The sequence below is a fragment of the Semicossyphus pulcher genome, unplaced genomic scaffold (genome assembly GCF_022749685.1).
Source record: "Semicossyphus pulcher isolate SPU_LCO1_2020_fin unplaced genomic scaffold, fSemPul1.0.p SCAF_3, whole genome shotgun sequence".
NCBI classification, from domain to species: Eukaryota; Metazoa; Chordata; class Actinopteri; order Labriformes; family Labridae; genus Semicossyphus; species Semicossyphus pulcher.
This window is the reverse complement of record NW_027211704.1, coordinates 1,151,182-1,292,883: the sequence shown is the minus strand read 5'-3', so window position 1 is coordinate 1,292,883 and position 141,702 is coordinate 1,151,182. Positions and strand designations below refer to the sequence as shown.

General features: G+C 41.6%; 10 protein-coding genes across 12 annotated transcripts; 3 read left to right on the top strand and 7 right to left on the bottom strand.

The window, feature by feature from the left end:
• Positions 1-3,831: 3,831 nt before the first annotated feature.
• On the bottom strand, positions 3,832-25,699 carry LOC138605369 (ras-related protein Rap-1A). Of its 2 annotated transcripts, none has more exons than XM_069677570.1 (8): positions 25,646-25,699; positions 17,987-18,075; positions 17,145-17,213; positions 16,807-16,863; positions 15,554-15,694; positions 11,153-11,296; positions 10,689-10,816; positions 3,832-4,873 (listed from the first exon to the last, which is right to left on the bottom strand). In XM_069677570.1, exons 2-7 carry the CDS (start codon positions 18,041-18,043, stop codon positions 10,727-10,729), a joined length of 558 nt encoding a protein of 185 aa, XP_069533671.1. In that variant the 5' UTR covers positions 18,044-18,075; positions 25,646-25,699; the 3' UTR covers positions 3,832-4,873; positions 10,689-10,726. The 2 variants fall into 2 exon arrangements, with proteins under 2 accessions (XP_069533671.1, XP_069533672.1); XM_069677571.1 differs by having other exon boundaries at positions 17,987-18,080; positions 25,646-25,692.
• Positions 25,700-27,403: 1,704 nt separating this feature from the next.
• timm17a (translocase of inner mitochondrial membrane 17 homolog A (yeast)) lies at positions 27,404-32,692 on the bottom strand. Its single transcript, XM_069677939.1, has 6 exons — positions 32,617-32,692; positions 31,404-31,503; positions 30,446-30,509; positions 30,077-30,205; positions 29,340-29,450; positions 27,404-28,310 (listed from the first exon to the last, which is right to left on the bottom strand). The coding sequence occupies exons 1-6, from the start codon at positions 32,640-32,642 to the stop codon at positions 28,234-28,236; spliced, it is 507 nt and encodes a 168-aa protein (XP_069534040.1). The 5' UTR covers positions 32,643-32,692; the 3' UTR covers positions 27,404-28,233.
• A 1,801-nt stretch (positions 32,693-34,493) lies between these two features.
• On the bottom strand, positions 34,494-39,102 carry lmod1b (leiomodin 1b (smooth muscle)). The gene is made up of 3 exons (XM_069677938.1): positions 38,578-39,102; positions 35,794-37,539; positions 34,494-35,716 (listed from the first exon to the last, which is right to left on the bottom strand). Exons 1-3 carry the CDS (start codon positions 38,977-38,979, stop codon positions 35,690-35,692), a joined length of 2,175 nt encoding a protein of 724 aa, XP_069534039.1. The 5' UTR covers positions 38,980-39,102; the 3' UTR covers positions 34,494-35,689.
• Positions 39,103-40,264: 1,162 nt separating this feature from the next.
• shisa4 (shisa family member 4) lies at positions 40,265-48,876 on the bottom strand. Its single transcript, XM_069678190.1, has 5 exons — positions 48,642-48,876; positions 46,042-46,219; positions 44,558-44,694; positions 44,275-44,466; positions 40,265-42,895 (listed from the first exon to the last, which is right to left on the bottom strand). The coding sequence occupies exons 1-5, from the start codon at positions 48,724-48,726 to the stop codon at positions 42,855-42,857; spliced, it is 633 nt and encodes a 210-aa protein (XP_069534291.1). The 5' UTR covers positions 48,727-48,876; the 3' UTR covers positions 40,265-42,854.
• A 1,295-nt stretch (positions 48,877-50,171) lies between these two features.
• ipo9 (importin 9) lies at positions 50,172-64,814 on the bottom strand. The gene is made up of 24 exons (XM_069678103.1): positions 64,601-64,814; positions 62,254-62,315; positions 62,068-62,154; positions 61,757-61,958; positions 61,324-61,412; positions 61,062-61,148; positions 60,814-60,933; positions 60,506-60,606; positions 59,917-59,975; positions 59,665-59,816; positions 59,488-59,586; positions 58,101-58,207; positions 57,763-57,902; positions 57,393-57,555; positions 56,978-57,204; positions 56,562-56,710; positions 55,846-55,974; positions 55,341-55,616; positions 55,090-55,256; positions 54,315-54,448; positions 54,116-54,235; positions 53,837-53,950; positions 53,651-53,727; positions 50,172-50,999 (listed from the first exon to the last, which is right to left on the bottom strand). Exons 1-24 carry the CDS (start codon positions 64,758-64,760, stop codon positions 50,889-50,891), a joined length of 3,132 nt encoding a protein of 1,043 aa, XP_069534204.1. The 5' UTR covers positions 64,761-64,814; the 3' UTR covers positions 50,172-50,888.
• A 3,605-nt stretch (positions 64,815-68,419) lies between these two features.
• LOC138605514 (guanine nucleotide-binding protein G(s) subunit alpha-like) lies at positions 68,420-98,419 on the bottom strand. 2 transcript variants are annotated; one of them, XM_069677825.1, is made up of 12 exons: positions 96,824-98,419; positions 94,789-94,861; positions 91,366-91,420; positions 90,904-91,023; positions 84,038-84,135; positions 73,690-73,744; positions 73,434-73,507; positions 73,121-73,179; positions 72,872-72,992; positions 71,896-72,026; positions 71,622-71,704; positions 68,420-70,147 (listed from the first exon to the last, which is right to left on the bottom strand). In XM_069677825.1, the coding sequence occupies exons 1-12, from the start codon at positions 96,960-96,962 to the stop codon at positions 70,001-70,003; spliced, it is 1,155 nt and encodes a 384-aa protein (XP_069533926.1). In that variant the 5' UTR covers positions 96,963-98,419; the 3' UTR covers positions 68,420-70,000. The 2 variants fall into 2 exon arrangements, with proteins under 2 accessions (XP_069533926.1, XP_069533927.1); XM_069677826.1 differs by having other exon boundaries at positions 71,637-71,704.
• Positions 98,420-103,866: 5,447 nt separating this feature from the next.
• Positions 103,867-107,349, top strand: tubb1 (tubulin, beta 1 class VI). Its single transcript, XM_069677669.1, has 4 exons — positions 103,867-103,943; positions 104,687-104,795; positions 104,972-105,082; positions 105,873-107,349. The coding sequence occupies exons 1-4, from the start codon at positions 103,887-103,889 to the stop codon at positions 107,012-107,014; spliced, it is 1,419 nt and encodes a 472-aa protein (XP_069533770.1). The 5' UTR covers positions 103,867-103,886; the 3' UTR covers positions 107,015-107,349.
• Positions 107,350-108,723: 1,374 nt separating this feature from the next.
• On the top strand, positions 108,724-114,686 carry prelid3b (PRELI domain containing 3). The gene is made up of 6 exons (XM_069678067.1): positions 108,724-108,843; positions 109,863-110,031; positions 111,628-111,717; positions 112,125-112,195; positions 112,288-112,390; positions 113,159-114,686. The coding sequence occupies exons 1-6, from the start codon at positions 108,812-108,814 to the stop codon at positions 113,273-113,275; spliced, it is 582 nt and encodes a 193-aa protein (XP_069534168.1). The 5' UTR covers positions 108,724-108,811; the 3' UTR covers positions 113,276-114,686.
• Positions 114,687-116,596: 1,910 nt separating this feature from the next.
• On the top strand, positions 116,597-121,066 carry aurka (aurora kinase A). Its single transcript, XM_069678439.1, has 9 exons — positions 116,597-116,664; positions 117,107-117,172; positions 117,486-117,831; positions 117,927-117,957; positions 118,050-118,241; positions 119,180-119,318; positions 119,550-119,698; positions 119,935-120,109; positions 120,328-121,066. Exons 2-9 carry the CDS (start codon positions 117,110-117,112, stop codon positions 120,511-120,513), a joined length of 1,281 nt encoding a protein of 426 aa, XP_069534540.1. The 5' UTR covers positions 116,597-116,664; positions 117,107-117,109; the 3' UTR covers positions 120,514-121,066.
• A 2,087-nt stretch (positions 121,067-123,153) lies between these two features.
• slc32a1 (solute carrier family 32 member 1) lies at positions 123,154-127,829 on the bottom strand. Its single transcript, XM_069679102.1, has 2 exons — positions 126,894-127,829; positions 123,154-125,698 (listed from the first exon to the last, which is right to left on the bottom strand). Exons 1-2 carry the CDS (start codon positions 127,284-127,286, stop codon positions 124,511-124,513), a joined length of 1,581 nt encoding a protein of 526 aa, XP_069535203.1. The 5' UTR covers positions 127,287-127,829; the 3' UTR covers positions 123,154-124,510.
• Positions 127,830-141,702: the final 13,873 nt, after the last annotated feature.

Genomic DNA, 141,702 nt, shown 5'->3' with positions numbered 1-141,702 from the left:
ATGAGAGTGACGTTGAAGAGGACATATTTTAGCTCTACAATCAGTTCTCTGTTATTCTAACATGTTTGAATCACGTTGGTAAAGTTTTTTTCATTTTAAAACTTGTACACATATTTTAATTTCATTATTTTTCCTCCTGAAACCAACAAGCCATTTTACCACTCAAAGGTCAGACCTTAGCCACGATTGGCTGACAGGGGAGTGACCGCGTAGCCCCTCCCAAAGTTGTAGAAAACATGGCTGCTCTAGAATTGGTTATTCGGCCTTATATGTACGAGCCAGAATCACCAGGCGGTATCAGAATGGTACGTTGAAATCGTGCGAGAAGGCAGCCTGAGGTGAACGACGGTGAATGACGATTGGTCGATTTCAGCCAAAGGTTCTACGTAGAAACGGCCCGTTTCAGAGGCGACCTTTTTAAACATGTCGTTCTGGTAAAACAGAGAATTATGCAGTTTTCACTTTTTCACTGTGAACAATAAACACCCAAACATGTGAGAGACATGAAGAAGATGAGATATCCACTTAAAGGAGATGGCCCCTTTAATGAAAGTACTGGACAGGTTCAGGTTTGACCAGGTGATGGCACCACATGATAAAGAGTCAGAATCACCAAAGTTTGTCACCCTTAAACGTTTCACTGCAACACTTGAGACATTTCATGGAAGATGTTGAGACGTTTCTCTCGATAACCGACTTTGTCCTGCTGACACTGCAAAAGAAAAATGAACTGATCTCATCAGACTTCAGTTTCATCCTCTGGGGAGCATGAATGTCTTGGCACTGATGTTGGGTAATAAAAGGTCCGGCAGGCAGTTGTTCCAGTTCTTCCCAAAGGTGTTTGATGAGGTCGAGGTCGGCGCTCTGTCGGGATCTGCTGTTTATTGAACCTGCTGTATAAAAGTTACAGGAGAAAAAGAGGCGTTGCTGCAGTTTCAAGCTTTTCTTCTTGAATCCCATCGTCATGAGCAGACACACACCACGTGTTTGTCCTGTAGAGCCTGTCCTAATCATGAACAACAGGCTGTCCACTCACCTTCTGGCCTTATGTTGTAGGTTGCTGTTTAAAAGGGTTCATACTAAGCTTGTTGTACCATGTTTATGCTGGTGTGAATCATATTTTATAAGACCCAGAAAGAGAGCGCTTTGATGTGACTCAAGCCCACCTGGTACCAAACAGTCCTCCCACTCTCTCTGCGGGGACGGGGAGAAGCTGCAGAAACCTCAGACCGGGGGAGTCTGCAGGGCGGCAGCAGGCATTATTTCACAGAGAGGATCATAAATGCAAAAGTGTTTTGGTATTACTCCGCTTCTCAGCCGCTAAAGGGATTAAGGGCCCGATCAAGGCTGCAGTGTAGGTGATAAGAGTCAAAAACAAGAAGGAGAAGTGAGTCACACACTTTAATCCGCTCTCCAGCGCTCTCAGCTGCAGACATTTAGCATCCTCCTCGTCCGCCTGACACGTCCGCCTCGGAGACATAAGGAGCTTAGATGATGCAGCATATTCTCTGTTTCATGTTTAAGGAAACTTGAAGAAGAGCTTGCAGTCATGGCCTTCTGAGGATGAGACGTGCAGAAGGATGGATGGTACAATGAGAACAAGAGATGATTTAAATGATAAAACTGAGGTCGATGTGCCTTTAATGTCTCAGAATGATGTCATGTGAATAAGTGACAACGGTTCAGGGCGAGAATGATTTTTAACCGACTGAAAACAGAATTTTGCATCAGTAATAAAAAGGGCCATTAGCATCATACGATATCACAATATATCATGATGCTGCTGCATGTGCTCCCTGCCCTGTTCCCATCTGTCTTCCCATTGGCCGGTTTCACAGAGATGTTTTAGGTCTGTCGTGTTAGGCCAGTCTTAATATTGCTCTTAGATTAGTCTAATGCTAAAGTTAGTCTTTTTCACAAAAGTAAAGACTGACTCATTTTAAGCCAAAAAAATTAGACACCATGTTACCATGGTAACAATCAGTGACTCCTCTCCTGCTGACCAGTAGCACCAAATCTTGAACTTCCCTGATGGTCCCTTCAACGGTCGGATTAACACTGTTTACTGTTGCTGCAATTCTTTTCCATATCAGCTTTTTGTTGTTGTTGTTGTTGTTGTTGTTGTTGTTGTTTTTACACTCTTTGCTGAATTTTCCAAGTAAAATGGACTCATAACCTCCAACAGACAAACATTTTCTGCTGGGGTAAGTGAGTTGAGCGGTTAGATGTGATTACTCGGTCGGCCATTTTTTTTGTTTTGAAAAAAGTCTTGATTTACCCAGAATTCAATGCATCATAGTCACGCTTAAGATCAGTCAAGAACTAAACTGCTTTGTGAAACAGATCTATCTGAAGTCTGACCTTCTGTTATATCTAAGCCACAGTCAAAGTCTACCTGTGTGACAGCGGCCCAGGTGATTGCTGAACGAGGTTCACCTGGTCGTAGATGCTTCAGAGCCTCAGACATGACATCTGAAGACCGAGGCTTCTGGAGTGCGGACCGCTGCGGCTCTGCCTCTCAGCAGATGTTTTGTGTTCTGGCTGATTTTTTTAACCTTCACTAAATTATTTGGTTGTTTGATTCAGCTTTAATAAATCACAGGTATTTGAGTGTTTTAAGGTGTTTCATGTGATTTTGTTGGGTCAGTTGTGGACAGTTGTTAGCCCCAATAAGTTGATTATTCACCTATTCTGATTATTGATCGCTGAAGCCATTTTTTCCAGTTGTGCAGATTGTGCTGCTTTTTAATATCTTGTTTTTGTATTTGATAAAGATCGATTTAGGAATTTTATTCAAACAAAAGGTTATCTTAAGTTATTACACAGCTGTGTTAAATACTTATTTCTGATTGGCTAATTACGGCATTCCGAGGTCTGCTATTTCTCGATAACAGACCGTTGTCATGAAGAACAGACCGTTGCTAGGGATGCAGCTCTCATCACACAATCCGGAGGTCTAACTGTAATCATATCAATCCACTGAAAGAAGTCCAGTAAATCGGATATTTATTGCAGAGGAAACGATTATTCCAGGAAATATTTGGCAGATTTAATGACAGATACTTCATAAACAATAAATGTTTGCTAACATCAGCTAATTTCAGTCACCAAAGCTACTGTTCATACCCGACCACGTAAGGCTGTAGCAAAGGTTCAAAAGTTAGACTTTAAGTCACTGTTACCACCTGTGCATCTCCTCCTATGAAACAAGGTAAATAATTATGAAATACATTATCAAGGATGTATTTTTAACACCATGAAACTATTTGGCTGGTTCACTACAAAAATCCGTATTCAGTGTATTTTTCAAACACTGATCTGATATTTTACTTCCACCCTTCTCTTGAAGATTACAGAAAATCCCGTCTTTCAGGTGAGGAGACGTTAATCCAGGCTGAAGGGGCTCAGAGACCCCGTGCACGATCCTCCCGTCTTATAAAACCCACAGGAAGAATCATGACAAAGACCATATTATATTATATAATGTGCTGCTGGCGCTTTGATCTGTTCTGCCCACTGAATGTTTGAACAACACTGACACCTAGTGGTCATCTAAGGAAAGGCAATATATGTGTAACAGGGAGCATCATGAATCTAAATAGACTACATGTACAATACTGTCCTCTCTATGCCGCGTATTGATTAATGCACAGGCTGGTTTCACTGTATAGAATCAATACTTCATTAACTCCAGCTGACAAATGTTCCGATGTTTTGTTCCATTCAAAGTTTCCGACGCTTTAAAAACACCTTTGGATTTCACTTTTCTCAAATAAGTCAAATGAGCTTTGGATAAAAGTTTAATTCACAAAAATACATTGACCAATATAATGAAAATGTACTAAAATGTACTTTAATAATCCATAAAAGCTGGAACATCATTGACAGAAAAACACAAGAAGCATTATTAGAGTTGGTTTAGTATAATATATTTCAGCTTCAAGAGACATAGAAATCAATCCTTATTTTTCCCCATATTTCTTCTATAAAAGACCCATTTTTTTTCTGAAGCATTATTATGCAAAAAATGGCATTAGAATATATTATGGGAGCTATGAAATCCCAGTGACTGAGTATAAAATTAAGTCACATCAGAGAGAGATATTCGCAGAAGAGAAGTCCATGAACAACAGGGCGAACAAAGAAAAAAATATATATAATAAAAATAATAATACATATTATAGACCTTGATCTATCATCACTGACATGACAGGCATGGAGAATAGGTGTATGGCTATAAAAAATTTCTCACTTTTCCACTTGATTTCACTTGAAAACATCTACACTTAATAACTGATGCATTTTTTTCATGCTCGTTTTTGAAGAATATTTATAATCATACAACTAAAGAGGTCAACTTCCATGTCTTTCAAATACGATATTGAAAAAAGATGAAAAATACTGAAGTTACTTTGTTTTTCCTTCTTTAAAACGCTGCTAGTTTTCTTTTTAACGGTCAAAAAATGAAAATACGAGGGGGCTGCTCTCTGGCCGTGTAGGCGGCTCATGGACACGTTTTTTTTTTTACTTTTATCATCGTCATCTTAAGTTTGTGGTTTTTGTTGGTGCAGAAATGGAGGCTGTCCATTCAGGGTTCACACTCAGACTGAGACACAGAGGAAGGTCCTCGGAGGCGAGAGTCTTCTCTCTCGCTTACTGTCTTTCTCTCTTTACTCTCTCCATCTCTCTCTCTCTCTCTCGCTCTCTCTCTCTCTCTCTCTCTCTTTCGTGTAGGTCGTCCTCGTCTTGGATAGGAGCAGTTCAGTCAGCTGATTCACCGTTTATGGCTGATGGAGGTTGAGGGTGGGGGGTGGGGGGCTGTTGGAATGCTGGCACGTTCCAATCAGGGCAACAGTTCTTCATTACAGCATTTCTGCAAGACAACAAAGAGGTTATGAGTCCTCGTTTCATGTTCTCACCAGGAACACTTTCTAGTATTTAGCGCTCTCTAGTGGCAGGTCGATGGCATGACGTGTGTAGGAGGAAAGCGTAGGAGGAGGAGAACACAAGAATTTGGGTCAGTACTGGAAATAAAAACACACTTTGGGTCCAAACTGCAGCATTGCTCTAGAAATTCAGCCGTTCTGCTTTTATTGTAAATGATGCCTGTCGGGTCTCCTGAGTCAGTGCCGAGCAGCAGCAACATCATTGGGTCTGTACATTTGAACTCTTACTGTAGATGAGCTGGATAATTCTAAATATTGTGTATAATTGTGATGTTTCAAGCAAAAGTAACTTCAAGGGAGCTCAAGAGTCCAGTTCAGATCAATGACTCGCTCAGAGACGGGATGTAACTGCCAAACGAATCTCTCGCATGTGATCGTTAACGTTCAGAAACTGGGCCGTTCACATCAAAGCAACGCACACAGACACAGCTGACCGTCTCCATAGCAACGATTCACTGACATACCACGCTACTTCTGCGTTAATACTGTAACGTTAGTATTAGGCCGAGGTTACATGAATGATCGGATTTCTGTTATCGTTATATAAAGAAGTGGATGACAGTGACGTGCTCACAATGTTCGCTGTAACAGAGTTAGCAAAGAGAGGATCTGGAGCCGTCTTTGGCTGCTGCAGCGCCAGAGACAGGGTGCCTACGCTAACGTATGCTGTTCCCTGATTGGCTGAAGTGAAACAGCTACATCATTCAGTTCTAAAACTGCATTTGGAGATTTGACAAGTCAAATATTCTGCAACTCCACGCAGCGGCTTCAGACGCTCTGCAGCTAACCAGCTCACACCGCTGCAACTTTCTCAAACTGTTGAGTTGCGTTGCATCATTGATCTGAACCGGGCTTAAGTGATATCTATCCCACTATGGTGCCTCTGACCAGCTGCTGTGGTTCACACAGCCCATTGATCCCTCCCTCTGAGCTATATGAGGCGGTCTGTTGAACTCCTCTGGGGATTCTCAAACAGTGCACAGGTGTAAAGGTGGGAGGTATCCGCCTGGCTCTTTAGTGGACCTCAGCTTCACAGCTTAATCTCCCTTCTCTGGTTTATTCTGTGCTTACATGGCAATCACAGCATGGATGGGCTGTACAGATGAGACAGATTCCCATGGCAACAACTCGCATGAACTTAAGATTATCAAGATGATTGTATGAGTACAGAGTTCAGCATGTGTTAACAATAGAACACCATATGCATTCACTTCTGTGTCTGATGAGAGGCGTACATGTGTTTGTCAGGTGCAAAGTCAGACAGCGTGTAGAACGATGCGACTCTCAGTCTTTACTAAGAACAGAAAGTTGACATGAATGCTTCTTACAAGTCGGAAACGTGTAATGTTGAAAAAAGGTAAAGAGATAACTTTGATTGACAGCCCTGTACATTTAAGTGCAAGGTCCTACACTGTGGTGATTAAACAACATGTGGGCACAGCTGATCATGCAGAGGTAAATATGGAGGTAGAAACAGGCCACCTGTTGCAGCCTCAAATAATCCTTCATGTCTTTTAAAAGGGACCATGAGTCAGAAAACACTGGTACTGTCGCAGTCTGCACCTTAAGAACTGATATCATATCAGGTATCAGCTCCCTGCCACGACCTGACCCTGTAAGCACAACGACAGCTTAAACTGCAGAGCGATGGCTCAGGAGGTCAGGACGCTGGAGAACAGCCATGTTGTGTAAAGTGAAATGTCCCATTAAGTCCGTCTCTGTGCTGTCCGAGGCTGGCACCGTAACCCCTCTCTCTCTCTGCAGTGTATGAGCCGGTGTGCTGGGAGCAGTGGAACAGTGGGGCTGTAATCCCCTTAGTGTTGGTTCATTGGTCTGGCCAGCGTGTGAAAGGGGGGGGGGGGGGGGGGTAGACACCGCCCCGGGGCCTGCTGACAGAGGCCCCACTCTCACACACACTGGACCTGTAACTGACCAACACAGATGGATTCAGACGAGGAACGCAGTGGGTGGTGCAGCGACCCCGGTGTCTGGGCCGGGCACAATGGTTCTGTCTGTTCCACTAATCCGCCGTTATCGGTAATATCACAGTTTTATTTCCCCCCACAATGCAAGACAAAAGTGAGTGAAGGAGGCAGAAATCAGATCTCTGCTGGTCGCTGAGCTTCACAGGTTTAACAACACTCAAGTTTAGTTCAGACCAAAGTGTTCAGAGTGTGTTCGCCGTCATAGTGAGGCTTTAAGAGGGGCTGCGCTCCGACCAACACTCCTGTAAACTGCGGCTGGTTCAGTCACACCCTTTTTAACTTCTGAACAACAAAGACGCTTATACTGTCACTGCATCGGCACGTTGTATACAGACGGCTGTAAACCTTTAATGGGAACAGTTACATTACATAATATGCTGTAATTAGTCCTTCCACAGCTCGTCTCCCATGCTGTTCTTTAATGCTCATAGATTGCACTCAGATCACACGGTCCTGTCATCTCTTTATTATAACTACGCTGTATGCTGCATCGATGCTGACACCAACTGAGCCATAGTTCCTGCTGCATGCTCACATAGAGAATAAAATACAGGAGCTTCAGCAGAAGAAGAAAATGTTATATAATGATTATGTGACAATGTGATAAACTGGTACAGAGAAGTGAATCTATGGCTGCTTGGAAAGAAACGATTTTAAAAAAGGGTCAACTGCAGGACAGCACCCTGAAAACATGGTGAAGAGTTAGCGTGTCGCTAAAGGACACATCAGCATGGTGGACACCTTCAGAAGTGACAGCTTGAACAAAAGTCGTCCAGTTTAAGGTCCGAGTGTCCCTGCTCATTCAGCCTCCCTGCTGCTCGGGAGTCTCACTGAGGCCGGGCTTCAAGCTCTCTGTCAAGCTCGGATTGTAGTTCTTCAAAAACAACGACTCCCCTGACTTTTAGCACGAGTGCAACAACATGGACGCCTCTGAGGAGAAACTGACTGTGGTCATGGGGAACAGCTGACATACACGCTTGCCATTAGACGAGTAAAGACACCACTTTGTGCAACCCAGCCGAGAGATGTACTTGGAAAAAGCTTTAATGTTAGGAAACACTGAGGCCTGACTCTGTGATCTCCATGTGAGGCTGGTTCACATCGAGAGATCTCACAAGGTTCAACTGACTGAACCTGAACTCATCTTTCAAAGGAAACAGCAGGCTGGAAACATTCTGACTTTCTAAACTGGTGATGGACGGGATAACTCGGGTTAAATCTCAGGAGCTCATTTTGACCTTTGACCTATGGTGGGTTTAAGGTCAATGTCATGAATGGCTAAAATAAGAAGTGGGCGATATAAAGATCTTTACTGCCAGATGAAAGAGGTTTTGCTGTTCCTCTACAGAAGGAGCTGAACTTCACTTCTTCTTGTTAAAAGGACATTAAAACAGGGACGATGCCAATAACAGGGGACGTATTATATTTATACAACACATAATCACATGTGCAACACTTCTGCTTATTTATTAGGACATGTGTAAAATTACTTTTAGGATCAAGATCAATATAACCTCTTCTTAATGTACAATTACATTCTGTATCATGTGCTATTTTTTTCATTCATTATCTTGTGCTATAAAAGTTTTTACTGCTTTATATTTTACTGTCAATAACACACTAACACACTAACACATTACTTCTGGATTACTTATTGTAATATTTTTGCATTAAGCCGTACACTTTATATTTTCACTTATATCCGAGTTGTTTTTTATATTTCTATAATTTATTTTTGGAGCAATCGGGCTCCATAATTTCCTTCGGTATTAATAAAGTCCTCACCTTATCTTATTATCGGCATCGTTTTTAATTATAAAGCATGACGTGATGATGTGTAGTTATTTTGGCATCATAGTGACCATGTACCAATGTACCAATTAAGCCGCTTTCCCACTGCTCAAAAAACCCACTGACACCCGGCTTTTTTTGCTTAGTGGGAAAGGTGACGATCGGCATTCAGACTCGGGTCTCCGTCCGAGCAGCGCTCGAGTTTGATGAACAGACTGAATGAGTAATAGATCCAATAAAGACCTAACCACCGTAACATCTTCACTCTTCACTAACCCCGTCTCCGGCGCGTTTGTGTGTCAGACGGTGACGCAGCAGAAAAGAGAACGACAGGAGGATACTTCACTGGCAATGGGAAAAAAGACAATCAGCATTTATAAGCAGGTCTTCCCGGGTCTGAAAAACCTGCGTCAACGCGCTAAGTTTAGGTGGGAAAGGGGGATTATTTAAGTTACTATCCCAACACAGAAATACAAAATCCATCTGGTTATATATTTGTTTAAGTATATTTGACGGGTTTGCGGCTTATTTTTTTTGCAGTAAGTTCACTATTTTAATAAGAAAAGAAGTCAATATAAAGTAGATAAATCAGGACATTGTGTTTAAATGAAAAATGTCTAACGTATAATTATATAAAAAAGGAAAACAAATGACACTACCAATATTTATTGTTCCATGTTGAAAGGACAGTTACCACTGCAGCTCCTGTCCACTGTCAATCTGACACCTCGTATAAGTGATGATTAGATATCTCATCTCAGGCAGCAAATATCAGAAAATCTAAAATTAAAGGCGTTTCTTCCCGATATAGACGGATTGACAGGAATTAGCAGTTTGCTTTGCGTGCCTGTTTTCAGGCTTCCTCATTCTTCATTGTAAAACTGTAAAAGTTCCTGTGAAAGACAAATGAAAAAAGTGAAGCGATTCTGATCTTCCTGGGAAACAACCCGATGACAGACCAGGATTTCCTCAGACACAACCAGCTGCTTCAGTCTGCTGATGTCCGTATCTAAATGCAGCCGTCGTACAATGACTCATTCATTCAATAAGCAGCCCTGAAGATTAAAAAAGAAAAGGCTAATGAAAGCTCTTCACACTTCTGAAGGCTGACTCAGGCGATGTTCAGAAACATCCACTCGTCTGAAACTAAACAAGCATCAAGGAAACGTTATTCAGGACGAACACTGCAGTTATTTAAAGAAAGTGAGAAGACGTGCGACGACGTGCGACGTACGAAAAAAGATGTTGACTGACTGGTTGTCACACGGCGTTCTTCCTCATCGGAAAATGAGTACATTTTTAACCCAAGATACAGAAGCGCTGTGTCGGCAGGAACACCAACAAGTTCTACAAGCTGCAAAAACACTTCATATATTCTGGGTGCAGTTCGAAGAATCAGGTCAGGTCAGAAGTGATTATGACGTCAGTGCACTCTGAATACAAAAGATCGCATTAAACAGAAAATGTGTTTTATAATTTTTAGGAACTTTGTCTTCTTATAGTATCTGTTACATCCCCATCAGCCTGGAGGGGGGGCTCTCTGTCTCTGGATTACACCTTCCAGGGTGTCTCTACTTTTCTTCAGGTGCTCAGGTTCAGCAGAGCTGTTGCTGTATTCAGCTCTGCAGATAAATCGGTCCTGACTTTGCTGCAGGCAAACAAACTCGTCCCAAACTACAACTGACGAGAGCGGCTTCATTAAGATGACATGAAAAGCTATTACGCAACACTAATCAACCTCACAACGCGTCTATGCATAGTGACGAGGGAAATATGTCAGCCACCGGCTCTCTGTGACTAACACTGCATGTTAGGAATTGTAGCGCACACACACACACACACACACACACACACACACACACACACACACACACACACACACACACACACACACACACACACACACACACACACACACACACACACACACACACACACACACACACACACACACACACACACACACCTGGCTCAGAGCTGCTGCAGGGGCTGGAGGGGGGGTCTTTAAAGCAGGACACAGTTGGATTTCTTTTTCGCCTTCTTCTTTTCCACTGGCGTTTTCCTATTTATCTGTCTGACCAGGTCATAGAAGATCTGAGGGAGACACAACACAGAGAGAAAAGGTGTTTAACGGTGTCAGTGGTTAAAGCATCTCTTCTCTGTCAGACAGGTCCTTACAGTTTAAATCACTTGAAGCTGCGTCACTGAATGGATTGATGCCATAGTAGGTTTAACAATAGTGAAGCTCTGAGTTTTAATCCAGCTGAGCTCATTACTTCTTAGATAAAACCCCTCTGGTCTTTTTGTTTACCCAAAACAAACCTCCGATGAGGTCACGGGGTCGGCATACAAATGTAATCCTGTAGATGGTCTTTTTGGACTATTTGTTCATAACATGAGCAGGTGTCATCGGTGTTTGAGCGCACTCACATCGAGGACGTTGATCTTTGACTTAGCAGAGGACTCTAAAAAGGCACAGTGGTTCCACTGTCTGGCCAGGTTCTGGCCCTGCTCCTTCCCCACCACACGCTCATCCTCCAAGTCGCACTTGTTCCCCACCAGGATCATCGGCACCTGAGGACAAGAGACAGGAAGTAGGTACAAGGTGAGATTACATTTCAATAACATAGGGGGCGAATTAATATTTTAATAAATACAAAAAAAAAAGTCAGCACCTGAAGGAAAAAGGCAACATAATCGAAGCAACAGAAAACACTGATCAAACACAGATGTGTGAGTCAGTACTCAGTCCATGGGCTCATAAAGAAGCCCGTCAAAAAAAGGGAGGGAAGAGTGAGTACAAGGTATATTTGGTAAAAAGGAGAAAGTGAAGAGTGAGTTGATAGAAAGGAGGAAAAGTCGGGATTAGAGCCGAGCATGAAAGTGAAATAAGCGATGGAATATAAAGACTGAAGGAGGATCAGCGTGAATTACAGGTTCACGAGCGCAAACAGGACGCACAAGTTCCTGTGAAATCCCCAAATCATGCTTTAGATATATTTAGATTTACATTTTACATTTTAACACGAGAAACAAGAATGAAACAAGTATTTCCACAAAATGATCAAAATCGAAACTATTTAACAGAATGATCAAAGTTAGCTCGTGCGTGTTTGCATTCAGCTGCATTTCTAGGTTTTGCATAAAAAACGGTGCGAGTGTTGATGCCAGGAAGTCGACACTAAGTTTGGATGTAGAACAGAAAGTTGTAATGCCGGGCTGGAAGAGAAGATGTGTGACAAACTGATGGAAAGTCAGAAATCTGTGTGATAAATTCCTTCCTTCATACGTGTCTCCGCCCGCCACTTTAAAACGTACAACAACAAATCAAACCCTGCAGGCTGAGCTCGTCTCTGCACACGGTTCAGACAAAGTCTACAAGCTACCAGCATCAAATAGTTGGCATTGGGACTCTCACTTCCTCCTACAAATGCGTACCTAATTTGCATCTTCAAAGTATATAAGTGGACATACAATGAACAGCAAAATAGTCTATTAGTTGTAATTTGAAGGCTTGATTAGATGTTCCCAAAGACAATCAATAAAATCCATCCATCCCTGTGGGAAAGACGGACAGTCATTTAGGTTACAAAACAGGGACAAGAGAGATTAAAGAATCAATGTGAACTCGCAAGGAAGGCAGTGTTTGGTTTCATTTCTTCCAAAACCAGGCAGAGGACAACCACTGACAAGAAGCGCAGATGGTTTTAGAATCTCCCACATGTACAACACTTCTGCTTTCGTGCCCTCAGTCAGATGTTTCAGCAGCCAAGGTCAAAAAAACAAAAACTCTCTGAGGAAGAAGAAACTTCAGCTCTAACTGTCACAGTGGGCAAAGACGGGGCAGTCGGGGTGTCGGGATGCGTCTCATCCTGCCTGCTGTTTCCTGACCGGCTATCTAGGGAGCACGCTGGCCCGGAGGAAGTCATGGCAGCCCCGCCCAGCCGGGATAACATCGCTTTCCTTCCTGAATGTTTTCAACATTTCAGCTGGATTCCATGCTCCGGCTGCTCTCTGGAATTACATGATAGTGTGAGACTGTTTGTTTGTGTGTGTGTGTGTGTGTGTGCGCGCGTGCGTGCGTGCGTGCGTGCGTGTGTGTGTTCACTCTGCATGCAGTGTGCTTTCACATTTAAGTTTGGCTTCGCTATACCACCCACTGTAAAACTGCATGACAACAGAGAAAGGCTTAAGTTTGAGAAAGAGTTCAGTGTTTGTCTAACAGGATATTTGTGTTTGTGGTGCAGCTTAGCACGAAACAGACATCATCAACTAGTGGAAAGTTCTGCATGCAGCCCAACAGGCTCTAATAATATATCAGAGAGGAGAAATCTATTTGTGCTGGGCCTGCAACTAAGAGGTCTGCGCTCGGGAAGTCCTGCCGTCGCCGCCTTCTTCTTGTCAAACAGCCCCCCAGACGTGTCTCTTGTGAATCTGGCAAAACTGGATATTTGTAAGCAACATGGTAAAACCCTGACAGGCACAAACTTGCTCAAACTTCCTTATCCCACCCACAAGTCTCCTCATTTTTTGACAGCAGTGTGGCCCTTTTCCTGCAGAAAATGTAACACTTTTGAAAGCATGAGTGAGGGTCCTATTTTCTTTCCCCTCTCTCTCTGGGCTGAGGGGCAGACGACAGGAAGCCGCGATGTTTAGATTAACCCCATGGAGGTTGCTGCTTGATGTTTGATATCCAAACAAGCCCTCACCCTCGACTGCTGAACGACATTTCTCCCAAGGGGTCCTGGGAGAACCAGTGGTATGCCCTCCTAACACAAACTCTGAGCCAAGCTGGGATGAAAAGGATGGAGAGAGCGAGAGAGCGAGAGAGAGAGAGGCATGGTAGGATGGGAGGTATGCAAGGGAAAGAAAAATGTTCAGTGTCAGCAGCACACAAGGCAGCATTAGCCTACTTGAAGAATCCACGCAGCCCACAGAGAATCTGTTCAGAGGCCGTTAACATGCTACAGACAGGTCCTGTCCCGCCCACTCTGGCATGCTACACACTGGATTGTTGGGAGCACAGAACAGGGGAGAAGTGAATAAATGAATGGAGCAAGTCGTTGCAAATGGAGCAGTGAGTCACAAACATGGAGTCAGGCATTAGTAGCGTCCAAGTCACACAAGCAGAGACATAGATGGCCCGGAAAAGTCATAAGACCTCTGTTACATAAGAAATGTGGAAGGAAGTACGGGAAGTGAGCTTTTAATACGCCGCTGACTGCTCGCTTACTTTATTCTTCAATCATAACGACTCTTTTAAAGACGATGGAATTCGTCCCTACTGTGCTAAAAGTACAGTCATTAAAAAGGCTCTTTAATTGAGCTTGGCAATAGTAAGTAGGTCTGTACATTTTGCCAGCTTTGCAGCAAATGGTGCGTGGAGGAGCTGAGAATGAGAACAGCTGTAGCTGCAACTACAGTGTCTGCTTTCGCTCTGCAATCGCCGAATAAGAAATAAGTCCTCATGCATGGAAACAGGGAAACATTTTAAGCATTTCCTTTGGTGGTGAATTCCTGCATGGGGATAAGAAAGATAAACAGATGTCACAGCCTTCGTAGGTAAAGGCTCGAATCACCAGAGGACTGATAGCTGACGGAGCAGAGGTAAAAGCCGGATAAGCTCAAACGTTCAGAGGAATCGCAGTTTGAGAAGAAAAGGGCAATAACTGTTTTCTTGCACGTTAAAGGAGTCACTGATCCTGCGATCCATCTGTTAGCCTGAGGCCAACCTCAGTTCCATAACCGCTGTGGCTCTAATGAAGTACCACAGCCTCGCAATCCTGTGTGTTTCTGATGGGCTGAGGCTTTCCTTGCACATCATCCCTGACAGTCCAATCACCCACACAGAGTGCCAGACCACAGTAAGACCACAAAGCAGGACATTAAGGAGAGGAGAGAGCAACAGGCGCTGAAAAGGCCAGTCAAAACAAAAAGCACAGGAGAATACTGGCACAGATAGAGAGCGCAGGGGGGCAAGAGTCTGACCAGAAGAAAGATAGAGAGAAATACTTCTACGCCAGGCTGCAGAGGGGCTATTTAGATGGTTGACAGGGAACCGAAAGAGAGAGAGAAGGAGAAGGAAAGAGTGAGAGAGAGGGTTATAGTAACATTCACTCCCTCCAGAGATCACCAAAAAAGGGCATCTTAGATTCTGCTGACGCACTATCTGCCCCGACCAGAGAGGGGATGGCGGGCCTACTCACTCAGCAGCCTCATAATTTGACCAGAGATACAGAAATATGGAAATGTGCTTCTGACAAACAGCAAACTAATGAGGTGACACATCCTCTTTTTATTTGCACTGTTAGCTGAGGGGCTGACCGCGACAGGAAAACCACACTGTATCATCGAAAAGCCAAAATCAGGGCTGTGAATTAAACTAGCCAGATGAAGACGTTCGTCTTACTGTTACTGGCATCAGCTGAGCGGGGACCGTAGCTCTGTGTGCGTGATAAACACTGATGAAGTAATCGAACCACAGGGACCTGTGTGATGCTAGTAACGGCTAATGCTAGGCTACGTAGAGTAAACACGTCCCAGTAAGTGCCCTCTCATTGTTTTTACTCTACGGACAACACAGGAATAACAGCGTGACACCACCTGCATTATGTTAAGATAACACAAATTTGTGGTGTAAGATGCAGTGATTACAGTGTTGAATGGTATCCATAGCAACAGTGCAATCTGGTTCAGAACAATGTGGGCGGCGGTGAACACGAGGAGCTCATAACCTATCTGTACTACTTTACTCTGTCTCTACAACCCATTCAACCAGGACACAGAATCACATGCATGCATTAACCTTAAGTGTGCACGCTGTGTACTTACATCCTCTGTGTCCTTTACTCGTAGAATCTGTTCTCTCAGGTCCTGCAGGTCGTTGAAGGTGGACTGTGCTGTGATGGAGTATACCAGGGCGAAGCCTTGGCCGTTCTTCATGTACAGGTCCCTCATTGCTGTGAACTGCTCCTACACAGCGGGAAGGATAAAGAAAAGGCTGTGTCATACTGCTTCACATCTATTGTTACAATGCCTGTAAGGTAACAGGAAGGCACGTGTGATCTCTTTGAATATTTACTATACACCGTGGACACAGTGCAGTGGAACTGCAGCATCTCTGTCAGGTTTTTCCACAGCACTAACACCATTGTTGAGTGTGGGCTGACTGTCAGCACCCTTTGATTTTTCCACTAGAAACAAGCATCAACAACAACGTGTGTTGCTCGTGCAAACATCAACATACAATCACCTCACACACACTCTTCTAGCATGCTTGTTCCAGACACAAGAGAGTTTTTCCTATGTGATCAAGTCTGCAGCCAGCTGTGCTTTGAGACTGCACTGAGTTAGCATGTTTACCATCCAAGACTAGCATGCTAACATTCACCAATGACCACATAACACACAATAAAGCTGAGGCTAATATGGATGTCAATCAAAAGTTTTAATCAACTGAACCCTTGTTCTCGAGGCTTGAGCACCAACATGACACTTTCTTTAACAAATAACTTAATCTAATAATATTTAACATAAGTTTACATTATTAACCATTAGTGCAGACTGTCTGCTGAGCTTTGATGCTTGGTTAAATATGGCAGCATTGTATGTAAACTATGGAGTACGAGCACACATAAACTATACGATGACACCATGTTGATGATGTTTTCTGCATTAGATCTTAAAAAACGTTAACAAATCAGCAGCTATCAGAAACACATGCTGATACCAACACGTCTGCAAAGGCCTGTATCTGCCAAATTATATCGGCCAACTGATTCTCGAGTCTGGCTCAAGTGTTACAGATCAGTTAAATTGTTAACCGATCCCTCAGCAGGAGCAGAAGAATCTGCACCACACATCATGGCGAGCAATCTGATAATTGTCTAGACCTTTCATTTAACGGCACAAATGTCAACCTCACGGGGGCAATACCTGTTCAGACTTTTTAGTCTGGACTTAAATGGGAAACCGGACCGCCTGACCAAGCACCAGTACAATCCAAATGTCAGCATTCAATACAGCGACTCAGGGGTTCTTATAAACAGCAATACAGAGATTTCAGAGGGATGAAGTTCACTTACTGTGCCTGCTGTGTCGAGAATTTCAAGCATACATTGCTGCCCATCTACCTCAACTTGCTGTAAGAGAAAGAAAGAATGTAAAGCTTAGTTTCAGGTCAGCGGGCACATTATAGTTAAAATCCTGCAGACAATAAAAACCAACAGACGACTAACACAAAGGGAGGGGTGAGATAATAATACAGTAAAGAGAGAAAAGGGGAGAGAGAGAACGAAAGAAGAGAGAGACATGAGGAAAAAAAGGAGCACAATATCATGACGTGAACCTGCAGAGCAGCTGCTAACAATCAGCTCATTCCTCCTCTCCAGCACTCTGCTCTCCCCCCTCCAGGGACACTCACCTTTCTGTACGAGTCTTCTATTGTAGGGTCATATTTTTCCACAAAGATTCCCTGTACGAACTGAACTGTCTGTAAGAGAAGACACAGAGCAAGCGCACGTCAGCTCAGTGTGACCTCCTCGCCACAAGAACAAACACATCCTGAGTGGCAAACATGGCCGAGGTGCCGTGTGTCCTTCATGTTTTACTACAAACACACGGTGGGATGTCGTCAGTCACAAGACAGAAAAAGGGCTCCGATTAATTTCTACACACATGTATATGTGCATAAATAGTCTAAGTTAGGAGTGTGCTATTTTAAGCACCACGCGTAATGGTAGGTTTACATTAGGGGTTGACGAGTTCAACTGATTATATCTCTAAGGTGTAAACATGTCAGTCTGCCAGTCTGAGGGATTAACCCAACTCAGACACCTGGTAGAAGTTAACTTAGCAGGCATGAAACATCACACAGACACCCACGAAAATCCTTGAGAACATTGTAAGAACACCAGAATACATTCAAAGTGTCTGTTCTTCTTCAAAACAAAGAAAAAATGGGTTTTAAGTGCTTAACTGTTTACTGTAAACCGGTGATTTCCACACTTAGGAGTGAACAGATGGGAACTAAAGACGAACACATCTCTCAAACTATCCTGTTAAAAAAAAGCTGAAAACTGTCTAGAAGAGTTGAAAACAGTCAAAGCTAAACAAAGTAAAAAGAACTGTTTAATCTTTGTCCAACTTGACTTTTTTTAATCCAAATACTTTAACAGTCCAACAAAGTCTCGAGGAAACACACGGCAGAGGTGTTAAGAGTGAGGGGGTGGGGGGGCAGGAAGGAGTTCAGGAGGGAATACTCACCAGAGCGGATTTGCCCACACCTCCAGAGCCTAACACCACTAGCTTGTATTCACGCATGGCGGGTTTGCTTCACCGGACAGCCCAACAATCTGCTCTGGACAAATGGGGGGCAGAAGCAAAATGGTAGAGACAAAATGAGAAAGGTGCAAAAATGGTGGGAAAGTTTCTTTTTGAGCGAAACAAAAGGTATTTTCCCAGTCTGGTCTCTGAGATTTTCCACTCCAGAAAGGAAGGATTCTAGTCATTCCTGGAGGTTATGGACAAGAAGAAGCACAACAATGGAGGGAACACCCATAAGTGGAGCTGCTTCAGGGTGGAGGAGGTGAAGAGTATGTGACCCCTCTCTAACACAAACCAGCTGTGCTGTGTGAATGAGTGTAGGGGGAACTGAAGGGGAGAGGATACGTGGAGCTGGCAGATATTCCTCCTAATGACACAATCATCTGGCCTCCACACACCAAAACACACCCTGCTGTCAGATGTTTTAGTCACTCACTCATTACTGGTGTTGTAAAACATTTTTTTTCGACTAATAACAGAAAACAGCTGAGGGAAGTGGAGACTGAGGCGGGGAGGATATTGTGAAATCAGTGGAATATCCCTTTAAGGGACGGGGAGGCTTCGAATCACTGGCACACACTGTGGCGTAAAGTCGGTTGGGTTAGCCAACTGGGTCACTACAAGTTGTGCTACAGAGAAGATGAGACTGCTACACTGAGGTTTAACTGTTGCTGGGTGAAGTGGGGGATTGGTTTGCCGTCTACTCTCAGGCTTCGCAGCAAACTAAACAACGGTCAGCCTTCTTGTGAAAACATTAATCTCCTTACTTAGGTGAGAGAGTAACTCAGTACAGTGCATTTAAAAAAAGGTTTTCCAATGATTTATATAGTTTAAGAAACGACGTTCCTTCTGAACCCAGAAAATCCTTCAGTTTCAATCTGCAAAGATTGGTCAATTTATATATTATTTAACTGGAATAAAATTTACGCACAAAAATGTTAGTCCTTAGTCTTCTATCTATGATTGTGAACCTGTCATCTTTGCCCCCATTTTATACGACTGCTCCTGCACTCACAATAAAGATTAGTTGATCAACTAACGACAATGTAGACTGAGGGAGGGAGACGCCACCTGTTCTGGGAGCTACAGCATATGGTAATTAGGGGTGGGAATCGCAGGGTACCTCGCGATACGATACGCGGCCTACGATAACAATAATATCACGATACAGCGATAATTGATATATTGCAAGACTCATAATGACATGTCACGATATCTGATTAACTTCTTCAGCCGGTTTCCGTTCATGATGCCCTCGTTCATGTCATAAGTGCCACCGGGAGGAGTCATGAAGTAGTTTGACGCGGTCAGTCAAAAATTGCAGGTAAATTAAAATATGGATACTTGGCCCCCGCCTAGCGACAAGTCAGGACGACGATACATTGCCGTATCGATAATAATCAATGATAATCCCCATCCTGCCAAACTGTAACACATAAATCCAATTTCTCATGAAGACTGAAACACAGACAGCAAACATCTGCCTTCTTTAACTGTCACCCTAAAGCCATGGAACTTTAGTCCTGGGTTGAAAAGTGCACCATGGCATCAAGGCTGAGAGAGAAAGTGGCTCATGTGTAAATCACATCCCCGGGAAGACGGTATGGGCTCGCTTGTTAATCAATCCTTTAAGCAAACCATCAAACACTAATTGGCAGCCATTCAGGGAGCCAAATGCTCCCCTCCTACACTGTTCATGTTACAGCACACGCCATCCAAATACTCAGGGGGGGGGCAGACTGGACTAAGGAGCTCCAACTTCAATCGCAAGCAGTGACCATGTGGGATACGAAGCCTGGGGTGTGAATAATTCATACTCCCTAATCCTCTACACACAGAAAGAGAAGTTCTCCTTGCACGATCAGGGAGGAGGCCGTTGGGAGGTAAAATAAAAGAACAGAGTGCACGAGGGTTTGCAAACAGCCTCTGCTGCTGCTCTCGAGTAAACATCGAAGAACTGAGTAAAGTGCACGCACAGCGTCACATATAGGATGTCGCACAGACAATGTCACACTTAGATTTAGGCTAGGCTTCACCTGTCAGCTATGCACACGTCATGGTTCTTATGTACACTGTGGACCGTGCTAACACAGAAGACTGTTTATTATTATGGGGCAGTTTCAGGGGTCGTCATGGAGGACAGACAGTGTACATTTAAATGCTGTCTGCTTCCTCCTTTAACATCCTCAAAGCATCAGTACAACTAAGGTAAATCAGACCTGAGTAATAGAAGCTTGGTTTCCAAACTGTGTGTGAGGCCTCATAGCAAGTGTATGAAGTATTGTTCTCATTTTTTATTATTACGTTTAAATGGATTTGTCTGTTTCACATGAAATAAGTGAATCTATTTGTTTTGATGTTAAAGCTTTCATATATATAACAAAGAAAATCCTGTTTTCCACGTATCAATAGGTGTTTGTTTCCTGCAACCAAAATGATGTTTGCCTAAAGTGTAAAAACAATAACTCACATAATGTATGCCTTTAGCAAAAAAACAGAGAAAGAGAGTAAAATTCTCTAAATCTGATACGATTTACAGCATCTGCAGCGCAACCACACACAGTTTGTACGCATCTTCGTCTTTTCACCAGTTGTTACAGTTTACAAGCTATTTTTAAGACATAAAGCCGACCGAGTATCCGACACATTCATGACAGAGCTGATGGCCCTTCTGTTACAGATCTTCACTAAGACCAGGGAAAAACCCATTTGGCAAATTAACGTTTACACAAAGTACAAATATGAGTTTATCAAAAAACTCTGCAGTGATGATTCAGTTCAAAGTTAGGGGGCGACATAGTTGTGTAAAAATTGACAGGAAATCAACTGTCATAAATCTGCATGAAGATTGGCAGGTAATGTGCTCGTAGGATGGGGATAAAACTCTGGCAATAAGACACATATCATGTTAGACGGGTTTAAATTCAATACATGGAGAAACATTGCAGATTTAGTGAGGAGGGTGATGTATTGGGCTCTTTATGACGGTTTCATGTGTTCTCTGTGTTAACGTCTTCCTGTCTCAGTTTACGTTGTTACACTGAGAAGTCAAATAGCTGCAGATTGATTAAGACTCTGCTGTCTATCGAATAAACAACACAAAATTGATCCAGTGCCACAAACCTTTGTATATAAAACTATACATTTGTGTTTTTGGGAATCAACACACTATAGCAAAACATCATATTTCGACACTATGATAATTCATGTTCTTGAGAGGTGGTGGTTGTGCCTGATGTCTGCCAAGACACAAATACCTCCGTCCCAAACTCAAGTGATCTCACTGATGAAGGCTCAAAGTAATCCTGCTAAATACGCAATCAGAGAACAACACCTGTCCCCTTTGACCCCTGTTCTTTTTGAGCTCCAACTCATGAGTGCAACCTTTTCCACAGAATTAATGACACGACTGAAAAGGATTCTCTTGTTTTGACAAATTATCTACAAAACTTTTACTGCAGGAAAACTAAACACTGCACTCTCTCTACCACTGCAACGTCGCACACAAACACACACACGCAAGGCCATTTAAGGACATCTCCCTTTAAAAACCAAACGTCTCTCCGTTTCCATTTGCCCCCACAACACACTGTCATTCCCAACAAAACAAACACACCGCTGCCGTTACTCTGCTCTCGTAGTAACCCCAGCAAATAAGGAGCGAGGGAAAGCCACATGCCACAGAAAACACGCTCCACCATGACATCACCGCATCAATCACCCTCTACAGCTGAAGGTATGTATCCATCTAGGGCTGGAAGTTGGACGAGGTGGTGCTGCAGGCAGGAAAATGCAGCGGACGTGTCTGGATAAACTACGCCTCACACACTGAAATTAGAGAGCCGCTAAACTACAACAAGCCGGATCCAATATTTCCTGGTCTAGTGAGGTTAATCTGACAGCAGTGGAGCTGTCACAACGCCTGACTCAGCAGGGAGGTTTGACTGACAGCTGCCCTCTGTATCTTCCACCCAGTGCGGATGTTGAAGAATGCACACATCCGCTGGTTAAGCTGGTAGCACATTACACACTTTAGTGCCATCTTCTTCTTTTTTTTGTATGTGTTCGCTTGTTGACCTACATGACAAATACAGGAGCTGCACTGATGAGAAAAAGCATCGCTTTGAGGTTCAGTAGAAGAACAACAGGGTGAGAGAAGAGTTGTTCTGGTGAAGTGTTTTAATCTTGATAGGCTCAGTACTCATAACCTCCTCCACCAAAACCACAACTCATCTAACTTCTTCACACCGAGCTTGGTACAGAAAACCACGAAGTTTCGGGGAATAACCCAGAAACTACTGACAGCAGGAAACCTGTCAGGGAAATTGTATAGTACAGAGGACAAGAAGAGTATGAACATTTTATTTCACAGAAACTTATTTCCCTTTAATGTTTTGAAAATTCTCAGAAAATAATGTAATTTGGTGCTGCTCATACTGGGAAAAGATATGAGACAGTATAGTCACTTCAGTTAGTCTGGTTTTGTTAAGTTTAAAACAGCTGTGGATTACTCCTCATTTTTAAGCCCAAGTTTGAATGTCTCTAGAGCTCCTTATATGTAACTAATTGTACAATGTATGTATGTATGTACTCTGCCAATGAGGTTGTGCTTCCAGGGCTGTTTGTTTGTTTGACAGCATTAACACAGAAAAAATACTTATATTCATGATGTTTGGTTGTAAGATGAAGCATGGGCCAAGGAAGAACCCGTTACATATTGGACTCGTTCCGACACACCAACAAGCAATAATATTTATGAACTGTTAAAAACACTATCTAAATAAAAGCACATATGGCTGCTCAAGGCTTTTTCTGGCATTCACAAATAGCAGTGGAAAAAAATGTCGATACAGCAGTGCATCTTCGTCCTGCAATAAAATTAGTCTTTGGCTGGCAACAAAGACATTTGGACTCACCACGTCACTACTTCATGACTCCTCACAGTGGTCACGACATGAATGAGGGTAATGCGAACGGAAGTTAATTGGCCAAAGAAGATTATCAGATATCGCGATGTATCATTATATGATTGTCTTGCTGCATGTTATTGTTATCATGGGCCATGAATCACGTATCATATCGTATCGTGAGTAAGCCTGCGATTCCCACCCCTATTCACAAATGTATGGTAAGTGTGTGAAATATTTCTGGTTCAGAAGAACAACAGTTGCAAAGCTGAGATGATGACACTTCAACTACTCTTTGTATACATTTTCAAAACCAAAAGAAATATACGCTAGTTGCTGCAAATTTGCATATCATACGAGACTGGATCACAGGGCTTTTAGAGCCAAACTCCCATCCTAGTTTTACTCTTCATGTTAAAGTGCTTGACTGCCCAAACTCATATTGTACATTTTCTCATGATCAAAGGACAAAATGTGCCGGACCCACAGACTAGCTAGCAGTAGAGTTCATTTAACAAATTAGTTGGAAGTATACCAATTAAACCCTGTCTCTTCATCAACCTATAATTAGTGCCAAATTACAAAGTTCTTTATAGGGAAACTTCTAAAGGAAATCAGGTATTTACAAGCCTGTAAAATAAACTGTTAACCACCAGCGCTTTTCACAGTGGCAACTACTCTTACGTTGTCTTATTAAGAGCTGATCCCTACACGATAGATAACACTGCATTTGGTTCATTAATCAGCTCAAGACTTTGACTGATGACTATGTTTCTGATTTCTACTTTTCAGGGGAAAGACACCGAGAAGTATAGAGACGTCTTTTCCACTCTTTAACAACGTGACACCTAAGGGGGCAGAAATGACTCAAAACAACCGTGTTATCTTGTTGCATATCTCCCCATCTCTTTACTACAACCCTGAATGCCCCCGTGAGTCAGAACAAAACTGCAGCCCGGCGCACTTAACTTTGTCAGTTACAGATCTTTTTCATAATCAAGTCACTGCAAACACCATCAGCCCAATGCATCTGTGCTGCTGGGGCCTTGACCTGCTGTAACCACATCCTCTTTCCAAAGCACAAGAAGGCTTCATGCTGATAGGATGGAAAAGGAGTAGCTACAAACTAAAATAGTCTCTTCCAGTCTCTGTTCCTGTTCAAGACTCCAGACTGCAGGCTGGCTTAAAGAGGGTGAGGGGGGGAGGAGATGGTTTTATAGCCTGTTAATAACCATCAAATCCGGGTACGGGGAGATTCAAAGCACAGGATGAGGCAGATGTGTCAGAAATATCTACCTCGCGTAGTGCTGGGCAATATGACAATATATATCGTCAAATGATATGAAAATGTCTCTCTTATGTATTTTTCTATATCATCTCTATCGTGATGTCACAAAACCAACGGCCGAACTGCTTTACGGCAATATTTGCAGCAGTTTCACACCACTTTCTGTTCTAATCCTTGCACGTGGGAGTGAACCTGGAGCGAAACGCTGTTTCTTAACAAACACATGAATGTGCAGAAAATGGCTCAGGCCAAGCGAAAACAGAAACTCAGTACTTACCATTTGTCAAGTATTTAATTCGCACAAGACTATCCAAAAACAGACTTTACCATGTGGTTATTTCATATGCACTAATTATTTATTACATTACCACAAAGCATGTTATATTGTGATATACATCATTATCGAGATATGAAAAATCCTATATCGTGATTTAGGATTTTGGCCATATCGCACAGCCCTAACCAAACGTGGAAACTGAGATGATCTATAATTAATAAAGTCGACTTGATGAGTGTTTATAGTTTGAGGATGGAGCACACACCTTTCCTGTTTCACAACACTCTCCCCTGCAGCAGGAATAACTTTACAACCAGCTTGCACAATGGCTTGGACCCAGGCGAGAGAAAGTCCTTACAGCCCCTGGGTTATCTCACTGTGGATCTACCTAATTTGCTTACGGCGGTAGCAGCATATGCTTATCACTCCAGGTCATGCTAAGTCCCTGCAATCTGTGGAGAGCTGCAACTAACGTCCGTCCATGTATGATTAGTGAAACGTTAGCTCCCATAACATAATCAAATTCTGTTCAAATCATAAACCCGCTTACAGATAAATCCCTTAAAACACCATAATCTTTAATCCAGCCAACTGAGACCCGCGTCTGCCCGTAAACAATCTACATTCACACGAGCAGCACCGCTAAGTCCCGTTATCGAGCCTGTTAGCAGAACGCCGCTAACTAGCTAGCTTTAACGTCGAAACCGTTAGCTGCGGCTCGTTAGCATGCCAGCTAGCTAGCCGACACATTCCTTTCTTCGGCGTGCAATCAAATCACACCTATGTTGTCTGAAACGCAATGCAATCAAGCGCATTACATGGCTCAAACGTCAACAAGACCAGGCAGGCTTTAAATCAAAACGCATTTACGGTGAATTAGCTCGGGGGAAATGTAACGGACTGCTAACGTTACCTGCCCTTCCGCCTGGCCTTGACTAAAATGGGAGTGCTCACACTCCGTTTTGTACTTGCGGATAATTCTTCACATTTCTCTGACAAATACAACAAACGCCATGCACTCTACTGTGTCTGCTTATTATCCCGCATATGTGGACGCGAAAAGGTCCAAAGTAAATTAGATATTTGACCGCGTTTAGGATGTAGTAAAGTTTGGCATTTCCACTCACCGTTTCTCGCTCGCTGTCTGTCGCCGCTCCGCAAGTGTCAGTTCGCCTCCGGCCTGTGCGCGCAGCTGACGTCACTCAGACTGTTCCTCATCTGTCTTAAAAGGGCATGACACAGCGGCCACTCGGCCCACATTATTTACATGATAACGGGCTGGACAGTAATGATGAGTGTCCGGAGGAATACACAATGTTACACGCCCTGTTTTTACTCATTGTTAGTCTCCATGGACTTATATTTAGCATTATACATTCTTAGAGGATGAGTTACTTTCTGGTTGTGAAATTTGCCAGGGAGGTTCTACAGGGGAAAATGAGTGGAAAGAGTATATTTATATGTCAAGTGATATTACTAATCATGATGTCACTCCTCTAAAACTGCTTCAAATTCATTCAAGTTCAAATGAAGTCTCAAAGTCTTTTCAGAGCAGGTCTCAAGTTTCATGAAGCTTAAAAAACTTTCTTGCCAGTATAAAGTTTCAATCAAACACCATTTGAACATCTTTCTCTGTTGATTTTAGAGTTAAATTAGAGTGTATGGTCAATTCTATGCTTATGTATGTGTTATAGCACATCATTATCATCATCATGTTATAGTACATAATGTCCCATAATGAAATGAAATTATAATTATGTGCAATGTCTTGGCTATAGCACATGAATTTACCTTAAAGGTTACCTGTACTCCTATTTGACATTACACATAGCTACTGGCATATGTCACTTAACATTTCATTAATGTTAAGACTCTAAAACTGGACTTTTATATTGTCCGTACACATTTGAAACTGTAAGATTTTTGCACTCACCAATATCCTGCACATCTGTACACTTTCTTTAATTACACCTGTTGTGCATATTTTGTATTATACGTATTGTTTTTTTTATATTTTGTCATTATTGCCTATTTTTTATCTTATCTATCTATCTATCTATTTGAGTATTTTACTTTACATCAAGTCAAATTCCTCGTACGTGTAAACCTACTTGGTAATAAACCCTGATTCTGATGACATATTTAGGCAGTGCTTTTTGTCCATTCATTTAATAAACTGGTTTTTATTATCCATCTTTATATTTACACTCTTGCACTCCCACAGTTCATATATGTCAGACTTGGTTCTGGGAAATTACATGTAAAATAGTCTTGGGTCAGCAAAAGTCCATGAAGGGAAGTCCTAGAAGGGAAGGCCTAGACCTAAAAATCAAATATGTAAGTTATAAAGTGCACGTTCTTTTGACAGTCTGAGTTTATTATTTAACATGAGACCTGAATGACTTTGCTCTACAGTCTTTAGAAGTGAAGCCTCTTGTCGTAATATGTTTTTTATTTTTATGACTCGTGCCATCTCTGAAATGAACAATCCCTGACCAAACATGTTAAACTGGTGATGTTGGAAGTTGCATCAAGGTCTCCTCGCATCACTATATTAATGCAGCGTCCTTCACCTGTATCTACACACAGCAGGCTTCCAACAGGTAACAGGTGTGTGACACAAACGAACAAGAATGTGAGAGGAAAGTGCTCCCGTATGTGGCTTCTGTAAACACATCCTAACAGACAGTTTGACAATTTTGGCCGAGGATAAAGGAGCATTAGCCGTCCAGTTTATGTTGGCGAGGACTACCCTCTAGTGGGCAATATGCAATCCTGCCCAGGCAGCAAGGATTATGGGTAATGAAAGAAAACTACAATACACCTGATATGATTGATAAAGTCATCATAATCTACATGTATTTATAAGACTTCAGACACACTTTACAACTTATTTCTTTATTGTATCGTAGTACAATCCATCAAACAGATTTAATACATTATGCATCAATCCCTTGCTTTAGTTTCTCCATTTATTTGTACTACCTATGCCATTCTTTGTCATTAGCACTCTTTTCCACACCTTTGTGTTGAATGTACAAGTACTGTCACATAAAATAGAACACTCTTTACAACCTCAAATAAATAAATCACTTTAAAACAGACTAATATCCTAGGAATAGCATTGTTTCTGATGGTGTTTGCCGTCATAACGCTGAATTAAATCACTAAAAGAAACAGGCAAGCCAACTGTCAACAGCCAGCCCAAGCTGGTGACTTATTCAAGGCAAATAAAGACTAAGTGAATACAAGCAGAATGTCTTTACTGTATGTACACATATGTTATACCCATATATAATTCATGATGTTCCATGTGTGACATGCTTAATTCAACACTATCCAGACAGTTTCAGTCTTAAGCTCCCTCTTGTTTGGGCTACATGTAGTACATCCTGTATGTAAGAAAATATATATAAACACAGCTCGTCCCCACAAACATCAAACAACAAATCTCCACATGTCTGTATTTAACCGGTGGTGGGTGGAACAGATGCACATGACAAGGCTGAGAATGGCACAAAGGCAGATCTGTACATGGCTCTTGAAAGAAGGAAAATGAAGATGAGATTTGTCCTTCACTTGTCTGACTCGGTCCATGAACTATGGTGCAGTTGCTATCGTTTGACGTGTGGTGTTTTGCATCTCCATTTCCTCTTTGTAACTTCAGCAAGGAATTTAAAAAAGGCCTAGTGACTGAGGAGTGGACGGTCCTCTCTCACTGATATTGTCTGTAGTCTCCAAACGAAGGGGAGGGCATAGAAGCAGGGGCAGGTTCCTCTGCATACTGGGGCCCTGGAGGAGAGAAAAGAAGGTCAAATCAGAGCGAGGTAACAGCTGCTGGTAGAAAGGAATCAGGTTCATAACGTACAAAACAAACTCTGTCAGCACAATATCCTTTGTCTCAAACATTTATTCATTCATTCAACAGTAACTGTATTTATAAAGCAACTTTAATCAGCATATACATTAAAAACTGAAAAAGAAAGCAGGGATACACAGTGCATTTATACAGTATATCAAGTTTAGTAAGGGCTAGGGATGGGTACCGAAACCCGGTATTAAACGGGCCCCGTGCCGAATGATGAAATACCAGAGTATTGATAAGCTCCTGAAGTTTTCGATGCCGCTTTCGGTACCAGAAAAATTAAGGAAATAAATGTCCCGTTTATTGTTGCACGCACGCACGCCAGTGTCGATGCTGACAATGCTTCCTGCCACAAGTGCAACAATCGTTTTGCTTGTAAGGGAGGAAACACAAGCAAACTGTCCAAACATGCGTCTGAAGTGCTTCATATACAGGCAAAGAAATGCACCGTTTGACTCCTGAGCTCGTATTTCTCGTTGGTCAGGTATGTACGTTAGCAGTCTACCTGCATGCCCCACCAGTGTTGCTCTATACCACTGTATTTTCTTTAGCAGGAAATAATTGTTTATTTAATTTGTTTTAAATTTCCATCATCACAAAATTGGAATCTATAATAGTGATTCGTTCTTAACATTTCTGTTTCTTTAGCTGTGAGTAATTATTTTATATTTTAGTAAATAAAGCAATCTTAATTCTGTTCTTAATCTTTTTTCTCTTAAAAAAACACAAAAAGAACCGATAAGAATACCGTTAAAGTATCGGATCGTTAAGCAGTATCGATAAGAGTAGTAATACCGTTAAAATCTTAACGATACCCATCCCTACTAAGGGCAGAAATAACACAAAATAATTGAAGCTTTTATAGAATTAAAGATTTTCAGACAAGTTTTAAAAGGAGGACACTGAAGTTGCGCATAAACAAATACGAACTTCCAATATAAAGACACATCACTCACCAGTTGGGAACTGTGAAGAGGCGAACCGAGTGAGCAAAATACCAGCGCCCTCTATCAAGGCCAGCAGGATACCTCCCATGGCTGCAGAGCCCACCATGGCTACTGGTCCGTCTGCAGAGGAACAGGGTATGTTAATATAATAATATTAATTTGTGCAGAGGGATTTATTATGTTTAACAGTAAAAAGGTTGAGTGGCCGTTTTTTAATGGAAGGGGGTAAATTTTCCTTTGTAAAAATGATCCATACATGTGTAAGACAACAACGTGAAGTCTGTTTTTATTTACCTACACAGCCCTGAGAGGAGGTTTAATCAGAACATGTTAAAACATCTGTGTGAATTAACAACAGGAGTGGAGTCTAATTATAACTGAGTTCATGTAAATAAATGTGGACCGCACAGCCACGATACTTTGCATCTTCACTTCCTCTAATTCAATTCCTGTAAACCGCTTATTTTCAGCATAAATACTTCAAACTGTTTTAATCATTCTTTAGTCAGTGCTGCCGATCAAGAACACGTTCAGCCATGACACCTTTACTGAAGTTTCAATCAGCTGTAGCCACATATCGAATACTTCTGCTGATAGCTTCTAGCTCAATCTGTACTTTAGTTAATGCTGTCAAACTAAGCCCTGTGCTCAGTGAACAACAGAAGCATAACTGTTTTCCTTTTGTATGCGGCAAGTCTGTGCCATCTGTTGACGGTTTACTGCCAGCTTCTTCTTAGCGTACTCACTTCTTGCAGCGAGGATAGCTCCCGTCATGGCCCCGCTAGTGATCGAGTTCCAGGGATCCTCCTTTCCTCGTACTTTTACTAAACTGCAGTCAATCATGGAGAAGAGGCCTCCCCATACTGCAAAGCTTCCTGCAACCCAAAAAAAAAAGATCCAAATAAGTTCAACAAGAAACAAAGATGATATGCAATGCAGACTATTTTCCCTCCACTGTAAGTTATACTCGACTCAAAGTGTATTTCTTTAGTTTAAATATTCAAATGCAACAACAGGCGTGAACAGTGGATCAGCTTTACATTTACCTATCCAGCTGACAGAGTACTTCATACTTGCTTTTGAGTATCACTTTATAGAAGATATTATATTCTTACCTCCAAGCTGAGGGGCTCTGGTCTTGATGGCTGTCAGGCTACCTCTCATTCTGTGGCTCATCCCCTACAAGACAGAGCAACAGCAAACCCAACTCAGTGAATGTTCCTTATCATGTCAGCGCATCTACCTTATTGATCAAGTCAAAATGACAGATGATGAATGTAAGACATGGACAAAACTGATTCCTTTGTAGTGTCACTGAAGATATCGCAATACCAGAACGTGATTTACAGGAAAAAAGGACATTAATATATATATACAGTTAAAAATAGTTCTGTTGAAGAGAAACACTGACTGCAGTAACATAATATTATTTAGCTGTGCAGCATACATCCAACTGAGAGACTATAACCTTTACAGCAAGCATGAAAAGTATTGGAATCACTGGTAGAAGTTATTTTTGTTAAGCATGGTGTATTTATATTACTCCATGTTGTGCTTTTATCACCTCCTTACAAACATCGTACATATACTCTAGGTCCTCGTCCTGCATCAACATGTTACTGATTTCGAAAATAGACAACCAGGTTTTACTCCAATATGAAGGCAATAATAAAGTTTTATTTTATCACTCATCTGAGTTTTTATTGTTTAACATTAACCTCTCAGTGTTTCTTTTATTTGGAACTTTTAAGTCATTACTTGATTTTTTCAATGAACCAATATTTCAAGTTTTACTATATTTCCAAGTGGAGGGTTGAAGACCAGAGACAACAGAGTTCATAAATGGTTATTGATTATTATGTGCACTGTTAAAAATCCTGTATCTGTACCACACTATAAATCTGCTGAGGATGCAAACAGTGACAGTTTACAAAGCTGTTAATCATCAGACAAAACCATAGCACAGTGCATGCTCTAAGCAGGTGTCTAATGCAGTATGGTTTGTGTAAAGGTGTTGTATTTGATTGAAGCTATACAGCAAGAAATAATGCCTAACTACACGACCGAACTTACTGAGGGTGCGTTTCTGAAGCCTTTTACTGCTTGGAATATTCCACCTCCAATTGCCCCCATGGTGAAGGCTCCCCCACAGTCGTCCACGATCCTCCATGGGCTATACGCATAAAAAAAAAAACAGCATACAATTAGCAAAGGTCATTATGACATATTTCAATGTGTGAATGCGATCATGTGCCATTATATTATATCATGCCCTCTGAAGTATCTGGTTGGAGACAAAGTCTTGATACAGCCCATCAGTATGGATTGGAAGCAAAATCTTGGAAGCTAATCTTAAAAGGGAAAATCATATGCACGATTAATACCGAAATATATGACCTTGCTGTTTAAGCAGAAGTTGAGAATGTAATTATGATCATAATGACATTACTCTGTGACCTTAAATGCGTTGTCTTAAGTCACTAGCACACAGAAAACTCGTACTAAACAAGTAAAACACAAAGTACATTTTGAATGTTTTATTTTTCCCATCGAGTTCAAATGCTAATTATTACAGCAAAATTGAAGAAATTAGTTTGAAGATATTATTGCCTGGTTAGTACACTATGTATAACCTGGTCAGTTGATAGCTAAACCAGATCTAGGACCACCTGACTGCATGGTATAGACGGTGTGAACCAAACGCTACACATTTCTCCCAAAATCCACATCGACAATGTTAAGTTCAGTATCTATAATTTCTGATACTTGACTAGTCTTGAGGAACCAGTCTTCAATTATTGAGCAATCCTCAAGCTGCCCCCTAACAGATAACGTTAGCACACAGGTGGCGAACTTAGCTAGCTTAAAAACATGCTAAAGCAGTCATCCTTTGCTAGATTAACTTCGTTTTAATATCTTTAAATGTTAAAGTTGCGCTTGACTTTCACTGACGATCGTCTATTTCCACGTATAGACTTGGTGACTGGGGATGAGTTTACCAACTGTAATGACATGTGGGAGAGTAAACCGACAAGGTCACTAGCAACGTGATTTAGCATAGACGGTCTAATGCTAGCACAAACTGCCAATACAGTTCAATGTAACGTTAGCTTTCATGCTAACACCAGGTAACTAGCCGGGTTTGAGCAATTTCAGGTGATGCCACATGTTGTAACCTAAAATAAAGTATACACACATGCCGTGGTGGTAACGTAAAAATGGAGCACCGATAGGCCTAAGCTTAACAAGGGGATTAAAATATATTTTATGCGGTTATAAGACTTACCATGGTTCCCTGGCATATTCCTCCATTTTGTTCTTTCGCTGTTCCTTCTGACGTCACGCTTATCGACGACCTGACGACACAACGTGACATCTTACATGCGCAGTTCACATGTTTATACGGAAAGAAAAAAAGGTCAACTCGAGGGATCAACGCTCATGTACTGAATGAGGTGTTATTATAAACGTTTTATTAAGGTTAACGGAAAAATCTAAGCTTTGTTCAGACTTATGACATGTTCTTTTGCTGTCCTGTGAGTCAACGTGCGGATGAAACATTTTTGGGACTTTAGGGACACCGTACTCACCAGCAGTAGTTTATTTACCAACGTGAAGGTTTTTCTCTTGACAGTTGACCATGAGGGCAAATGAATTTGCTCAGTTGAAGGAGGTGTACCAGTGTATTAAATAAGGCACAGTTAAACAACTGATAGTAAAGTTTATCATGCTTATTAACCAAAAAGCACATTCTAAAGCAGCATTTAAAAAAAGTAGACCACTTTACAGGAGGAGAAAGGAGAAATGGAAGACACAGCTTTACTTAAAACACAGCATTTAAAGTTGTAAAAACCAAGAACAACACAAGCTTCTGTGGTGCTTTTTAAATGGACGTAGAGCTTTCCCTTATGCAAAAAATGCATATTTGTACTGTATATTTCCTACTAACCCTAACCCCTCACGTATGTACATACTCTTTTATGCTTTTTGCACATATAGTTACTTAACTGCATCTGCTGTCCGAGTGCAACCTCGTGCAATGACAGTGAAGTTAAATCTAATCTAATCTTATCTAATTGAATGTAATTAAATTGTTCCTATTTGGGCATCAGCAGGACACAGCTTCACAGTCCGGGAGAAGTGACCACATCACAGAGCTCTAGCAATAATGATAGCAAAAGCAAGAAACAGAAGAATGTTTTCCTTTGTGTGTGAAAGGTCGATGGCACATTGAGGTATCTAGAAAGCTATATAGAAGAGGACTGATTCAACATTTGCTCTCCTACAGTCCAAAGAAGGATAGGCTCCAGCCCCCCGTGACCCTGAACTGGATAAGGGGTTTAGATAATGGATGGATGCACTTTGAAGCATCTAATAAGAAGCCTTAAGCTTTGTTTGTAAGTGATGTAAACATGGGAACATAAACTGGAAAGCACAGAGGCCTCTGGTGACCACAGAGTTACTTTCTCCATATAAATGGTTACCAAGCTCTCCTTCGATTCTTCATGTTGGCGCTGAACAACCTGTAATCTCAACATTTTCATTCCTTTCCCCTCTTTTTCCTCCATCTGAGATCAGTACTTCTGGTCAGGGCAGCCGCTTCACTCGAGAGACAGACCGCTGGCCTGCAGCCCATTATTAGGAACGAGAAAGGAATGAATTGCAGAGCAAGCTTTCATTGAGAAATGCCCAAATATAGGCATTTGGTGGATGCAGAGGCTGAGGCAGGGAGATGGAGACATAAACTAGTGCTGCTGCTAATGGAGCTGTGTTCTTCTTTTCTCCTCTGAAGACAGGAGGACGGTGGGTAGACAGTGGATGGCTACCCCTGTTTCCCTGCAGCTTTACACACGGGATGTAAAGAGCAACTTAAATCTAAATGTTCTTGATATCTGGACATTAACTTAATTAAGTTACTCAGTTACACGGGTGCTTTAAATCTAGATAGAGACATCATTTATGATGCAGGACTGTAGTTGGCTAAGAATACATATCTATATATGGCTCTGTAGATGATGTACATGTCTTCCCTGCCACAGCTCAATCTAAAGTTGGATGTACGCAGTGGAAATATTTGAGTATTAACAGTGTATGTATTTATATAGACCGTACGCTGACTTAAAGGAACAACAGTGCAACAGATACACCCTTTCCTTGATTTATCATCAGTTAAACTACTGCAACATACTTAACATATACCACACATATTGTTCTTAACGGTATGAGCAAGTCATAACGTTACACGTGTGACGTGTCATTGCAAACATACCAGAATCTTTTATTGAAGACATACAGGCTCTGTAAGAAAGGCATGTGTAATCAGACATGACAGAGAATCCTTCATCACACAGTCCACATGTGAGTGCCACTCTTGATCTTTTGTTTTAATCACATTAGACTTCTTAAGAAATGACATTCACTGTAAAGTATTTCACAAAATAACAGGAGGGTTGATATAAGCCAGTAATGGTTTTTCAAATCCCCTTAAGGTTAAGACACGTGGATGTGTTACATTACAAGTTATGTAAGGTACTCGAACACCCAGGCTAGAATGATTCTGTACAAATTAAACTTCAGATTGAAGGGCAGCCGTTTGCACTTCCTGGTTTAAAAATACATTACGTAATAATTTCCATGCTAAAGCTCTGTCGTCATGCTCCAGGATTCCACTGGGCTTCTGTCCAATCCTTTAAACCCTGCCTGAGATGTTTTGAGATTTGGCAATAAGACACACAATCAAAGACCACCTTGACCTTTTTTTTTTTCGTACCCAGATTTTCTTAAGTCAGGCCGCCATGTTTGTTAATTCCCTGATACTTCCGCCATTTCAGAATTCCCAGTTTGAACAGTTGTACAAGAATAAGGTGGATTCCTTCTCCACAAATAAATACATGGTCAATTTAACGTCCACTATATTACTGATAAACTTTTGTATATTAGAATTTTATAGTTATTTGAACCTATTATTAAGCTCATCGCACACTCCCACCACGCTCACATTCAGATGCATACACGAGCCAACATGTTATATGATGGGCTTCATATTATCTAGTGCAAATAACCAGCAAAGCGTCGATATGATCTTAAGACAAACAACCACTGCAGACGGCTAATAGAGAGAGCCCTGCGTCACTCCTTCTCCACAGAGTCCTTTTGGTCCAGTGATTGAGGGAGAACTCATCGTGAGGGCTAGTCATCCACCCAACAAAGAATCTCGTGTTTCACCTCCTCCATCCGTCCCACAGCTCAGTTCTTCGGCTGCATCGGGGGGAATGTCGAGTTTATGTCCTTGAAAACCTTTGGTGAGATGTCTGTTCTCCCTCTCTTTTCTTGTTCACGTTACATTCCAACAGAAAATATTACTGCAGCCACTTTGGCACCGGCACCTGCAGGAAAAAATGAACAGGAAGTAAGTGAAAGCTAACGAACAAGCTAACTGTAAGAGTAAACTCATGTTACGCACCTTCTTGAGTTGTTTATGATCACTTCCTCTGATCGAGGCGAGCAGTTGGTCCCTTGAGTTCTTACTACCACCCGGGCTTTTTCCGTCCAGCTTCCTCTGCGACACTGGAGTCAGAGAGTTCCTCAGGGAGTCTACATCCAGCATAGGAGGCGGTGGAGGTGGCGGTCCAAGCCCAGGAGGAGGTGGCGGCGGTGGTGGAGTTGGACCTCCAGCTCCTCGTTTAGGCGTCAGCTTTGGCGACGGCATGGGTGAAGGCATGGGAGACGGTTTGGGTGAAGCTTTGGGCGAGTTTCTTAGAGAGCCTCCACCGCCGACCTTGGGTACGTCTAATGCCCCCTTCTTCTCCCCGTTGGCCTGGGCCTGCTTCTGCTCCTGCAGGCGCTTCTGCCTCTGTCGGTCCATGTTTCGACTCAGGATATTCGTCGCGGTCATCCTGGGTCCCGCTAACTCAAAGTGGTAGCCCAGTTTGAGCAGGGTGGTGTTCTCTTTCAGGATCTTGGTCATCTCCATCTCGGTCTTCCCTCCACAGATGTGACGCTGGTTTTGAAAGCGAAGCTCAGTCAGGGTGGAGTTGTGTTGCAGCGCCTGGATGAGGGCCAGGATGCCCTTGCCTGTGAGGTGGTTGGAGTCCACATTGATGCTGGTGATGGTTTTGTTGCCGCGCAGTGTGCCAGCGATGGCGTACGCCACATGGTCGTCTGCACGGCAGTTAGCCAAAGCGAACTTCTTGATGTGCGTGTTCTTGTGCAAAGCCTCCGCAAACTCAATAAGCGTCTTCGTCTTGATGACCTCCGAGTTGTTGACAACGAGCTCAGTGAGGGCGGGGTCGTTGCTGCGAACCTGCTCCATCAGCTCATCAAACATGCTGGAGTCTTCATCCTCCTCTTCTTCCTCTTTCGCCTTGCTGTTCGGGCTGTTTTTGGCCACACAGTTGCCAAGTTTCTCCGTTTTGTCGACTTTTTTAGCCTTTCCTTTGCTATCTTCCTTGTTCTCCTCTACTTTCTTCTCTTTCTCTTTGACGTGGTCGCTGTGGTTCACCAGCTCTTCTCGATCTGTCCTTTTCTCTGCCTTGTCGTTCTTCACCTGCACGTCACCTCTTTCCGATGGTTGTCTCTCGAGTTTGACATCAGGCTTGTTTTTATCTTCAGCTTTCTTCTCATCTGCTTTCAGCTTCTTCTCTTCTGGTCTACTCTCTGGAGCCGGGGTTTCTTGCGTCTTGCTCTGCTTCTCTACCATCTTAGAAACAAGCCCTTGTGTCCTCACAGTCTCTGACTTTCTCTCCTTTTCCTTGCCCAAGTCCTTTCCTTGTTTTTCTCGGAGCTTTGAAATAATGTCTTTGGTTTTGCTGTCATCTTTTCTCCTGCAGTCTTCCCTCCTCTCCTTGTCTTTGCTGTCCTCCTTTTTGTCCTGTAACTTAGAGATCATATCCTTTGTTTTGCTGCTTGCACTCTCTCTGTTTTCTCTTCTGTCTCTTACCTTATTGTCCTCTTGTTTCTCTTTCTCTTTGGTCTCCTCTTTCACGTCGCTCTCCTTGCTGTCCTGCTTCCTGTATCTTCCCGAAATTCGACTTCGCTCCTCTTTCCAACTTTCTGGACCTTTGCTGTTTCTGTCTTCCACCTTTGTATCTCTTTCACTTGAGACGCTAGCTTGTCTTGGTAACCCTACTTTCGTGTCATCGTTCCCCTCCTGGCTCAGGCCCATCTTCCTCAGATATTCCTGCTTCCGGCTCTCTTTCTTTGGCTCGCCCTGCAGGAGGAAGAATATGAGGAAGTATGATGTGGAAAATTATATTAGAGCTTACATGTTTGCCAATTCAATTAACAAATAGTTTAAAAATCCTTGTGTAGAAATGTCATTCTGCAGAAAGTCTTTACAGTCTCTTAAATAATGAATGGCGTTATAGTACAGTAGTTGTTCTTGCAGACACACAGTATGTAATGCTTAACATGTACGGTATGATGTAACAGCTAACTATCCAAACACTGAAGCAAATACTGCCTTCGTTTACTGTCTAACAGCTTCTCGTCCATCTGCTCTCTGTAAACACACACACCCTCCCTGACTCTGTACGGCATGTGTGTGTTTACACTCAGCAAAAGCACAAAGAACCTTTTTTTATAGCGCTGGGATACATTTGCACCGAGTAGCTTTGCAAAGTGTTTGATTTGTGAGTCTCGGTCTGTTTTGTTGAGCGAGGCCGCAGCCCAGGCAAATGTATCCTTAAAAGGCAGTGAGCGTAGGAGCAATCAACCAAGGAATTCCATCAGGCCGGGATTAAGAAGCTCCGCAGGGCCGCCGCCGCTCCATCGACTGAAGTGCCTCTCCTCTAAACACACAGGCTGTGAGAAATCTGGCTGACCTGACACTCAACAGCCAGTCTGTTATAGCATGACAAAGGAATAAAAGAGGTTCTGATCTTTGCTAGTGACAAGATGATGTTAGCAGGGCTCAGGGCTCTGGCCGACTCTAAACTTTTATGAGCTGATGGACCCAGGGGGCAAGAGGTCCAGTTTGTGGTTCGCTTCCAGCTTAATGAAAAGTTATAATTAGAATGACTCTGGGACAGTGTATGTTACATAATCCTGTGTAGCAGTGAGGTGTATACTGTGCATAATCTTTTATTTTTTGTTAATAAAATCCCCCATCTGCAGGACATTTTAATTAAAAACTCCTCAAATACACACTTGTTAAGAGAGTAACACTTTAACCCTCATGGGTGTGTCCTTAAAGTCAAATCCAGAGCAGCTATATGAGATAAGGAGTTAAGTTATAGCATTCACAAACCTCAAATGACTGTTCCCTCTGACTGAGCCTCGCTTTCGGATCACGCTCCCCTCTGCCGTCCAGTTTAGCGTCCCGGACATTGTTGCTCACAGGTGGCTGCCCTTGTTGGTTCTCCCCTTGGACGATGATCTTCCCATCCTCTGGGTTGATGTCTGGCACTTTCATCATGTCCTTCTCCAGCTCCTCCACCTCTTCAGGGGAGAGGGTGGACAGCAGGTTGTCCAGGTCTGGGTCCTCGCTGACCTGACGGCCCGTTCGGGTCAGGCCTCTCACCTTTCTCCTGGACATGGTGGGCAGAAAACGCGTTTCTTTGGAGGTGCTGGTGGTGTTAGAAGAATAAATCCCTTTTTTTTTTTTTATTTCCTCTCCTGTGTTGAGATGTTCAGTATTCCCATCAGCCATAGGTGGAGTCCTGCTGTCCCGTCGAGTCCCGCTCACCAAAAAGCCACCAGAGGCATCAATCCTAGTGCAAAGAGGCTGGACTCGCAGTCGTGCAGAGGGGGTACCAGTGATGGACTGCGAGAGCCTCGCATCATCAAAGTGGACTGTGAGGCTGGGACATTCTTGGAAATCCTCTGAAAGTGCATGTCCATATTTAGTCCAGGGTACACACTCCTTTAAAGGTAATGGGAAGGGCTGAAGTTTACAGAGATGCCAGAGCAGAGTTACAGACTTCCTATTACACAATGCGTGTTTGTATTGTGACCAGCTTGTGATTTTTATGTTCAGTAATGGCTCGAATTTTAACACCACCCTATTTATTTGAGTAACGTGACTGATTGACTAGTTTGTTAAATTGAGACGTATCAAACATTTTGGGAAAAACTGTGCAAACTAAAAATACAGTTTTGTTTTTACTGGAGCTCATTAAAACACCAGCACGTACAGCATGTGTTATGTGTCAGACGATCAGTAAATTATCAGTAAATATGTAAAGTGAAACGCAGAACAAGTCAATAATACTCTTGAGACAGTGTCAAAATACAGGTAGAAAAAAAAAAATGCTGCTGCTTATTACACCAATGGCATTAAAATAAGTGACATGTAGCTTGTATAAAGTTCAAATGAATGTGACAGTATTCAAAAGTTCAAAAGAGAAATAAATATTAGATTTGAGAAGAAATTTCTGTTCAGAGGAATATATTAATTGAAGTGTCTTGGTGACAAACTGAAAATGTGAATTCAAAATCAAAATTGAAATGTTTTTTGAAAATTGAAATTTAGCATTTTTTTCTCCTGTTCTGTTTTATTTGGAGTTACTAGAAAAATCAGAGATTAAAAAAAACATAAATATATTGTGTATATTTTAAAAAGCTTAATCTATAGTGACCTGGTGTCTAGGCGGGCCATGTAATTTGTTAGTGTACAAAAATTTTAAATGTACTCATTTCATCTTCAGACATCAAATTTTACAATCAAATCCTACACTTGAGTGCAAATAAACAACATGACATATAATAACTGCTTAATACCAGATTATGTTTTTAGGGGCATATATGCTTAGTTTGGATTATATGTTGTTTCTGATGTCATTAAAGTGAGCCAATTCTGCCAAACACCTTTAACATTGTTTTGAGGTTAATATGGACATCTAGTGGTCAAAATGATGTAACACGTACTGATTCCCCTTTTAAATGGATCATCATTTGATTCCTTGGAAACAAAAAGACACAGCAGACGGTTGTGTGTTTTACATTCCAAAGTTAAATTTTATGTCAATAGAAATAAAAACTTTTCACCCACTTTATATTACAATGTCATACCATCCATATGACAACAGATAACACAGCCATATCTAGACAAGTTATTTTGCCAACTGAAGTCGGTTTCATTAAACACACTCATGGAGTTGGTTTAGAAGCACAAATAAACAGAAACATCATTGAACAAATGTTAAACTACATATGAAAGCATCTTACAAAGAAAATTCCAGTGTTTTCTTTGTGCTTTACAAAGGCTCAAAAAATCTGTACACATGGACATCGCCATCAGAGGAAACAATTTATGCTGCTAACTGGCTTTAAAAGATCTTATCCGATTCATTGCAAGGATGAGAAGTGAGACAAAGTACAGCAGTGTGTCTCATAGAAAGATTTGCTGCAGGTTTCTCTGATCAGCCTAATATGCTTTCTTATATGGTATAATTTGACTTGAAATTTTAGATTAATTGCACCTGAATGAAAATAATCCAGGTATCACCTATTAGTCGTCAAACAGACAGCTAACTGTAAGACACATGCTTAAGCTACTTGTTTTATAGTGCATGCATTTTACAAGGGACACAATACAGATTATTTTACAGGTTAGGCTCTGACCTCACTTGAGCCCAAATCTGTAATTGTTTAGAGGACATTTTAAAAGAAGAGTTCAACATTTTGGGAAATAACAGCTAGGTCTATCTGCTTTGATGTTGCGTTAAGATAGCTAGTTGAGAAGATTGGTGTCACTTCTGGTAAACGTAGCTAGCTAACTGGTCCAGCCGCAGCCAATTAGCTTAGTTTAGCATAAAAACTGAAACAGAGGGAAACAACTAGCCTGGCTCTTTCAAACACTAACATTAACCACAAAACACACCCCGATATTATAAATATGAATGTACACGGATGTAAAAACGACACTTAGCCATTTTCGAGGATTACTTGCCGGACTATCCCTGGAGCCTCCACTGGTTGCCTAGCAACCGTTCGCGGCAGACAGGTTGACGTCAGTTAACCGACAATTAAAAAAGGCCATTTGTCGTTTTATTCACGTAGGTTTCATAAACTGGTGAAACAATTACGATATAACGATAAAGAGCGAGCTTTTTGCTCCCTTATATCAGAGCCAGGCGAGCAGTTCCACTGTCAGTGTATTCCTTGGTTGATATAGCCAAGCTAAGCTAAACTAACCAGCTGCTTGAGCTAATGGCTAGCTTAGCTACATTTTTACCATACAGACATAAGATGGGTATTGATCTTCTCACCAGTTGTGATTTTTGGCTTCATAGCTTGTCCAGAAGGATGAAAACCCATTCACAGTAAAAGGTAACCTTAATAATATCAATTAATACCCAATGGAAAGACGCCAAAAATGCTTAAACATCATATCTTATGTTACAATAAGAATACGTTTAAAATAACTTGTTACAATATCATAAAATATTCAGCCGAAAAACAGATTTACAAAATATGTATTTAAATAGTTAATCTCTTTTCACCTCAGGGTTAATTATTGTAAGGCGGGACATTTTGTATTATTCAAGCAGCTTGACCTGCATCTCCCCTGAACTGATATGTTACAAGAAATAGACACTTAACATGAGTTTCACTGTAGAACATCCTACCTGGCATTATGGATTCATATAAAGACGTGTTTCTAATTTATTTAAAACTAGAAAAGAAGCATGAGAGGACAGATAACTTTGACTGGGGGTAGCATGCTGACGTCGAGATGTTACATCACAATGGTGCAGCTAATATACTACCATGAAGTAAAGTAGCCGAGTCAGATACAGAAAAAGAAGGGACAAAAGTTGAAACTAACATGTGACTAAAGGCTTCTTACACAGAATAAGGAGTACCATGAAATACAATAGGCCATCTGAGAAAATTTAAGACAGTATATTACTGCCTTTGAACCATACTTGTCACCTTTTTAATCGATCATGCAATTTGTTTTTCATTTAAGCCTCTATCACAAAATAACACTAAATACAGAGATAAAGACATCATGTAATTAAATCTGGAGAATGTGGTGATATCTGGAATGTAGCCTGGGTCATTTTATTCAAAGTTTATTAAAAATGGATTAAGTATGCGTTTTCCCTTCAATACATAAAGAGATTGCATTATCATTTGTGTAAATCCCTTCTGACCCCTCCTCTGTAAGATAACACCTGTCTTTAGGTGATATCCTGTCAGTGAGGTGAGTGTGTCAGAGCAGCACAGAGTCGAAACGCCAGCCGGATATCTCCTCACTTTGGGGAACGTGTGACGCTGTCGCTGAGACTTGCCAGGAGCAATCAGGCGTCAGGTTGCAGAACAGAATTTCACGTAATTACTCCAGAAAAGTAGGACAACGTTGTAAATAAACAAAAAACAAACCAAGTAAACCTTTAAAGTGCCTCCTGTTCTCTGTCACAGGTAAACCGCTGCTCGTCAAGCTGTAATGTTTATTCAAATGTGTGAGTGTGTCTGCTTGAGTGTGTGAGAGAGTGTTGCTGCCTTCTTCTTTTCAAACAGTCATTTCACTCAGCTGATGTTGTTTCCCACTTCGGTTAGTTTGTGTAGACGAGCCCATCAATGACCAGGATACTGAGGTGGAGAGTAAGGTGGAGGGGCTGAAAAAGAAGGCCATAGAAACATAAAGTCATGTCAGATCTTCATATTGTACTACGATGGTGTTAAAGGTCCAGTGTCTGAGATCAGAAGATCTATTGTCAGAAATGAAATGGGATATTGACAGGTATATCTTCATGATTGTATAACCACCTGTTGAAATAAGAATAGCTGAGTTTACAATGATCCTTTTATAACGATAGAGGAAAACAGGTCGTGTCCAAGGAGTCTGCATCAGCACGTTTCTACAGAAGCCCAGAACAGACGAACCGAACACTCGCTCGAGGTGGAGCCTTTCAACCTCAGGTCTAGATTAGGGATGCACGATACTGGATTTTTTTGCCGATATATTAGGCACATGTTTTTTCCATCTAATTGCAGAGAACATCAAGTCTCCCCTGAAGTTGAATTGATATCATGCCTGCCCTTATTGTCGTGGCCCGCTGGCAGATGCAGAAATAACACAAAGCAGTGCTTTTTAAAATGTGCACATTCACTGGGCTTTGTAAGAAAAGTATTTAAACTTAGGCAGAATTAAAGGGTTGTTTTATCCGTGGAAATTATCGGCAGAAAAATCACATACCTTCCGATGCCGATCATTTTCAAGCCATAATCTGCCAATACTGGTAACGTGCCAATAATATCGTGCATCCCTAGTCTAGATCCCACTAAATCTTAGACACTGCTCCTATAGTCAGAGTATCACCTTAATCAGTAGATTAAATCCTCTTAATGTATAATTGTTGAGATGCAGACAAAAAACATGGGCTGATCGACGAACACGTCCTGACCTAAAAGACAATATAAACGTGATATTTGTCTAAAAGATGAAGCTTGCTGAGAGAATGGAGTCCGGAAATTAAAAGGGTGTAAACCAGATTTCACGGCCATCTGCTCTTATAATCAAGATATCGACTGTCAGAGTTGACCTTTTCACCTGATGAGGTGAAAGAGAGCAATGTGCAAAACAGAAAGCATTCAGAGCATGAATGTAACCAGAATATTTTATGGCAAACTGCCCATCAGGTTAACAGATTTTTTGCCTGATGTTGGTGTAACACAAAAAATAATCGTATGAAGCAAACACCTGGGGAACCAGGAATAACTTCATTAGGTTTTATAGCAATCTATCCAGTGGTTGTTAAAACACCTCGATGAAAGGAACATAACACAACATCACCATCCTTATTGTCTGCTGTTTGCAGGGAAATAAATAAGAGAAGCAGCCTGTTATACTCACTGGGTAATATTACATGAACAGAGCCGCTTCATTTTACAAAAGTAGGTCACACAACTTTTATTTATGCAGTATTTTGTACTCGTTGTTTTTGTCCTAGCAGAGGGACGTTTTATATTGTAGATGAACAAAACGCAATCCTACCCTGGCTGTATGCAGGATCCATCAGGTGTGGTGGATAAGGTCCAGGCTGCATCATCGGGTACTGTGGGGGCATACCAGGGTACTGAGGCGCCATTGGGTAACCTGGATGTGCATACTCAGAGGGTCCCAGTGGTTTTCCATAAGCGTCGTACATGGGCTCCACTGGGTAGCTGGCCATGGGGATATGCTGGGCTGTGGGTCAAAGAGTGCATACAGACTGCTGTTAAGGAAACCTATAACCTTAGTGATCTGAATACAGGGACATAAGAGCCGAGGATCTCACCGTCATAAGGTGTCCGGCCCCGCTGCTGCCTTCTCTGGTAGAGGTAACAGCAGGAGCACATGAAGCAGCACACCATGGTGGCAATGATGGCCACAAAAAGAAGGATGGAGGAAGCGATGCCGGCTAAAGTGGTGGGGCTGAGAGGAGAGAAAGAAGGGGACTTCAGCTACAAGGTATTTCCTTTGTGTATTTTGAACCTCAGTGTAGAGAGAATAACAGCAGAGAAGACTGTGATGTGAAGCGTTTGATTCAGACAAACTGTTTACAACAGACTGACCCTGAAATCACATCTGAGTCAACCACGTACCGCCCTGCATCTCTCTGTTTCTCGACCAGATTCCATCACCTATGAGTCTCAACAAAGCCCTCCATTTCAGCTCAGCCCCCGCCACCCACTGATCTGATCTCCCATCGGGCTTAATAAGCTGCAGGCTGTCTGCTCGCTGCTGGATAGTGATGGATGCTTTCCAGGAAAAATGCCATGTTGCAGTCTCTTCGGTACAAGCTTGCTTAGTCGTGCACTATCTCATCCCTCACAGGGGGCTGTGGCATTAAACACAAGTGAGAGCACAGATAGCTGATGTAATAGAACGACTAATGAGAACATATTACACTGTAGGGACCAAAGGAGGGTCATTAAGTCAAAGGCAGGCACATCGGGAATGAAAATAGAACAAGAGATGTAGATTCAGACTTTGTTGACAGCAGGATGCAAGCTAACGGTATGTTTGAACAATGCACAGCATTTTTACTTCCAACCTTAATCGTTCAGTACAAATCACAATATTGTCCCATAATCCAAATATAGGGAAATTAACAGTTTAGTGTAAACATAAACAATATTACTGCTGCTAATGCTGCACAAAGAAGGCACATGTCATTACTCCAAGTGTATTTTCTGTATCTAATAATTTATTAACAGTCAAAAACAATAGAAACTAATATAGTTAATATTTGAATCGTTCTTTAAGTTCTAGTAAAATGTCAGACAGAGGTCTCCTGTACAAGGATGGGCATTCATATACTTCATATTACAAAGATATATTTTAATGCCTCATTTATAAAATTACTGCTGGTTACCTAATTTGATCGTTTTAATGATAACAGACTGCATAACATCTGTAACACGTACCGCAGGTTCACATAGAAATGTATGTTTCCAGAGAGCCCGCCAAGGATGGAGAGAAGGCGGGAGAGCGAGTTCAACCCTGCCGCTTGTTCATTCAAATGTGACGGTTACCTTAACATAGCAACATTATAGTACCTCTTTGATTTGCAGTATAATGTGTGCTTGTTTAGATATTAGAGGATGCATCTCAAGGAGAAGGGATTTATGTGTAACAAGTGTCCTCCATCAGGTTAAGTGTCTGTCATTGAAGGATATGTGATCCTGCTGCGATAGCCTTGAATTGTGAACAAAAACACTCTGTGGCGAGTAGATGAATTAATAAGAAATGAAATTAAAATCCTGCTGCTGCCCGTACCTGAACTGGAAGAGCATGCAGCGTTTCTGCTCCCGCTCTGTGATCATCTTGAAGGCGTCCAGGCAGCAGTAGCGCCGGTGGCAGTTTCCACAGCAGAACGTGATGAGAGGGCAGTCGAAGCCGTTGTGCCAGGTGCCATTTTTATCCACATACCACAGACAGTCCTCGTTCCCGCTGACTGCAAAACAAATGCATTATAAAGTGTTAGGCTGGATGACACTATGAGGAAGATGATGAAAAAGGGCAAAGAAGAAGAGGAAGACAAAAACACGGGGAAGAAGCAGGTCAGGCTTCAGTTTGTCGTCTGAATATTAACGTTCCTCCTGAGGATATTTTTACAGACACGCTGTTGTTTCTGTTTCATCACACGTTTTCAAACTGAGAAAATTCTCAACTCTTGTCGTACAGACGCCGCATTGTTTTGCCCTCTGGAGAAAAACAATATTTATTTTGAACATGCACATGCTCTTCTTTCTTTATTATTTCTTATTCCAGACCAAACACAGTCAGAATGCATTATTCAATAGTTCCCTGTGGAAGAGGGTAAAAACTGATAAGGGCTCAAGCAAGGTACAAAAGAGATTTAAAGGACTTGTGTGTCTGAAATAAAAAGGATTCCAATTAATTAATAAATAAAAATATTAATTCATTCTAGGACTGTAACTAAATATTCATTTCCATTATCTAGTTATTCCTACTGAATTAATTATCTCGTCTATGAAGCGACACAAACAGTAAAACACTTTTGTTAAAAAAATAAGAGGCCTTTTTGTCCAAACAACCAAAATAATAAATGTACTATTATATAAGCAGCTAAATGCTTACATTTTACACATGTACAGATCGATGTGTTTCTGGTTAAAAAAAAAGATAAGTTGCAGATTAACTTGGATAGAGCAACGACAATGAACTTCAGGCATGCTACAGCCACATGGATGCTACACAATAAACATGACATTTTTAAGTCTTTGAGAACTCTGACACATATAGTTTCTTTGACAATACAATCTGACTAAACACTGTATGTAAATTACACAACACACTTATCCTCAGGGATCTACTTCGCCTTGCTGAACAAAGGAGTTTAAAGTAAATTTAACTAATGGAAACTCTATTAGGAGTACAGCCTGCAGCCAAGATCTATATAGACTTGGCTCCTAAAAACAGCTTAGACTAATTTAGATGATGACCTTTGACTGCTGGCATGGAGAACACTCGGCCTTCCAACTGATAAAAGCCTTGATATTAAAAAAAGGTTAGCTGTGTAGCATTAGTATTGTCCTGTTGTGTATACCACTGTGTGCACGCTGTTTGAAACAACTTATTGAAACATGGACGTCTCATTCAAGAATCTAAACATAGATTGGCAGGTAATTAGGTGCCTTATTGATCCTAAGGGGAATTAAGGCATCCATTTCTGCCGATATTTTCCGCCGATAAAACAGCGCTTTAATTCTGCCTAAATGCTCGATGATTCCCGAAAAAAAGAAAAGCAAATGTTACATACAAATAAATACGGCGTTTTGTACATAACCTATGTTTAAGTACTTTCTTATATTGCCCAGTGAATGTGTCGTTTTAAAAAGCTCTGTATTATGCTATCTCTGCATCTGCCAGCGGGCCACTACAATAAGAGTAGACATGATATCAATTCCACTTCAGGGGAGACTTGATGTTCTCTGCAATGAGGTGAAACATGCACTTAAAATATATCGGTATCCCTAAATATACATTTGAAAACACAGCAGTGAGAGTCCTGCCAACACAACTACTGCAGAGAGCTGTCACTATGATAGAGTATGTTTATGGAGGTAGAGTAAATCAAAAAGTAGAAACTGCATAAAAATAATTATAGTTTGTCAAGTAAAAAAAAAAAATTAAATTACAAAAAATTATATTTATTCTTCTGATAATATTCTTATATTGTGTTGTTAATGTTGCCTTGTTATTTAGATTTTTTTTTATTGCAGACTAAAATATTAACCAAAGCAGTTCTCTCATATTAGTCAGCATCTGGTTACAGTTTTTATACCGTTACTTTGGTAATATCAACTCGTCAGACACGTAAATCACTAATAATCTATATGAAATTACTAAGTAATAGGCAACGCACACAGTTTGAAATACTGATATATATCGTGAACATAAACTAGCAGAGCTGTTCAGGCAAACTAACTACTGTTAGAAAATACATATATTTTGTAACGGTATTTTCTTGAAAACCTGTCAGAAATAAGACGTTAAATCGGAAACTAACGGTAAATAGGTACTTCTGAAAGGAATATAAGCTTGTTAACGTTAACTTTAAAAATATAGAAGTTAAACAAAAACATGAGAACCAGTGAGACTAGTTTAGAGGCGACTGAACAAATGAATGCTAAACGGTGAACGGTTTACTGACGGTTATCCGGGCCTAAAATAAACATTCAGGTTACGGGCTCAGCCAGAAAGCATGAGATCATGTCGACTGCCAGGCTGTGAGGTTGCGGGGCGATGTGGGTACTGGTTGTTGGCTGGTCAAATGAATACGGCCATGCAAGCAGAAAGACGTTAACCGTTAGCTAACGGCGCGCGGCCTGGATGGAGAGCTGTAATCTTACCCTGAGAAGTGCAGAGGACGATGGTGAGCAGCGCCAAAGTCAGCGCGAGGAGGGACATGTTGCCCGCTGGATAAATCATCCCCATCCCCGTTTCAAACCAAGCGAGGCTGTTTCAAAGAGAAGGTGTTTTCATCGGTGTAAATAAGCACGAAAGACCGGGCTAACGGTCGCTATCAGCCATTACCCAGTCTCGGGAACAGCACAGGAGACGGGACGGCTTTGACGCTCGGTAAATTATCCGTTGAAATGACACATCCCGGCTGTGACGCCGCTGAACCGGGCGACGAAGCGGTGTTGCCTTCACGTACTGCCTGAAAATTCGGGAAAATGTTCATCAATATCATAAAACTATGAGGGCGTTATTATAGTAACCCTGGCACTCAATGACCGTTAGTAAGTCCCATTATATTTACTCATTAACTGTACTTAATTACAATTCTGAGGTAGTTTCAATGAACATATTTTCCCCCATGTTTAGCTCCATCAAAGCCTACATCAACACAACACTTCAAAGATAATTGTTGTAATTTTTTCTCCTCAAACCAAGTCATTTTAATCAAATGTTTGTTTTAATATACAGGCGAAAGAGTTGAAGTAGGAATATTTAAACCTTTATTTTTATTGAAAAATAACCAGTATTTTACTCTGTACACACGTTCACAGTGGAATATTTAGACTGCACTCCAAAATGTGTTCTACAATTGGCTGTTAATACTTAATATTGGACTTTTATTTGTACCAACGTGTTTTAGTGTTACCCTTTGGTAAATGATCTGCATTCTCCTTTCACCACTGAACTTTGGTACCAATGCACAAATGAGACAACATACAACCATCCATACGGGACATAAAACAACTACAATTAATACAATAATGTGTGTCGTTGAATTTGTTAAGACTATTATTAAAAATTGTGGTGTCTAGGTCACCCCCTTGCTCAATGTCTACATATCTCATGTTTACGAGCAACCCTGAACGCAACTTGAGAGGTCAGAGCGCCACCCCTTCCTCCCCGCCCTGCTGGAGCGAGGATGATTTCTCAGTGTGGATCTTACCATGATGCACCTGATTGAGAAAACAGCTCCTCGTGATGTCGAGGCATTTCCTGGGGTGCGGGTAAATCAAACATTGCGAATAAAAATCAGTAATTTGTTGAAGGTAAAAATGAACACTGTATGAGGCTAAATTGGACAGGTGCTACGGAAAAAAGAAGCTAGCTGCTAAAATCTTCCTTTCGTGGCCCATCCCAGCCAACACACAAACATACAAAAGTACAAACTGAAAAGACCACAACCTGTTTGTATTCCACATGGAATATAGAAAATTAAAATGTAGTTAAATAGGTTTGGAGCCCAGAAATATGCCTGTCTGAGGCATTATTAAGCGTGACTGTCACCCCTGAGTGATAATAATAAACATGTTCTAGTTTTATCCTTCAGATTTCATTAATAATGGGATTGTTTGTGTGTGTGTGTGTGTGTGTGTTATTCCAAGGTCAGGCAGGAGAAGAATCTGGAAATCAATCTGGAAATGTCCTTTCAGGACTTTTTATTTAGAAATTTCAATCCCAAATGTATCAGGTACAAGGAAATGAGAAGGCTGTGAATCATCATGCGACAGAGTGAATTCCCAAATACCCACCGTACCCAAAGACATGATGGTCAGAGAGTTTTTCACTTCCTGTCAGAAACAGTCGACGTTTTCTGGAATATAAGGCCGCCAAATATTTCCCTCCGGGTTCAGCGATCAGGACTTTTTTTCTTGACCTTCCTTCAATGAATGTAAAGTCTCTTGGAAGTGTTTTCCATTTTGCATTTTCTGTGTTTATACAGAAAGACAAAAATAACGGGCTAAGTTACAAATAGGACATGGCAAAATAGTCCGTTCATATTTCATGGTTCACCTGTCCTGCTGTGAAGCTGCAGCCTTTTTAAACGACCCTCTTGTCCGATCTAAAACGGCGAGTCCTCTGACCTTCTTCAGTCTCTCACCTCTTTGTCATCACTTCAACATCTGCAAAGTCCTTCATCCCATCATAAGTACGTAGAAACAGGTTATGGTTAAGTGCATGTCCATCTCTTTCAACCCTGTTCCTTTTATTCTTCTGCCATCAATATTATCACAAGTTTTCTCCTTTTTCTTCACTATGTTGTAAATTCACCATGAGAGCACAAGTGACGCGGCAATAGAAGACAGTTTTGGGCGTAGTAGATGGAGGAAGAGCTGTTGGAGCAGCAGGAGGCGGGGCTAGAGGCCTACAGACTGCAGCGTTTGTCTCTCTGCGGTGTTGAGGTGGCCTGAGAACATGCTGTAACAGGGCTGCTGGGCGAACTGTGTCAGGAAGTCTGTCAGGTACGCCTGGGGAAACAGACACAGAACAGGTCACATATAATGATGCTACGTTAAGTAGCAATAACAATACAAATCACGTGTATCGATGACAGCACGAGGAGATCGGTGGAACAACTAGGATGGAGATTTTTCTGTTATTATACTTTGTAAAATGTGTACATCATTTAAATCTTGTAACAAATACACATCGATGTAGTTTTAGTCCAGTTTGTTTTCTTAAAGCGTCACGACATCTGCAGAAGTTTACAGGACATGGCCCCTGAGGTCTCATTTCCAGGGGGCTAGCTGGCTCCGGCTAACACGTAGACACGTCTGACACGACTAGACTGAGAAATGGATTCTGTACACTGATCCCACATCTTGGTCGTGATAGTTAATGATCCATATATATTTCTAACAATAATGACCAGCGTACAGATCGTACTGTGTTCGTTCCGTCTACACCAGCCGGGTAGCTAAGGCTAGCTAGAAGCTGTCTGCTGATTTCAGCCTGAGAACAAACAGCAGAACTGGACTTGGACTTCTGCGCTACCTGCTGAAAGTGATGATATTGGACTCTGTCCAGGCTCGTCTTGGTTGCAGCGTCTGCAGGTCCATACTAAGACAGTAAGAGTTCTGTTTTGAATGTGCATGCAGCAGATTCAGCAGGACTTTAAACACTTTTGGTCCATTTGCAATTGAAGTCCTAAAATTACGATGTTATGTTGTAGTTGTGTTGCATTTGAAATTCTTATAATAAATACTTATTTGGGTGTTCTTTTATTTTCTTAATTTTTAACCCTTTATTACATTTTTAATTTAATGTATATTTATATATTTTTGTAAGTCAGATAGCAGTCGTGGTTATGCACTGTTCAAGAGTATCTATCCATGTGTATATACTGTATGTTTTCATTACAGTGTTGATTGTGAAGTGACGAGCGAGCTGGATGAGGCAGTTTAAATAAAAAGGTCAAAGTTTGTAACTTCTAGTATTTATGTTTTAATAATAAAGCCACAGTAACGATGTTTTCTTCACTTGTGTACTTTAAGTAAGAAGTCTGTCTGGGTTTTTCTGCTCGTCAATTCCCTCTCTTTCAGATTACTTCATTTTGTTTCGGCTCATCAGCATCTTAAGCTACTGAACACAGTTTGGACGTGGTTTAATCCTTCTAGAAAATAACGCTGCATCATCAAGTACTAGTTAATCATCTGTAGTAGTAAGTGAAAAATCGCGTGCGTGCTTCTTCCTTAAAGACTAATCCAACATGCCTGGCACCATTTCACCCTAAAGCCTCGTGATAATTGGAGCATCTTCTGATCTGATTTGACACTCTGGGACAGAAAACCGCTCTCACACTGGTGACGAGGGCTGCAGCCTTTCAGGAGCATATGGCTGCTATCTGAAAGTATTTAGAGCGATTTTCAAAAGACCTTAAATGTTCAACAGTAACAGACATCAGGCATGCCTTTTTGTGAACTCTAGCACATTCTCCTTTATGCATCACCTACCATTCTAATATGTCTGCAAACAAATTCATTTTTAGGCACATGACAGCTGAAGGGTTTTACTTTCTTTGGCCAGCACATTTGGGCATGTGATGCATTCACTGACCACAGCCCGTGCTTGTAAATGCACGTTGTTCTAAGGTCGTTTAAAGAGGTAATCTCGAAGATCTCAGTTTTGTTCTCTTTGGCGGCCCCTGTGGTGATAAACGGTAACTGCAAGAGCACACTTCCCAGATATCCAGACAGTGCTGCATGTGTGACGTCCACGGTTGGCTCCGGTTGTAACTCTTGATTTTCCTGGCTGACGGTCGCTTTCCTTTTCAGACTGTTTGCTTCATCTGAGCGTCGAGTTTGTTTCTTCTTCTTTGGATTTTCACTTCTTGTTGAAGTTGTATCTGTAGTCATCCATCTTTTCTTTGTTTGTTCAGCCATAGTAGATTACTGTTTACTCGCAACACTTGCAGAGAGCGGAAAAGCAGCCGCTTAGCTCCGCCTACCCTCTCTGGCAGACCAACCACTGCTGGCTGATGGAAAACGCGTCACTAACTGGGCGCCGCCACAGACACCCAGCCCATAATAATACTATATACTGCAGATGCAAAGGCTTCCATCAGTGGGCCACAGGCTCAGTCACCATTGTGTTACCTCATTTGGCGATAGACGACTTAACAGACATTTATTTCACTGAAAATCTTCGAGATGGTCACTTTAAAACTTTGCACAGATCCCTGCACATGTGGTGAAGCGATATAATATAAATACCTTCATAGACTTCATAGATATCTTTTTTATATCTGGATGTATTCGGCCAGTGGGGGCAATCCCTCATGAATCCTCAGCAGTGCAAATTTATAGTCATACTGTTTTTTTTGCTTTGCTGTGATAGAGTGGCTCTATGTTGTCAGGTATTTAGCCAAAAACAAACCTTCACTGACGTTACTATGAGCATTAAAAGCTTCTAAATTGATTGTCTTGATTACATCTCACACTATATTTAAATGTGACAAATTTTTTTATAAATCAGGACTTATAATTGTTGCCATAACATATAATATCACTCGCCCAAATCTCCAGTAATTCTGTGCAGGTGCTTAAGCTGAGTGTTTCCAGCTGATGAGACAAACCGGAAGATTTGAAGTGACACATGTCAGAGTTTACGGTCGGCGTACCTGCAGATCAATCTGATAAATGGGGTCTTTCAAGGCATCAGGATCATCCTCCTCATCGTCTTCGTAATAATCATCATCTGTAACAGGAACACACCGTGACATGCAAACTTCTCCTGCAGTAACAGTACAGTAAAGTACAGGAAAGAAGTTGCAGTAATAGCTGGTACTCTGGGGAGATACTCGTACCGTATTTGTTGGAGGCGATGAGCTCAGAAAGCAGCTGCCCTGGGAGGCCTTCATCCTCCTCCTCTTCATCCTCCCCCTCGTCCTCTGCATTGTCCTCCCACATACCACTCGAATCTGAGACAAACAACAGCTGGTCACTGAAATGTCTGCTGTCACAGCTTTTACAACCAAGAGTCGAACTATTTTTGCAAACAGTGTTCGTGTCCCGAGTGAAACAGTTTGAACCCTGAAGTCGAAATCAAAGAGCCAACCAACAGAATTCATATTACTTGAACTCACCTTGGCTCCAGTCTGCTGCGTTCGCTCTGCTGGCGTTGGCCTCCATTACAGTCGACAGCTCGTTGATGATCAATTTAAAAATCTTTACTAGTAAAGGAATGTTGGTCCACCGCTCCGGGTCTGTGGAGAAACACACAAAGACTCAGCACATGACACCCCGTGCTTCATCTCCTAACATCTCCATTTCTGGTCGTCTTACTCTTTGCTGATTTGGAGCGTGTGCGGATGCCGTCCTCAGGGCTGTAGATCTCCTCGCCCTTCACCACAATGTCCTGGAGACGTTTGTCGTCAGTGTTGAGGCCGTGCTGCAGCAGCTTACAGAGAGCCACCGTGCTGCAGGGCCAAGAACAGGAGACAGAAGATTGAGATGCGCAGCGAGGGACGAAAAGTGTTTTAGGAGCCTTTCATGACGTGTCCCAAACAGCTACTTCAGTGCCTGACGAAAGCAGACGTCTGTTTGAGTGCTGTATTGGAAACACAAACAGCCCACATCATCCCATACAAGGCCAAAGGAGCACTTGTTTCACTCCAAGGGCTGAGATCAATCAGTTCAGACGATGAATTGTCTAAAACTGAAAGAGGGCAGAAGTTGTTCTAAATGTCTGCACGAACAGATAAACAGTCAGTTCTGTTTCCAGACGGCGTCTCCTGAAACATTTTCATAGTGCTTCACTGCTCTGAACACAGCAAGAGAGTTCGCTGTGTAAAGAGAGCCGACCTTCTGAATACAGCTCACTCCTTCCATTATGAGCTTCTCATGAGGCGTTCTGGTTCCTTCAGGCAGAAACCAGCAGCACAGAGTTATTAGGATGTCGCCATCTACAGGCAGCCGTCATTTAGAGCCTTAAATAGCAACACTGAACACGGACCTAAACTACTAATGCTGCTGCTTTTTCCTCCTGTTGGTGGTGCAGGTTAGCATCTGTGGATGGCTACAGCAGATAAATCAAATGTAGAAAAGTTGCCTGACTTACCTGACTTTCCCCTCGTACTGTCCGTAGAAGAGGTGCTGCCTGCTCATCCACTCCGTCATGACGAACTCCAGGGCAGGCTTCCCCGTCGGGCCGGGCAGGCTGCACAAGAACTCCAATAGAGGGTCCAGCTGGGAGTGAACCAGGTGGGCGAACACCATGATCAGAGACTAGGCAAAGGGAGGAGAAATAACGAGGTCATGAAAGGAGTTAACACCTGGTTAAATGGTTCAGCCACACATCGACTCTTTTACCTGCATGACACTCAGAGTCTCCGCTTGCTGCATCTTGCTCAGAATCGCTCGGAGGATCTGGTCCAGCTGTTCCCCGAGCTGGGTTCCTGCCCGAGAGATCAGAGTGGACACCAACCTGCCCACGAAGGCGGCCGTGAACTCGGAGGTCCGTGGGTCCAGGAGCTGGTTGACCACCTGCATGACGTACCAGAGGCCGCTGTTGCCCTGCTCGTCCCTCCACTGAGCGATCTGCTCGAGGGCGACAGACACGTACGCCCGCAGACACTCGCCGCCGTTCTGGAGGGGAGTGGAGAAGAATAAGAGAGGGGTGTTCGAGGACACGCTGGTGTTTAAATCATCACTGATGCAATATTGATTCTTGATATTTTCTACCCAAAAAGACTCTTTAATGAGAAAACATTAAGAGCCTGAGTCTAAAGTTTTGGGTGTTTTTACTGAGAAGCAGCTTGTGTCATTTGCTTAACAACTGGATCCTTCTAGTGTTGTAGTCCTTGTGCTCATGTACCTGCATGATGGTGTTGTCGTCGGTGCGTAAGGTGCACTGTGCCACCACAGGGAACGCCTGGCACACCAGCATCTCTGACAGAGGGGGCTTGGTGTTTCGGACGACCGTCGTCAGGATGTCGATGGACGTCTGTGGGGTGGGGGGGGAGAAAGAATATTTAGACAAGCTGAAGTTTCAGATGAACGAGTCAGCCGACTCATTAATTTTAAAACACTAGCAGAAAACACTTCCTGTTTCTGTTGGAATTATGTAACAGGATTAATTGTACTAAGAGAACATACATCGCCCCCTCAGGGATCAATAAAGTATTTCTGATTCTGATACAACATGAGTTTAACAGTTTGTTTGTGGATAAATATTACTGCCCAATTTGTGTTATTTAGTCACATCTAAAATCTACAATATAATAACTTTTTATTCATCATTCATTGTCTAATAACAAGACACACGTTTGTTTAAAAACTTTGTCATGTACCAAAGTGTTCGGGGTTTTGGCTGAGTCGGGCAGGTGGGTCAAGAGTCCATCAGCCCAATGAGGATAAGCAACACACAGGTGCAAAGTATGCAACATAATATTGTGACATCATCCTGGGAAGTAGAAGGTCTGATAAGAGGCATAAAACAGGAGGTGCCTCTTTTGGCCATTATTATGCCCCCTGCTTCTACTGAAAGAGTTCTTATTCACATCTGTGTCACTTGAGCAACCGTGTACTTACAGCACAGAGTCCAGTGGGAATCTTGTCGGGGGGAGCCTGCATGATGCTGACCAGCGTGGGGATGAGACGCATCTGCATGGGGACCTGGCAGCCTTCGATCTGAGCCAGTTCCTTAAAGATGTCCTGAGCCAGCGAGGCCACCACGGGGTCTGAGGAGCAGAGAGGAGACGGATCAGATCTGTGTGCGTCTTAACCTCGTCTGAGTCACATCTTTGACTTTTCTGCTCCTGCTCGTCTCACTGACTCCATCTTATCCATTTCACAACGCTGGCAAATAAAAGTCTCACATCTCGACATCGTGTCCTCTTTTTAGACAAACAATGAAGAGGAAAAACAGAAAAGGATCATTTGTAGAGCAGAGGTGTGACTGTACTGTAACTGTTTGACAGGTGGTGAGAGAGGAGCTGTATCAGTACCATTGTTATATTTCAGGAAGATGGCGATGGTGAGGGGGCAGATCTTGTTCTCTGCGCTGGTGGTGAAGGCCGGGTCCACGGTGCAGACGATGCACAGGGTCTCCATGACGAGGGTGAGCACCTCTGAGCTGAACTGGGCGGCCAGTTGGACCAGTCCCTCCAGGATGCTGGGGAGGAACGGCTGAAGGACGTGGGTGCTGTCTGACAGCTTCAGCTGGTCACAGTACCTGAGAATGACATGGACAGTAAGCGTCAATATGGAGAGAGTATTCATGCAACTCCAATCCAGGTCAGTTGATGCCATCATGGACTAAAACCCGTTTATACATTTGTTCATGCTCGCTGTTCTCAGACAGAAAAACACCCAAGAACTCTGCAGCTGTTTGGCAGCAATGTAGAAAAAGCTCTCTCTCACCCCCAGATGGCCCTGACTGCGGAGATGCGGACGGAGGGCGGCTGGCTGTCATGCAGGCCGCTGACGGTGGCCTGGAGGAACTGCTGGATGAGCTCAGGAGACATGGCTGCCGTGAAGCGACTGGCCGCCCACAGAGCTCGGCCGAGCAGGAACGGAGACGCCGCTGGTCAACAAACAAAAACAAAAGAGAGACAGAGTGAAAAACAGGAGAAGACAAGAGGAGAGGGAAACGACAGGGAGGCACGGGACGCGTGGGGTCATTTTAATCTGATCATTTCAGTGTTTTACAGATATCTGTAGCATTTGACAGTTTTTTCTGGGATCGATCGTGTGATTTCTATAAAGCTCCAAGGATCAGTTTATGACTCACCTGCCAGGTTGAGATCAGCGAGAATCACACTGGCCAGGAAACCGTGCATGTCAAACTGTATCCGACCGTTCTTCACGTTCTCAGTGATGATGGTTTTGACGGAGCCGAGGGCCAACATGCAGGCTTCATGGATCTTCCACCTAGTCAAACAGAAGGATTCGTTTTCTGACTGGAAAGCTGCTGCACATATAAAACTTCATGTTGCTTCGTCATGCAGGAATTAAGAAGTTCTTTGTCTTCAGTTGAAGCAGGAATGTCGCTCAGATTGGATAAAGTGTTCAGAGCGGACACAACGATGCAGTCAGACAGACACAAAGAGTTTGTCAGTCTCTGCTCACCAGTGCTCGTTGCCGCTGTTCTTGGCCTGCTCTGCCTCCTGGAGGTGTCTGGTCGCTGCTGCTGCCAGAGCTGCTGCGCTCTCATTCTGAAACTCTGCAGCTACAGCCTGCAAGCAGAGGTCAAAGGTCACCATTGTTACACACACTATTAGAGCGGACCAGAGGCTGCAAAATGAGCTGATGATGAGCTGATGAGCTGCAGTGAAACCACTGCGACTCCTAAATACTGGACATGACTGAGCCCATGTTGTAACTGCACGCTCAGCAAGTCTGGGACTCCGCACCGCTCAGACGCTCATCAACATCAAACAAACATTTTGAGGCCTTTTTCATGACTTATGCGTGATACACCGCACGAGATAATAAAGACGACTTTGGGCCAATTTATTTAATTTATAAAAAATAAATTTAACCTTTATTTAAGCAGGAAAGGCAGGAAAGAACAAATTCTTATTTACAATGGCGGCCGGGCAAAAGTGTTAAACAAGTTAAACAGATGCCTTTAGTTTGTGTCGGCTGCATGTGTAGAAGAAGACAGAGTAGTGCAGGAACAGTCGCCCAGCACACATCAGAGTTGTCATAAACCCAACAGACACAGCAGAGCAAAAGATAACTGACTGTATTTATACCCGATCCTAAATGTGGCACTGTGTGCGGGTCTGCTGACAAAACACAAACTCAAACTTTGGGGGGATTAAGTGTTTTCACACCCGTCCAGCAGTTCAGGAAGTCATGCTCGACGAATATATATATTTATATTGTTGCATTTCAGTTATGATTTCATCTGCATTAACTTGCTGTTGGCTACTTTGTCAGAAAATATGTTTATGGCCTTATTATTCGATAAGACAGGTAAGAGTGACAGGAAATATCAGGAAGAGAGAGAGGTGCATCAAAGAGCTGCGAGTCGGAGCGTCGACAAACTCGCCCATCTCTTACATGAGTACTAATGTCAGTGTGATCGTGAGGGCACAGCTGGTCTGCTTCTGATGATTGAACAGATTCAGTGTGGACATCACATCTGATATGTACAATGCAGCGCGACAGTCAGACAAAGTGAACAATATAATTAAGTATTATAAAAGACTGGATTTTGTTTATAATAAATGGTCACTAACAGACGACCCTGACATGACAGCAACGTGACTTTCTGTGGTTCATCTTGTTTCCCTCACTTTTTCTTTTCTGCTTTAACTCCTTCATTTCTGATTCTTCAGGAACAAAAACAGACGTATCGCCTTGGTTTCAATGCCAACATGATTATTTTGCATTAATACAGGCTGTAAATGTTGTCAGAGTTTGATTGCACCGCAGCGACCAGGTTAAGTGTAAACAGCAACCTCTTTTAAAAGATGATTACACGGAGAGTTGTGTGTGTCTCACTCACCAGCAGCAGGTCCTGAGCAGAGATCCTGACTGAGTAGGAGAAGGTGTCATCGTCCTCATCCTCTACGAACTGCTGAGGGTTCGCCGTCCACACTTTGATCTGAAGCAACACGAGGCCAAACGGTTAGGCCTGTCAATCAATTTAAATGAACAGTATGTAAATCAGCAGTGTCCTCACCTGGTCCTCGGTGATCTGCATGTACAGGATGATGTAGTAGATGAGCTCGGGCAGAGCTTTCTTCACCGTGCTCTTGAACTTGTTGTTCTCCAGCAGCGTGTGGACGAACTCAAAGATGCTGAACACCAGATTCTCGAAGCCCAAAACCTCACCTGGAAAACGAGCAAACACCAGAAGATTCACATAAAAACTTTAAAATTACAGGTAGATACGAAAGCAGGTGGTCGTCAGGGTGATGTGAACTCGGCTCACCGTCTGAGTCGACGGGGTCGTCCACTTCCTCGGTGTAGTTGACTTCTGTTCGCACATAAGTGAACAGATAGTTAAGGAACATTTGGCTTTCACTTCTTATTACTCATCACTAGAGCTTCTCTATTCTGTCATATCAGAGGTATAATGAGGAACATCTGGCTTAACGTTTGGTTCTTATTGTTTACTAAATTAATTTGCCACTATAATTAACCATTTCTGTCAGGAACTACACTTCATCAGTCTTTTGCTCAACATCAAAGCGTTGCATCTTGTTACATCTTGCTGGGTCAGCAGAAGCCTACCATGTACCAGCATGAGCTGCTGAAGTGAGGCGGAGAGGCGGCTGAGAGGAGACGTCCTCAAAGCAAAAGACCAGAGACTTTTGACCAAATTAAGTTAAACCTCTACTTCCAGTTTTTCACCCCAAACGTGGAGGGCGTTTTTCCTCACAGGAGCAAAACAGGCTTTCTATGAAGGTTATGTCTATAATGCATCATAAGTACACCTAATGACATTATAATACATTTATAAGGCTTTAAAAACACAAAACAAATGTTCATAATCATGCATGACAACTTCAAAAGGATATAAAGCTGCACTTTCAGTTAGTGTATTCCATACTATGGGTAAAATCTGCTGCATGGAGGACACCATGGGTTTGGGAAAGTTCTTCACCAGCGCTGTTACTGCCTGAGAGGGCGAGAAAACAAAGAGATTAAAAGACGGCACTGGAGATACCGTACGTAAAATAATGACATGTCCCATCTCTTGATTTGTTTCTTGACTGAAGAAAAAACAGACAAATACAATCACTGGCTGTGCCCAGGTTTGCAACTGAATTTGACATTTGAGGGTCATTCGAAGCAGCTAGTCTTTGGTCCATAGAGTCTCTCTCACCTTGAGGACCTCCATCTTGAGCCCGCTGTCAGACGAGGGTCCATCAGGCATCTGCAGGGCCTGCACAAACGCTTCTGTGAACTGCTGCACCACGGGGAAGATCAACGCTTTGGCTGCACCCTGCACAAACACACGTGTAGAATTACACTATTTAATCAATATGTTCCATAATATAACCAATCTATTATAAAATTCTTCTAATAATAAATGAAAAAAACTCTTTTTACATCTTGTTGTGACTGTCTCACCTTTTCAAGCTCTTCAATAGCACAGATGAGGTTGGCACAGGTGGTGAAAATCTCCACTGCTCTGGATCGGGTACGAATACTGTACACCTGCACAGAGGAACATTAGAGGAAGCCCAAAACTTTATATTACACAGACACCAGAAATATATTCATCTTTAGGTACTGAATGTCCAGTTTTAAGGTCTATTTCTGTCTGTGAAGGAAGTTTACTTTCAGACGTAGCAGTGTGTGGTAGAGACAGATATGTAAGCTGCAGCACTACCTCTGCCATGGTGAAGATTTTGTACATTTCAGGTAGGATGACAGGAGCCACCAGCGGCATCTGAGTATCTGTCACCTCCCGGGTAAACTCTGAAAACAACGACACAAAGACACTTAAAATATGCAGAAGATTTTTCTTAGGGGGTGACTTTTAACTCCCATTGAAGGGTGACAGGAGACATGCAGCAGGTTTGAATGACAGTTTCTTATCTACAGTAACACCCAGGAGACACATGTGTTCAACTGAATGTTCTTATTTACTTATTAGAATATATGACAGGTTACTGTAATGAGATCTAAATCACCAACATTAATAGATTTACAAAACAAAATCAATTGTTAAAACAGATCCAGCCCATCAGAGCAGTGTTTCACCAACGACTTCAGGACAGAGTAGTAGAAAAGGACTCTGATTCAGTGTGTTTCTTTCACACCTGTGAGGACCCTCATGGCACCGTGCACAGCATTAACGTCTCCGCTGACCAGCATCTCCATCAGCAGCGTGAAGAGCTGCGGCCAGGCCTCAGGCCAGTCCCAGTGGGCGATGGCCGACACGGCGTACGCAACGCTGGAGCGGACTTTGCTGATCGCCTCACGAAGACCGTTCGGCAGCAGCTCCCTGATGGCGGCTTTGGCCTGGAGGGAGGCAACAGGAGTTTGGGAACATAATGCAAACTAACAATAGTCTGAAAGGATACTTTTAACTAGCAGATAAAACGTGTGTTTAAGATAAAGACTGGTTTACCTGATCTGTGGTTTCAGGAGGCCTGAATTTCTCCGACTGGGAACACCAGTGAGTCTCCACATACTGCTTCAGGATGACTGATGCTAACTGTGAACACAACAAGACAGCCGCAAATAGTCACACTCAGGAAATGACCTCATTCGCCATGAAATATGTGCACTTTACTTTGTTTTTCTTAATGCTCACCTGACGGATTGCAAGCGCTCCCTGAGGGTCAACGGTGAGTTCTGCCAGGTGGACACCAAACTCTACAACATGAGCAACAAGCACATCACAATCAGAGCTCAGAGCAGACAGGTAAGAGCAGCATCAGTGATCCACAGCCAGGATTCGTATCATGTAACAGGTTGAGGGTAGAAAAATACTGTTAACAAGACGATGTGATGCCAATAATAGTTTAATAACAAAGAAAGTTTTTATATCTCTCATCAGAACAAGCGTTACAAAGTGCTGCACAACAAAATATAAAACCCAACAACAAAATAAACACCAACGTATGAAAATAATGTGTTTCTGTTTCAGTGAAGAACATTAAAAACCAACAACTGACATAATTTGGTTCCAGGGCTACAAACATGGCAGTAACCCAGGAGCCATGAAGCTAACAGAGGACAGTAGTGTGAACCTGGCCAGATAGGCATGCAGAGATTAACACACAGTTCAGGATCAGCATCAACCTCAGCTCTGAACCCGCTCTCTCTCACTGGGTTTTACTAAGAGTGACATCAGGCGCCAGAAGACAATGTTAGTGCTGACAATCCTACAAAGTGGCTGCCTGAGAGGGGGGCCAGCGGAAAGGGCCAGCCTTGCTGCGATGCTGCGGCACAGTCGAATGCCGGCCTGCACAAATAGCTTTCACATGGGGCGCGATGAGTGCATGGCAGACAATGGAAAGACTGATGGGTGGTCAGCTAATCCACTGGAAATGTATCCATCTTTCCCATTTGTGATTTTTAATAAAATCAATATCACAGAAGAGGAAGTGCTGCTGAACCGAATAATATCCCGGCTGTGATTCGTTTAGGCACGAAGTTACAGGATGAGTGCCGAAGATAATCACAGCCATGCTGATATTCTGTACAACAGCACAACCTCGAGAGAGATACAGCTTTTATAAAACTGTTCAACAAGCTGAATAAAGTATAAAAAGTAATAAGCAACAACAGATTACCACTCTTTGTTAGATTAATCAGTCGCCTGGCGCCACAAACACAGCTAGTCCTACAATCTGAATGGAAGTGGAGCGTTCCAAAGCTGCGTCAAACTATGTCCTTCACTCGTGCAACTTTGTTTTTGTTTACATGTTAAGCTTCATGGTGTAACTACAACGTTACCTGGGGAACGCTTTCTAAAATCTAGATGGCTGTTTGCTGTAACGTTAATAATGTGATGTTTATGAACAGTATTCAGAACAACTGAGGCAGAGTGATATGGTTACATACGTCCTGTTATACTCTATGAGCGCTCATGAATGCCTGTTGTCCAATAAAACTGGTTGTTTGAAAGTAATTGCAGACATCTTCATAACACTTCCACTCTATTTAAGGGTCATTAAACTGATTACCTTTTACAGTTGAGTCTTGAGCAAGAAAGATTTTGATCGATCTGATGTCTCAGAATATTTGGCTACTCCCTCTAAAGCACTAAAGAAACTTTGACTGTCCTCCATCTCTTAGATGTGCCCTCCTCATGGAGCTGCTGTTGCTGATGATGCACGAAGCTGGCAGCCTGTAAGGCGGGACCCTCGGGAGAAGAAACCCCTAGGAGACAACTTCGCGGGAAAATCTGTCAACGGGCATTCGGGGGCCACGGAATAACTTGGTATCACTCGGTTTGGGAGAAACGTTTCTTTCTGGAAGCCTTGTGGAACTCGCAAATTGACTACACGACTTTTGAGTATGTAAATGGTTAACCATCAGTTGGTTAAGGTGGCTAACGGCTGCGGTGGTTTTGTTGCTGTCATAGTTACCAAGTGACGTAATTTGACTCGAATGCGCTCGAGACAGAAACGTTGTGTTAGTAGCTTTAGCTTCAGAATTGACATATGTTAGCCTGCTTCAAGCACAATACAGACAAGAAACATCCAACTAAACGCTAACTAAATGTTTTTATCTATGGCAGAGCGATAAACCAGTGTACACCCTGTTGCTGTCCACACCGTCTCCATGTGCTTAATATAACTTACTTACAAGCTAACGTTGATGTTTACACTTGAGACACAGTTTGCTGTGACGAGGAGAGATCATCCTATACACCGCAGGTAAGTGGAACACGTTTTCATGAGCGTTCAAGCTAACTTAGTCATCAGTAACTTCTGAAAAGATGGCCTAACATTAGCTGCTGGGAGCCAAGACAGTTCCCAAGCTAACATTTTAACAGTTAGCTACTACAGCCAAAGTTAGCACTGGTAAAAGCAGCAGACAGCATGGAGCTCGTCCCCGCAGAGGCCCGCGCCGTTAATGAGTGAGAACACCGGCTAGCTAGCCACCGTGAACTCCCTCAAACTAGCGTCTAGAAACTAGCAACCACTCACCCTCTGTCACTTCCAGCACTTTGATCTGCTCCTCCGCGGCGGTGCGCACTTCTTGAACTGGGGACAGGATGGCTGTCAGCGTCTCGATCAGAGCCTCTTTAAGTCCCTGCTGGACCGGGCCGGCTGCCGGACCGGACCGAGCACTACCCGCCGCACTCATGCCTGCTATGTTTGCACCCGCAGCCCGCTACAGAGTCAGTCCACCACCACCACCACCAACCGGGGAGGAGCAGGGAGCCACAGCGAGCACAGAGGCGAAGCGCGCCAATGCATGGAAACGTGGAGGCGGGGTTTTTCGGGAGGAAGCACATTTTGTCGTCCGGTTCGGCCCACGTGTTTTTTTCTTCTGTTTAACCGTCTTTGTGTTTAACCTCTAGTTCCCTCTTGCGGAGCGGGGGAAACCTAGGCCCTAAACTGCTGTCTGAAATAATACCGGGTCACTAAAGCCACGTTTCCACCGAAAATACTGGGAACCTTTAGTCGCAGGTGCTTCTTTTTGAGGGACTAAAAAGTTCCTCCAGCCTTTTGTAATCTGTTTCCACCAAGATCGTCAGGCCTGTAACGATTAGGCAAATTTATCTGCTGACATATAAAACAGTCACACCTGTTTTAAACAGGTCTAGAGGTTGCATTTATGCTATTATCTAAATAAATGACCACACGTCTGTGATCCTCTATTTTAACTTATTGACAGCTAACCTGCAGTTCAACATTAAGACCATTTCTTATTTTATTCCATGCAGTCTCCCCTGTTTTAAGCACCAAACGTACTTGTGTATAAGGGTGAAATTGTCATCCAGTAGTTCCTGAAAGTGTTCATAAGTGTAGATGTTAAAGCATAGTATGGAAACACATCCAGCTCGTCAAACCACTTGCCTCTCTGTCGTTCTTCTAAGTTCTATTACTTCTTGTCCAATCAGAAAGGTTCAGCACTGCAGGGCTAACACCCAAAGTCCCAGTACTTTCTGAGAGTAGGCCTACTACCCCCAGAGCGTGATCAAATAAGTACCTCAAAGAGTCTGTGGTCCCTGGAAAAGTTCCTGCTGTAGGAATGTGGCTTATGCTACACACAGATTAAAGATTTAAATATCTATGGCCATTCTGATCAAAGCTTATTTTTGTCATTTTACTGTAAAAACTTTGATTATAAAGATTCAGTGGCAATATTTTTACAAAAAACGTTCTAATTAACGTGTAGATCCAAATCAAAGTTTAAAATCGGCAGGTGCACCACTCCATGGATCAAAACGTGTGGGCAGGGTGCAGTTGAGGACACACTGAAACAACGGTAATGTGAAACACCTGCTTTGACATCACTTACATTAGAGCCATAAGTGCAATGCAAACTATAGAGCCAAAGGTATGCTCATGTCCTACTTCTCACACTCCATTATCTTTTACAGAATTGTGCAAATGCATCAAAGGAATAGTGGCTCTAAATCTGAAGCAATCTGTAGACCTCCAGACTACACCTGTTGACAGGTGTAGTCTCACCTGAGCTTTAACATGGGCTTAGCTTAAATCCTTCTCACTTCTCCATTCTTTACAGGACATGAGCAACACTGATCCACTGTGAGGTGAAACAATAGTGCCATTATTTGTGAGGCAACCAGTCTGCCCACACTGTACCAGAGGAATAACCAGCTTCACCTCATGATCCTGTCACTCCAACTAGGAACGAGATGAAGTCCCAGCATGCAACATTCTGCGTCGTCTCCTCTTGAACTCCACGATTCAGATTTCTCTGGATGCACATTTGTCTTCACTCAGGAGCAGCCAGCCGATCGTAAGAAGTCCATGGAATAGTTTGGATTAGTTTTTAAAACATATTTCATTATGTTCCTCCTCCTGCAATACACTGTGAGCCGTATGCAACAAATAGCGCATGTACAGGCCTGGCTGCAATGACACTTTGGTTTTTCCTTGTTTCAAATGTACCTAAAATGTATGCTATGCATCTATGAGCCGGTGTGTCACTCAGGGTTGTCTTTACTCCGTGCGACATGATAATTGATGCTGATGCTAAATAGAAAGAATGAATAAAGGGGGTTTCTACTTTCTGAGAAAGAATGAAATTCACTTATTGCTGTAGCTTGTGTCGGATAATTCAGGTAACAAGGTGTTGTTAATGTAATCCGGTCTCTCACGTTATCACTGCTGTGGATCTTTAGGATTAAGCAAAGAAGTAAAACGTGGGACTCAAATCATTCTGACACTTATACATACCTCTATATTAAAATGATACAGTGTTCCAGACAGCCGGGAGTGTACTGTGTGTAACAGCTGGTCCACAACCTCATGTGTTCTTGGTCGGTGTGTTTTGTGTGTCAACACCTACAACAGCCAGTTTTTTGTGCCAAACTGTTGGAAATGAGTATAATCCAAAACACTGTAAATCTGCGTGACTTGAGAAACAGAGCTCTGGTGACATCTGTATAGCGAGACCACGGCGGAGCACATAACTGTCTCTTTGGCAAAACAATCCTCTTCAAAGTGGTCACGTTTGATTGAAGTAGAATCGGCAAAATTCAGAAGAAATGGTGCAAATGTTTTTGTACGCTCCAGGAAAGTCAAACCCAGGTGCTGTTAAAGGTGAGTTGTGGATGTTGTGGATGTGAAACATGATATCAAGACTGGAGACTGGTGATTGTCAGAAACACACATTAGTTTACACTCAGTCGGAAGTTTATAGGTACACCTAGCAAAAAACTAAATGCAGTCTAGCAACAGGACGCCATTAAAATGATACTTTCATGAGGGTTATATTAGGTTTTTATTTTAAATGTTAAAGTCTGATTCAAGCTTTTCGTTGTGGAGGCTGCAGTTTCTAAAGGCTTTATTGTTTTATTTTATTTCATGCACATGTGCATTTATCTGTGTAAGTTTGTTGGTGTAATGTTTCCATGTATGTGTTTATCTAAATGTCATGTTACCGTGTTCTATGTGACTTTGTAAGCACATTTTCTCTTTATTACCACGTAAAGCACATTGTTATTTTTTTGCATTATTAATTGTAGTGTGATTAGATGAGAGGTGAAACTAATGTTTTTTGCACTCACTTTAAGAAAGGATGTGGGTAAGTCAAAGAACATTATAACCTCCATGAAGCACGGGTTTGCTGTTGTATTAGACTGCACTTGTTGTGTCAGGTGTACCAAATAAACTGAGCGCATGTGATGTAGACCTGAAGTGAGAGGAGCCTCAGAATGAACCAAACACTAATACAAATGTTTCTTCTTCTTTAAGCAAAAAGAATTTGGTTTATGTAGAAACAAGCAATGTTTTGCAACTGGATATTTCCCTCTCCTTCAAAAGAGTTAAAGCTAAAATAAAAATAAAGAAATGTATACCCATCCCGTCGCTCCCAGACTCGCCACCTTTCTGAGATGTATGCAGATGTTACTGACAGAAAGCGAAGGAATCCTGGGGGACAGCTCACATAGGGACATAGATATAAGTGTACAGTACATATATATAAAATATAAAATCTGAAATATATTTTATATATATTAAATCGTGTTAGGGTTCAGTATCTTTCACTACACAGCATTAAGGTGGTGTGTCTGATTATCTTTTTTTTCTTCTTCATTTTTTTCAAATCCTATTATATAAACCAGAGGAGAGTCAAAGCAAAACAAAGAAATCAACGAACAAACAAATGTGGGGGAAAAGGAAAACTAAGCAACAGACGAAAGGCCTCCGCTCCGATCCGAGGCCCCTCCCCCCAGCCTGCAGCGGAGGGGCGAGCTAGCACGGACGAGGTGGGACAGACCCGTCCAGCTGTACAGCGCAGTGAAACATAACTTACATATTAGCTCATTTTTACACGTACAGTCGTGATCAAGGCACAGGGATCTTCTACAAGTTATTTTTTTTCTTCAATAAAGTTGTACAAAATAATACATTTTACAGTCTGTACAAGAATAATAGTCCAGCAGTAAAATAAAGACAGACGTACTCAAAGCCGGGAGGAGGGGAGGAACGAGGGGCTGGGAGAGGTGAGAGAGTAAGACGAAAGATATGGATGGGAAGGACGCAGGGGACTGATGAGCGTGAGCGTGTGTGTGTGTGTGTGTGTGTGTGTGTGTGTGAGCGTGAGCGTGTGTGTGAGCGTGAGCGTGTGTGTGTGTGTGTGTGTGTGTGTGTGTGTGTTCCCAGGTAAAAATGTTGTCTCAATAAGTCATTTCTTTCTTTTCATGCTTTCCTTTAGAGTTGTTTTTTTTCCTCATCAAATAAAGCCTCTCCTTTATTTTCCATATGTTGAATAGTTACCAAATAGCAGCAGGGGTGGGGGGGGCAAAGATGTATTTGTGTGTCTGTATATGTGTGTGTGTGTGTGTAGGTAGGTGGGGTTTAAACGGTGCACGAAGGCAGATCACACACACAGTGTACACCAACACACAAAATGGGGTAAAAACTAACAAAAACTTAAAGTTGAATCGTGTTATTACAGGAATATATAATATTTATATTTATATATATACATATTTATATACACACATATATAAATATCTATATATATAGCTTGGATTTTTTGCACTGCATGAAGTTCACTGGTATGCATGAATTTATGCATTGTATGATATTTTTCTTGTTTGTTTTTTTTTCCTTTTTTTAAGTTGGTTTCTGCCTTCCCTCCTCGACTTGTTTCTTGAAGAGCGGGTCATGTGAGCCGTGTGGTCTTAAGTTCGAGTCACGCTCACGTCCACAGGCAGCCGTTAGTCAATAAGTTTGTCTGTTTGGGCACAAAAAGGCTCACAGCCCTCCTCTGTATCAGCTTGCCACCCTCCATGTCCATATTTCTCTCCTCCTCCTCTTCCTTCGGCTTTGTCTTCAGCACGCGGTGAATAAACTCCTCTCTCTCAGAATACATTATTTATTTCAGCCTCTGTCGACTGTTTAAAGCAGGACTTGGTTTTCAAAACGGTCTGTCAGTGTGTATGTGGCTCCGATATGAGACATAAAACCTATTAAATGGTTCTTTTTGTCTGTAGTGTGTGTGTACCTGCGAGTGTGTGTGTGTTCATAAATCTGAGTGAGAAAGATCGCTTAAAGGAGGGACAGCCTGCACTGAGGGGTTCCAGTCCTCTTTCCTGGGTCAAAGGGGAGCCGAGTACAGCCGTCAGTGACGGCCAATAGATGATGAAACTGTTGATCATGTGTCCTTAAATGTTTTCTTTTAAAAAGAGAGTTTTTCCTTTTCTGTCTCTTTGAACTGAGTTACCAGGAGAAGTAGGAGTTGTAGAGTTGGAGGGGAGGGCAGGCGGTCGGTCAGTCGCTTGCTCGGTTGTTTGGTGACATTTGGGTGGAGGTGGAGGGGTCAATTGGCTAACTGGTTGTGGGGGGGGGGGTAGATAGGTAGGTTGGTAGGTAGATAAGTAGACTGGACGCCGCTGCCCATCACAAGAGCTCGTACTGCCGTAGGTGCATCCTCTGTATGATGTCACGACAGTCATTGAAGACACGGCGGATGTTTTCTGTGTCGACCGCGCAGGTGAAGTGGGGGTAACAGTAATGCCGTCCGTCCCCGCTGGCTGTGCTGATCCTCTGAAAAACACAAGGTGGTACTGATCAGTGTTCAGTGGAACTAACAGCTTGTAAACTACCGATCTTTCAGCTAACTTAAACATGTATCCATTGCTTTTAGCTGACTATTACAACCGTTTATATACAACTGTAAGCTAACCAATTTAACAGCTACTTTAAGCTAACTACATCAACAATTATCCTTTACGTTAAAGCTAACTATTTATCCTTTTTTTAGTTAACTACTTTACCTAATTATCACTAATTCTAGCTAACAATATCAACCATGTATCCATTACTTTAGCTTATTTTTTCAGTGTGCATTGATTTTAGCTTACTATTACAGCCATTTATATATACATTTAAGCTAACCAATTCAACCACTACTTTAAGCTAATAATTTAAACCGAGTGTCCGTTGCTTTTAGCTTACTGTTACACCCATTTATATGTAACTTTAAGCTAAACAATTTAACTGCTAATTTAAGCTAACTACCTCAACAGTTACCCATTTCTATTAGCCAACTACTTCATCTATTTATCCATTACTTGTAGCTAACAATTTCAGCCATGCCCTTTGCTTAAAGCTAGCTAGTTCAACCAAGTGGCCATCGCTTTTAGCTTACTATGAAAACCATTGAAATCTAAGCTAATGTATTATAACTATTTATCCATTACTTTTAGTCACCCATGCTACCCAACTATTTCAACAATATAAACATTACTTTTAGGTAAGTAAATTGTTTATCAAACACTTTAACATGATTAGCTGTTGTAAGTATTACTTTTAGTTAAACAACCTGACAGTTTTAATGTATCCACAATCTTCAGCTTTTTCACCTCTATCCATGAGAGCCATCGACCATGAGGTACATACGACTTAATTATTATGATGGAACATGCTCGGACTAAAACCTGCTCTGAAATCTACTGAGAATATCCTGCACAAAGTCACTGAGTAACACATGTAAGTGGCCATCTGTGAGATTTTGATTTGCTTTTGGTGACATCTTTGGTGCTAATCTGACACTTGTGTTTGGCACGACACATCCTGCCAATTACACAGTTGTGGGGATGTAACTGTGATGTCTTTTGGATTTTCTGTTAACGGCTGTCGCTGCTTTTGGACTTCATAAATCGCAGCTGAGATATACAGCGTTATCTTTCAGTGATTCAGGTGGCAACATTTAAATTCATTTAGACAACTATTTATTTATGTATAATGAAAGTGATGCTGACCAAAGATTCTAAAGGTTCATGATACACAACAGGTTTCATGTAGGTTTGTAATGCTGTTGACCTAATGTTACATTTCACTGACTGCATCCTGCTGATAGATGTTTCAGTATCGTTATAAATCAGCTGTTTTAAGGCCAATGGGGACGAAACCACCAGTGACTTTTCTTTGTTTACCAGACCTCATGTATATGTTAAGAATATATGGACAGCTCCAAATTCAAACTGGTGAAACACCTACCATTAAGTTTTAAACCTACCGGTTTTAAACCTACCAGAAACTCATCTCTGATGAAGTACTTTGCCCTTGTGACACGGGGATCTTCACCTGGCTCAGGTATTGCTGTTGAACAAGAAAAAAAAAGCAATATGACTCTCTGTCACGAAACAGTCTGCAGAAGCTCCGACAGCTCCTTTATTAAACCAGATTTTAACTCATCATTCTTTAGTGAAACATTATAAACGTGACTGTTAAGACCACAGAAAAATAAATATCAGTATTGTAATTGGTCAGCACAGATGTGAACCTCTCACCATCATCAGGTGTCGTGTAGCGGGAGAACTCGGGGAAGTACTCCTCAATTTTGGATTTCCCTGCCAAAACTTTCTCAGCGAGCAGGTCCTGTTTGTTCAGGAAGAGGATTACTGATATGGTCCGTAGCCACCTGAGGAGGGAAATGAAGAACGTGTTCAGTGCACTGATCATTTCATAAGGACCTCAGTTAAGTTGTTCTTCTGCCGGAGAGTCTGGATTTTCCAAGTTGCATTATATGTTAACAGGCTTTCAGAATAAGGGCATCATTTCCTCTGTAGGGCTGAAATCATCTTAAACACAGGATGCAGAGTTTGTGTGTATATCTGCAATTGGCCGCCCATTTGTGAGAGTTATCCCTCTCTTCCACTAGATGCATGTTAACGTTTTGCTACTGTTTCAATGATGATTTGAATCGTGCAACAAGGCAGGCCTCGTGTCTTCTATCCTTATGTTGTATGTCTTTCATTGTTTTATGAGGCATTCACTTTTGCAGGGATTTAGCAATTTTAATGCAACTGCTCGCCTCCCAACATAAACAAGTTCCCTCCAAACACCTTTCATCTTAAATTACTAACAGGAGAATATAACTGTGTGACACTTTAAAGGGAATGTGGGGTTGTTTTATCCTAGTTCATGTAGCATACTTAAGGTACCCTTTTATGTCATATGCCTTTTCTTTCCCTGTTTCCGTCCACCCTACTTGAGCTCCTCTCAAGCTACAAAACGTCTGTGATGGTTCTCAGTCATCCAGGTCTTGTTAATTCTAAGATTAAAAGGCAGCTGGACTTGGTCGAAGTTCTTGAAGACGTCCTCATCCGAAAAGCTTCTTCACTTCTAACTGATGTGTGGACGGAGATAGAAATATAAGCCAACGTAGGTCAAACCTACCAAGGCCTACAGCTGACCTACAGAGATTCTCTCAAAACAAAAACAACTTCTAGTTTCATGTTTCATAATTAAGAAGTTGGTGCTGACCTGTTGTTCCAAATGTTCTTGAAAAGGTTGAGGGCTTCCTGTAGTCTGTTGGTCTGATTGTCTTCTCTGATCACCATGTTGTAGCTGCTACTCGCCACCACAAAGATGATAGCTGTCACATCTGTAGCAAACAGCACACAAACCAGAGGCTAGGATGAACACAACAAAGATGGATACAACTACCTCCTGCACCACCGGGAATATGAATACAAATAAATAATACTCCATCGTAGCTACAAACAAACGTACCGTTAAAACACTGGATCCATTTTCGACGCTCGTCCCTCTGCCCTCCTACGTCGAACATACTGTGAGACAGAGGACAGAGTTTTATTTAAGTAATAAAAAGTAAATACAATGTAAATGTTCTCAATTAAAAGAAAGATTTAACGTTAAAGAAATGTTTATTATTGAAAGCAGTAGATACATAAGATGACGTGACGAATTCAAAGAGCTTATTGTCATTTTAAATGATTGCTCACTTTGATTTCTGAGAGGGAAGTTTCTGACTATTACTTCCTCACCAGAAGTAGCAACAAAAAAACACTTTGTGGTAACTCACTGAAAGTTGACTTTGTCTATTTGAAATCTTGTCTCGAAGATCCCAGACGTCAGTACTCTGCATCGCAGCAGGTCCTGAACAACAGAGAGGAACAGCCCGATGTTAGTTAAAGAACACATAAAAAGGGAAAGGGTCACAGACACAGAAGACAAGGAAGAGAATTTGATCTGAGATGTCAAGAAGACAGACGTAAGTATCAAATAAGGAGGGTAACAGAATAACAAGGTATTAAGGAAGAGATTATTAACACACTCACCTGATCAGTGGGTGTGTAGTCATTCTGCCGGACCATGTCGATCCTGTCCAAGAAGCTGCAACAAGAACAGAAAACACAGTCAGTTAAAGCCAGCAGCATAAGAACAGTAAGGTCTCTCAACACACAAACACACACACTCGGCACATCCAAGCACATAAGTACATAAATACGAGGGAGCAGGAGAAAGATGGAGGCTGTTGTTCGCTGAGCGGCCACCAGGGGGTGTGCGTTTTAATTCACCTAGAGATCAGAGGCAGCCGGTCTGAGTCACCAGCAGCCGTTTGCTCTGTCAGACCGGAGGAGCCTCGTCAATGGAGCTGCTGTAGTAGTACTTGCACAGGAGGAGAGGTGTGTGTGTGTGTGTGTGTGTGTGTGTGTGCACATGTGTGCACATGTGTGCGCTGTGGCAGTGTGTATGTGCGTGGGCGGGTATGCAGGCCTACATTGAGTTCAGATCTGCGCGGCGCCGGCCTGAATGCATGTTAATTGTTCCAAAGAGCTGGCCTACATTGTTGCTGCTTTTTAAAGGTGTGTGAGCCGCCCTCATGTTTTCATGATGACTGATTCAGGGTCACCTGCTGGAGGTGTCAAGACAAGACTCACATCAGGCCTCAGGAAAGACTTGTGATGCTTTCACATGAACATTTGCAACAACTTAACAAGGGAAAATCTCTCGAATGAACTCACTTAAAGGTGCTCTATAAATAAAGTTATTATTATTATCTTTACAGACTTCTATGGCCTGCTTTCAAACAGAACATTACAACTATGACAAGGTAAAACAACAATCAAGTGTTGCTGATGTTGATGTCAACCAGCTGCCTGTCATTTTAATTAAAGTTACATTTTAAGTCAGTTTGGGGATAAACAGGAAATTAAATGACAGCTGATTTTAGGATCGACATTTATTCATTTGTTTCACCCAGCAATGATCATTTTTCTGATTGTTTCATTTAAGAATCATTGAGTCTAATTAAAACACAGCATCTCTAACAATCCCTGATGTTTATTTTTTCTAACTAGCTTCTTATCTTTGATTTGTTTCCTTTTCAATTACTAGATATTAAAAAATCTTCAGGTCCTCACAACAAAGACATCCTCTACTAAAACCAGGACAAATTACATGCAACTCTTTATACATATAATGTGACGATTAGTGACACTAACTAATAGTAATGCTCTAAAAGACTTTACCTTTGTCTTTAAAAGGATATAAAATAACAGATTTAACTTTTTGTTTTAGATATTATTTTGTTAATAATTCACAATTACATGATGACACAACAAGGCTAAAAGTCTCCCTTTGTATAAAACATCTCTTGGTCAGTTCTTGTGGAATAGAAATGCTAATTTAATCAATTTCTATTTGTCATTGTTAAAGTACAAAAAGAGACTTTGGAATATATATAATATATTATAATATATATATATATTAATATATTATAAAAATATATATATATATAACAGTAATTACCAATATAAGAAAGTGTCATACCAGTTACTGCAACATCTCTTAATCTATTCTTTCCATTTTATCAACAACTCTTTCCTGTTTGAGTGTTTCTAATCCTGATATCTGGGTGTGTTTTCTGTGCCTGCATTGCCTCACATGTTTTTTGCTTTCACATTTCTTTTATGCGTTTTGTTTTTTTGTGTGAAACAAACTCATGTTGCAGAGACAGTGACAGGTATCAAATAAGTGAGGTGAATGTGTTAGCAGGACAACTTTTGGTTCACAATTAAAAACCGTTTATATCCTCTGTTTCAGAATGATGCCCTGTTACCTGCCAAAGTGGCGACTAACATGGACAGAGGCACTGATTTCCCGTCCTGTTTGATTCCTCTGTTTTTACTGATCGTCTGCCCGCCGCACTGACAACCTGAGGGGAAGGGAAGACGCTCGCTGGTAGCTGCCTCTCAGAGCAGAGGTATGTAACCCCCCGTGAGATAACCAGGAATGTGGCGGGCAGGGGTGAAATGTGACAGCAGGGCTGCAGGTAACACGCACTGCGAGGAACAGGGGGCTGGGTCTGTGGGAGCTACAGAACTGGACGGTCAGACAGAGGTAGAAAGAAACGGAGTCAGGAAGGGGAGAAAGTCGGTAACGAGAAAGAAGAGGAGAAAGAGTCTGGGGAACAAAGAGACGTCCACGTGCAGATCTGACAGGTATTCATAGAAAAACACACACGGAGGCAATTAGGCAGCAAACCAGCCGACCCCAGATCCACAGCTCAGCCCCTGCAAACGTCTATATCATCCCCTACTGATCCCCCAAACACATACACAGCCTAAAGTGACAGAGTCTAAACCTACAGCTGTACAGTGACAGAGTTAACATGGCCGCTGCCGACATCTGCCCAGGCCGGACTCTTGTTTATCCACGGCTCCAGTCTGAGGCGGCGACACGCCCAGGACAAACACACACGGCTCAATTTTTAGCAGTTCTCCCTATTAATAGGAGAAGTGCCAATAATAACCTCGTCGAGTAAGTGGAGCTAAATAATAGTGGCTGCCCCAGTAACAGAGAGGTCTGCGGTGTTATGTTTAACCTGTCAGGGTTATTCTGGGGCTGCAGACAGGCCGACTTAAACTCTGGAAATACACACACGACTCCCGTCTGGTGAGAGAAAATAACCCCGTATTTACAAGACAAGATAAAGTGTATTTTTAACTTTTCACTGGATTTTTGCAAGTGAAACAACTGTGGGGGTTTAAGGTAGGACAAACGAAAAACCTTATCTATATATTTAAATATTGTTCTTTTCTCAAATATAATTATTTCTTTGTTTTACTGTTACAGAAACAAACGTTTACACGAGATAGAAGAAAGAAAAAGATAAAGAGGCTACAAATTGTACTTTTCATGATCTCCTTTTATAATATATTAAATCTAAAGCTTTTTCTGTTAAACACAACTATGAATATATTAGCAGAACAGAAAGAAACATGCTTAAAATATATTCCAAAATTAAAATAATTTCTGTGCTTTTGACTTTTTCTTTCTAAGATTTCACTGAAACAAACGAGACTCTTTACATGGTGACACCACGAGAGGCTGCAGCATCAACATCTGCACCAACTCAATCTGATAACACTCCCATAATGCATTCATCGTGTTAAAGTGGCAGCATTAAGGACGAAGGATTAACCAGACTATGAACTAGTATACATCTTCAGCTCTACGTGGGATTAGGCTACTCTGAGCGGCCTCGTCTCGCCTGGATTACAGAACATTATAATCCTATATTACTGGGTTAAAAACACTGTGAACTCTACAAACAAGATTAAAAGGTTAACTATGATGTCATGATTTAATACTCATGAACATATCTCTATTTAAAAGAAACAGATTTTATGCATTTATGATTAAACAAATAATCAGCTGTAATAAAAACTTTACTGTTTCCTGACAGGGGTTACACATGCACGCACAACATCTGGGGAACTTTGCCCTGAATCAGAGCGACTCTGCTGTTTGCCGCTGTGTGACACACACACACACACACACACGCACACACACACACACACGCACACACACACACACACACACACGCACACACGCACACACGCACACACACACACAGGATTTCGTCCCTGTAAAGTGCCTCTTTCCGTATCTGCCAAAGTCCATTTCTGTCTCCCACGTTTTCAAGAAGTTCAGCGGGTATTTATTTTCACGTTCACATCATGTACTTTCAAAAGAGCTCGAAAAGCATCTCAACAAAGGCTTTTTATTAACAACTAATTATACCAACATTTCTGTTGAACTGAGAGACCAGTTAAATTGACCAAATATCCCACAATAAAAAAAGCAACCTGTTCATGTTCCATAAATAAACCCAGGACACAGGGAGGAGGTTTAAACACAGGATCTCCTACATACACCTGTGATGAGTCACTGCTAAATTAAAAATAGTTTACTATCAATGTGACGAGTGTGTTCTTAATATGGAGATAAATGTGGGAGCATAATAGAATAATTTCATAAGGCCCCGAACATTGTAAAAGCTATAATCAACTACACAAACATAAAAACTGCTTTTATTTAAAGTTTCTCGTGTAGTTTTTGAGAATTTTACTTTGGGTGTTTTTTTTTGCACCTAACAGAAGAAAGTTCGAGAGAAGAAAAATAAACAAGAACAACAAATTAAAAGTCTTAATTAAAAATGAAACATTTGTAAATGTTCAAACACAAACACATCGGTCGTGTTAAAACAAAAGGGAGGAAAGTTCAAATCTAATTTATCTATTACGTGAAGAGACTCTGTCCAATATTAGACACACATGTTGACATGCATTTTACCAGAGTCAGCTTCAGCAGTCCCTCAGCACATGTTCCCAGTACTGAGACCATGTGAAATAAAGATTTTTAAATTAAGTTGGATATGAAGACTTTTCAGTTACGAGTCCACCATTAAACTCTATCATTAGTAGAACTCTTAATCATGAAGTACAAAAGCTTAATTGCACAACTTATAAATTCAAAGCAAATCCAGCAAAAATTACGAGAAAAAACTGACTCACTTAAATCACCTGAATTTGTAATTTCTGCATACTTAAATCAGTCTTTGCACAAGAGAGAAAAGCGAAGCTTCAAAAGCCGCTGAAAACACCAAACACAAAGTCAGACGATCTTTGGTTCCTTCTTAAAGGGAGGAAAAGATTGTGTACGGGATGATTCGAGGGGATTTACTGCGTCTTTGTACGTTTAATTCTTCACATTACGAGTCGAACAAACCAAAGACTACAGCAGCCGATCCTTAATCAAACACACACACATCCAATGAGAGAGAAAGAGGAGGAAAGAAAAGAGAGAGAAGCTGTGTCTGACATTACAGCGCGGCTCCAAAAATAGCTCCCCGGCGCCCTGGCCTCCAGCTTGGTTGTCATGGCGACAGAACCACAGGCGCTATAAATAGACGATCGGCTCCAAATCTTGTGCGACTGGAGCGAGGCCAGAGAGAGGGAGAGACAGACAGGGAGCGAGGGAGGAGAGAAAAGAGAGAGAAGGAGAGAGGGAGAGAGGAAGAAAGAGACAGATAGAGAAGAAAAAAGGGAAGAAGGAATGATAGAAGAGAGGGAGAGGGAGAAAAAGAGCGAGCAAACAAAGACATACAGAGAGAGAGAAATGCAGGGAATGGAGGGGGAAAGAGAGAGAGTGGAGGACGAAGTGAAAGAAAGAAATGAAGAAAGAATAAAAGAAGAATTTAAAGAAGTTAAGATTTAACAAAAGAACAAGTCACAAAGATAGAGGAATAGAACAAAAACAAAAAATCAGAAAAGAAAAAATAGAAACAAGAGATTAAGAAGGTTGAGAATTTATATTTGACAAATATTTCGAGAAGAAAAAAAAGAGAGGGGGAAATTATAAAAAAGAAAGAAAAGACACAAAAAAGAAAAGAGATGAGGAAGGTTTTATATATAAAAAATTGGGGGGAAAAGAGAGAGAAGGAAAAAATAAAGAACATCAAAGGAAAGAAAAGAAACATAAAATGACAACTTAAGAATGAATAAAGAAGAGAGCAAGAGAAAGTTTAAAACATCACAGATTGGGAAAAAAATCAAAAGATCGAAGACAATAAAAGTGAGAAGAATGGAAAAAGAAGAGGAAACCTCATACTGGGAACTCTGGATGTTTAACAGCAGCTGAACGTTGTAACTCAATCACTGAATACACACAGCATTCACAAAATCACAATCCAGTGAGATTAAAGCGACTTCTCCCAACTTTAACGTGACTCATGCTCCACATCAGCACAGCGAGACCATGTTCGACATCTAAACATATTCACACTCGCATCACACAGACTCACCACTACAACCCCCCAAAATCAGTTTGTGTTTTACCCTCTCTCTCCCCCCTCTCTCACTCTCTCTTTGCGATGACTCAGAGACTCAATCCGAGCCATTTTCTGTCCCTGCAGAAACACCACCACACATCACAGAGAGAGAAAGGGAGCGAGGAGAGAGAGGAGGAAGAGGAGGCTCTGGGGAGGATGCCGGAGAAGTAAATCAGGGGGACTCCGGAGCATGACGGCACATTATCGCCGAGACAAAACTTCAGAGAATTGAGAATGCAAACAGACAGCGTACGACGATGTTCCATCACACTGTTCCTCTCGTCATCACGGTGTTTACATCTGAAAAAGTGGTTCAAGGCCTAAACAGTACAGTCAACAAAATCCTGCAGGTTACCACGGCTTAATTAGCAACGCTGGGTTACAACGAACTCTCAAACAAATAGAACTCATGCCTATTTGCAAATCATTGATTAATTGTTGACTCTATAAAATGGCATTATACTGTATGGTGCAATATGACTTAATTATGATTCAGTTGTAGGGTTGGACGAGTAGAACAACCAGGAAGTGGATATAAATGAGTCAACAATCAGAAATGTTGCTATTCCAGTTATTCTGTATCACGCTTTACATTAATTACCTTGCTGGGTTTATTTCCCTGTTCGTGCAGTGATGCAAACCTCTGAACTGAACAGCTTTATGGTCATCAAGAACTTTATATGATTTTGGGACGCCTGCTTTGTTTTTTGGCTAATCAATTCAGTACAATGCCTGACAGACAGAAACTTCTCTGGTTGGGTTTCAGTTTACACTTCACTTCGCTGAATTTTAAGAAACTCGAGGATATATAAATATTAATTATGCATTAAATAAAACTCACTTTAATTTTTTATGTCCTTTCACTATGACGCACAGTGTTCTGCACTGTGTTTTTGTTTTAATGTTCTCACATTCAAGTGAACAAAATCTATACAGACAAAAGGTCCCTCCCTAAACAAGTAAGTAGGCTAAATTAAATAGCTTTGCCTTTCGCTAAGGGGAACTTAAAGTTGACTCTTATTCAAACATTTGCCAATGTACAAACAGCAGATTAGAAACAACATATTCATTATTTTAGAATCAAGTTTCTGGTCACACGATCAATTCAAGTCCAATATTCATTTCTTGCTCTGTTTTTGGTCTCCACCAACTCCTCAGAATATTTGTCAGTGTTATGAGCTAGTTTTTGTGTTATGTCATAAAATCTTTATAAATCAAAGAAAGTAAACAACGTAGGTTATCTCACTCAAATTATGAATATTAGCACCTTACAGCACCATACAGCATAACGAGCATAGTTTAAAAACACATTTAAAAGTCGCAGCTCTGTGCTTCACTTTGGTCTCTGTCTCTAAATACACGATTGTCTGCGACTGGTCAGCAGTGTCTCATGATTTGCTGTTTTTCAGAACTTCCTGTGAACCATGTGTTAGCGTTCACTGTCTTTGTTTACGCCACTTCTCTTTTAAAGGAATAGTTCAGCATTTTAGGGAAATGCTCTCGTTCGGGTTTTTGCAGAGAGGAAGATATCACTGTCATGACTGAGGTACAGAACACAGCCAGTTAGCTTAGCTTAGCACAAAGACAGGAAAAAAATGGCTAACCAGGCTTTGGCAAAAGACAACTAAATCTATCTACTAGCAACTCTGAAGCTTACTAACAAACGCATTACAGGATATTAATGGTTCCATTTAAAACTGAACAAACTACATGTGTTACCGGGGAATATGCTACAGGCTTTATAGGGCTCTGCCAGTTACCTCGCAACCTCATCGTTACAACAAGCATCCAGGAAGTTTGGACAAGGTGCTGTTTAAATTTTAGGCAAAGCTTTAAAACCCGACCTTTATCAATCCACTGAGGTACTTGTGCCATGCGGTGCCATGTTCCCTAATTTAGAATTTTTTATTCATTTTTCAAATTCTGATTATTTCACTAAGGCTCTACAGTATGTCTCTGTTTTTAAAATAGTCATCAAGTGTTGCATTTAATCGCTTTTACTCACAGAAGGAAAAGTTTCAAAGCCTTTATAGTGGTTAATACATTTAAAATAAATTCCAGACGAATCATGGCTGAACAGGAACGACTTCTTCTCCGGAAGTGATTTACAAATCAGGAGAAAGTGCCAAAAATAACTCACGGTAAAACACAAACCTAAAGTACGCTAAAGTAATCAACACGACAACAACCCAACTGGACACAAACACAGTTAATAAAGGTCCACGACATCCATGCAAACAAAGTGTGTCACCATATAAGGAGACAGGAAGTGTTAATAAATAAACAACAACAAAACACATCATAGAAGAGCATGACGGAGCAAAGACTCTGCCAACAAAGCTTCAGTGACTTCCTCTTCATCAGACAGAGACAGCAAAGCATCAGCGCCCCGTCAACTTCTTCTTCTCTTTATTTATTTTGATCACAACGTGAATCACATGATATAATTGGTGTTTTAGTAAAAGGGAGAGGCGGGAGAGTGTGGGGTGGCCCTGACTTCTCCCGCACTGATCCAGGCCTGACATTTTCATTTAATGCTAACAACCTTCATCAATAATGCTGAAGTTGTCTCTCTGCTAACACACTCGCTCATTCTTTCTCCTTCTGCAGCCTGCCTGGGTTAAAAATAGCTCTCCCCTCTCTCTTTCTCTGCTTCTCCGTTTACATAAGCACATAGAGGGGGGAGGGGAGCACTTCCGGTCTGGCCACCCAGCCCAGCATCTGATCCATAACACTGGGGCTGCTGGGTGTGGGAGAGGAGAGGAGAGGAGAGGAGAGGAGAGGAGAGGAAAAAGAGGAGAGGAGAGGAGAGGAAAAAGAGGAGAGGAGAGGAGAGGAGAGGAGAGGAGAGGAGAGGAAAAAGAGGAGAGGAGAGGAGAGGAGAGGAGAGGAAAAAGAGGAGAGGAGAGGAGAGGTCCCGCAATGCAGGGAAGCCCTCTCTTTTTCTATTTCCATCTGTCTCTTCAATTCTGTCTCTTTGTCAACTGTTACGTCTCTCCTTTAGCCTGCAACTGTCCACAATCACATTTTTTACTAGGACGGTTTTTCGTTCTCATCCTACCAAAAGCCTGGCTGACATCCCAACGTCCCACAGAAAACAAACAACGAAACACCTGTGGCCAGAAGTACAGTCTGACATGGACACACATAGACACTCACAGTGACTCGTGTGTACATGGGCTTAAGTAATATATTTAAAGTCAAATTTAAGGGGAAAAGTTAAATCAAATAAGATGTAATCTTAGTTACATTCACCTACAACAAACACACAAACCTGTATACCTTACCTGCCAACACAAGTCATTTTAAAACGGCTCATATACGTACAAAGCTGGAAATCTGTAATCAAGCACCAGAAGAGCTTCACTCCTTCTTACCGCCAACGTCTCCCAATTCAGTGATCCTACAAACGTAGGTCTCAAGTTGAGGTCAAAAGTCTCCTCAAAATGGCATGACGCTCACTTTGTAAACTATGGTCCCATTTACAGTGAAATAGATGATAAAGCTAACCATGGACACCGTCTTAGTTTAACATTTAAGCATGCTAGCATTTGTTAAAGATATAATCTCAAAGATGTTAAGTCTCTCTCTCTCTCTGAATGAGGTAACACATGGTGACTGAGCCTATGTCCCACTGATGAAAGCCTTTGCATTTGCAGTATATAGTATTATTATGGGCTGGGTGTCTGTGGCGGCGCCCAGTTAGTGACACGTTTTCCATCAGCCAGCAGTGGTTGGTCTGCCAGAGAGGGTAGGCGGAGCTAAGCGGCTGCTTTTCCGCTCTCTGCAAGTGTTGCGAGTAAACAGTAATCTACTATGGCTGAACAAACAAAGAAAAGATGGATGACTACAGATACAACTTCAACAAGAAGTGAAAATCCAAAGAAGAAGAAACAAACTCGACGCTCAGATGAAGCAAACAGTCTGAAAAGGAAAGCGACCGTCAGCCAGGAAAATCAAGAGTTACAACCGGAGCCGACCGTGGACGGACATCTCGGACGTGTGCGTCTGCATGTACCTGTTATTGCCATCAGGTGCCGCCAAATAGAATGAAACTGAGATCTTCGAGATTATCACTGAAATTATAACTGTTATAACAAAGTGTTCAACAATACTGTCGAAACACATTTTTACCTTATGATGGTGCAAGTGAAAAGTCGGGGTGTCAGTAAAGTTCACTCTGAGGGATCATGAATCTGTGCATCTAATTTTACGGCAATTCTACGCAATAGTTGTTGAGATATTTAAGCTGATTATGAGTTTATTCATAACAACTTGCAACATACCGCCGATTAATACATGCCGACTAGAACGAACACACTCACATGAGGTAGAACAACAGTGACTGTAGCCTCATGAACTTTGTCACCTTGAACTCACATCACCCACACACCCGAACACCCCACAGTGTGCAGACTTCTGCAGGTCTGTTGTGAAATATCTGTACTTGTGTGTTGCAGGTGTTTGTATGGAGGCGAAGAGAAGGAAACAGATTTAAAGAGTCTTACTACTGTGCGCAGTCGATGAGTTGATATTCGTTGGACCTTTCCCAGCAGGCCCGCACACCATCGTCCTGCCAGAGGATCTTTGAATGGTCATAAAACTCCTGGAAAGAGAAAGACGGGTCTGGATTAACAACATACCACCACTAGAAATAACTGCAAGTCAGACTGCTGTTTACGGTTCCCTGAAATAAAGACATGATATCCCAAATAAAGCTGAAGGAAAGTTTATGTGTGAGTATAACAAGAATCTTTCCAAGAAACAGCAGCTAAAAGTAAAACATGATATTCATTATGAATCATTTATATTTCTCAGGGTTTTCAGAGAAAAGAAAAAAGAAACTGCTGCTGACCTCCTGAACACAACACAAGTTCACACCGCTTCACTTTCCATTGTAGACGAGCATTGAAAACTATGCAGAGCTTTTCTGAAAGGCTTCTCCTTTCGATGTTCCAGGCCGCCAACATTATAAATATAAACAAAAGATGTTGATTGTTAAGATCTTCAGTAAATTATGGGGGGGCTGAGTAAAGAACACGGTAGGTTAAAGCTGTTTCCGACCACAGCCACAAGTGACCGGAGCAGAGCACCAGTCTTTTCACACCATGGACAACTATGTTTGAAAATCTCCTTTCCCAGGTTACACTTCCCACTGAAGATACCAACTACAAGACATTATAACACAGCTGTCTCAAACACTTGATTCTGATTGGTTAATGACGGCATTCCGAGGTCTGTTATTGCTCTGTAACAGACCGTTGCTAAGGATGCAGCTCTCATCACATAATGCGGAGCACTGACTGTAATCATATCAATCTGCTGAAAGTAAATTTAACATCAGTCTGTTTACAGAAAGAAAAAAAGAAAACAGTGGAGAGAAAGCAACAAAGGTTAAAACATAAAAACAGTCCAGCTCAGCCTGTCAGCGTTCCATCACGCTCAAGCAACCTGCTCACTTTACATTATCCCTTACATAAAAACACCACCTCGGCTCAGGTGGGGGGGATAATAATAATAATAATGTTTAGACTATTTCTGTATCTGTACTGAATTTCCCCTCTGGGGATCAATAAAGTGCTATCTTATCTTGAGACTAATTAGCTGTTGTATTGTATTCATCCTGCTTTAATCTCAGGGGTCTGAATTTAACTGTAATAAACTCGTGATCATTTTTCAGAATTGACAACCGATCCACCTGACGTTGAAAACCACAGGCAAATTTAAGTTAAGAAATATTTAGCAGATTATTATTCACATAATGATTTCGTAATAATTTTACATATAAATACATCTATCTGTATAAAAATCTACTTAAATGACAATGTTTTAGTTTAAGTCCAGGGCTTGGGCCACTTTGAGTGCAACTGTTCAGGAAGCCTCTCAAAGGCTCTTTGTACCATCGATTAAAAATCCACAGTTGGGAATCACTGCTCCAAAGGGTCAAATCAACAAGTCAATAATAATAATAATTAAAAATAAGCAACTCATTTGACAAGAATTAATCATGTTATCATTTTCTTTTTCAGCAAGACAACCCAACATTTTGTCGTTCCAACTTGTCAGAGATCCGGTCTTTACTGAAATCAATCGATTTGACTTTGTTGCTGTTGGTCAGACAAAACGAGACGTTTGAGGACATCATCCTGAGAACTTATGACAGTAATGTCTCTACTTTCTGACATTTTAGGGACAAAAAGATTCATCGGGAAGAATAATCAGCAGATGTGTATCCATGCCAGAAAGATAAATTCACTAAAATACACTGAATGCAGCACACACCACAGATCCACTGCACACATTGTTGGGTGGTAATGTTAGAAAGAGTTGGGTCTGGTTGGTGTCTTAGGATGATAAATCTGTTTAAGACCAGATTTCTCGTCTGATTTACCGTGGGTGAGAACGTTTGAGGACAGATGGCGGGGAGGCACGGAGACTCCCTGGTTTGTAGTTTCAGGCCGGCTCGCAGAGGAGCGGCAGATGAGCGGTCTCTGACTGAGGCAGGAAACAGAACAGTTCACTGAGTTCATGAAGAAACGGACAGCTTTGTCCTGACACAAGGCTTGGCTGTGACTACGCAGGGGCCTATCTCCTCAGTACGATCTTCAGTTGGTCACACACTCAGCGGTCAAGCACAAAAAGCCATTATGAGCCGAAGAGAACAGAGAATACCCTTAAAAATATTTCATCTTTAGAGTGAAGAGTGAGCAGCGTTTCCAGAAGCAGATCAAACTGTTTGGAAGTTGTGGATGTGTTCCAGCTCGTGCAATGACTTCTAAAGACAGAAGGCACCGAGAGTAATGGGGCATGACAAACTGAGTAACAGAAGTTAACATGAAGTAAAGGGAACGTAAGAATGATACGTATACAATGATTTTTTTATCTTTGCGAAAAAAGATTTTCACTCGTGTTGTTTTTGTCGTCCTTTGCTCTTTTTTACTTTTTCATTTGAGAGATAAAAAAATCCAGAGGCCTCAAACTCCTTTGGAATAAACTGAGCCTGAAAGAGCCACACTAATGTAGGAGGAAGGAGTTAACAGGTTATCTATTTATTTATTTATTTATTTATTTATAGGTGGGGCGGTAAAAAAAAAGTCAATATCAGAAATTCTGTTGAGTTCTTTCCCTGATTACTCAATTCATCATTAAGTCTAATAAATGTCCAAAAAAAAGAAGTACATTAGTTTACATTAGTTGGTCAGTTTCCTTTCTTTAAGTCAACTTTGTCCAACAACTAACAGAAACTACAAACAGACTTTACTTTGATACGATGGAAAAATAAGCAGCAAATCAACACATCTGAGAAGCCGGGACAAATGAACGTTTGATAAATTGTTTGGAAAAAATGGAAATAACTAAACACTGGTGCAAATACTAATAAAGCACTGCCATGTAAAAAACTAAATGTTATATGTAACTTAGCTCATTGATCCACCAAGTATTGAAATGGGCGTGACATTTTCTTTGAGAAAATATGAGCAGCTTTGAAAAGTTAAACTTTTTGTCAGGAGAGAGAGAGTGGTGACAGACTCAGAGCTATCATAACATTTACCAATAAGTAACACTTTTTCTTTTTCATCTAATCAGAAGAATAAATCGTTTAACTGCCGTTTCAATCCGCCAATAACAGAAACATACACAGTAGGTGGCGACGTTTCAGGAGGTCAACAAGGTCCACTCTCACATCTGTTTCTCTTCACTTTTCAATTAAAGACGAAACGTTTTTCATCATAAAGTTTATTCATGGCGACTTGTATAATTCAGAAAGTTTGACAGAAGAAGAAAGCGTCTTTATGAAGCCTCTTGCTGTGGTCGTGCAGCTCAGTGAAAGTTTAAGAATAGGGACGGCTGTGACCTGAGAGCAGAGCGACTCTGAGTGCTCTGCAGACATGCTGCAGGATTAATGAGTTCACTCTGATGTAAGTTACATGTGAATAAAAAGGTTGAGCAGATGGTACTCTGTGTAATACAGCAGGTAACATGTTGGAGGTATGATATCAGTTATACTGCACAACATATTGATCATATTTTCTTATTTCAAACATCTTCGAGGGTTAGGGTTAATCAACTTTTCTGGACCTGGTGCACACACAATACTTCCTACAAACAACTGAACATTCAGAACCTGACAAACGACAGTATGAGGTGCACAGAGAGTCCATCTCATAACATCTCCTGTGACTGTTGAAGAGTTGATCCTTACACACATGGAGGAGGGAGTTCATCTTGCAAAGCGCTGTCATGCAAATTTGTGATTGAGCTGCTTACAGTAAATACAACTCACTTGTCTAACTTGACTACATTCACTTGTCACTGCACTGTTGCATGCTGGGAGCAAAGAGGCGCAGGACAGGTGGCAGCAATCGCTCTGCCAGGAAGTAAAAGGCCTTTAAGTGAATAAACTAGGTAACAACTTTGATCATAAAAGGTGTGATCAGTTTTTTTGCGTGAATAAAAAGTGTGAGAATTATTGATTATAAATGAAGCGTGAAAGGAAATCAAAAAAAGACTATGGAGGTTCGATCCAGGGCTCGAGCTTATTTTCACTCCCTTCCTCCTCTGCTACAGGCAGAGTCAACCAGTCCGACTGGTTTCCAGTAGGCCCTGAGGGCAGGAGAGGGGGAGCGGGCTGAGGAGGAGGAGGAGGAGGAGGAAGAGGAGGAGGAGGAGGAGAGGCCGAGTCTCAGATAGTTTTCTGCTGTATTCTCTTCCCTGAACAACCAACCGTTCACTTCAACAGGAACGGAAGAATCAGCTGAGACAAAACCAAAGGTTTTTCTTCTGCACAATGATGTCATTAAACTGGTTTAGTTAACTAGCTGTCGTTGTCCTTAACTCATTTTTAATAATAACAACTTCTACGACTCCAAACGCCTTTAAGCCACATGTGAGCACGTGAAGAAGACCAAACCCAGTGTGAGAGCCCCTCCATCGAGACCCTGCAGGTCTTCAGTGGAAGGTTAGAGACGGACTGACAGCCCGGGGGACGGGTCAGCTCGAGACCGGCCCGCATAATAAATTTGCCGTGAAGTAACAGAGACAATATCAGGAGACTTCTTTTGCTTACACACAAATACACAAACTCGTCACTGGAAACAACCAGTATAAACACAGCAGCTACCCGGGAGAAAAACAGGGAAGACACAGTGTTCTTCCTTCTCACGAAACGTTTCACTCACCAGAAAACAGCTGAAAGTCTATTTAACAAAGTGGATAATACGACACAGGGTTTGTTTTCTTTCTAATGTCTTAACTTTATAGTTACATTCATCATTTTTACACAGTTTGAAAACATCTCGTCTCTCCTCTTAATATTTGCTGAACTCTTAAAATGTGTTTAACATTTAAAGCTGCAAACTCGGTTCTTTGGGACCATCATACCGAGTGTACCGTGCACTTCTAGCCATGAAAAACCCTCAACATATTAAAGTTACAGTTAGCACCAGCAGAAAAACAGCTGCAGAGCCCCATCGTTCCCAAACTGTAAAGTGTGCTGTCGATAAACCACGTCGAACAATTGTTTCAGGTGAAATGAAAAGTTTTCATCATAAAGACAGAAGTGATTACACGAATGAAAGCGTTACACAACATCATGTCTTATTGTCTATTTACCATTTTTGACAATGGACAATGTAACCGAGGGAAATCATTTTGTCTGCGTGAGTCAGTTTCACTCAAAGAGACGGAGCTGGATCTCCTACATTAGATTTCTGAATGAAATGAAGAAAAAACTACAAGCAACAACTTTAAAGACAGAATCATAAATTAAATCAACACATGAACAAACTCATCTTAAGAAACCGGTTGCTCTAAATTACAGCCACAACAGCTCCTTCAATCTTTGACAAACTAATGTGTCACATTAGTGTTACACAAAAAGGTGAACAGATGAACATCTGTCGCAGCAGTGATTCTCTGACAGGCCGGCGGGAGCAGCTCAGGTAGGAACCCCCCTGAGTCTGTGTGTTTCTGGAGGACACCTCCCTCCGGACACATTTAGGGTTATTACAGACAATCAGTGTTAATAGGCGGTGTTGATCCCTCAGGTGAGAGGCTCATTCAATTCACAGCCTCCCAAGCGGAAGCACACCTGCTAATTACTGAATCACTGCGCAAACAAACTGAGCTGCTCACCTACAGCACACCTAGGTAAGGAGACCTGCAGGATTCAGCAGCGAGAGCTGATCCTTTACAGCATGAACAAGTGATCAAACTCTTTCATTAGTTAAAAGAGGAAACATATTTATAGAATCAGAAGATTTACGTTATCAGCTGGATATTCTGAAATAAAGATCATTCAATCCAAATCAGCTGATATTGTGGAAAGCGACTGTCAGGAGTGTTAGCTGCTTATGGAACAGACTGAAGTCAGGAGTCATGCTTCTATATGAGCTGCAAAAGCAAAGACGACTTATATTTTCTATATAGTTATTTTTAATGTCTGCCTCTGCTGTCACCGGGTCTGTGTGTGACGTAGCGATTTACCGCACGCTTCCCAAACCGTCTTTGTTCACATTTCCACAACAACGATCCCCGGTGAGTTTCACTGTTCAAAGGAAGCAGGAGGACATATTTTTTTTAGAATCCACTATTTACACACACACACACACAGACACAGACACAGACACAGACACAGACACACACACACACACACACAGTATTTTTCCACCTAACTGCCTGAAACCAATCGGTCCAACCAATCCACGCCAGTCACCCTGCAGCTCACACCCATCAGTGTTTCTCGCAGAGCGATTGTTTGGGGACCAGGGACATATTTGTATGTTTAAAATATCTGAAAGTAAAAATCCTCTTAAAACAAAACACCTGCAAAATAGGCCTGAATGACTCAGGAGAGGTCACACCATGATCCTTTGTCATTAGAACACGTACGTTAGGAGTCGAGTGAGTTGGGACAGTCCTTAATCACTGCAGATGGCATCACTGTCCTGGATAAAATGATGTATAACTAAACAAGGTGTAATACATTTCCCTCCATTTGAGGCGCCCGTTCAGCTCAGCAGTATAATGGTCCATCCCATGTACAAAGGCTGACTCCTCGATGCGGCGGCCCCGGGTCGGACTCCCGCCCTCGGCCCTTTGCCGCGTTTCGTCCCCACTCTCTCTTCCCCCGTTTATGACACTATCCACTGTCCTCTCTCTCCCTCAGTAAAGGCATTGCTGCAATATCGCATCTACCAAAGCGGGACAAAGTGGCGTCACAGTGACCTTGACCTTTGATCCCTAAAATCTAATCAGATCATCCTCGAGTCCCAGACTCTCAGACGATGTGTGACTGTGAAGTTTCTGGTTTAAAATGGTTGAAAGGAGAGAACCGATGTGCAGAAGTCTACAAAGGAGATGAGGCGAAACTTACCGAAGGAAACTCAAAGTCCTTCTGGTTCACTTGGTTCAGGACGTAGTCGATTCGGCACTGGTTTGCAGGAGAGGCTAACTTGCATGGCGGTGTGAGCGTAGTCATGGCAGCCACAATCGTCTGGATGGAGAGAACGGAGAAGGATGAACACTTACAGAACATCAGGGTAAATATGTGACCCCTTGGTCGTGTACATTCCTCATAACAGATTTCATTTAAATGTGTTGCTTAATATTTAAAGCAATCAGCAAACAAAACATTCTTTCCTTGCTTAAATACGTCAGTAATAATTAACCTGCTTTTGACTTTAATGTTAAGATATTTAGAAATTAAAATATACATTTTGACACACAAATCCTTTAGAGGCGAACAGACGATGAACAAATCTGCAAACAATGTAAGTCCTGTTCAAATATCCCAGGTCATGACTGGGTCAAAGTAGGTCAAAGGTGAACTTCTTACCTCTATCGCTTCTTTAATGTTGTTTTTAATATCGTGAATTTTCTGTTTTTTCTCCCTGTGAAAAACAAAGAAAGGCTCATGTTATTTATTACTGCACAGCAGGCATACATCTTGATTTAATAATGACGTTTAGCATCAGTTTGCTTAAATGCAAATAAAAAACTTTGCAGAAAACATCGTGACAAGGATCTTGAAAAAGCAACATTGTTGTCAAAATATATTTTTAAGAATAAGAAAACCTTTATTGATTATTATTATTATTATTATTATTGATCCTCAACAGCAGCAAAGAGACGACAACAAAGAGCACACGCGGTGCACACAGTGCACAATATAATCAAACAGTGGAAAACAACTCTAAAACAACAACTTGTTGCATATATAATCTGGAGGAGTTATTGTTTATGTTGTATTTTACATTTAACAGGAAAAAGATCAAATATCTAAAGTAAACCAACATTCTTTGTGGCACAGAAATATATTAAAACAGAAAACTGAACTTTAATTTCAACTAAAACCTTCCACGAGCACAAAAGTGTTATCAAACACAGAGAAATGTTTTGTTGTGAAGACAAAGAGGATTTCAGCATCAGCACAGCTCAGCACTCAGGTTATTCAGTCTGTGGGCGTCACTGATAAAAGCAGCACAGGTCGAACGTCACGCACGTCTTTCAGAAACCAGAGCTGCCAGCGTACGTGTGAAACTCTTTCAAAAGTTTGAAAAGTCAGATTTGATACTGAAATTCCCCAAATGAATGAACCTGAGAGCTGCTTACACAATCAGGTACCTGCACGTGAGATTTCTTCTGAATGACTCAAACATTTCAGTATATCAGAGCAATAAGAAACCAACCTGTGAGTCGTACATCTGAGTGCACTGTGGAGAATATTCTGCTGACATTAAAGCAGCTGAACGTCCCATTGAGACATCATTTATGCTACTCATCCGATTCTTAAAAAACACTGCATTGCATTATTTATTTAAATTAGTTTACATGCAAAGATTTATAGAAAAATGTTGTCCGATTGTAGAAAAAGTCGTTCTCATGATGTTTGATGTATAAGGGGTTGTGATGCATACACATGTAGATCCCACTGTTTGATATTTTGTCCCATCCCTACTGTTGATCATGTAAAAATAATTCAGAGAGGTCTGTTGCTGCTTTCAGAGGATTGTCATTTTTTGATTTAGTTGCTCAGACAAAACAAACCTGTATAAACCCACGTTTTAAGTTCTAAAGAAAGCTGTGGTGTGATTGACAGCCGTCTCCTCGGTTAGAAAACAGTCGAGCCAATCAGACGTTTGGAGGCAGCCAAAAGCCAAAACTCTTCAACATCATTAACATATAGAAGCAACTGTTGTGTTTATATATTTCTTCCACTGATGACAAAAATGTTTATCATCGCTACCGATGCTTGAATGTTAAAGTATGGTCAGCGAGACAGAATCATCAACATGATAATCAGAATCTTGTGGTGCTGAGAAAGAACACAGAGCCTGTTGATCATCTCACACAAGTTCTCAAACTTCTGATCCCACTTCTAAAATTAAGATTAAAAAAAAACACACACAATAAATCTTAATATTTCCATAAAGACAGCAGATGTCTGAACTTTGTAAGAGTGTCCTCAAAGAGCTTCTCTTGACTCCTTGTGCCTTTATTTCCCTCAGAGCGACCGCAGTGTGATAAAGAGAGGAAGACTTCCTGACACTAGAACCTCCACAAAAAACAAACACCGCTCCGTTCTCTTCCCCTCTCACCTTCCTCCCATATCCCTGTGTCACTCCCCATCATCTCCTCACCCTGCCAGCACCCTGCGCTCACTGGCTCTGCCCTGCACCCAGAGAGCGACCCAGCAGGGTGAACCCAACCCTCAGGACTAAACAGGACTTCTGAGCGAAGTCCGACTGCGGGTTTGTCCTGACTCCAGAGCGTCTGTGTCTGTGAGAAGCATCTGTTCGACGTGACCCAAAAATAAGCACATGATGATGCTCCTACCCCAACATCCCTCTTCTAGGAAACCCATGATTAAGAATAGAAAAATGTGACTTTAGTTTCCATTGCATCAATTTGGGATTGACTTTTATGACATTCACAAGACAGGGTGGCTGAAAACACCCGGGGCAATGTTTCCATGAAGACCTGAAACAGATAGAAGCTTTCTTCTCGTGTCACACAGACTTCTAAGTATTTACTCCAAAACGTAACTGAAATCTGCCCAAAACATTTCCATTCATTTTCCTCATCATCAAACGATATCGGATACTTCTTAGAATAAAACAATGTTTCTGTCCACACTAATGAAAATGCAAAGAAAGATTCAAATAGCAGCCAATCCGTTCAAACCGACTCAAATCCATTCATGTCTAAAAACCCAAAGTTTTCTTTCTAATAATGAACATAATTAAATGTTTAGCACGAGAAGAAAAGACTCTTTTCTTCCTGCCTGAAGACGCACACCAAACTGTCCGAGGACAGGAGCGCACACATTTCAGAGGACAGTTGATTCTGCTTTGCTGTACCAACAAGACCACTAAAAACTTTACTTTATTTTTAAACTACAAGAATAGACGAACTTTTAAACTTTGCTTATGTTTAGTATTGGAGCTGAATGTCTGCATGTGTTAAGAAAACAAGGCCGAAATATAGTTTTAGGGTTTGAACTGAAAAACATTTTCGGTTAATCTGCTAATTAACTGACAATGAAAGGTTGCATTCGGTGTCGTTGTACGTGTGCAATGACAATAAAGAACAGTCTATTGTATTCTATTATCTGGATTTACAGATTGGATCATTTAGTCCGACCAGGAGCCCAAAACCCAAGGACTTCATTAACGTTGTTATCCCCTGATGAACACGATATAAACACCCTGACAAAAGAAACATCTTCACATTAAAGCTCGAACTAAAGAAAACGTTTACAGCCTGAGAAACGACTCTTATAGCTGCATGTTCATTTTCAGGCCTTTAACAAATATACAAGTTATTTCAGCTTAAGTGCATTTTATCTTACATTAAGATTTATAAGCTGAATTTAAATGACACGTATACACATTTCTGTGCTTACCAAAAGTCATGCCTACCATATCTTGAGATTATTTAATTTGCAGCCTCGTCATGCTGATTTTTACAAATTAAATCTGGATTTATTTTAGTGTACGTCTTTTTGAAAGTCATGCTGTTTCCTGATGTCTCACTTCCTAACACACTAACTCTGCTGCTGTTCCTGAATGAAATGGACAGTGGAACTTTTTACCTGTATACCACTACTTTACTAAAGGTCTTGCATATCATTTGTAACTTCTGAATGCACCAATAATTCTCCTTCCTTTTTGAATGTAACACTGTAGTGGTGAAATGTGCTGTAGGTGTGTGAGTAACAGAGACACAGAATAAAGCGTAAGGTACGACCAACACTTACTCTGCGTTGAAGCCATTCACGTGCAATATTCGCATCTGTTTGACTATCGTGCTTTTCCCGGATTCACCGGCCCCTGAAAGAAGAAGGAGGACACACGATAAGTCTTACAGTGATTATGACAGGTGAGCAAAACTCCTTTAAAAAGATACCAAAGTAAATATCCTGTGACTAGTGCGTGATGGTTTAACGGTGGTCATTGGATCAAGGAAACTTTAGGGATGCTGGTGGTCTTGGTGAAACATGGGGGCACTTAATGTTGAAGATAACAGAAACTTGATGCCTGAGATTTAATCCATAAATCATTTTAAAATGAGGGATGTGATTCTGTGTGCCGTCCCGGTCACCTAAAGCCTTCTTCCATGTCAAATGGTAAAGCAAACACTAAGAGGGCCGAGCCACACGAGGAGGCCGAGTGAGGCTGGAACCGTCTACGCCTGTTCTAATCAGGTGTGGAAAAGCCCAACAGTTTCATTCTAACTTTAATGTGAGATACTTTACTTTTTACTAGAGATTAGACCTGTAATCTACAAGATCCAAGGGGAAATGTTGCATTAATAAGACTGCTGTAGGGGCGAGTAACTGTTTACAGATTCAAACTCAACATGATTATCTAACACAGTGTTCAAGGTTTGACTCGTAGTCTCCAGCCTTTGTAGCTTGTGACCCCTTACAGAATAAGGGGTGTGTAGTTGGGGTCCCTGAACACATTTCAGATGTCTATGAGTTGTTAGAAGAATCTTAACCCCTGAACTTGTTGCATGGTTCCAGTTTGATGTCTGAAGAGGAAAATAATCGAATATTCTAATAAAAAACAGAGAAAATCCAAGAAAATGAAACCAGAAACAATGAAAGCGAGCTCAAACATTTAATAATGTCGGATTTTTTCTGCAGAACGAGAGCTTTCACTCATAATACCTTAAGTACGACTGTTTTTGATAATACGTTAACTTTTACTTAGATGGTTGAATGAAAGGTTTTCCTTATACACACAGTGTTTCTACATTGGTGTATTTGTACTTCTTCCAGATACAGGACGCTCAGCATCATGTCATGGCTGAGGTCTAACTGATCTGCTCTGTCTTCATTAGCTGTCTTTGTTGTCGTTTCAACCATATACAAGTACAATTTTGTCTCCAGGACATGATGCAACATAAAAGAGGGAGAAAGGTTACTTTATATAACCTTGTGTTTCTCCCTCTTTGATTCATGACATCTGGATAAACACCTTAAGAAATGCATTTAAGAATCAAGACAATTCTAGTCTGTCCAAATACCTCTCGTGTGAAATACAGTTCACAGTCCTACATGTGTCCTAGCGAGCTAGAAATGAGAGAAAGCAGGCCGTAACGCCTGCTAACCTGGACTCAAGGAGCTAGGCTACAGGCCTGCTATTTAGAGCCCGGGTGTAAGTGTTCAAATCTCGGATCAATTTCAGATTAGAATGAACGGGACAGTGGTTCAAGGGAAGCTAGCTAGTAATCCTAATAGTAATCCTAATTTGCTGTCCGTACTCCAAGAGGCTTAGCAGGATACGAGCCGTGGCCTTGAGGTTCAGACTGTATCGAGACATGCAGGCCTGGACGATAAAGCCAGAAACAGCTTTATCAACTGAAATGAAAACAATAGTGAGCACCTGGAAACCCCAAATTTTGCAATACGTGTGCCTGTCCTGTGTGGAGAAAAAAGCATGCACAGAACGCCTATTGGTGGCCTCCCAGCCTCTGCATGCTGCCCTCACACAAATGGTGTCCGTCTGCCCGTCCAGCGTCTCACATGTTCTGTAATAATGCTTCATAATGACCCATGAATGCAGGAGACAGGCCTGTTTAAATCACTGAAAAACCTGGTAGCATAGTGACATCATATCATTGCATAATGTGTGGATGCTTTTCTGTTTAAAGCATCTTTTCCATGAAACAGTGGATTTACATTTGTATGAATAGGTCAGCTGTTGTTTTATCAGCACATAAGTGACCTTAATGCCTCAAATGATCACACAGACAGACACGTCAAAGATGGATTTAAAGAAACCTACCTAATAGTAGTAGCCGGTGAGTGGCCCGGTATATCTGTTTGTCTTTTTGCAGCTGCTTCTCTATCTTTTTGTTGGCTTCCCTCTGTGCCTTCTCCTCATTTCGTTGGTCTTCGGTCTTACTATTGCCAAGACAGCCCATCTTTTCCCAAAAACCCAGTGATAGGTTCAAGGGGGGGAGGCAGGCAAGGCAGGGTGGGTGGGTGGTTTGGTTTGGAAGGTGGGTGGGTGTAGGGAAGGAGGAAGGAAGGAGGGAGGGTGTTGATCAGAAGAAAAATCAATCAAGCCAAAATTCCTAGACTGGCCCAGCAGAGGAACACCTGGCTCAAAATGGGTGACATTTATGTTGCCGGATGCAGATGAAACAGATGTAAAAAGAAAAAAAGCGGTCAGGCTCCACCAGGCTTTGGCACAGTTTATATGTAAGGATGGATGTGACTATTTACTGGCAATTAATCAACAAGAGATCCCTCAGAAAGCAGCAGAGAAACGATGCCGCCCTCTCAGACGCTTGATTCTTGTGTTTTTCACTGTAAATCCGCAATGAAGTCATCAACATTGATATGAGAGAGGATGTGAGATTTCCAGGCTTGTAATGTACATGAATGCAGCGTCGGTGGTCCTGTCTCCTGTAAGGTGTTTAGAATCTAAACGGTTCCTTTTTTAAATGGTTTATTTCCTCGTTTTTGTGTGATTTTCTTAGCAAATGTCTCCTCCGGAGCCCATCTTCGGCAGATATCTCACACCGCCTTTCAATTCATTTCCACTCACAACCAAAGCCCTATTTTCCTTCCTTATTTTTTACCCACCTTTAATGAATATTTTACTTTTATTTTTTACGGGGTTGTTTGCAATCCTTCCACCATGAACCAAAGCACATCAGAAGGGGGTTGAAAAAAATATAAAATAAATATTTCCTCTTAAAATGACGGCATGTGAATCATCAGGCTACACCGGGGCTTCTTTCTCTATCACAAATCCGTCACATTATACGCCGTATTTTAGGAAGGGGGTTGTCGTCGTTATCAATAATATCCTCTTTTTGGCCGATGTCAAATTTATTTCCTCTCCTCGTCAACAGATGCTGGTGCTTGCTTTTTTCGGAGGGTTTGACCAGACCCAAAAAAGGCCCCTTCTCCGTCCTTTTTCTCTCTGTTACGTTAATTTGTATTTCTCCTCACATCTGAAAGCTTCTCCGCGCGAGCGAAGGCGGTGTTTGGCAGTTGGATGTCCTTGAATTTAACGCGATATCCAGGTGATATTGGCTGAAATTCCTCCGTTATTTCCCCCGTTTGGCGCAGGTAACGTTACAGCCCGCTGTCAAGTCCCTCAGCTTTTTGTATTCCCTTTGAATCCGTATGGTAGATTATGGTTACATGTGCATGATACATGAACATACCGCGGTGTTTTCAATCACTGATCCAACGGCGAGACGTTCATTTTTTACCGCCGACAGGCCGCGTCTGCTCCGGTGAACCGGCGGAGGGGACGAGAATCGTTTCTTTGCGGCGTTACTCTGAATTATTTTTGCCCCCTTTTTTCTCTGAGAATTGTACATTGAGATAGATAGCGTTGAAGAGGTGGGGTGGGGCAAACGGCTCTCACGGAACCCTGGGAACGAAGAACGGTGGTCAAGTTCCTCGTGACGAGAATTCTTAACTTCCGGTTTGAAGTTTCACGATAAAGAGCTAATGGACAACGTGCCCAATATAGCTTACATAATTTTTCCAACAAAATGGTCATATTGTTGTTTTGCCTATGAAGGTGGCTTTCTATTAGAAAAGAGGGTTTTATGACTCATTGATGGACTTCCTGACAGTGGTGGAAAATGCATCCCTCGTGCTGAATTAGGAATCTGAGATGGAATCAGGTTTAATGCCATGTAGGGTTGAGAAAGAATTTGCTTTTGTATTTTGGTTTAAAGAAATAGTAATAGGACAGAAAAAATATTTAGAACTGTAAGTTAACATAAAAAAAAATCGATATTTATAATATAAATGATCTGTTTAGAAAATAAAAAGGCTGCACAGAGGATCTTGTGACCAAAAAAATAGAATTGTATTAATAATAGGTTAAAGGTAATAAAACATTTATAGTAAATGTATTAAAGTAATGAACCAGCAGGCTATACAAGAACGTCAAACATTCAAACTTTACTGTTTATTAACTAAGCAGAGTTACCTCAGTTCAATTAAATAAACATTTAATATTATGCATGCAAGTGAGAGTATGCGTGTATTGTGAGGGGAAATGTCCCATCGTGCAAATGCTACCAACTCACTGACAACTGAAATGTGACAAGGGCCCCAACTAAAACTGTTACTGTTTTTAGTTGTGACAGGTCAAAGACTTTGGAAAAATAATCTTTAATGTAATATATCATATGTAATACCTTCATTTGAAGCCACTGTTGTCAAATTAATGTAATGGAGTTGAAGTTGAAAGTGAAAGTACCCAAAAACTGTTCTTAAGTGCTTTATTGCTTTCTTTCTGAGACTGTATAAATCTTTATATACAGTCACTGCTTTCTTTACTTCTTCCTGAATATAATCCAACCTATGTGTTAGAGCCTTATTTGTTTTGCAATTACAAACTAATGTAAGTATAAATTGTGCACAATTTTTATTTCTTATATAATGTTTTTTTTTTTTTTTTGCTATGAATAAATTACCTGTAGAGATTAATTACAATTTGGAACAATTTACAGCAGTCTAAATTTACAGTTTACAGTCCAATTGATAGCAAAACAATACAGTATATTACTGATATAACTCCAATGATCAAAAACCTTATCATCCAACTCATATTATTGTAATGTTTTGTGGCTTGGAGTTTAAGTTAAGATAATATCAAACCTTCTCTCTGTAATGTCCCAATCGCTCTAAACACTTAGAATGTAAAATACATCCATCAATAACACGATGTTTATTTATACTTAAAGGCAAAATTAAAGGATTAAACAAGTTTCATTGGAATAGGATATCTTTACCCTTACTAAGATGAAGGAATGTTATGCTCTTAGTTTGAAGTAGAGATTACAATACTTCCGGTTTGCTGCTTGCTGTTGCTTGACGCATCTGGACTGAAGCAGGCTCGGATCACATGATTGCCCGAAGCGTCAAGAAGCAGAGGTACAGAAGGGGAGAGGCGCCCCCTTTGAAGCGACAAGATAATCAACCTATCTGACGAAAAAACGTAAATCAATAACAGTGATAACATGTACGTATGTTAAGTTACCAATAACTACAAGTAAAAAGTAAATGCAAACTTATTTCGTTGCAATAATACTAATAGTACTAATGACAACAGAACGTGAAGGATACCTTGGTCACTGAACCTCTTCAGTCAAGTTGTTCCATGCAGGTCATGAGGGCCTGGCACAGGTGGGACAAAGCATTGTTTAGTCCCAGGTCAGTACCAACAGGTACCAAGTCTAATGCTTTCTGTTTCATATCACTCTGCACTCTTTGACACGTTTTAATAAACAGATTAACAGTTGGTTTGACACATTTACAGAAATAATGGAAATTTCTTGTTCATTTCTTCCATAGAACTTCAAAACAGTTTACAGGCAAATTGTTCAAATGCAGTTTTTCTTTCATACGGGTTCAGGTTAGATTATCAGTTTATTTTTAAGCTTATTGACTGAGATACAGAGAAATAAAATGTTTTACTGAGAGTAGAGAAACACCGATAGTTTCTCTACCAGTTCCCCGATGGCCATTAATAGTTCAAGTATTTTATCAAAATAGACTCTGCTTTAGAATCTTCTTCCATTTAAACATCGATACACTACAAAGCCAAGAGGTCAGGACTTACAAATATTTAGTGTCTTTGGCTCTTTGTAAAAGGATTGAGATATACCCATACTACCACTACCACTCATGGTTGTTTGATGACTTTTAAACCTATGTGCAACATGCATGTTGTGTCAAACACGTGTAAATTACAGTATTACATTCATTATTCTGTTATCACTGTTAATTTCATGTCATAAACTCCATATCTGGGACATGTAACAACAACCTTGACGATCTCAATGACAACTGAGCATGTTTAGCTGAGGGAGGCCAAACTTTGGAAACCACAAAAAAGGTCATTTTTAATTTGTCCTTGTTTTTGACGTGTCGTTCACTGTGGAACCTCCAACAACATCTTGGGTTGGATGATGATACACCTTGATGTCTCTGTGGGAATCATCTGTGGCATGATAGCACAATATTGGTTTTTAAATTATTAGAAGGTGTTTATGAACCCATTTTAAACCCAATGTCACTTGACAATGTAGTTTGAGAAACATTTACAATGCAACCAAGATGTTCTGCCAGCTTACCTCACCTAATGGTAACTTGAATTTTTAAACGGCTCCCTGCCTTTTTACCCCTTTGGCTCGTACACCCATGCACTGAAACACTGCATCACAAATCATGCATGGGCACACACACACACACACACACACACACACACCAAGAACACCACAAGAAAACACCTCCCTCCACAAATGCGTCAAAAGGCAGTGGAAAGAAGCTCAGGGCAAAACACATAAAGGTCATCAATGACAACTAAATGCTACTGTGACTCTCTAATGAACCCAAACAGACGACTAAAGAAGTGCCAGTAATGACTTAAATTTGGAACCCACATTAGAGGTAATATTAAAATCTTCTTGGGATGATCACATTTTGTACCTCTGACGTGTTTCTTCTTTGCTTACTCACATTAGGAAGTTAGTCTTCTTTTCTAAAGGCGCAGTAAATACCCAAACAGTTTCACAGCCGTGAACAAAACAAAGCTGTTTACTTCAGTACTGTTCACTAAGTAGTAAAAACAAAAAGTAGTTTTTATGGTACTTATACTTCACCAGAGTGTTTCCATTCATTGCTATTTGATACTCGTACTATATTTTTCTACTCCATAACAATTCATAGATTTCACTCCATTAATGTGACAGTAGTAGTTTATTTTCAGATCTATATTTTACATTAAAAATATCTCTTCCTTTACAAGATACAAAGCATTGTTTAATTTAAACTATCGGTTTAAGGATCCCAGAGAGTTGTGACTTGTCACCAAACAGTTGGGTCACAGCAGTTCCACAAAAGAAAGACTTCTCCTCTAACATTACTACATGATAACATTTTTACTCCTTACCTACTGTTAGACAACAGCTAACTTTATACTTCCTAGCTAACATTTCACAATGGTACACGATACAATTGGAAAGGCGTAAACCGAGCTAACTGTAATCTTAGCTAGCTAGCAGTAATGTTAGCTAACTAACGGAAATGCTAGCTTGCTCACAGTAGACTAATGTCTGCTAGGAATTGTTTGAAATCTAACGTTCGCTGATGTGACTTAGCTGCCAGTAGTGAGCGAGTTTTTACTCAGAATTGTCTTTTGAGTTGCTGAACGATCGAGAGGCGAGGAGAGGTGAAATGATAAACATGATAACAGCTTTTAAGCTTCCCATCATCTGCATGCGCTCAGAGGAACATGGCTGTGAATCTGCAGAATAAGTGAATTCAATGATTGATTTAATGATTTCAATGAGGGCTTTATACTGAATTATACGCTGATTTACAGACGTCGCTCTCACAATGTAAGTAGATGGCGAAAAGTGTTTTTGGGAAAGTGTCCATCAAGTTACTGACATAGAAGTTATAAAGTTTTGCCAACATGTCAAATCAGCTGCTTTCGCCAGATTTGCTTCAAAGACTGCTGCAGTTCCTGAGATGGGTCACCTGGTCGTTATCTTCTCATAGAGTACTGTCTTAAACATGTGCTGTTACTGCCTATAGAAAATAGAGGCAGAGCGCAGGATCTTGACAGACAGAGCCACCAAGACAAACTATTCGTGGGTCACAGTGATGAGACACTGTGTTTGTATGAGTCTGTTGTTTTTCAGAAAATTCCTCGTTCTGCCTTAAAGTAGGAATTTACACGAATGGCTTTTAGCCTTCTTGTTTCTATATCTATTTGAACATCCTGCTCTTTGTTTTGTTTATTCTTGGCAGGCTTACACCTGGTCTGGTTTAAACTAGTGACCATGTGAATTCAAGTGACATTAAATAGTTAATTACATAACAATAATCAATGGAAATATAAAGCAGAAACACACCGGCAAGTTAACAAAGAAATCTGTCAATCAACTTGCTTATCTATAAAACAATACATGCTCCAGTGACATCATGTTATATCCGTGATTGTCCTCTAGATGGTAGCATCTCTCATACAAAGTCTCCAAACTGCTGCACTTTACTCCATTATTATTTCAACTACAATGACAAAGTGGCTGAAAATGGAAAACTTGTTTTTTACAAGTTGGTTCATTAAAGAACAAAAACTGGGATGTAATTAAAAGTCTTAAACCATACCACTGTACTATTTTGTATTTTAAAACTATTCTTTCCTCTTGTAATGGAATCATGTTCTGCACAACACTAAACTCAGTGTACAACTCAGAGTACATGCCAAGACACCTCAAGCATAGTCAAATCATGTTTGGTATTTGGATGTTGTTGTGTTTGGAAATATTCATATCAATGTAGACATGATATTAATGTACTGTTATCTGGCACTGCAGAGACACTTCCATTCAGCTTCTCTACGATGCCTTCCTGTTTTTGGGAAGTATTTCACAGATGTGTTTTTTGCCATCTACAGTCAATATGGTTATGTTGCTTTGTGGTGCATCATTTCACCAAATGTTTTCTTCAGCAACAGTGGAAAAATAATTCATTTAGGATAAAACTAAAATAGTTATCTTATTACTATAAGCCTTTCTCTTTTTTTGGGGAAAAACAAAATAAAACATATAAATATACAATAAAACCTGAGGCATCATATTGGAAGACATAAGACCTACTTCAGTGTAAAAGTATGGCTAATACTTTCCTTGTGTTCTAATAAGAGTTTTCTTGGTGTCTCAGGCCACCCTAATACATAGCCTGGGGTGACTTCCTGACATCAGTGATGACATCATCTCTGTAACAGTATAAAAGACATGGTCAGAGGACTGAAGCCTATCAGAGACCCCAGCTGCTCTGTGTACTGTAGCTCGATCATCATGCGTGAAATTGTACATCTGCAAATTGGACAATGTGGCAACCAGATCGGCTCAAAGGTAATAAAATACAATTCTCCACTGTTAAATGTTACAGTTTGTTTTGGGCCTAACTTTGTTAAACATATCGGGAATTATGTGATCAAATGGTGTATGTATCTGCGTAGCATACATCAATGTACTTTTAAGAAGAACCTGTAGAATACGAGCTTCAAGCTGAATATCTGCTTTTTAAATTACCTGCCCACTAGCTGAGGCAAAATAAGGACATGTTTTGACTTAAATATTAAAGTTATATCAATTAGATCTAAAAGAAATCATCTTTAATATTTGTATTTTTAAAAATAATGATGCATCATTTGATGCTTTCTGTTCATTTGCATGGTGCCACCAACAGTTGTGAGTGACACAGGGTGTTCCCTGTCAAGCATTTGGGGGAAAGATAAGGGACAAATGCGAAACTGGCATGGGTGGGACATTTTTATCATGGTAACCACAAAACAAGAGAGAGGATCTGCCAGATAACACAGCTAAGTATTGCTGTTAGACGTGAGGGTATGTGTCAGTGTGAAAACCAACCTGTTACTTCAGTTATTATTCTGTTTTCATTACATGCAAACAAAAAAGGTACACTTTGCCAAACTGCATAAAAACTCTTGTCTACATAAAAAAACAGCAAGGTGTCAGATATTTTGTTGTTAATATTTTGGGGGTCTCTTATCTCTTTAAACAGCTAAACCTTTTGGCTACGCCTAATGTCTGTGTAAAATCATTGAATTTGGTTGATGACTTTGTCTTTGTAGTTTTGGGAGGTGATCAGTGAAGAACATGGGCTCAATGCAACAGGAAACTATGAGGGTGACAGCAACCTCCAACTGGAGCGGGTCAACGTCTACTTCAGTGAGGCACATGGTAATGAAGAAGTTACTGTGTGTGTGGACTGCAAACTGTTTACTGAACGATTCCTTTTGACTCAATTGTTGTTTTTAATCTAATTTTTTTTTTTAAATTGACACAAAGTGAACTCAGATTTAAGTAGGATGCCCATTTGCAGCTATATTTGTACTAGATTTTTATTGTTCTTGCAGGTGGGAAATATGTCCCCAGGGCCCTGCTCGTTGACTTGGAGCCTGGTACGATGGACAGTGTGAGAGGAAGTCGCATCGGGGCTCTTTTCAGGCCTGACAACTTCATCCACGGTGAGACAAATAACATAAAAGTCAAATTGGAAAATACCCGCTTAGAGTTTCCTACTTAGCCATGAAGACACTACTAAACTACAAATGCTCATAAAGGGTAGCAAAGCATCGCCCCTGAAAACTCTCAGTTTCCAAGGGGCATAATCAACTGATGCAGACCAAAATGCCTCTTGACACATTTGGATGGACCCTCAATCAATCAGAGCAAGGAGATGTGTGATGTAGCAGAAGGCTGCTAGGCTGGCTATTAAGTTCATAAGGCTCCAAGCTCAACATATTACAGACTTTTGGCATCACAAACACTTAGTATTATAAAGTAATGTGAACTACCATCCAGTTATTCCTGAGGTGTAATATTAGATTCTGAATGTTCCACATCAGCGGCAGCCATCTTGGTTGTTTATAAAAATGTCTCGATGCTGTTCAGTCACTGTATTAATCTCAGCCCATGTTTGATGAGAATTTGTGATTGGTCTGACCTGAATCAGGTCGGATGGGAATCTGTTTCAGGAGGGGAACCAGACATATCTGCAAGAGCAAATAAAACAGGAGCTCAAAGAATCATCGTCATGAATCTAACACTTTACCTGTTTAATATATCTGAGTGAAAGGATAATCATTTCAATATATAAGAAATTGAAAAATGGAAGCATATTCAGAGATACATTTGAATATGTGACCATATTTGGCCACATAGATTTGCAATCTTAATGTAAGGCAATGTTCCATGGACTCTATTGAAAAGTGATTACATTAGGTTAACCTACATACCTTTGTTTTGGTGTCACAGGGAACTCAGGAGCTGGCAATAACTGGGCGAAGGGCCACTACACAGAGGGAGCAGAGCTGGTGGAGCAGGTTGTAGACCGGGTGAGGAATGAGAGTGAAAGCTGCGATTGCCTGCAGGGCTTCCAGCTGGTTCACTCCTTAGGAGGTGGGACCGGCTCTGGCATGGGAACTCTCCTCATCAACAAGATCCGAGAGGAGTACCCCGACCGCATCATGAACACCTTCAGCATCATGCCCTCCCCTAAAGTCTCCGACACTGTGGTGGAGCCGTACAACGCCACCCTGTCAGTCCACCAGCTGCTGGAGAACACAGACGAGACCTTCTGCATCGACAACGAGGCCCTCTACGACATCTGTTTTCGCACGCTTAAACTGACCACACCGACTTACGGGGACCTCAACCACTTGGTCTCCATGACCATGAGCGGGGTCACAACCTCTTTGAGATTTCCAGGACAGCTCAACGCAGACCTGAGGAAGCTGGCTGTGAACATGGTACCTTTCCCTCGCCTCCACTTCTTCATGCCAGGCTTTGCCCCCCTGACGCCCAGAGGAAGCAAGCAGTACAGAGCCCTCACAGTGCCTGAGCTCACCCAGCAGATGTTTGACGCCCGCAACATGATGACGGCTTGCGACCCCAGGCGAGGCCGCTACCTCACTGTCGCTGGCATCTTCCGTGGCCGGATGTCCACCAAAGAGGTAGACGAACAGATGCTCGCAATCCAGCAGAAAAACACCAACCACTTTGTTGAATGGATCCCCCATAACGTCAAAGTTGCCGTGTGTGACATCCCACCCACAGGCCTCAAAATGTCATCCACCTTCATCGGCAACAACACAGCCATTCAGGAGATATTCCGCCGTGTGGGCGAGCAGTTCTCGTTGATGTTCAGGCGGAAAGCTTTTCTCCACTGGTACATTGGGGAGGGCATGGATGAAATGGAATTCACTGAGGCTGAGAGCAACCTCAACGACCTGGTGTCAGAGTACCAGCAGTACCAAGACGCCACTGTTGAACAAGATTCGGAAGCAGAGGATGAAGAAGAGGAGGGACCTTCATCAAAAGTGACAACAAATGTTGAGTCTCGGGTGGAAGTTAAACTGGAGACAGTGACTGAAACAAGCAAAGAAACTGTAGATTAAGAGAAGGGCGTACAGTGTGTTGTGTAAGTTTGACACTGTTGAATGGATGATAAAAAAACATTTGGCATTGTTGTTCTGCTGTTGATTTGAATCTTACTTTTTGCATTTTATTGATTTAGATGAGCTTTTACTTGATAAAAAGACATGACAGGTGATTTTTGTGTTGAATGTATATTTTCAATGTGTATTCTTGAATGTTTGTTTTTAGGGATTTGATTTTTTGTCTTTTGTAGTACATATTTTAAAGTTATGGATTTTTTGTAAATATAAAAAATGTCATGTCACACAAGCTTTGTCAATTTTACAGCCATAAAAATAAAATTTGGATGGTTGAACTGTTTGTCCAATATCTCTCTTCAGACATACAGTAGGGTAAATATTGAATTAACAATCTTGTTATAATGGTAATTAAACATTTAAACGTAAAAAGTGAGTGTTTCTAAAACTTGAAAAGAACTTGCATGAAGATATTTGAGGGAAAGTACCAAAATAATTTAACTTTTCTTCAGTTTTTTCATTTGGAGTTAAACAGGACCTTGACTGAAACTAAACTTGGCTGCAGTGATGGACAGGTCTCTGACAGCCCAGCGACAGTGACATGGTTCGAGGCTGTCACAGAGTTTCCTCCCGTTCGTAAGAATCTGGGACATAGAGATTACACATGACTTGAACCGAGTGTCTGCACTCTGAGATAAGCACGTGACGTGGCATTGCCTCAGCTGCACTGTAGCAATGAAGTTGTAGAGACTCATAAACAGGGACAGCGGTGAAGATAATGCTTGTAACACATATGTGGATATAGGTTATGGTGACAGACTGAAATTGCCTCACACAGGCCAATGTACATACAGTTCCAAAGGTCAGGTGGTTAGGTTAAGAAGTACGCACTAACTGGACCGGCAGATTTCAGTAGATCAGTGGTTCCAAAAGTTAACCTAATAATTAAGCAATGTCTACTTGTAACACCTTGGCACAGTTCAACAGGATTAAGATTTTTTACTTCTTTTATTTAAATTATTTTAAGTCCAGAAGTAGTAAAATTGTAACTTTCATTTAGTAACTCAAAAGAAAAAACATGTAAAAAAATAATAAATAATAAAAACACAATTATAAATCACTTGAACACCTCTTAAATTTATGTCCTGTCGTTGACCATTCTTGAAAGTCGTCCAGCCTTGATTATGTAACGTGTAATATAAAAAATAATCTCTCTACTGGCACGTGAGCTTAGCTGTAAAAAAGAAAAAAAAGCACACCAAACCACCTACATAGTGCACAAAGGTCTATTTTAGAGCAATACTGATGAGAATTACACTAATATAAGGCAAAGGGGTTGCTCCTGTTGGGTTAAAAGACACCATCTATTTATTTCTTCCAAGGTTGCAGAGAACTTTCAACCTTCACTGGGCTGAATTGTGCAACATTAAAGGTTAAATGGACGATATCTCTATACTGCAGGTTACATAACTGCATAAGGAAATACACGAGAGGCTATAAGTTAAGCTAAAAGCGAAATATATTTCGTTTTCTATGTTTAGTTAATAAATTATCGAGTTAAATAAAACACTTTTCACTCAGCTGTCTCCAGCATTAACAGGTTCATGCGGCATTTACTGACTGACGGAAGTGCGTCACTAATACTACTCATGTGACTACTCTAGAACAGTGGGAGGAGGCTCACGGGTGCCTTTGAACGTGGTTCACCGATTTCATTTAGTGTGACTGTGCCTGCCTACCGGCTGATCCACTCCTCGACGCTTCAGCATCACCCTCATCTGCCAAACAACAACCTAAACCATGAAGTTCTGGACGTCGGAGCACATATTCAAGTAAGTGGCCTTGCTTGGTAGACACATTTTAATTTATACTCCGGTGATGTGTTTAAAGACTGTCGGAGGTTCACTGTCTGGTTCAGGCTGTTGAGTAACGCTCGCTGGATTTGTGTGAAATCTTGAGAACATTTTACACATAGTTTGTGACATAAACCTGAACTAAAATAAGAGTCTATCTATAACTTTTGCGTCATTTGCTAGTATGCTAATAGTTCTCGCTGTAGAAGCTAGTACCGTTACAAAACCCGATTTCCCACCCTTGTACCGCCAGTCAATGTCTTCTTCTAGGATTACCACACTTTATAGAAGCTACGCAAAGACCGTAATAACGAACACATTTTAAAAATCACCCTTTAAACGTATCAAAGGTGAATACAAGACCTTGGATATGTCGTTGCAGAAAAAAAGCTGTCACATTGCATAATCCGCCGGTCAGGTCCAGCCCCCAGCGCGCGACCTTTCCCCTACATTTTGCCGCCGTGTCTGCTTACGTCACAGGACAAAGCTGGCGCGTTCACGCGTCTCCGTGGAAACCATCCAGCGCTACATTTCGGCTCTCATTTGTACACGAAAGACCACCATTTTTTTTCTCCTCACTAAATAATGTAAGATAAAAATATAATTTTACGGACATTCATGGGACTAAATGACGTGTCGTTTGACTAAATTCACAATATTTTCATCTCTGAAACAACTGTATTTGTTTTGAAAAGCACACTACTCCCACTGAAACATAGTAGAGAATAAGTTAGAAGTATGAGGAATGACAAAAATACTCAAAAAAAAAAAAGGATACTTAAAACAGTACTTCAGTACATGTAGGCTCTTAATGAATATTGTTCCCTCACAAAAATTAAGTTAAATTACTCAGTCGTTTTTAATTGTATTTTTTTGCCTTGAAATTGTGAAGCGATTATCCCAAGACGCATTGTATGTTTACAGAAACAATTACTGACTATCAGTCAATGAGTGCCATCATTTTAATTAATTTATTTTTTTGCCTTTTCTTCCTGCAGCCATCCCTGGGAGACGGTGACCAAAGCGGCTATGCAGAAGTACCCCAACCCAATGAACCCCAGCGTGATTGGAGTGGATGTTTTGGACAGAGACATCGACAAACAGGGACGTCTCCACAGTAAAAGACTGCTCAGCACAGAGTGGGGTCTTCCGTCAATAGTCAAATCTGTAAGTTTCAAACCTGTCTGCCTTATTGGTCTGCAGTCTAGCATCACTGTCAAATATTCTGCTGCAGGCTACCTTGTAGTTAAACACGCTGAAAGTGTACACATGACTCTGAATGGAGAAACATGACCTGCAGGGCAAGTTTGTGCTCGTGCTCTGTGTGCGTCTCTTTAACACTGTGTAAACAAAGCAGTATGACACCTGCTATAAAAGTATGAGATCATAGCAAACAAACAATCTTATGTTGTGATGTTTAAGGGCTTAAAAGTACTCTGAAAGTCAAAACATGACAGTGAATCCAGTTATAGCCTGAGTTGGTCATCCACCGGAGATGGGGTTAATACTTTCCAGCCAGTGAGCGGGACCTTAACCCCGGCTATTAGGCTATTTCTGTCCAGGGAAAGGACAGCAGACCTGCTAGCTGACTGGAGTTCAGGCAAGTTTATGGCCCTGTTCCATGGCTCGTGTTGTACGGGACACGATAGTGCCATTTCTGCCATTGCTGGGATGTAACCCCTGACAGCATGTGATGTAACTTTCCATCGCTGTGGGCTCGGGTTAAAACTAGAGGTCACAAGAATGCAAAGAAGTGAAGAAGACTCCTAAATGTCTGCAACATGTCATGTGAACTTGTCCCCTTCCTTTGCTCTCTGAGCTTAGTGATGATAAGACCTGGGGAGAGATAATATCCTGCTTCAAAGTCATTTTTAAAACATTAGCCAATCTGTAGCTGTTCTTTAGCCCTGACCTTCACTTAGATGTTTAAGGATGAAGTTGAAGTCAGTGGTAACGTCTATGAATAGATCCTTTAATTCCAAGGGCAGTCTATGACACAGGCGGTGATGGATAGCATATTAGCTCAACCCTTAATCAGATTGTCTCTAATCAAATCACCCCTGAACCTAGGTGAATGCTAATAAACTCAATGTATCATAAAGACGTCTTCCTGCTGGTTCATCTCTCAACACTGTTAAAAGTGGAAAAAGGGCATTCGGGAGTTCTGTATTAGGTAACCTGACAATTTCGACCTTAAATCTTAAGAAACAGGATTGTGAACCATAACTCATTTAAAATGGAGGCTTTAATTCTTAAATGTTTACAATACGAAATCACTCTTAACTGTGATAAATGCTGAAAAACTAAGGATGGTGTTGAACATTAGAGTCATATAGATTTCAGTTTATATTTATTATTTAAAGTTTGTAAAATACATTTTAAGTTGAAGTTCACCTGCAGGAAGTATCTGGGCCCAGATGTTTGCCTTAAGAAGCTAATTTTGAGATTTAAATTGAGCTAAAATGTAATTTTAAAGTTTGATGGGTTAATAAATAACAAATGTGTAGGAATCTATTAAATAAAGTAGTGGTTCAGTGTGCATGTGACAGATTTCCAACATAAAATTAAACTGTAGTCTCAGCTGGTATTGCTTTGTTTCTGCTGACAACACTTTAATAATATTGATTTGAATAGGTTAATGAGACCAAAGTCATCAGATGATTTGTGTATCGTGCATGTGGGCATGAAGCTGAGCTTTCTTTAAGACTTTTTGTGGGTATATCAACCACATGTTTGTAAAGCATGTCTCTTCTTTGTCCTTAGATTATTGGAAACTCCCGGACGTACACGTATGTTCAGGAGCACTCGGTTGTAGATCCCGAAGAGAAGACTTTTGAACTTCAGTCCTCAAATGTGAGTAATTATGACATAACACACAGAACCCTTTAAGACACACATCTTAAAAACCATTTAATCCGTACACAAAACGACCAGTCCAGGTTGTGCCCAGCCCTTCGCCCAATGACAGCTGGGATAGGCTCCAGCCCCCCGCGACCCTGAACAGGATAAGCGATATAGATAATGGCTGGCTGGCTGTTTACAAAACATGTTCTATTTTGTGTCAAGCTAAAACAGTCATTACATGTTCAGATTCACTCGTGGTGACCTCCATTTGTCTGAACAATAAACGATGAAACTTCTCTGGCATGAAGTCTTGCTTGTTCGACAGGTCCATGGCTCACGTTTCAACCACAAGTGTTCATAATGCTGCGTTCACATGCACTCATTATATTAATGTCTCACATTTATCCCCTCTACAGATCACTTTCACAAACATGGTGTCTGTGGATGAAAGGTTAACGTACAAACCACACCCGGAGGATAAGGAGAAGTGAGTTTTTGCATAGCGTAGATTTTTATGCATCATTCTTTTCTAAAGCATTCAGGACAGACACTGATTTCTTTAATCTCTCTCAACTCTAGGACAATACTCACTCAGGAGGCTATCATCTCTGTGAAAGGAGTCAGTCTCAGCAGTTATTTGGAGGGAGTTATGGCCAGCACCATGTCTGCCAACGCTGGAAAGGTAAGAGATCTGTTAGGAACGTCTCTCAGTTGGGACCCAAAACTTTAGTGATGCCCATATCTGGTAGTTCCCAATAGAATGAATGTTAGACAACTTATCAACATATTCCCTATCCTGCAACTTAAAAGAACTTTAACATCAGTTGCATTACACCGGTTATTATCATATTCCTGCTCAATTGTTACGGCATATATGTGGCTTGTTTTTAACTTCTCCTAGTGGTTTGAAACCTTTTGTTTTAGCTTAAGATCTCATAAAATAAAGCAAAGTCAGTTTCTGATCCTTAAGTCTGAATGTCATTTGTGAGGTGTTAATTAAAAGATTGACTTATCCTCTTCAAATAGTTTTATTTTATGGATTTTTACTGGCATGAAGCAGAAAGGGTATTTTCCAAGAAAGTTTCATCTGGCCTGCTATCATGCTAGTAGAAATAGAAGAGTTAAGACTTGCTAACTCTTCAAAGGGAGCTAACACACACACATATTGCTAAAAAACAGATAGTATGTCATTTGTAGACATAATAATCCATAAGCTGACATTGGAGAGAAGTGATCATCTTAGATACTGTTTGAAGAACACTGGCCCCTCTATCCTTTATGTGTCCTTCAAACTTAACTTTGCACCTCTTGAAAGGTTCCCGACCTGAACCTAACAAACTGTCAGATAATTCCTGTCTTTCCTTCTTTTGAAAAGATTCTACTGTTTGATGAGCTTGATTCCCTTTATATCCACTTCTGTAAACTAATGCTTTGTGTTTGTTCTTATCAGGGCCGTGAAGCCATGGAGTGGGTCATCAGACGACTGAATGCAGAAATCGAGGAGCTGGCAGCCACAGCACGCACCACCATGCGCACCCCCATGGCTGCTGCAGTCACTGAGAAATGACACCCGCCTGTCTTTACCAGCACGGTCTGAGAAGCTACACGTCAGTACAAGCAGCCTCCCTTTATGATGCTCGGGTGCTGGATTTGCTGCTCTGGACTTTTTGTAATATTTGAGGGTAAACTTCATTCATCTCGTACTTTACTATCTACATTAGATATATTTTTAACAGCAGACTGCAACATAAAGGGATTCTGTGGAGTGTTTTCAGAGGATACTGCCTGGCAGGTTCGCAGTGAGTAAGAGACTCGGGGAGGACCAGTATGTGGCACGCTCAGGGACAAGTTTAAACACCACTTTTATATGTGTGTTTGGAAACATGTAGCTTTGGCTGACCGGTAGCAGAGGCACTGGGTGTACTGGAAAACAAAAAAATGTGCCAAAAGAGACGCACCCCTTTTGGTGCAGCCGCTTCAAGGCACCTTTGCCAGCTGTGTTTTCATCCAACAAAGACCTCTGAAAAGCAGTAAGTCGCGTCTTCCTTGAACTCTGTGCGAACAGCAGCAGTTATGGTGAGAGGAATCCTCCTGTTGTAACACCAACAAGGCAGAGGTCAAGTGCAATGCATGTCAAGGGTACATGGAAGTGGTTTCGGGTGACACAAGGTAAAAGCTTGGGTTAGCGCAGCCATTGACACTGACATGTTCATGAAATGTTTCACTGTGAGGTTTGTTTGTGTCAGAGAACCATCTCCTCAACGATGTTTTCTTGTGGGACCTCAATAATAACAAGACACTCTGAGCCAGGCAACGTTTGTGAGCCTGAATGTAAGACTGTATGTTGTTATTATGTGTTAACTAACATTGTAATTAAGATATTTAAGTGACATGAAGGGATCAAGGTACTCGCCATATTTATTTTTTTGAAGGAGACCTTCTCAAATGCTGTAACTTTAAATTCACTCTGATTTTTAGACACTTGTCGAGCAGAAACGTTCAGCTCTCGACTGTACCTGAATGTGTTTACTGCACTCAAACAGTTTTATCAGAACACACAAGACTACAGTTCCTCGGTTATGACACTACTCTCAGCACCACCTCTCTGTGTAAAGGCTGAGACTTTTATTTGCACTTACAGGATAAAGTATTTTAACAAAGAAAAGCTGCTACACCTGCTGAGGGTGCTAATATTTTGGTAATACTGTTTGAGAGATTAAAAGTGGTTACAGTTTGCATTTGAGAAGGACTCTCTTCATGTAACAGAAGCAGTATGGTGATGGTGAAAGTTTAGTTTCTTTAAAATGTATATATTTTTACATTTTACAGGATTATTTATTTAGAGAAACGGATTGTTTTGAAGTAGTAAGTTGCAACTTTGGTTCACCATTGAGAAATGTGATGTCAGATACTTAGTTAAAATTGTGAATTTTGTGCCTATGTAAAAAAATGTCTCTAACTGCAGAATGTGGCAATAAATAAAGTATTTAAACTGTTTTAATTAAAGATTTGTCATTATTTCTCTAAATTAGGTACAAAGTATGAAAAGAGAAAAAGACAAGGTTGCTGTTAAAAGTTTCTGTTCATTTTAAGTGACAGCGTGGCCTGTGAACAAGTGTCACATGATTCTTTGTAGTAACTTTATCTCCTTCAGCATGTCAGACAAGATATGCTCACTAAATAAGCGCATTCCAAATCTCATTGTTAGAGAAACTAGAGTCTGCACGGTAAAACAGTGTTCGAATGTGACTGAGTACATTTACACGAGTCCTGAACTTATTTACAAGGTCGAGGTATTTGTACTTTGCTCTGGAATTTCAGTTTTATGCTTATTTATTGTTGTACTCGGTTAATTTTGGGGTCCAATATTCTGTTCTTGCTACTCTGTTAAATTTATTTAAGATAACACAGAAGTTGAAATGACTAAATGATCATGCATTAAGCTATCCAGTAGTAGGCTATATTAAGAACTAGAAATTAGTTCAATCTTTACCAGGTGTAATAGTCATGATACTTACATAGGATTGCATCATTAGTTATATTTAGCTGGTACATACGTTATTCTGAAATACTGTGTTCTTCCCAATGAGGACTTTTACTTTCAGGACTTTGTCTTTGTTAAGATTTTCATTACAGGGCTTTTACTTGTAATATTAGTATTTAGACTATTATTCCTAAATTTGTTTTATGATCTGAGTACTGTTAGCACTGCTCAAACACTTATTGAAGGTGTAGGCAAGTACAACTGCATTCTTTTAACATGGATCATTCATGGGTGATGCATACCTACAATGAAAGGGCCATGTGCTGCCACGCTGTGGCCAAATGCAGAACTTACAATTTCATCTCTGAAGGTAATATAAAAAGATTTACTGTCATTTTGGTTGTGTTCACCCACTTATGTAGGCCTCCTACAAAAGTTCAGATGAAGAAGTTGATGTAAAAACATATGTAAATGTATGTATTGAAACAGTTTACATTGATAAGCTTTACCACGCAGTGAGAAGTGTTTCAAAGCTAAACTCACAGTATCGAGACAAAAGGTAAAGTGCAGCCAGAATTTGACCAACAGCAGACTTTCTTCTACTGTTTGATTTCCTTCTTATGCTTTTTTAAGTTGCAAAGTTACCACATGTGTGTGATATTAGCACAGCAGTTTTAAAAGCTTATAATAACATAATAGCAGTGATTAATTAAATTAAGAAGTTAGAGATTTCCACTTACCTACCCATGTCGCAAACACAACACAAATGGCTCAGGTGCTACATGTGCTACATATTTATAAGAAAAGGAAACAAATGAAAAAACAAAATAGACTGGAGACATATCAGGTCAAGTCGGTGTTTACAGATGAATATTGAAAAATAGGGGACATATAGTTGCTACTTTGAACTTAGGAATCTAAAGTTGATCCTATTAGTAATCATGTTTGATTTGATATTATCTTTCAGACCAGAGAGCTCAGCCCTGTCAGCCATACTGCTGCTGCCCTCTGCTGTTTCGGAGGATTTCCTCGTGACGTCAAGCTATGCCGCGGCAGCCAATGGTGAGCGAGCACGAGCATTCCCTCAGCCAATGGGAGTCCATGGTGTATTTAAAGGTTTTGAATGGAGGGACGTTTGAAATCAAACAAGCAGTGTTGAAGGGAAGTGTTATCTATCTAGCCAAAACTCAGGTTGAATTTGCAAGAATTCGTTCTTCTTTGGTTCTTTTACCCGTGTTTATCTTTTCACAACATCGAGCCGGCTTTTAAAGAAGTTATATAGCGAAAGCGTTGTCTCGGCGCAACGTTTTATTGGATATTTATGTAGTTGGCCACAAACAGCCAGCTCTCGTCAACTGGCCGACGTAGCTGCTAGCTAACGTTAGCTACCTGCTTCACAGCTAGCCTGGATTAGAGTTCTGGAGAAGTTATCGCTCAGTGGTTGCTTTCGGTCATTGTGCAATAACATTTAGGTAAGTAACGTTATTTACAGTTCTTTTGTTCTATATTTCTATCTACTATGGTCGCCAAAGAGCTATCGTTAGCCTGAGGTTAACGTCCAGGTCTTAACCTGAACGTTAGCCACACGACGGAGATGCTAACGTTTAATGTTCTTTCAGGCTGGTGGCGTCTGGTCTGGAATAACTGATAACCTGTTTCTCTATTAATATCTGCTTTGAAACTCACAAGGAAGTAACAAACTAATTTACAGTTTTTCTGGGTCTAACGCTAACCGTTCATTTTAACCATGACCTAGTGTAGACAAGGATAACTAACATAGAAGAGCTATAACGGCCCAATAAGATGCTTGTGTGAGCGACTTGGAGCTCATTTGTTGTTCCAAGTCCTTGTTAACTGTTTGTAATATATTTGATTAAATATTCAAGCAACAACCTCCACTTTCCCTTCTTTCAGAATATGGACTCTGCTGCAAGGCTCAAGCTGACAAGGGACATAAAACTTCAGAAGCCGGAAGTTAAGGTAATTCACAATATCACCCGACCATACAACTGAGTGAAATAATATCACTACTTTCATTGTTTTACTGACCTTTGCCGCTGTTCATTTGATTTGTTCATTGAACTTAGTTTATTTGTAGTGCACAGAGTCTCTGTGTTACTATGCAACCATGAGAGACACAACATACAGCTGAGAATTGGAGTTAGTAAATTATTAAGTAAAATGTTGTGGGACCAAAGCACCCAGACAAAAGATGGAGGATTCAGTTTGTTGGGATAATCATAAAATCATTTATAGCCAGTTTTATTAATTGTTTGATGTCCTTTTATTTCAGTCAAATGCTGATGGGCCAATGAGAATTCCTGTGTCACAACAATCACACACGACTCAGATGGCTGTAGTTACACCAACTGCGCATCAACGTGTCTTAGGTGTGTCAAATGGACCTCAGCGCATTCAACGGCCCGTGAGCCATCAGAAACCAGCGTCTCATGTCTCTGTTGCTGCAAAGCCAGCACAACCAGCTAGTCAGAATGTGAATCCTGCTACTCAGAGTGTAAATCCTACACCACAGCCCAAACGTGGTCCCCAGCAAAACCAGCCAAGGACAAATGTGCCCAAGGTGAACCCAGAGCCAGCAAAGCCACCATCAGAAACTGCAAAGCCGGAGAAGCCACAGAGTGAGCATAATACAAAAGTGGACTCATCAAAGATGTTTTTGTTTTGGAGGCTAAAATTAATCTTTTCCCCCTTCTTCTTCTTTTTTTTTTTTTAGACAAACTTACCAAGACTGATTCTGCATCAAGGTAAGTCTGATTTGTGTAAATATTATATTTGATGAGGTAATTACTTTGCCATCGTTGTTGTCTGTAACCATGCTTTTTCTCTCCTCACACAGCAAGCGATGGAGCCTGGAAAACTTTGACATTGGCCGTCCCTTAGGAAAGGGTAAATTTGGCAACGTTTACCTGGCCAGAGAGCGACAGAGTCAGTTCATCTTGGCCCTGAAGGTGCTCTTCAAGAAGCAGCTGGAGAAGGCGGGGGTGGAGCACCAGCTGAGGAGAGAAGTAGAGATCCAGTCTCATCTCAGGTATTATGTCGTTAAAATCACACAATATATGAATGTATAATGCTGAATGTGAATCCTTGCTGTGGTTGGCCAATCAGAGGCAGTGTGACACAGTGTTTACACAGCTTTTTGCTATATTCTGAAGGGCTCAGACATCAGCTGTGCTGACTCTTGACTTTAATATGACACTGCTGCTTTATTTTGTCGCCAAATACAATGTCAATGTTGCTTACTGTAAATGAGTTGTTAAACAGTAACAAACTCTCAAACTCAAAGCCATTTCAATACTAAACTTCAATATTTATATTTATTTCATAAAAAATAGAGATCATGCAAGAACACTTGCCAAGCAGGAACCAACTTTTTGGATAATCATGCAATGCAAAAATATGATTTCAATGTGTACACAATAGAGATGTACAATGAAGACTCAGAAAAGAGACAACAATGAAGGTCTGTGTCCTCCTGTTTCATTCAGCTTTAGTCAACTTGCATCATATGCAAGCTTCCTGTACGACAGGTGCTTGTGTGTAAAGCCTCACACAATTAAATGAAAACACTGGTTGGGCTCCATTTGGCCGTGCTGGTGTGCCACATGTTGCACAGCAGGAAGACCTGCAGAACCTTGTGTTGTGTTTCTTGGTGACTGGTTAAACCAGGCGAGTCATGGATGAGCAAAGTCATGCTCATCATGTCTCTGCATGTCTTCTCTCTGTTTTGAGTTTGAATCTGAGTGGCACAGGCCAGTCTTGGTTTGAAGGGTTTGCCTGTAGTGATTTCACTTTGTAAAGGTATTAAAATCCCCAGGGTGAACTCAGCACTGACCTCCCCTTTAAAGCATCTGCTGAGGTGTTAGCTAATGCGATCTTCATAAAGCTCTACCAGTCTCTGCTTTTAGATTTATCCAAGTATTTTGACCAAATTATTTAGAATTCTTTTTTTACATCGGCATCCTGCAGGCACCCCAATATACTGCGCCTCTACGGTTACTTCCACGATTCATCTCGCGTGTATCTCATCCTTGAGTTTGCACCCAAAGGTGAACTGTACGGTGAGCTGCAGCGCTGTGGGAGTTTTTCTGAGGACAGAAGTGCCACAGTAAGTCTGTTTTAATAAAATGTGTACTTTGCTATCCATTGATTTGACCAACATATGTTTCACTTGTTACACATGTTTAGCTTTATTCTGTCAAAGTAATGATTGATGGCCACTTAAGCTGTATACTTATTCCACAAACATGGTCACAGAGTATTTGGAACGTTTCATAATAGGGTGCTGTCAACAAAAAATGATCATGCTGTATTAACTCTGCTTTATTTACTTTACTAGTACATCATGGAGCTGGCTGATGCCCTCAACTATTGCCACTCGAAGAAGGTGATCCACAGAGACATCAAACCAGAGAACCTGTTACTGGGGGCCAACGGGGAGCTGAAGATTGCAGATTTTGGCTGGTCTGTTCACACACCCTCCTCCAGGTATGCATGCATGCTTTTGTATAAATTGTACCACTCCTTTTTAATCTTTCTAATCAGATATTGGAGCCTTTTAGTGACACATAGTATTATTATGTTTGGACTGAAAAAATGGGTTGCATCTGCAGTTCACCTGTCTGACTTCAGTGCTTGCGCTCTGGTCAGGAATTATTCTTAAATTGTTCCTTGTTGGAGGTTTTTGTGTAGACTCCTCTTCATGTGTCCCTTTCCTTGTTCAGGAGATCCACGCTGTGTGGAACACTGGACTATTTGCCTCCAGAGATGATTGAGGGAAAAACTCATGATGAGAAGGTTGACCTGTGGAGTCTGGGCGTCCTTTGCTACGAGTTCCTGGTTGGTAAACCCCCATTTGAGGCCAAAAGTCACGCAGAGACCTACCGCAGGATATCAAGGGTAAGCAATGATGCCCTTTCAACTATTTTATAACTAAGGAATGTGCATTTTTATTGCTTCTTTGCAAAATCAATCAAATCAAGTGTTTAGTTATTTAATGTATAGTGAAATAAAAGCTGAGCTTAAACATTGACATTTTCTGAACAGTCGATTTTACACCCCACTTGCGGCCTGCACTCATATTTATCTTTGTGCTGTTTTTTCGGTCGGTCATCCAGGTGGAGTACACTTACCCCACACAGTCCAATTTCAGTGCTGGAGCCAAAGACTTGGTTGCCAAGCTGCTAAAACACAACCCCATGCAAAGACTGCCCATCCAGGGGGTCCTGACCCATCCCTGGGTGGTTGAGAACTCCAAAAAGAAGCCTACGACCCTAAACAACGAGGAAGAGCCCGGTCACTGAGCTTTGCTGTCCCTCTTCACCAAACATCTGAGTGCTTCATGTGTGACTTTGGAGTAGTTCACAACGCTGGCTGTAAAGAGGTGTGAAACATTATCTCCAGTCTGCAGCTGATTTATCAGAATCTGCTTGTACTGCTATGCTGTCTATAAATCCCTTCATAGAGATGTTCCTCTCTGCAGGCATCTTGAGCCACTTTATTTTCTTCTTCTCTTCAATCTTCTTATTATTAAGCTTTTCTAAAATTCCAATTCTTGAAATAAAAAGTAAGTTATCTTATGGAGTGTCACTGTGGAGTTAAGCTCTTTGTCTGTCAGATTTTTTAAAAATGTTTATCGTGTTAATTCAGGCTCTCAGTAAAATGTTTCATCGTCTTGGTAATCAAGACTTTGCACTAATGAGCAAGATAAGTACTGTTTTATGGAGCCAGCAGAGGGCGCCAGCGTACCACTAGAGCTGAATGAGCATGTTACAGATTTTACGGAGTATTCATTCCACTGTCATTGTTTATAATCCTGTTAACCATAATGAATTTGAAAGTGAATTTCTGCAACAATAAAACGTTGAATGTAATTAAGCTGTTTACAGAAGGTTGCCTCACAAGTACATGCGATCTTTTAGAATATATTTTTTTATATATACTCACCTGCTACTTCTACTGGCACACTTGTATTGATCAAATGTGATTAATACAACTGCTCTGCCACAAATTCTGCCTTTACAAACGCAACGTTTAGTTTTGATTGACACATCCAAATTACTGAAGTTGTAAATTTAATTGGTGTTTAACTGGATGAAATTACATCGAGAGAGAGAGACCCATTTACTTACATGAGAGACAGGAAGTATTAGAAAGAGCTTTATATGCACCCACATAAAACACCAACACCTGTTACTAACCTAGCAGAATTATCACCTTTTTTACTGTCAGCACAAAGTGACACATTAAGGGCTTTGTAGAGGTGAATTAAACTGCAGAGCGGTTGTCGTGGATCACATTAGATTGTACAGGTGTACATGTTGACATGGTCGGTGAGTGTAAATTAGGGAGGTTTTTTAAGTAAAACTACATGCGGATCTCTGGACTATGAGAAACCTGACATCATAAAAAGTATTGAAGTCCAATAACACTCGATTAGAGAAACCTTACTGGAAAGCTTGACTTAAATTTAGGGAAGAACAATATTATCGGCACATCGGTATCCGCTTTAATTCTGTCTAAATGCTCGAAGATTCCCTAAAATAGAAGAAACGAAAATGTTGCATACAAAAAAAATATGGTAATTTATACATAACCTAAAATTAAGTAGTTTTCTTCTATTGCGCAGTGAACGTGTACATGTTAAAAAGCTCTGTATTATGTTATCTCTGCATCTGTCAGTGGGCCACTACAATAAGAGTAGGCATGATATCAACTCCACTTCAGGGGAGACTTGATGTTCTCTGCAATGAGGTGGAAAAAAAACATGTGCCTAATATATCGGTATCAAAATCTGCAAAAAGGGTTGGAAAATATCGGGATATTGGATGCAAAAAAATCCAATATCGTGCATCCTGACTTAAACATTGAAGGCAATGACATGCAAGTATTACAATTCAAGCTGTTGTCTTGAAGGTAAATACAGGTGAAAAAGTTATTTCAGCCATAAATATGTATTTCAGAAGGATTTTCGATGTTTAATTAAATGTTGAAATGACTATATACGGCAGTAAGCCTGCAGTGGTTCGTTCTGCTTAACTCCGCTAGGGGGCTGTCAAGGCATGATTATTCAAACTGTCTGCGAGACGGTCATGGGAGGATATTCTCTTATTGTTTGTTCGTTAAAACTAGAAAACAATGTAGTTCAGAATTATTCCTAATTATCCACAATAATTCAAAGTACATTTTCTTTTTAAATGTATTCCCTCCTGCCCTCTCAGTTTTGCCTCTTTCTGGGTGGTTGATAGAAAATGCTAAGGTGAGATGTCTGCAGGAAAATGGAAGTAAATTCTGGATGTTATTTTTTATATTGATGTAAGCTAAACCGTATTATCGAAAATATTAATGAACGCGCAGTCAGGTATTCTGTTTGTGCACCTCGGCTATTAATCCTGTGATCGCTTCTGTTGCTTCTTCCTGCGCGTTTCGTTCCATGTGAACTGACCCTTTAAAGCTACTGTACGAAAATTCCGTGCTATAAAGTAAATCCGTTTGCACCGTGTATAGCTTAATGTTTCAGCAGCTGCAGGATTAGCAGATAAATTGTCCAGATGTTGCGCAGGAAACAAATCAACACAGTGAATGAACAGGTCGAGCATAAGGCCTGACGCCTGCAGCAGAAAATCTGTCCACATGCTCTTCATATTAGCACGCAGGAATACGCGGCCTACACGAGAACGTGCATGCGTTACATTCCTTTATATACAGAACGCGAGAATATATATATATATATAATATAATATATGTGAAGAAAAATACAGAAGGATTTGTAATGGGATTATGAGCCTGTATCGATCCCCACCCGTTTCTCACACACACTTACACACACACACACACACACACACACACACACACGGTATGATTCCGTTTCTCTAATCCACTCGGCCTTTGCAGGATATCGATTAACCTCAATTTCGATTTAAAAATAAATATGAATCCAACATTTTCTGTCTTTTATTATAGAGAGAAAAAAAATACATGTTCTGACCGTTTGTCGTTTTACATAAAACCACACACATTTTTACAATATAATTTCACTTATGTCTTTATTCTTTAATATTAATTTCACGATATATGATAACGACTTTGAGATATACATTCCATCTTTTTGAAACCACAATAACACACTACACATACGGTTTTATAACATTTCCACAGGACCCATTGGATTGCACAGAATGAAAAATGTCTGTATGCACATTTTCCTCTTTAATGATCTTTTTTCAGATTTTCAGACACCGAATTTCTTTCAAATTAATTTCAGAACAGCCCGTGTGTTTTCTAATGTAATGGAAAGCATTGTGGGAAATTGAGTGTGCAGGATTTCAATTTGGGGTCCCCGTCTAGCTGACATCTGGATGTGGGAGGGGAGGGGGGGTTATTATGGACGTTTTTACCATGAATTTTGTTATTGCCGATTTAAACGCTGAATAAAATAAATGTCAAATATTGGGAAAGAATATCAGAGCATTAACACTTTCACGCAGAAGAATCGAATCTTTTTGTTTTTTTAATTTCCACTTCAAAGTTTCATCATGTTTGTGTGTCTGAAATATCATACATTCAATGCATAGTTTGTATAGCTGCTGTGTACTTTGATATTTTGCATTTCCAGTATTTAAAACTTCTCGGGGAAGGTCCAGTTTCCTCATTTCTAACGAAACTTTAATACATGTCAAGATGCGTTCACGTGTTTCTGCTGCTGGTTATTGCCTTGGTGTTATTTTTCACTCTAGTCTGGATTTACCGCCACATTCGCTGCCCATAATTATATTGCAAATAACCTTAAGAAGAAGAGGGTGGCGTCTGTTCCTTTTTTATTCTCTACTCTTAAATAAACGCAGTCCTCATTAAATCACATTATGCCGTCGATTATCCGTCCATCACAAACTCGAGCATTACATGAAGTGAAGTCTCAAGTGGGGAAGCACCACGAGAGCGACGAAAAGACAAACTGCCCTTCTTGCAAATTTAGTTTAAGGTCGATATTGTAAACGTTCACTCCACTGGAAAATATGTATATGTACGTTTGTTCGCATATTTATACAACATGAACTGTCCATATAGTGTGCTGTGGATGCTTTGGATTCCCTCGCTGTCACCGGTTCTGTGTGTGTGTGTGTGTGTGTGTACGCGCGCATTACTCTAAATTGATGCAAGACTGTGTGCGTAAATGTGGTCCGTGCGCGCGCTTTTACGCATGAATTAAGCAGAGGGGGCTGCGCTTGCTGCAAAGTCGTGATTTTTTTTTCACTAAATGGGGATTTGCAGTTAACATCTATTTCCGGCAATGGCTTGAATCTACTCTTCTATGTTATATTTGAAAGCCTCTATGAGCCCCTCCATGGAGTGGATAAAACCGGAGATGCTGCATATACCTCCTATTACAAAGATGGCGACATCAAAGAAAACCTGGTGCCATAGCAGCTTTCTCCATAAAAGCTTCAGGTGGAAGAGACTGGGAAGCAGAAAGCACAGGCCCGCACCCGTCAGGCTGCCGGTGAGACCCATGAGGAGGGCGAAATGTGGCACATAGATGGCCATGAGCAAGGTGAACACAACAAGGCTACATCGGAGAGTGAGTCCCCAGGATTTTAGGCGTCCATCGCCTCCGTAGCAATCCGGAAAGTACGAGCGTGCGCCATCCTGGAAAAACGTTTTCTCTAATACCTCAACGGCGGCGAAAAACGGCAGCGGATACGACAGCAAAGCTTTGGCCACGAGGAAGAGGTTGACTACAGCTCGGATGCCGGGGGGCAGGTTGTCTGTGATGACCTCCTTGGTTGCGTCAGCCCAGGTCAGGTAGGCCACCAGGGCGAACAGGCCTTTGAGGATGCAGGCAGCGATGTGAGTCCAGTTCATCATGCAGTGGAACTCGCTCGGTTTCTGCATGTTCCCCTCCAGAGACGGCAGGAAGATCTGCGAGGTGTAGCTGAACACGATAATCCCAATGGAGATGGGAAACTTCTTGACATCGATGTAAAACTTGACCTTGTCCCAGGCCCAGTCCCGCGCCCTGGAGAGGCAGTACGCGATCACAAGGACGTTGATGACAAAGTGAGCCATTGTGCACAGCAAGCTGAACTTGGAGACGGCTTTCAGGTTCTTGAGGAAGGCGCAGGGGAGCAGAGCGGCGGTAGCGATGATGGCCCACGACTTCTGGGAGATGGGCATGTTGGGGAAGCTGTTGTACATGAGGTTACCACTGACCACCACATACAGGATGCAAGTCATCACGAGCTCTATGATTTGGGCTACATTCACGACATGGCCACCTAAAGCAGGAAACCTGGGCTGGCAGCAGGCGTTGGCAATGTCCACATAGGAGTCCCTCACACGGACCAGCTGCCCGTCTTCGTCCTCCTCGTAGAGGCATGAAATGAGGATTTTCCCCGTGTAGCAGCACACCACGGCGGCGAAAATAATGAGAAAGAGTCCGAGGTATCCTCCATGCAGGATGGCGTAGGGCAACCCAAGAACAAACATCCCCTGGAAACACAAAAAGAACACACATCGTGAATGAGTTAAAGTTATGAAGGATTAGTCATGAAAGCATTCCTGAAAATATGTTTGATTTTAATCATCATCGTATTTAAAACTGCGCTCTGGCTGTGACTCTTCCGGAGTGGATGTCACTCCACTTTTCATGTTGTGGGTTTTCCACTTTGCTCTGAGCGCATCCGCCCGCCTCTGACGTCACCACGAGCTGGAGGAGACACACTCTTACGTCACGGAGACTGCCGTGACCACAGCCGTGATAAGGCATGAAAAGGATTGCGTCTAGGGATTTTTGTCGCATAGCCTACACACACGGGACTCCACTCTCGAGTAAACGCTCGCACTTTAAATGCCGGTCCGTTTCTTCTCACATCAAATCACCTTTTGGACCGAATTTCCGCGCGCGCATTTGGCTCCCTGTGCGTAATTTTTCATGCGTAATTCCTTTTTCTGCCACTTTTTTCTGTCTGCAAATTCAATTTGTAACAACACACTGGCATTTATGTGACTCTTTACACTTCATAATATGTTGCGTAATAATAATGTGTATGTAGGCCCGAGTGTCAGGATATCTTGGCACATTTAAAAACCTTAATGATTTAGCTGCAATAAAATACAAAGCCTTTAATTAGAAACCATCGAAAAAGATTACAAATGTGTTCAACTGGATCTACTCTCATTCTTAGAAATGAGGGCGTTTTTCTTTGGTCTTTATCGCCACGCCAAGTACAAGGTGAGCAGTTATCAGAGACAGGCGTCGGTGACATTGGACATATACCTACAGACAAAGAATGTGTGTGATGAAGAGGAGGATGAAGAGGAGAAGGAGGGGGGCACAAGGCTTTAACTACCTCCCTTTTTAGCGCATTATACCGCCTTATTTGCTCTGAAGTCTCTGCGTTGCTCAAATGAAAGTAAATCAGGTTGGTGTTCAATAAACTTTCCATTCTTAAGACAAAAGTTATAAGAGGGAAAAATGTTTTGACAGCGTTACTGAAACAGCAACTTGAATATATCTGCTTTAAAAAGAAAACCCGGCTGCTTTTTGTTTCGACATTTTAATAAGACTTTTGTGCGGGCGCAGGTGTTCGTTTATCTCGAATTTCACAGCTGCTCCAGAGGCGCGCAGCCAATTAGAACCGAGCACCGGACCCGCCCGTTTGCAGTCCGTGAAGTGCGTCTTTACCTGGATTGCATTAGTGACGTTCCAGCCCGCCTCCCAAGCGGTGATTTTTGGTTTTTCTTCAGACAACTCGTCGGTCGGTTCTCCGTCCTTTGAGGTTGAGTGCGGCGGACCGGTGCCGTCCCTCTGGTAGTGGCTGTCCCCGTCCAGCGCGTCTCCGTCTCCGCCGCCCTCTCCTCCCATCTCCTCGCTTGTCATAATGTCCATCTGCATGCCCTGCCGGTGGTCGTAGTCCAGGTCATCACAGGCGGCGAAGCCCAGAGCCTCCTCGTCGGTGGCGGCCTGGAAGCCCATTCTGGCGAACATGCCGCTCACCTTCGCCTGGGATTTGTTGGTGACGGACGTGGCTGCATTTGACAGTTTATTCGAAAGCTTGCTTTTGATTAACGTCGCCATTTTCGCCCCTCTCCTGAATCTGTCCGCAGTTTAATTAGTGATTATGTCCTCCAGTCAGTAAAAATGAGAGGCTACTTTGGGTGGCAGCTCTAGGTTCTCTGCACGAGATGAAGCCACGCGGAAAAAAGCACAAGTTTAGTTTCAAGACACCGACGGTTTTCAGTTGCTATCTCCACTTCTTGCTCAGTGAACGCCTGCTGCTCTTGATTATCCCGAGGTTCATGTCACCTTCAGACGTCGCTGCTCCGTTTCTGCATCTTGGCACTGCGCTCTGATGCTCGACGAGTAGCGCACCTCTTCAGTCTCTGTGGCAGTTTGGCGGTGTGCGCAAAAGCTTTACGCACGAAACAAAGGCGAGCCACAGGTTTCTGTAGGGCCTATAATATCGCTTTCTTTCGGGTTATAAGGTGGCAGGCAGCGTTTCCAGGAGTCGGTTGTCGGCTTTCAGGTGCCTTTACTGATGCCAATGCGGTACCGAGGAGCCCGGGGGGGAGGCAGGGAGGAGACACGTGTCCTCATCAGCCTGCCAATGCAAAGCACGTCTCCAGCCCTCCCAGTGCCCCACCAGGAGAAAACGGGAGAGATTTGCTGCATTTCTAGGGGAGGTGCTTGTAGTACCCCCACCACCCCTTCCCCAACCCATAATCTATAATACCTCATCCTAACATCCAATGACATTCCGGGGGCCTCAAACCTTGCATAACTTTACGCGTATAAAAGGAGGCTGGAATTCGAAGAAAACACCAACTCTGTGGACCAAATAAAATAACAGAAAAGTAGGATTTTTTTTATTTGGAAATCAGTGTCATTTCTTTAAAACGAGTGAAGGACTCGGAGCATTAAAACAGTAACCCAAGTTGTCTCTTGGATTACGTGGATCGGGTTTAGAAATCCGTGTTGCGTTTTTGCATGAGGGAAAAAAATCGTGCGTTTTGTGTTTGCTAAATGATGGAAAGATACTGAACCTGAGAGCGCGACTATTTAACTGTAGCCATTTTCTCTCTGTACATTGGAACGTAAAGTTTGATCTCGTCTTCCTCGGGCTCTGCGCTCTGCTTCATTCAGGACGCTCATTCATTCATTTATTCAGTGGCTCGGATTGTGTGGCGAAGATGCTGTCTGAGACATGGCGGTGTTTCCGTTCAGAAATATGTGCATGCTACGACATTCGTTAATTAAAAACGTAGGCAAGCCAGTTTGATAAAAAAAAAACCGTTAAAAAGAAACGGTGTTCAGTGAAAGCACGCGCTGATTCAGTCTGCTGTGATCACGCCTTTTATTTTCATTCTTTGGAAGTCCAGAACACTGTCGCTTTTTTCCCAGTTAAACCAAAAACGAAAATCCGTCAGGCCAGAAGAATTCTGCTTTCTAAAATACAAAGACAAAAACTTAAAATTCGATCACGGTTTCTGATCAGATCAATAAACTTAAGTCACGGGCTGCGTAAACCTTTTCTTATATCACTGCTGTGTTGTATCTGTCCTCTAAAGAAGGAACACAAAGCTGTGATTGCAGTGATTCCTTTAATGGAAGCCTCCGCGCGCCCCGAACAGTTTGTTGACATCGTCCTGTCAGTAGTACTTTGTGTCGCGCACGTGCAGTGTCTCCTCAGGCTGCAGACTGCAGGATCCCAGTGATACAAAGCCGCGGCCTACAAACAGACTGAACTACAACACTAACACTGTGCTGTAACGCGCTCTGATTCCGCACTCATCCAGGCTGTTTGCGTGTGTATACAATAAAAACACGGCCTGTTAAACGCTCTGAACGTGGTTTGTTGAACAGGCTGTAAACTGACACGAGCAGGAGAATAAACAGACACCGAACAAAAGTCTGCTTTTATATTTGCTCAGGGAATCATCAGGATTACAGGTCTGATATGAATGTGTGTCAGAGAGTCAGAAAAGATTCAACAGCACAGATAGAAATTCCTGCACTTTAAATGGTAATTATATTAAACAGATCCGCAGCTCTGATAAATAAAGTAAAATATTTAACCCCTGTAATTCTGCTGGAAAATGAGCAATTCAATTATTTTCTTTATTATTATTATTTTACAGAATTTAAATTCAGCATGAATCCAATCTGCGTCACGACGCACGGTTTGGGGCCGAGCTGTATCAGGCCTCCGCATCTGTGTTAAATCTCCTGCCTGATTTAAACCACAGGGGCTGAATGCTCAAACACGAGGCTAATAAATCGCACACTCTGACGCCTCTGTGCACGTGTGTGTGTGTGTGTGTGTGTGTGTGTGTGTGTGTGTGTGTGTTTTCTTTTAAATTTCAATTGTGGGAACGAAATGGCTGCTCGCTCCCCCTGCCCTGAATGAAAGAGTTAATGACGGAAGCTGTTATCAGCGCGCTGCAGCCCTGCTCTGATCTGCGCTCTGTGCTGTCTGATGGAGGCTGCTGCAGGATGAAAAGAGCAGCCGTGACACCGGCAGCCTGCAGACCCTCTCGCGACCTGCTGTACACATGACAATAACAATAATAACAGGACGTATTCAGCTTGTCAGGAGTGTAGGCATTTGGACAAATATTATTATAAGATTTAAGACGTGTAATATGAGAGTTTCCTTTATTGTCGTGTCAGAATGACGGTTAAAATAGACTTCAGACAATCATTACACACAATAAGCTCTGTTTAAAATCAGCCCGGGCCTTGCTGTACGCACGCTGATTCTCTGATCTGTGGGAACTGCGTGCTTATCATTCATCTGCAAAAAGGAAGAAAGTGATTTTCTCAGTTTATCACCCATCCTGAGAGTCATCAGGGGGTCAGGGTGCCGCGTCCCAGGGGGTCCTGGTCTCTGTCGATGCAGATATGACCAATCAAAGCTCTCTGTCTGTGCGCTGCTGTTGTGATCCACCTGCATGCTCGCCACCCACCGGGTGCTCTTCCTTTCCTTGTTTTTCTTTCTCCTGGTGATTGAAAGTCAAATCCAAAAAGGCCATTGTGATCTCAATGTGTCCTCAAATTCATTCCCTCCATTGTACCCACCCCCACGTGCACTCTCCCTCCTCCTCCTCCTCTCGCTCCTCACCATTTCACCCCCGGCTCTCCTTTTTCACATTACACACATGGGTGAGCTGGCACAAGGTTCTCCGCCTTCATGAACCCCCCCTCCATCCCTCCCTCCCTCCACCAGCACCAACCCAACCCCCCATTTTTTTTCCTGGAATCACAAAAATAAAAGCCTCATTTTGCGATAATGGGGGACATGTTCTCCTGAAGCAGCTTTCTGACAACAAAGAACCACAAACATGTGAATCAGATCTACCTGGAGTGATTTTTTAAAGGTAAACCTCATCATGTGAAATTCATAAACATACAATGTTTCATACTTGATCCATCAGAACGTCGCCTTTCAATCGTTTTAAGGCTGCTGCGGTGTGTGCTATATTTAAACCGAACTGTGCCAAGCAGGGTGAACTGGGTTTTATGTTTCCATGGCGCTGACTGCAATTATGTAGGTCTACAATGACTTTCATTGTAGGCTATCATTACCTCATCCATTAAATGTTTTCAGAGACAAGGTAATGACGAGTGTGTGTGTGTGTGTGTGTGTGTGTGTGTGTGTGTGTGAGAGAGAGAGAGAGAGAGAGAGAGAGAGAGAGAGAGAGAGAGAGTTGAGTGTGTTACATGAATCGTTTGACGCACGGCCCAGATTCAACAAAGATTAGAGTATTTTAAAGAGAGAGGGACAAACTCACGATTCTGTTAAATGATTTATGGGTTACAAAAGACCAATATTTCTTTCTGGAAACCGAAGCCTCCATCCTGTGCTACATTATCTATCATTTAACCCTTCATTGCCTGGCTGCTGCGTCTGTCTGTCTGCCCAGCGAGGCAGAAAAGCACCACCAACACTCCTCAATTAATAAGAGGCGGTGAAAAGGCTCTCTGGGCTCTCCGGGGACTGAGAGGAGGGAAATTAGCCCACATCAGGCTAATCAGAGGACCTCAGAGTCCATTAACATTTGCATCACAATCACAGGTAGCGCGCTGTCTGTGTTATCGACTACATTATGTGTCGTCTGCGCCGAGCAGGTTTGTGCAAATCGTTTTAAAAGCAGGGAGAGAAAAATATTTCACAGCCTGTTCGTGATGCAGATTTCAGCACCACGGACAGCGTTTGTTTCTGCGCAGCATCTTTAGGGGAGAAATCCACCGTAGGCTTTTATTTTGGTGCTTATGTGTTCAAATGTTCTGAGGGTCATTCTGGGAACAAAATCCTTCACATAAAAGTCCTCGTATTTATTGTCGTTGATGCTTTAAGGCAGAACTCGTGACCTTCTTATGTGTAGAGAAGCAAAGTTGATCCTGCGGTTTGTTTTGTTTGTGTTTTTAAATGGTAGAATAAAAACTCAGAACACAGTCACTAAGCAGGACTTGGTTTCGTAAAGACACTAAATAACACATTCAGAGAAAAAAGAGGAAACTGACTGACGTGTTGAAACGTTTAGACTTTTTTTTTTAATGTTGATGTCGGGATTTATTCATAAATCTAAAATTAAGACCACACTAGCCTCTTCATGCTTTCATTGGGTCCTGTTGGACGTTATTTACTTTTTTTGTAACTAAAGGATTGGATTTGCAACATCACAGAAATCTAGAGAATAAGTATATAACCTTTATTTAATCAGGAAGTCTCACACAGATCAATACGTCATGTGCAAAACAACAGTCTGCCATGCACGAGCAAAAATACCAGAAACAATCACACGTCTTTAAAAATGTTAATCTTCAAATGTTTTTCTTATCATTATTATTATTATTATTATTATTATTATTATTATTATTATTATTATTATTATACGTTTTTTAAGTTAAAGTGTTACATCACCAACTTTTCACCAATAGGCAGCCTGGTTTCCAAAGTGAGTCCTTCGTGCTTTCAGAGACACTCTACATTAATGGAGTCATATTGTTCCATGTTTTTTTTTTCTCCATCCCAGAGCCTGTACAATAGTTTGTACCAGACAACATTACATGGACAAGTTGCACAAACGCTGTCTCACACAACAACAGCAAAGCTGTCATTGTCCAGTGTAGGTCGGAACAAAGAGCATCATGTTCGGGAATCAGAAGTGAAAACAGTCATCATGTATGCAAACATCATATTTATATCCTTTCATCACCGTGAAGCTGCAGATCAGCCGCCGCCCACTTCCACACAGAGAGAACATCCAGGTGGCCCGCAGAGGTAAACCACTAAGAGCCTTTTCATTACTCCTAATGCGCCTGTTTAATGGCTTATTATGGGCTCCCCAGAGACTTCCTGTGAGAGGGGTTTGTATTAGTCCTGCATGATGGCGTCCGCCTCAGAAACAACAGTGACATCTATCTATCCATCTATCCATCTATCTATCTATCTATCTATCTATCTATCTATCTATCTACCTATCTATCTATCTATCTATCTACCTATCTATCTATCTATCTATCTATCTAAAACAATACTAAATGGGACTATTTTATAGCGCGGAAGACTCTTGACTGTATCTTTAGGTGAGTATTTCCTCTCCTCCGTGTGTGTTTGATATCAAACGCTCCCCAGACGCCGTTTTGCTGTTAACCCACGGTGACTCCGCTCTCTCCATCAAACCTTTGACGTGCTGTTTCCCGGCGCAGGTCGGGTCTCCTCTCCTGCTGCGACACATTAACATTGTAATTGCCTTTTTTTGAGCACAATAAACTGAGCCAGTCCGCGGGGACCTGCGGGGACCTGCGCGGCCCGGAGGCGAGAGCTGGCACAAAGCTATGCCATCGATTTTTCACACGCACACGCACACACACACACACACACACACACACACACACACACACACACACACACACACATGCTGCCATTGAAAAATATTTAAATAAATAAATAAACCTCAGCCATCAGCAAACGTGGACCTGAACATGCGTGTTTTTATGTTGATGATGTCGGTGCGCGTGTGACACGTGCCTCAGGGAGAATAAGCTCATTATTGTTTTTAATGGCACTTTAATGATCTGAACACTTCTTCTCAGCTGCTTTTATTTTGAAAGATATTATTTGTAAGTGTTTGTCTGCTGTATCGATCAGGACTTAAAGTGAAGACTAATCATCAATATCTATCACACCTAATCCACTCTACAGTAAGAACTCGATGTATGTGTGTGACTGCAAATGCATGTTTAATGTGTGTGTGTGTGTGTGTGTGTGTGTGTGTGTGTGTGTGTGTGTGTGTGTGTGTGTGTGTGTGTGTGTGGTCTTGTCTCCATGCAGTCAATAAGCAGCAGAGCTCAGCACCTGTTTAACTGATGTGTAGTTTTGTTCTCATTAAAGTTTCATGTGTTGAGAGCAGCGACATGTTGGCGACTCTCACAGGGCCTCCTCACGTTTGAGTCACTCTGACACTTTGACTCAGAGAGCTGAAAGGTTCAGTGTTTCATCCAGCAGCACTCGACACAGTCACAACACACACACACACACACACACACACACACACACACACACACACACACACACACACACACACACACACACGGTGACAGGAAGTTTTCCACCAGGACAAACCTGCCTGATAGGTTTAGTGTGTTGTGCAGCAGAATCATGTGTTTAAAATGTGTCTGTATCAGTGACATGATGAAAAGTTATTTTCCATTATATTCAACTTTTACATCTTGGCAGCAAATATTTGACTCCTGTAATTATCTGACAGCTTTAGTTAGCTGTGAAAACCTCTGACTGTGGTCCCTCTAATAAACACTGTGGCTTTAGTTCTTTTACTTAAAGCAGCAATTAAACACTTTTTTTGTGTGTGGACAAAAGCGGTATGACAGGTGACTTGTGATCTTGTGCAAGTGATTCATGAATCTCATCCTGCTTCAATTTAAGGAGCAGACACACCACCGCCTGCAGAACTTTGCCAGAGAAAATGTAAACACGGCCTCTTTCGGTCTGAGTGTCGTAAATTGCTTTGTCAGAATCCAACACTGGTCAGAAGCATTAAGAAATAGTCGATCTTCTTGCTGATTAAACTGCATCATAAGCACTTAAAAAGTCTTCATGTGAAACATCTGAATACAACTTCCACCGATAAAAAAACAGCCTCACCTTTTGTGAATCTGTTTCAAGGTAAAAAATAAATGTTTTATATGAATTATTATTTTTATTCAAGTTTACAAAAAGTTTCCCAAAGCTAGGCGTACTTATTAGAAACTACTTAGATTACATGAAAATATATAACAGACAAGGTAAGCAAAAGAGATGCTAACATTTACACATGTCAAAATGTAGGTCATCATACAAAGCTCTCAGGTTGTGACTTAGTGTCATATATGTGTATTTGTTTTCTATCCCAGAAATACGTAATATGTGTTACGTATACAACGTATTGCAACCAGTTAGCCTAGCTTAGCATAAAGAGTGGACACAGAGGGAAACAGCTAGCCTCGTTCTGTTCAAAGGTAAACAGAAATGTTAAAACATCAGGTTGTGTGTGTTTTGTTCCTGAGCCTGGAACCAGCTCGCACGCAGATGTTTGTGTATGGACAGACCAGGGTAGCTTTAAACCGCTGTTTCTAGTCTTTATGCTAAGCTAGGCTAACTGGCTGCTGGGTGTAGCTTTGCATTTAAGGCACAGACACGTGAGTGGTATCGATCTGCTCGTCGAACTCTCAGTGAGAACACAACAAAGTGTATTTCCTAAATGTCAAACTATCGTACAGAATATGAGATAAGCCAAACTCCATGTAGTGAGTTAATGGATACACCTTTAAGGGAACATTTCTCAACTTATCTCATTTAGGTTTCACAAACAATCTAAGTACTTTAATGTTTAGTTAATTATCACAAAGGTATTTAGGCCTGTAAAACAGCAGCATGTGACGACAGCGATCTGTCCTGTCATATCTTTAAAAGTCGGGATGCAAATCTCCTCGAGTTGTTTCATTCAGAATCCTAAATGTGTCTAAAAACTACATCTACCATGCTTAACAACGTTTCCTCTAGAGGCATAAATAGTTTTCTTTCTTTCAGCTGGACGCTGGATCAAAAGCTGACATGAAACAAGTGAACGAGGAGACACCGGGAATCCCTGTTTTAAATTAGCATCGCTGCTTTGTTTATTGTAACGCAGCCGTGTTTTTATTAGTCTAACCCATCCATTTCCTCTCCCCATCCAGCCTGAATGATTCATTGAAATGCACATCTTGTTTGCAATTGACTACATTCACAACCTGCTGAAAGCTTTTTGTTGCGTCCCTGTGATGTCGGCGGGCCTTCAAACGGCTTTGATTTAATTGAAACTCGCAGCGCTCATTGAGAGTGCTCGGAGCTTAATAAAGGCAACCGCTGGCCACGTCGCATGCAGGTTTGTGAATAAAAACCATGTATGCTTTTGAAAATGGGTTCTTCCCTCCGTGTCCTCCTCCCCTCCCCCACAGTGGAGCCGAGCCGTGCAGCCACTCTGGGCTGTCATTAACTGCTATTGTCAGCTTCACAATCAAGAGCAGGGAAAAAATACTCTAGCACTTATCATGAGCTCAGCTACAGGACACACACACACACACACACACATGCAGGGACACACAATCATACACAGCACACACCAGGAGAATGGATGTTACTATTGATTTCTGGGCTGATGTGCGAGACGTTGCACAAAAACAGAGGCCTGGCGACAAAAGGTGTTTTTGTCTTTGGAGAGTTTAATCGCTCTGCAGCAGCAGGCCGGTGACTCGCTCTATATTTAGACGGCAGGTCAATACACCCACTGAGCAGAGAGACACGCTGCATCGCTCCCATCTTCACTTTAATCTGACACACTCACACCTGGAAGACTTCTTATAGAGCACATTAACTCTTTTTAATCAAACCTCACGACAAGATCCAAACAAGCCGTACCAATGTGAGCGCATCCAAAGTGTGATTCTTTGCTCCTCCTGTCACGATGCCTTCCCCGTGAGTCCTGTGTGAGCTCCTCTTCAGTATGAATGTTGTATGCCTGCTGCGTTTTCACTTTGTTTGTCTCTCTGCCATCCTTGGCAGCAGCACACCTGTGTGCAATGTGATTATTGGACTGCTGAGAGCACACCTGTGAAGGATCCTCATCAGGAGTTTATTTAAGTGGAGAGCTGGCAGCAGACGCTCTTTGTCAGGACCAGAAGTCTGATCTGGAACTTTGAAAAGAAAAATAGTTTTCAGTTTTTGTGTTTTTGTTTTGTAACCAGGAGTGATTTTATTTTGTGCTTCAAAGTCTGAAAACGTTCTCCTTCTGTGTCTCTGACTCTGCTTCTGAGTCCTTCTTCCCTCGAGTCCCAAAATGATTAGAGATCACATGACTGAGCACAGGGAGACAGAACGTTAGAACGATGGACGCTGTAGTTTACTTTAGATCAAACTTACACCTGCTTTAAAGACTTATTGTAATCACGCATGCATCTGCAGCTGAACATAGTCCCCAACAAACAGTGTTTAAGTTAAATGTGCTTAAAACTAAAGTGACTTCCTGTTTCAGAAAATGACTGAGATTTCTCAGAAAAAGAAATAAATATATAAAAATATATTCATGACTTGTGTAAAGATTTCCATCTACAGTGAGAGCAGTGGGCTTTGGGGTGGGCGTCAGAAAAGTCAGATTTCTTGTTTTTTTCTGGATTCTGTTGACAATAAATAAAACTGTCAAAGTGCTGGCCTCACCTTGTTCCCTTTCTTTGACAGTATCATTGTACTTTCATATTCTACTGTGTACGTACTGAACCAGTGAGATTACACACAGTGAAACGTCCCACGGAACAACAGGACTGCATGTAAATGTTCTGCTTGTCTTGAGAATCGTTTTAATGAACATTTACCGAAAGACAGTTTTGTAATTGTGGGGACAGTTGTGATCTGTGAATGTCAGTGACGTTAAACATCGCCTGACCCACTGAAGGTTCTTTTCTTCTTATATTTTAATCTGAAACTTTTTTCTTCTTCTCGACTTTTATATATAGAAACAACAATAACTTATATACTTATAACTAACCTGTGTGGGCAGGTGTCCTCAGACTGGTGTCCTCAGACTTTATCGATAAGGACCAACATAATCAACTAACTAAGTGTTTTATTGAGTTATGTTTCAGAAAAAAGAAATGTTCTCAGAGTTAAAGTCGAGCTGAAACGGCATTTCCAGAGTATCTAGCTTCCGTATCGTGACGTATCTCCGAGTGACACAGGACGTGCAGGCGGGACATATCATTAGAGGGATTTGATTTGATCGTTGAGAAGTGGGCGTAGACAGACGTTCTCCACAGCGCAGTAGCTAGCTAACTGACCGAGCGTTCTTGGTGCTCTGCGGCTAAATGTTGCAGATTGATTGGTTGAAATTGTTTGGAGCTAACTTACGTAAGCACGCGTGAAATTTAGTTTTACCGGAAGAGAAAATGATTTTAATATAAGAATACGAAGAAATGGATCTTCTGTATTTCTTTTGGCCTATGTTGTCACATAGATGCACAATGTTACCGGGGATGTGATCTGAAAGGATTAAAATGACATTTTTCATTTCACCTCGACTTATATTATAGAACATTTCAGAATATTTCAGAACAGCTCCATGTCCCATCCTCCCTCCTCCTCATCGACCCACTGGAGGCTAATCCAGCCCGCTGTTTTCTGCCTGACTTGTGCCACAGTGATCTGCGTCCCTGAGGGAGACCGCAGTAACACATCTCATACAGACCTGTCAATATACTCAGCTTGTCTCACTGCGGTGGACAGCGGGCCTCGGGCTCTCTCCCCGTGTGTCTACAATCCAGCTGGGATTGCTTTCTGATCTCTCTCTTGTTCTGTTTAAGAAGAACACTGAGGAACACTGAACACGTGCGCGGCTGCTGCAGAGGGCGCGCTGACCGGGCCGGAAACAGGCAGGGATTTCATACGTCCCAGAAACGTCCCTCAGAGGTCACGTTTTCATACTTAATAGATGTTTGCAAATATATCTCCAGAGCTGCAGACGGAGCGGATGGATGATACTTTTATTGTCTTTATTTACAGCAACGTTTTCTATGTTTACTTTTGGTTGAAAACACAAACAATGCAGTCGCAGCCAGCTGCAATGGAAACAATGAAATGACCGGGGGATGTTAGATGTATGGAGAAAGGTGTGATCGCTTTAAATCATGGGCTCAAAATAACAGAGACCTGTGATATGCAAAGCAGGACGTCTCCATTTCCCCGCTCGTCCATCTTCAGCCTCTCTATCTCTGCGGTGTGACAGAGAAACAAATCACAGCCTTGTGTCTGAGTCTCCTGTGCACAGCGCCTTCATGAAGCTGCATGCGCACACAGTTTCCATTGGATGTGGTCTCAGTGGAATCATGATGTCTGATTACCATCGGAGGGTTGAGGGTCGAATTCTTAACAGTAGAATGAACGTCCTTCTGCCTCTCTGCCGCTCGTTTACCACAAACAAACTCTGTTTTTCAAAATGACTGGATTCAGGAAGCAGTTGGTTTCTACGGAAGCCCTAAGCGGACATGCATACACTTAGTTTACTCCACTTTCTCATGATCCCAACGAGTCATTTCCACTTGTTGTCTTGAGATCTCGATCATGTTGTTATCCCGAGCAGAGTTTACGCTAAACTTTATTTGACGACCGGTTTGGCCCTTAATATTCCAGAATTTCGGCCTTATAGAACAACTATCGGACATGTGCTTTGAAAAGCCATATATGTCTGAGTAATTCATTTTTCGACATTAACAAATTCATTAGCCATCATCCTATATGTGTATCTTTGCCTTCAGTCAACGTTTAATTAAATAACTTTGAAATAAGCTACATGAAGAAGACAGTAGGTCTAAAAATAAAAATAAAACTTGTCGGTCCAAATTTGCGTTTGTCAGATTGTCGTTTCGGTCACTTTGTGACGGGGCTTCGCTGAACAGAAGCGCTCCGCTGCTTGTGCGGAGCTGAAGCGCTCCAGCTCTTCAGGATCACCTGCAGGTCTCATCGTCTCTGTCAGTTTTTACTCAGTGAGGCTGCTTCTCTGTTTGTACCTGTTTCTGGAGAATCCACGCTCTGCACCGGCCAACGTAAGCGCTGATCCAAACATAACGAGAAATAAGTCGGTGGAGAGCTCGAGAAAACAATCGGAAATTATCACCGGAATGTTTGGATGCATGTCAGCGTAGGGCCTCCGTACCTTTTAGCTCACACCAGCATACTTGTAGAACTGTAGATCAGGTAGAAATCTGTGTTTGTTGGGATTATAAATGTAACCCCTTTTATAATGTTTTTACATGATCTTTATCATAGTGTCACATCCAAACTGTGCTCACATCTCCAGAGCTAAATGTGTAAATCTGAAAATGAGGCACTTTAGCTCAGCGTTTGGATCGCGCTTCCTGTACACAGATTCTACAGTCCTTGATGCGGCGGCCCCGGGGTCAGGTCACGCCCTCTGACCTTTGCTGCCTGTCATCCCACTCTCTCTTCCCCGCTTCGGACACTATCCACTGTGTCCCTCTCTCAGTAAAGACATAAAAGGCCTGAAAAATTATTAAAGAAATAAAATTGAAAGAATATTTTTTTGTGCATTTTGGCCACAAAGTCTCACGCTTCCTCCGATCATTTCTGTTTGCACTTAAATGCACCAGCAGGGATTTACACTCCACTCTTGTGTTTATATATATATGTAACTTAATGATACAACTGGAAGTTATTTTTATACAGATTTCCAACATGTGACAAACCTCAAAGTGCTGCTGAAGTATACTTGATTGTTTCCTGCAAAACAGAAGTGCTTTATTCTACATGAGAAATCTTTTTATTAATGAACACCTGAGCAGCAGTCACACCTCCGTGTCCATCACCCTCTTTGTGCTTTTACTTTGGATATGTTGTCATCACTGTCTTATGCAGACTATAAACAGACCTGACGTTGTTCCCATGTTGAGGAATCCCAACAGAATAAGTAAATGTTGTTGTGGTCGTATCCGCAGCAGCAGAAGTCAAGCTGTCAGGTCACACCTCTGCCTTATTCAATCTTGAATGTAGCTTATCAGGTTTCCACCCTGATCTCAAACGTTCCTCTCCTGTGGGAGGACGAGATAACATCTCTATTGTGCGCTTGTGTTCGGCTCAGATAAACAATATTAAACACCTCCTCTCTCCTCACACGATCCACTTCTCGCTCTCACTGCTGCGTTATTGCATTTCAATCCCACAGCTCTCTGTGCTCTCCGGGCCCCCGCCCCCCTGCACCCGGTCTGCAGTGGTATCTCCCAGCAGTGTTAATGCAGTGTGTTCCTTCAGTCAGTGTGTGTTTGCAGCGTCTCCAGTTTCTAGCTCTGTGTTTGTCGCCATGCTGGCTGCCGTGGAGAAGAGGTGCCAGTGTTCTTCTAACACCACCACGAGGTCAACGTTTGTGCTTTCAGGGAAATGTTCTGACAACATGGCCGTGAAGTTTTGTTCGATTGTCACGTTCCCCTCGGGATTAATTACTTTGTCGATCTCTTCAACTTTTTCTTTCTCATCTTGAGCCTCATCGGGTCGAAATCTTGTTTTGTCTAATTCTTTGGTTTATGACTTGCCAGGATCCAGATCTTTGAATCAGTCGAATCGTCAGAGTTAAGAGATTCTTTTGGCATCGTGACACAAAACAGGAGTTTCTCTGTGTGCTGGAATCAAGACAGAGTCTCAACAACAACAGTAACTGCTGTTTTTACACAGACAGGCCTTCCTAAAAATAACTATTGAATTAACTGAAGTTAGATTGAAGCGATACGTTGATCTCTATAAATAGAAACCAATGTATTGATATTAATTGGATGCCCTCCCCGACACAAAAGACTCTCTGTGAGGACTGAAGTTGGAAATGGAGCGTAACAAGTTGATAATTGTTTTCATATCAGGAAAGTTTATGAGCAAATAACTGAGACTAATAATATACCCATCAGCCTCGGCTGCACTTTGTGTTTGTGCTCATTAATCAATATTATCATGCTGTCACTTAAAGTGCTACTTAAGAAGATCTCAGTTTCGTTCTCTTTGGCGCCACCTGTGGTGATAAACGGTAACTGCAGTAGCTTCCCAGATATCCAGTGTCACAGTCATCGGCCAGCTCCGCGAATTCTGCCTCAATTTGTAAAACCTGGTTTGGTCGCCGGTCTAGGGGTGTCCAGAGCGTGGTGCCGTACATATATTAATTATGAGGTGCAACAGGTTTGGCCGCACGCTAAATAACAGGGAGTGGACTTACCTGTCTATCCCAACCCCCCGTGGACCAGCGCTCCACGTGTGACGTTCACCAACGGTAGCTTCTTCCGCGTTTCCCTGCTTCGTCTCGTGCCGCTTGGCCAGCTCCTGCTTTCCAAACGCGTTCCACCGACAAAGACAAATAACAAACATAATCCACCAAACGAAAGAAAGGGGCAATCTCCTGAGCGTCACTCG

What these genes read in the sequence shown, in the direction of transcription:
- LOC138605369 (XM_069677570.1), bottom strand. Translation starts at nt 18,043, where the DNA reads ATGCGTGAATACAAGCTAGTGGTGTTAGGCTCTGGAGGTGTGGGCAAA. An exon ending in GTGTGGGCAAATCCGCTCTG is followed by an intron (nt 17,214 to 17,986) that starts GTGAGTATTCCC and finishes CTTCTCTTACAG; the next exon opens with ACAGTTCAGTTCGTACAGGG. An exon ending in GAGTAAAGGACACAGAGGAT is followed by an intron (nt 11,297 to 15,553) that starts GTAAGTACACAG and finishes TCTTGTCCTCAG; the next exon opens with GTGCCGATGATCCTGGTGGG.
- timm17a (XM_069677939.1), bottom strand. Translation starts at nt 32,642, where the DNA reads ATGGAGGAATATGCCAGGGAACCATG. An exon ending in GAATATGCCAGGGAACCATG is followed by an intron (nt 31,504 to 32,616) that starts GTAAGTCTTATA and finishes TTATGCGTATAG; the next exon opens with CCCATGGAGGATCGTGGACG. An exon ending in CAGAGCCCCTCAGCTTGGAG is followed by an intron (nt 30,206 to 30,445) that starts GTAAGAATATAA and finishes TTTGGGTTGCAG; the next exon opens with GAAGCTTTGCAGTATGGGGA.
- lmod1b (XM_069677938.1), bottom strand. Translation starts at nt 38,979, where the DNA reads ATGGCTGATGGGAATACTGAACATCTCAACACAGGAGAGGAAATAAAA. An exon ending in AGAGGGAACAGTCATTTGAG is followed by an intron (nt 37,540 to 38,577) that starts GTTTGTGAATGC and finishes TTCCTCCTGCAG; the next exon opens with GGCGAGCCAAAGAAAGAGAG. An exon ending in ATCATAAACAACTCAAGAAG is followed by an intron (nt 35,717 to 35,793) that starts GTGCGTAACATG and finishes TTTTTCCTGCAG; the next exon opens with GTGCCGGTGCCAAAGTGGCT.
- shisa4 (XM_069678190.1), bottom strand. Translation starts at nt 48,726, where the DNA reads ATGGGGATGATTTATCCAGCGGGCAACATGTCCCTCCTCGCGCTGACT. An exon ending in CGTCCTCTGCACTTCTCAGG is followed by an intron (nt 46,220 to 48,641) that starts GTAAGATTACAG and finishes TTTGTTTTGCAG; the next exon opens with TCAGCGGGAACGAGGACTGT. An exon ending in GGGCCGGACACCTTATGACG is followed by an intron (nt 44,467 to 44,557) that starts GTGAGATCCTCG and finishes TTTGACCCACAG; the next exon opens with CCCAGCATATCCCCATGGCC.
- ipo9 (XM_069678103.1), bottom strand. Translation starts at nt 64,760, where the DNA reads ATGAGTGCGGCGGGTAGTGCTCGGTCCGGTCCGGCAGCCGGCCCGGTC. An exon ending in AGACTCTGAGTGTCATGCAG is followed by an intron (nt 55,257 to 55,340) that starts GTAAAAGAGTCG and finishes CCCTTTGCCTAG; the next exon opens with TCTCTGATCATGGTGTTCGC. An exon ending in ACGCTCCAAATCAGCAAAGA is followed by an intron (nt 54,236 to 54,314) that starts GTAAGACGACCA and finishes GTTTCTCCACAG; the next exon opens with ACCCGGAGCGGTGGACCAAC.
- LOC138605514 (XM_069677825.1), bottom strand. Translation starts at nt 96,962, where the DNA reads ATGGGCTGTCTTGGCAATAGTAAGACCGAAGACCAACGAAATGAGGAG. An exon ending in GTGAATGGCTTCAACGCAGA is followed by an intron (nt 91,421 to 94,788) that starts GTAAGTGTTGGT and finishes TGTTTTTCACAG; the next exon opens with GGAGAAAAAACAGAAAATTC. An exon ending in ATGGATCCAGTGTTTTAACG is followed by an intron (nt 72,993 to 73,120) that starts GTACGTTTGTTT and finishes TGTTTGCTACAG; the next exon opens with ATGTGACAGCTATCATCTTT.
- tubb1 (XM_069677669.1), top strand. Translation starts at nt 103,887, where the DNA reads ATGCGTGAAATTGTACATCTGCAAATTGGACAATGTGGCAACCAGATC. An exon ending in GCAACCAGATCGGCTCAAAG is followed by an intron (nt 103,944 to 104,686) that starts GTAATAAAATAC and finishes TTGTCTTTGTAG; the next exon opens with TTTTGGGAGGTGATCAGTGA. An exon ending in GCCTGACAACTTCATCCACG is followed by an intron (nt 105,083 to 105,872) that starts GTGAGACAAATA and finishes TTGGTGTCACAG; the next exon opens with GGAACTCAGGAGCTGGCAAT.
- prelid3b (XM_069678067.1), top strand. Translation starts at nt 108,812, where the DNA reads ATGAAGTTCTGGACGTCGGAGCACATATTCAA. An exon ending in TTGAACTTCAGTCCTCAAAT is followed by an intron (nt 111,718 to 112,124) that starts GTGAGTAATTAT and finishes TCCCCTCTACAG; the next exon opens with ATCACTTTCACAAACATGGT. An exon ending in CACCCGGAGGATAAGGAGAA is followed by an intron (nt 112,196 to 112,287) that starts GTGAGTTTTTGC and finishes TCTCAACTCTAG; the next exon opens with GACAATACTCACTCAGGAGG.
- aurka (XM_069678439.1), top strand. Translation starts at nt 117,110, where the DNA reads ATGGACTCTGCTGCAAGGCTCAAGCTGACAAGGGACATAAAACTTCAG. An exon ending in TTCAGAAGCCGGAAGTTAAG is followed by an intron (nt 117,173 to 117,485) that starts GTAATTCACAAT and finishes CTTTTATTTCAG; the next exon opens with TCAAATGCTGATGGGCCAAT. An exon ending in AAGACTGATTCTGCATCAAG is followed by an intron (nt 117,958 to 118,049) that starts GTAAGTCTGATT and finishes CTCCTCACACAG; the next exon opens with CAAGCGATGGAGCCTGGAAA.
- slc32a1 (XM_069679102.1), bottom strand. Translation starts at nt 127,286, where the DNA reads ATGGCGACGTTAATCAAAAGCAAGCTTTCGAATAAACTGTCAAATGCA. An exon ending in ACGTCACTAATGCAATCCAG is followed by an intron (nt 125,699 to 126,893) that starts GTAAAGACGCAC and finishes TTGTGTTTCCAG; the next exon opens with GGGATGTTTGTTCTTGGGTT.